Below are 103,676 nucleotides of genomic sequence, written 5' to 3' on the forward strand. Positions count from 1 at the left end.
CTGGCGCTGTCAAATATACTTCATTCCTTTAGATTTGATACAGTTCGTACCTTTTTCTCAGTGCAGGGCAGACTCTCCCCCACACCGTCTTCAGCACAGCCTCCCTGAGAGCGGGGCTCCCCCAGATGTACAGTCCGGGGGTACAGGTTGAAGTTAACCTTATTATCAAACTAAGAGGATCATGGGCGTTATTCTTGAACATGTATGTGGTCTTGGTAATTTCAAGCAATAGAGTACAGTAAAAGTAAGGACACCAGAGCGCCAGGAAGCAGACTACCACCACGATGATGAGTCTCAGGGACTCTTTCTTGCTGTCTCTCTCTGGACCCGGCGGCTCGCGAGCAATCTGGTATTTAGCGATGAGGTACAGTTTCACGTTCATCAGCACTTTCGCGATTATTACTGCCTGGATTGTCAAAATACCATAAGCGTTTAGTTTTGCAGCCACCTCGATAGTAACTACGTGTTGTATTGTCAAAAAGAAATAAGTGTAAAACCAACTGAATAAGCAAACTCCTATAACTACAGTCCTGGTTATATAACGACTGTAAGCATAAGGATAAACTACAGCAAGGAATCGGTCCAACTGTGCAAACAAGATCGTAAATAGGTTAACACCCAGTAGCGAAGACACTATGTAATAGGTTCCATTTTTGGACGGATAGCCCTCCTTCACATCAAACAGTCCGATGTAGTAACCGCCTAACCCATATAATGTGTCAGTTATGCTGGTGTTCAGCATGAAAATAAACCTGTTTTGAGATCGAAGTGACTTTTTACAAAGAATGCCCAACACAACCGAGCCAGCCACGAGAACAGAGCTGGTAGAGATCAGGAAGCTGGTTATAAAAATGAAATAATCTGCAGTTTCCAGAAAATCCACCGCTAACGGCACAGTCAGGTTCAGCGCAATCATCGCGCAGTAAAGTGAGAGTCTGGACCTGCGGCGCTTGACTTTTAATGTGCGAAACTGTCTCAGCAGCAGATTATCCGCATTAACAAACTCACAGCTCATCTGGGGTTTAGGAACTCCCGAGAATAATTAGCTTCAGATGGTAAAATCATGAAGCAGTTCGCATTTGTCACGGAAGTCTAGGAGGTGGATTCCCACCAGAATCCCTTTTTTTTACCAGGGATTTCTTACATTATTACTAATAAACGAACATGATTACAGAACCACGTGAGCTGAAATCAGTACTGCGTTGTAGTGAGAAGAAACTCTTAATGCACGTTTTTATTTTTATTAACGTACAATTGACTTCCTATTGACTGTGATGAGCACAGGTTGTTGAGTCCACGCGTATAAGATGAAAACTCAGTAAATGCAGGTTGTGTGCAGCTCTGTAAATGTGGATTCTCGTTTTTATATAATTATATAAATGAGGATCATTTTATTTGTAGTGTTTTTCAAGCAATGGAGAGCTCTTAACAATGCACACCCATGGCACAACAGAAAGAGAACCCGAATGGGGAATCAAGATTAAGACGGAAAGGCACATTATTTTTTAGGTTAAGTAAATTAGGTTTCATTTTTAGGTAAATTAAATTCAAGGTTTTAGTATTTTAGTCGGGTCTTCAAAATCTCGCACAGGCGAACAGAATTATTCTAACCTTAGACGTGCTTCACTCGTGTAGTAGTAAAAGCTTAGTCATTTTCAGGCTGATCATTTTCGGTTTTACGTAAGCGGAATAACCGTATTGACCACTCTCAATTTAACAGGGAGCGCAGGACCAGCTGTATTCTAAGGAAATTACCTCTGTGGTGCCTTTGACGATCACCGGGTTAGTAACACGTTACTCTAGTTTACTCCCGGAGTAAAATCTGTTGTTATTTCACCGTCAGCAGAGCTGGAGTCCTTTCTCGTGTTTGTGATAAAATCCTATTTTTTGTGTGAGGTTCCTTGGATTGATTCTCATACAGCGCATGTTACTAAATTTTGTTTCAAATGGGAAAAAAAAACTATAACCCAGCCAGTCTATTCTGACAAGTAACAGGTGCAGCATCAAGGCGGGATAAGCCCTGGATGGGACACTAGTCCAGCAAAGAACAGACACAGGCTCAGACACACTCACACTCACACCAGGAAAAATGTTTTCCAGAAGCCAAGTACACTTTCAGCATGCCTGTGGACTGTGGGAGGGAAACTGGAGCACCCAGAGGGAACTCATACAAACACAGTGAGAACATACAGACCCCACACAGATAGCAGACCCCACTCTGGATTGAACCCAGGGCCCTAGACACTGGCTGGGAGGCAGCAATCTAACAACTGCACCACCATGTCACCTCTTTTAAATTCCTTTTTTTCTGGTTTATAAAGCTTAAAGCAGCCTTGTGCTTCTGTGTTTCAGTTACCTTCTCAGTTCCCAAGGACTAAGCACTGCAATAGGCACCCACAGCTCTCATGTCTTTTCCTAAGACCAGAGGTCAAACTCCAGTCAGACAGAGGGCTTGACTTTCCAAAGTTGCTGAAACTTCTATCCCAGATTGAAGCCATGGTTTAGATTTTTATTTTAATTTGCCTGTTTTAGAGGTGCTTTTAAGTGCCTGGAGGAATGTGTATACCTTTGTATTTCAGTGACCTCCCTCCTCACAGTCTTATCGGTGCCAGCAGCCATATCGCCCTGCAACTCACAGCTGGCAGCCCACTGAAACTAGGCAGGTGTGAGCCTGGTCAGTACCTGGATGGGAGACCTCCTGGGAAAAACTAAGGTTGCTGCTGGAAGAGGTGTTAGTGGGGCCAGCAGGGGGTGCTCACCCTGCGGTCCATGAGGGTCCTAATGCCCCAGTATAGTGATGTAAAACTGAGGTCCTGACTCTCTGTGGTCTTTAAAAATCCCAGGGCGTTTCTCGACAAGAGTAGGGGTGTAACACCATTGACCCTTACCAATCACGGCCTCCTAATAATCCCCATCTATGAATTGGCTACATTACTCTGCTCTCCTCCCCACTGATAGCTGATATGTGTTGAGCGTTCTGGTGCACTATGGCTGCCGTCGCATCATCCAGGTGGGGCTGCACATTGGTGGTGGTGGAGGGGATCCCCATTACCTGTAAAGCGCTTTGAGTGGAGTGTCCAGAAAAGCGCTATATAAGTGTAACCAATTATTATTATGAAACTCTTGCAACTGCAATTGTGGGGAGAATAGAGGCCTCAACTGCTACAAGGCTGATGATTAAAACTTCATTCTTTAAGGAAAAAAATCATTTTTATCAGATGTTGCAGATGCACTAATGCAGCCCTTAAGGGTGATGAACGCATGTTTAAGTCATTCATTTTATACCTACTTTTATGCTGTTATATAAATCATGAATATATATTAATTGGAGGACAAATGACAACATCCAAGTATTCAGTGAGTGTACAGAAGTGTGTTTGAGCTTCTAGTCATAGTCAGCTGTGGCTCAACCCCTGGGCTGAGGGGGAGCCTCTTGGCAATGGAGCAAGCAGGCCCAGTGCTCCTACAGACTGAGGACAGCCAAGGGCCAGCTGCACAGGTGGAGACTGTGTGGAGAAGGGTTGCAGAAGGTGACTGCAAAGGGCAAAGACTTATGGTCTTTATACCTTTTCTTTAAGGTAGGAAATGACATCAGAAATTATTACAAGTTAGAGCAGCTGAGATGAAATTGAGATGAACATCTCTCATCACCCCTCCTGAACATTTGTTCTACAGATTATTTTGGCTTGCATTTGATACATGGAAGACCAGTCAGATGAAAGAAGTCTGCGAGGTGGGGAGTAGACAGATAAGTCAGATAGGTACTGAGGTGCCCAGCCATGTAGAGCCTTATAGCTGATCATGAGGAACATTGAAGTTCACTCGAAATGTGCAAGGACTCCAGGACAGGAGTGATGCCATCACTTGCACACAGCCTGGTCAAGATTCAGGCGGCTGAATTCAGTACCTGTATGACTTTGTTTAATCTGGGTTTACATACACTACCTTCAGCGAATAGGGCGTTGGAGTAAGAAATTCTAGGACAGACAAATGTAATGTTTTAGTTACTGTCACTATTGAAATGACTTTAAGCGCTGGTTAATTGGATGGATGTTTTACCTTGTAATTTAGGTTTTCAGTAAATAGTGTAAGAACGGGAATAAGATAAAAAAAATTCTCCTAAAATACATTTTATGACTTCTGAAAGTTTCAGTAGTCTGCATTTAACGACAAACGTTCTTAAAAATAGAACACAAGGGTTTTATTGTCTAATAGATTTTGGGAAAACGCCTATTTGAACTTCACCGGGTGTGTCTTTTGTTGAAATGTTTTTCATCGTGATTAGCATGATATTTTCAATTCCTTCTCGTTCAGCTCGGGATTTCTTCGAAATATTTGCCGTTTCTTTTTGTCTGGCCAGATCCTGGAAAACACACCACAGATCTAAAAATATTCCTCCTCTGTAACACTTCAAACATTATCTTTCAGTCGAATTATGAGGTGTCAGTCGTGAGAAAGAGCATTTCAACACTTAAACAGCCGGAATGAATACTTTATTGTTCTGAAAACGTTCTGTTTCAGAACGTGAATATCAGAATAGCTTTAGTAAAATAATAGGATTTTTTTAATACATTAAAAACAGTATATAATTTATTGCGAGTACTGATCCATGAATCAAACAGCAAAACAGCCGTTCCTGTACTTAGAGATGTGTCCGTTTTATTGTGACGCTAAACAGCAGTGTTGTGAATACTGTAGCTGGGCGAATGTCGTGAATAGAGCTCACATGTATGATATTTCTATATGGAAAAGTAAAATGATACGTAGAACGAACTGGCTGCTCTTGTAATCAGTGAAGAGAGTCCATTTGTGCCGGTGTGACATATAAAACCACGAGACATATGCTAAATTTGCTAAGCTAACGATCCCCTCATTATGATCTGCGGTGAAAATAATCTCCCTTTTAAACTCTGTGAGTGTGAGCGTTTACAGAACACGAGTCGATCTGGCTGGAGCACTGCTACTGAAACACCACCAGACACTTACTAATCCGGATGCATGCTATTAAACCAGACATCCAGGTGGGGCTGCACACTGGGGTGGAGGGGATCCCCATTACCTGTAAAGCGCTTTGAGTGGAGTGTCCGAAAAAGCGTAAGCAATTATTATTAATAATAATCAGTATACCAAGTGAAATATTGAAATAGGCTTATTTTTTCTATTATACTTTGGTATATCTTTAGTCACATCCTACGTTTTACTTTTTTATTTTTCACCATAAACAACATAGAGTCCCCTTTCACATAGACACATTAATAAAAACAGTCGTCTCAATAAAACAATCTCAAATACTCACACTGTCTCCCCCCTCCCGAAAGAAAACTGGGTGGAGACGGTTTCTGACTCGAGATACCCCAGACCCGCTGCTTCTTTTTGTGAAAAAGAGTAAAACACCGTCACCGAGTGTGTTAAAGGGCGAGGCGGACGATATTTTCAGTTGCTCCTCGTTACACACAGTATTTCTTCGATATGTTTCCCGTTTCTTTTGGACTCTGGTCTTATCCTGGAAAACACACACAGAAATCGATTTTAGGATCTTTGGTGTAACACTTCAACATTCATCTTACAGCCTAATCATTAGATCTGTGTCGTGAGAATGAGCAACAGTTTGCCAGTCGGAATGATTTCTTTACAGGAAAGATCTAAAAACATTATTCCGTCTGTGTCTTTTGAAAATCTGCCCAGACGTAGGAAATGGGAGAATGCTTTATTAAGATACTCCGACGGCTTCGAAGGGCAAGCGAACATAACAGATTTTCACTTTAATGTGATACAGATGAAAGCCTGCAGCTTGCGATATTATTTAATATGCTAATAATTTCTCAGAGTAGGAAGTTTTCGTTAGATCTGCTATCTTACATAACCTAACATCACTTTATTAGCCCTATACTGTACAATTTCTTGCATCAGGAATTCGTCTTTACGCATACCCCAGCTTGCTCTCCATGAGACGCACAGACAGGGAGAGAAGCTGGGGGTCAGAGCGCAGGGTCAGCCATTGCACAGCGCCCCTGGAGCAGGTGGGGTTAAGGGCCTTGCTCAGTGGCCCAACAGAGTAGGATTCCTCTGCCGGCGGCAGGATTTTAGCCGGCAAACTTCCAGCCACAGGCGAAGATCCTGAGCCATATAGCCACCACTCCGCCTCAGATCAGAGACAACCTTTTGTTATTAGTTTCTTCAGCAAAAGTCCTAAGGACGGCAGGATATTTAATTTGTCTTTCAAGTTCATCTTCATTAGGACAAACATTTTTCATTTGAAACCATATTTCTTTTAATGAAAAGAAATAAAAGGAAGGAAAACGTTATCCGTTGCATATTTTAGGTTAAACACAGCAACATGTTTCATACGCAAAAACATGACCTTCCAAAAGCACGATTACTAGCAACCGGTTTGAACAGACTTGGGGTTAATGCGTCAGTCTTTTTCTACTGTACGTTCGTTGGCCTCACATAATCATTGCAGGGGAAATATTAACAAAATAAACTAAAATAGATATTTTCCCTACATGCAGTTTTAAAAATTAGGTTTCCAGGCAGAAAGATTTGATAAACGGATTTTGGCTCAGACGCTGATAACGATGACTGAAATGTTCATTAGAGGTGGTTACCTGTCTGTTACAGGTTATACAGAGTTCACCTCTTTATTCATCATCGATTAAATTCCGCAGCTTCCTCGGTGACTCGGACTTATTTTCTTCACCTAATTATCGGTATCTCCGCCTTACGACAACGCAACAGCCAAGAAATCATGAAACTAAGACAAATGGTTAAAACAGAGGAAATTCCTAGTGTGACCGTGATCATTCCAAACTTGCAATTCATAAATGTCCTAATGTACAAATAAAATTAATTGCTTGCAGTGTAAAAGTTTATTTTTTAATAAAATTGCTACATTTCACGGAAACAAAAAGAGCCAGATAGCAGCAGTAATTAGTCATGTCAGATCATGCTTTGTCGTTTACAAGAGCAAGAACAACGACACCACCTCCTGAGAAAGTTCCACCCAATTAAGAGATAAGAGGAAAGAGATCACGACGGAGAAGACATTTCTCATAGTCTGATATTTCATTCTACCGACTGGCGCTGTCAAATATACTTCATTCCTTTAGATTTCATACAGTTCGTACCTTTTTCTCAGTGGAGGACAGACTCTCCCCCACACCGTCTTCAGCACAGCCTCCCTGAGAGCGGGGCTCCCCCAGATGTACAGTCCGGGGGTACAAGTTGAAGTGAACCTTATCATCAAACTAAAAGGATTGTAGGCGTTATTCTTGAACATGTATCTGGTTTTGGTAATTTCAATCACTAGAGTACAGTAAAAGTAAGGACACCAGAGCGCCAGGAAGCAGACTACCACCACGATGATGAGTCTCAGGGACTCTTTCTTGCTGTCTCTCTCTGGACCCGGCGGCTCGCGAGCAATCTGGTATTTAGCGATGAGGTACAGTTTCACGTTCATCAGCACTTTCGCGATTATTATTGCCTGGATCGTCAAAATACCATAAGCGTTTAGTTTTGCAGCCACCTCGATAGTAACTACGTGTTGTATTGTCAAAGTGAAATAAGTGTAAAACCAACAGAATAAGCAAACTCCTATAACTACAGTCCTGGTTACATAACGACTGTAAGCATAAGGATAAACTACAGCAAGGAATCGGTCCAACTGTGCAAACAAGATCGTTAATAGGTTAACACCCAGTAGCGAAGGCACTATGTAATAGGTTCCATTTTTGGACGGATAGCCCTCCTTCACATCAAACAGTCCGATGTAGTAACCGCCTATCCCAAATAATGTGTCACTTACACTGGTGTTCAGCATGAAAATAAACCTGTTTTGACCTCGAAGTGACTTTTTACAAAGAATGCCCAACACAACCGAGCCAGCCACGAGAACAGAGCTGGTAGAGATCAGGAAGCTGGTTATAAAAATGAAATAATCTGCAGTTTCCAGGAAATCCACCGCTAACGGCACAGTCAGGTTCAGCGCAATCATCGCGCAGTAAAGTGAGAGTCTGGACCTGCGGCGCTTGACTTTTAATGTGCGAAACTGTCTCAGCAGCAGATTATCCGCATTAACAAACTCACAGCTCATCTGGGGTTTAGGATCTCCCGAGTATAATTAGCTTCACATGGTAAAATCATGAAGCAGTTCGCATTTGTCACGGAAGTCTAGGAGGTGGATTCCCACTAGAATCGCTATTTTTACCAGGGATTTCTTACATTATTACTAATAAACGAACAGATGATTACTGACCCACGTGAGCTGAAATCAGGTATTTTTTATTAAGGTACAATTGGCATCCCATTGACCGTGATAAGAACAGGTTGTTGTGTGCACACGTATTAAATCAAAGTCAATAAATGCAGGTTGTGTGCTGTTCTGTAAATGTGGATTAGAATCAGTTCAGACCTTAACCTCAGACGTGCTTTACTCGTCTAGTAAATCCTTACAGTTATTTTGAGGCTGATCATTTTGGGTCTTTTACGTAAGCTGAATAACCTGATTGACCACTCTAAATTTAACAGAGAACACAGGAGAAGTTGTGTTCTAAGGAAATTACCTCTGTGGTGCCTTTGACGATAATCGAGTTAGTAACACGTTACTCTAGTTTACTCCCGGAGGAAAATCTGTTATTATTTCACCAGCAGAGCGGGAGTCCTTATTCGTGTTCTTGATAAAATCCTATTTTTTGTGTGAGGCTTCTTGGATTGTTTCTCATACAGCGCATGTTACTTCATTTTGTTTCAAATGGGAAAAAAAACTATAACACAGCCAGTCGAGCTGTCGATCCAGCTCCACTGCCATGTCTGAACAATAGATGGGAACATAAGACAGTGTGTTCTGAACCATTTCCTCTGAATCAGTAACTATCAGGACAAGGTGAATGTATGAGGTGAATTATACAGTATTGTCGCGTCTGTACCTTTAGAATTTTTTAGTGAACTTTGTAAAGAATTTCCTGAAGTTGTGAGGCCTTATATCGCTCAGTGTGGTTGTCTTTTTGCACCTTTGTCAGTTTCCAAGTTGTCTTTTGCATAATATAGAAATATCACGGTTGTGACCTCTGGCAGAAAAATGTTGTAACGCTAACGGCCGACAGGTACTTTGTAAGAACCGGCTTACCAGAGCAGGTGTCGCCACCGCCCTTCCCTGTTATAGCAGGACTACAGCTACAGGGCTGTAGAGAGATTTTTTGGCTCACCGAGCTGGGTCCCTGCTGAGTGACGCGGGAGTCCCGGGTTCGAGCCCCTGACGGTGGGGGGCCGACCTAATGCGGCAAGGGCGCCCGCCTAACCCCCGTCGCGTTACAATATGAATTTAAGAATAGTGTAAACATTTTGTAGATGTTTTCAAATTCAGTTTAAAAACCTTATTTATCGAAATACTTGGCTAAGAATATTTTAACCTAATTTATAGAATAAATTGGATCAGGAACGTGATCCGGTGGGGTTCCACCTTTCACAACTCAGGTGATCTGCCTTTCAATTGCCTGGTGTCACGTTCGCTACTCCTCCTCTTAAGGGCGCTCCAGCCCTTTCTCATTCTCATTCCCTGCACCTGTTCCTGTTCCCGCCCCCTTTCAGTTCCCCTTTTATAAACCAGACATTGACTTCATTCGGGGCTCTACGTTGAATCCTGTTTCATGTGTGCCCGGGTCCTGCTGCGTCTGGCTCCGTTATGTTTTAAACTTCCTGTTCCTGTTCCCTCCGCCGGTCCCGACCCGGTTCCCGTTTTTAATCTTCTGGATGGATCGCCTGGCCATGGACTTATGCCTGTGTTTTGGATTCCCCGTTTGGATTTCTTCTCGGATTGTTCGCCCCGGACTCACTTCCCCTGGACACCTGCACACCAAGGACACGCCCCTTGTCTCCTGCATGACTTTTTCCAGAATGTTTCCTCACTATTCCGGATTGTGTCATCTGCATATGGCCCGGAAAGAACTGTTCTGGATCCTGGTCCCATCTTGTCCAGGCTCCCTGCTGTCTCCTCCTAATCCAGCCCTCGTTCCTAGTCACTGCCCCAGCCAGCCTGTTGTGGAGCAGGTGAGCCTCTGTTTGTTGAACAGCTTCTGCTGCTCTCCACTTCCTTCCAGTGCTGACTCCTACCCTGGCCTTGGATACTTTCGGGTCACGAGTATCTGAACTGCATCACCTCTAAATTCATCTCTGGCCTGTGTCACCTTGAGCAACATCATCTTTGTGCCATGGCCATAGACAGGGACACTGCTCCCGTCATTTGGATGGGAACTTCACAAGTGAGAAGTGGCCACAGGATCCTGGGCAAGATGTCATGCTGTTATTCCCAGGTCTCATATGTCCCTGGAAGTCCAGACCTGTCCACAGATCTCTGCCAGCTTTCCAGCTCTGTGAAAAAAGCTTGGATTGATATTCTGTCTCTAAGGCTGCTGTCAAACATCTTACCAGGACTGTACCGTGGCTTCTCAGAGATGGTTGTGTCAGCACTGCTGATATGTAATATGTCCCCAATTTTGCCTTTCTTCAGCATCATAGACCAGGATGCTACTGTATTGAATTTTATTCTGGCCCACCCACTCCCTTTCAAGCCCCTGTAGGATCCACTGGCACCCTGTCTACCTTTGTATTTTAGTGACCTCCCTCCTCACAGTCTTATCGGTGCAAGAAACTCTTGCAACTGCAATTGTGGGGAGAATAGAGGCCTCAACTGGTACAAGGCTGATTATTAAAACTTCATTCTTTAAGGAAAAAAATCATTTTTAACAGATGTTGCAGATGCACTAATGCAGCCCTTAAGGGTGATGAACGCATGTTGAAGTCACTCATTTTATACCTACTTTTATCCTGTTATATAAATCATGAATATATATTAATTGGAGGACAAATGACAACATCCAAGAATTCAGTGAGTGTACAGAAGTGTGTTTGAGCTTCTAGTCATAGTCAGCTGTGGCTCAACCCCTGGGCTGAGGTGGAGCCTCTTGGCAATGGAGCAAGCAGGCCCAGTGCTCCTACAGACTGAGGACAGCCAAGGGCCAGCTGCACAGGTGGAGACTGTGTGGAGAAGGTTTGCAGAAGGTGACTGCAAAGGGCAAAGACTTATGGTCTTTATACCTTTTCTTTAAGGTAGGGAATGACATCAGAAATTATTACAAGTTAGAGCAGCTGAGATGAAATTGAGATGAACATCTCTCATCACCCCTCCTGCACCTTTTTTCTACGGATTATTTTGGCTTGCATTTGAATCAGTAAAGCTCGATGCGGTCAGTCAGATGATGGAGAGTCCCTATGTCACCTCTAAGTCTGGGGTTCCTTGATTTTGTTTTTTTTTTTTTTTAGTCTAAGCACAAGTTTTGAAAACTCAGCTAAGCACATATTTCATCAGATCTGACTCAAATCATGTTTTATGTCCTTTGATGTACAGTATGGCACATTATATGCATTGTTTGGTCTTTAAAAGTAATTTTGTTGTTTCATGAATATTTTAAATTCTGTTAATATTATTTGCTTTGTGATGCTTTCTTAGAAAGGTCCTGTTTTCATTTAAGATCTGTTTGTCTCATTCTGAATTATAAATCATTTTAATGTGTTGATGGCAGAAACCCTAAATAAAGCCGAAAACCACAGATGGTGTAATCAAGAAAAAAATGACACCTTTCTGATATGACATCTAGACTCTGTAAATAAGTACATTCATCTTATTAATAACATGTGCATATCTCTTGTCTGGTCTTCTGAAGGTGGAACCACATATTAAAGAGTCCGTAAGTTACCTTATTATTATTGTTGTTTTTCATAAGCTTTATAACAGTTTTTCCTATCCCAAAACATTGAAAATGCAGTTCTACATTTTGTGCCTTTGTGAGCGTATTAAATTCTAGCACAGAGAAGGATATCAGTAAACATATATTCTGAGTATTTCACAAGGTTATGTTTTCTTGTTAACACTGTCCACCCCTGACAGAAATGGACTCTGCTACATTAAGACAATAAAGTGCTTTGAGGTAACAGAAGAATCTTTGAGACTCTGAACTTTTAGATACATTAGGAGTGAGAAAAGACAAGGCAGAAAGGGTACAGTATAAAACATAATATGAAGGAATAAATTTCACAATAAATAAAAATATATTATGCGTTTATAAGTAGCAAGTCCAAGAACGTGACAGTAGGTGTAAAAAACGTTTGTCGCACAGTAAGAGAAGGCCCAAGATTGTACACAGGGGACATATAGAAGACCAGTCAGATGAAAGAAGTCTGCGAGGTGGGGAGTAGACAGATAAGTCAGATAGGCACTGAGGTGCCCAGCCATGTAGAGCCTTATAGCTGATCATTGAGGAACATTGAAGTTCACTCGAAATGTTAAAGGAAGCCAGTGCAAGGACTCCAGGACAGGAGTAATGCCATCACTTGCACACAGCCTGGTCAAGATTCAGGCAGCTGAATTCAGTACCTGTTGGACGTTGTTCAATCTGGATTTACATACAGGACCTTCAGCGAATAGGGCGTTGGAGTAAGAAATTCTGGAACAGACAAATGTAATGTTTTAGTTACTGTCACTATTGAAATGACTTTAAGTGCTGGTTAATTGGATGGATGTTTTACCTTGTAATTTAGGTTTTCAGTAAATAGTGTAAGAACGGGAATAAGATTAAAAAAAATTCTCCTAAAATACATTTAATGACTTCTGAAAGTTTCAGTAGTCTGCATTTAACAACAAACGTTCTTAAAAATAGAACACAAGGGTTTTATTGTCTAATAGATTTTGTGAAAACGCCTATTTGAACTTCACCGGGTGTGTCTTTTGTTGAAATGTTATTTTCAATTCCTTCTCGTTCCACTCGGGATTTCTTCGAAATATTTGCCGTTTCTTTATGTCTGGCCAGATCCTGGAAAACACACCACAGATCTAAAAATATTCCTCCTCTATAACACTTCAAACATTTCAGTCGAATTATGAGGTGTCAGTCGTGAGAAAGAGCATTTCAACACTTAAACAGCCGGAATGAATACTTTATTGTTCTGAAAACGTTCTGTTTCAGAACGTGAATATCAGAATAGCTTTATTAAAATAACATGATTTTTTTAAAATACATTAAAAACCGTATATAATTTATTGCGAGTACTGATCCATGAATCAAACAGCAAAACAGCCGTTCCTGTACTTAGAGATATGTCCATTTTATTGTGACGCTAAACAGCAGTGTTGTGAATACTGTAGCTGGGCGAATGTCGTGAATAGAGCTCACATGTATGATATTACTATATGGAAAAGTAAAATGGCACGTACAGTAGAACGAACTGGCTGCTCTTGTAATCAGTGAAGAGAGTCCATTTGTGCCGGTGTGACATATCAAATCACGAGACATATGCTAAATTTGCTAAACTAACGATCCCCTCATTATGATCTGCGGTGAAAATAATCTCCCTTTTAAACTCTGTGAGTGTGAGCGTTTACAGAACACGAGTCGATCTGTCTGGAGCACTGCTACTGAAACACCACCAGACACTTACTTATCCGGGTGCATGCTATTAAACCAGACATCCAGGTGGGGCTGCACACTGGGGTGGAGGGGATCCCCATTACCTGTAAAGCGCTTTGAGTGGAGTGTCCGAAAAAGCGTAAGCAATTATTATTAATAATAATCAGTATACCAAGTGAACAGTCGTCTCAATAAAACAATCTCAAATACTCACACTGTCTCCCCCCTCCCGAAAGAAAACTGGGTGGAGACGGTTTCTGACTCGAGATACCCCAGACCCGCTGCTTCTTTTTGTGAAAAAGAGTAAAACACCGTCACCAAGTGTGTTAAAGGGCGAGGCGGACGATATTTTCAGTTGCTCCTCGTTACACACAGCATTTCTTCGATATGTTTCCTGTTTCTTTTGGACTCTGGTCTTATCCTGGAAAACACACACAGAAATCGATTTTAGGATCTTTGGTGTAACACTTCAACATTCATCTTACAGCCTAATCATTAGATCTGTGTCGTGAGAATGAGCAACAGTTTGCCAGTCGGAATGATTTATTTACAGGAAAGATCTAAAAACATTATTCCGTCTGTGTCTTTTGAAAATCTGCCCAGATTTAGGAAAAGGGAAAACGCTTTATTAAGATACTCCGACGGCGCCGAAGGGCAAGCGAACATATCAGCTTTTCACTTTAAGGTGATACAGGCGGAAGCATGCAGCCTGCGTTTTTAATATCCTAATAATTTTTCAGAGTGGGAAGTTTTCGTTAGAGCTGCTATCTGATCAGAGACAATCGTCATTAGTTTCATCAGCAAAAGTCGTAAGGGCGGCAGGATATTTAATTTGTCTTTCAAGTTCATCTTCATTAGGACAAAAATACTCCTCCTGTTTTCTTTTTAAACCATATTTCTTTTAATGAAAAGAAATGGAAGGAAAAACGTTATCCTTTGCATATTTTAGGTTAAACACAGCAACATGTTTCATACGCAGAAACATGACCTTCCAAAAGCACGATTACTAGCAACCGGTTTGAACAGACTTGGGGTTAATACGTCAGCCTTTTTCTACTGTACAGTACGTTCGTTGGCCTCACATAATCATTGCAGGGGAAGTATTAACAAAATAAACTAAAATAGAGATTTTCCCTACATGCAGTTTTAAAAATAAGGGTTCCAGGCAGAAAGATTTGATAGACGGATTTTGGCTCAGACGCTGATAACGATGACTGAAATGTTCATTAGAGGTGGTTACCTGTCTGTAACAGAATATACAGAGTTCACCTCTTTATTCATCATCGATTAAATTCCGCAGCTTCCTCGGTGACTCGGACTTATTTTCTTCACCTAATTATCGGTATCTCCGCCTTACGACAACGCAACAGCCAAGAAATCATGAAACTAAGACAAATGGTTAAAATAGAGGAAATTCCTAGTGTGACCGTGAGCATTCCAAACTTGCAATTTATAAATGTCCTAATGTACAATTACAATTAATTGCCTGCAGTGTTACAGTTTATTTTTTAATAAAATTGCCACATTTCACGGAAACAAAAAGAGCCAGATAGCAGCAGTAATTAGTCATGTCAAATCATGCTTTGTCGTTTACAAGAGCAAGAACAACGACACCACCTCCTGAGAAAGTTCAACCCAATTAAGAGATAAGAGGAAAGAGATCACGACGGAGAATACATTTCTCATAGTCTGATATTTCATTCTACCAACTGGCGCTGTCAAATATACTTCATTCCTTTAGATTGGATACAGTTCGTACCTTTTTCTCAGTGGAGGACAGACTCTCCCCCACACCGTCTTCAGCACAGCCTCCCTGAGAGCGGGGCTCCCCCAGATGTACAGTCCGGGGGTACAGGTTGAAGTTAACCTTATTATCGAAGTAAGAGGATCATGGGCGTTATTCTTGAACATGTATGTGGTCTTGGTAATTTCAAGCAATAGAGTACAGTAAAAGTAAGGACACCAGAGCGCCAGGAAGCAGACTACCACCACGATGATGAGTCTCAGGGACTCTTTCTTGCTGTCTCTCTCTGGACCCGGCGGCTCGCGAGCAATCTGGTATTTAGCGATGAGGTACAGCTTCACGTTCATCAGCACTTTCGCGATTATTATTGCCTGGATCGTCAAAATACCATAAGCGTTTAGTTTTGCAGCCACCTCGATAGTAACTACGTGTTGTATTGTCAAAGTGAAATAAGTGTAAAACCAACAGAATAAGCAAACTCCTATAACTACAGTCCTGGTTACATAACGACTGTAAGCATAAGGATAAACTACAGCAAGGAATCGGTCCAACTGCGCAAACAAGATCGTAAATAGGTTAACACCCAGTAGCGAAGACACTATGTAATAGGTTCCATTTTTGGACGGATAGCCCTCCTTCACATCAAACAGTCCGATGTAGTAACCGCCTAACCCATATAATGTGTCAGTTATGCTGGTGTTCAGCATGAAAATAAACCTGTTTTGAGCTCGAAGTGACTTTTTACAAAGAATGCCCAACACAACCGAGCCAGCCACGAGAACAGAGCTGGTAGAGATCAGGAAGCTGGTTATAAAAATGAAATAATCTGCAGTTTCCAGAAAATCCACCGCTAACGGCACAGTCAGGTTCAGCGCAATCATCGCGCAGTAAAGTGAGAGTCTGGACCTGCGGCGCTTGACTTTTAATGTGCGAAACTGTCTCAGCAGCAGATTATCCGCATTAACAAACTCACAGCTCATCTGGGGTTTAGGAACTCCCGAGAATAATTAGCTTCAGATGGTAAAATGCAGTTCGCATTTGTCACGGAAGTCTAGGAGGTGGATTCCCACCAGAATCCCTTTTTTTTTACCAGGGATTTCTTACATTATTACTAATAAACGAACATGATTACAGAACCACGTGAGCTGAAATCAGTACTGCGTTGTAGTGAGAAGAAACTCTTAATGCACGTTCTTATTTTTATTAACGTACAATTGACTTCCTATTGACCGTAATGAGCACAGGTTGTTGAGTCCACGCGTATAAGATGAAAACTCAGTAAATGCAGGTTGTGTGCAGCTCTGTAAATGTGGATTCTCGTTTTTATATAATTATGAGGATCATTTTATTTGTAGTGTTTTTCGAGCAATGGAGAGCTCTTCACAATGCACACCCATGGCACAACAGAAAGAGAACCCGAATGGGGAATCAAGATTAAGACGGAAAGGCACATTATTTTTTAGGTTAAGTAAATTAGGTTTCATTTTTAGGTAAATTAAATTCAAGGTTTTAGTATTTTATTCGGGTCATCAAAATCTCGCACAGGCGAACAGAATCATTCTAACCTTAGACGTGCTTCACTCGTGTAGTCGTAAAAGCTTAGTCATTTTCAGGCTGATCATTTTCTGTTTTACGTAAGCGGAATAACCGTATTGACCACTCTCAATTTAACAGGGAGCGCAGGAGCAGCTGTATTCTAAGGAAATTACCTCTGTGGTGCCTTTGACGATAATCGAGTTAGTAAAACGTTACTCTAGTTTACTCCCGGAGGAAAATCTGTTGTTATTTCACCGTCAGCAGAGCTGGAGTCCTTTCTCGTGTTTGTGATAAAACCCTTTTTTATTGTGTGAGGTTCCTTGGATTGTTTCTCATACAGCGCATGTGACTTCATTTTGTTTCAAGTGGGAAAAAAAAAACTATAACACAGCCAGTCGAGCTGTCGATCCAGCTCCACTGCCATGTCTGAACACTAGATGGGAACATAACACTAAACAGTGTGTTCTGAACCGTTTCCTCTGAATCAGTAACTATCAGGACAAGGTGAATGTATGAGATGAATTATACACTACTGAAGCGTCTGTACAAATATATTTTTATGAACCTTGTAAAGAATTTCCTGTAGTTGTGAGGCCTTAATCACTAAGAGTAATTGTCTTTACGCGTTGCACCTTGGTCAGTTTCCAAGTTTTCTTTTGCATAATACAGAAAAATCACGGTTGTGACCTCTGACAGAAAAATATGAATTTAAGAATAGTGCAAACATGTTGCAGATGTCTTCCAATTCAGTTAAAAAACCTTATTTATCCTTGAGGCGGTAGGTTGAAATACTTTAAGAATATTTTAACATAATTTATAGAATAAATTGCATCAGGAACCTGATGCCACCTTCCACAACTTAGGTGATCTTCCTTTCCATTGTCTGGTCCCATCTTGTCCAGGCTCCCTGCTGTCTCCTCCCAGTCCAGCCCTCGTTCCTAGTCACTGCCCCAGCCAGCCTGTTGTGGAGCAGGTGAGCCTCTGTTTGTTAAACAGCTTCTGCTGCTCTCCACTTCCTTCCAGTGCTCACTTCTACCCTGGCCTTGGATACTTTTGGGTCACGAGTATCGGGACTGCATCACCTCTGATGCATCTCTGGCCTGTGTCACCTTCAGCAACATCATCTTTGTGCCATGGCCATAGACAGGGACACTGCTCCTGTCATTGGGATGGGAACTTCACAAGTGAGAAGTGGCCACAGGATCCTGGACAAGATGTCATGCTGTTATTCCCAGGTCTCATACGTCCCTGGAAGTCCAGACCTGTCCACCGATCTCTGCCAGCCTTCCAGCTCTGTGTAGGCACCTTGGATTGATATTCTGTCTCTAAGGCTGCTGTCAAACATCTTACCACGACTTTCCACTGGCTTCTTAGAGATGGAATTTGTCCCCAATGTAGACCTGGATGCTGCTGGATTGAATTTCATTCTGGCTCACCCACTCAGCTTTTCAAGTCCTTGCAGGATCCAGTGGCACCCTGGCACCACCTCAGTCGTGACTGTGTATACTGTACTTGGGCCTGCCCCTGTGCCTCCCTCTCTGTGACAGTATTTAGGCTGCCAATTAATTTTCAAGTTGCTTTTAAAACAGATCCATCCATTTTCTAACCTCAATTCAGGGTCATGTAGGGAGCCAGAGTCTATTCTGACAAGTAACAGGTGCAGCATCAAGGCGGGATAAGCCCTGGATGGGGCACCAGTCCAGCACAGAACAGACACAGGCTCAGACACACTCACACTCACACCAGGAAAAATGTTTTCCAGAAGCCAAGTACACTTTCAGCATGCCTGTGGACTGTGGGAGGGAAACTGGAGCACCCAGAGGGAACTCATACAAACACAGTGAGAACATACAGACCCCACACAGATAGCAGACCCCACTCTGGATTGAACCCAGAGCCCTAGACACTGGCTGGGAGGCAGCAATCTAACAACTGCACCACCATGTCACCTCTTTTAAATTCCTTTTTTTCTGGTTTATAAAGCTTAAAGAAGCCTTGTGCTTCTGTGTTTCAGTTACCTTCTCAGTTCCCAAGGACTAAGCACTGCAATAGGCACCCACAGCTCTCATGTCTTTTCCTAAGACCAGAGGTCAAACTCCAGTCAGACAGAGGGCTTGACTTTCCAAAGTTGCTGAAACTTCTATCCCAGATTGAAGCCATGGTTTAGATTTTTATTTTAAGTTGCCTGTTGTAGAGGTGCTTTTAAGTGCCTGGAGGAATGTGTATACCTTTGTATTTCAGTGACCTCCCTCCTCACAGTCTTACCGGTGCCAGCAGCCATATCGCCCTGCAACTCACAGCTGGCAGCCCACTGAAGCTAGGCAGGTGTGAGCCTGGTCAGTACCTGGATGGGAGACCTCCTGGGAAAAACTAAGGCTGCTGCTGGAAGAGGTGTTAGTGGGGCCAGCGGGAGTGCTCACCCTGCGGTCCATGAGGGTCCTAATGCCCCAGTATAGTGATGTAAAACTGAGGTCCTGACTCACTGTGGGCTTTAAAAATCCCAGGGCGTTTCTCGAAAAGAGTAGGGGTGTAACACCTTTGACCCTTACCAATCACGGCCTCCTAATAATCCCCATCTATGAATTGGCTACATTACTGTGCTCTCCTCCCCATTGAGAGCTGATATGTGTTGAGCGTTCTGGCGCACTATGGCTGTAGGCGCATCATCCAGGTGGGGCTGCACATTGGTTGTGGTGGAGGGGAGTCCCCATTACCTGTAAAGCGCTTTGAGTGGAGTGTCCAGAAAAGCGCTATATAAGTCTGTAGCGGCGAGGCTTAATAATAAGGCAGAATTAAGTGTTTCTGAGCTTTCCCAAATTAGGCCTCATTTCTCTGTTCATCTCTGTGGTGCAGCCACAGAGAAACCATTCATGCAAGATGTTTTCTTTTGATAAGGACAGCTCCCAATGGGGGATGCACTTAGCTAAGCCTGGCTATCATGATCAATGGTCACCCATTGGCGCCTATCTGTCTAGGGAGTGCCAGTTGGACATCTGGACTGCATTACTAAGTGTCAGGAGTAAGTGACTCATATCTCACCTTGATCAACCAATCAGGGACTGGTAGGGCCGATTAACCCACGTGGGACTCTGATGCCCATGGAACTTTCAGCCAATCAATGAGCTGAAGTTCCTCCAGGTAAAAACAGGCAACACAGAGAGCCTGAGAGATTCAGATTCAGATTCAGAAGGGATTCTGGAGAGGATTCTGTGGACTGTTCTAAAGGGAATTCAAAGGAGAATTCCAGGGCAGGACGGCCCAGGAGCAGAAGGCTCCCAAGGGCAGGACATCCTCGCAGCACGCCTCCTGACCATCCTGAGACTCAGCCCGGACAACCACGGAACGGCCAGTGTGTCCGAGTGCCAGAACTTTCCTTTGTTCTAAGAGTCTAGAGTGGAGGTTGCCAGAGAGTAACCAGCAGCAGGCCTCGTGAACAGGTCGGAACTGTGGACAGCTGAATCACTATTCAGAACTAGCTCTTCATCAGGAACGAACCGGTCCTCTTCCTGACTTGCTGGGACCCACAGTCATCTTTTCTCCTGTGCACAAACTTTGCTAGTTAAAGCCAACACTAACTAGCCGGACAGTGAGCATCAGCAGCACACCGTCGCAAGCCGCACAGCACAGCCTGGCACCGAGCCAGAGAGCGCGGATTGGACAGCAACAGCCTGCAACTGTTTCTTTGTGCCCGCAGGAGATCTGAATCCCCAAAGATTGGATGAGTATTCAACTTCAATGCATTACAGCTCGAGAATTCAATTGTTATCCCAACCAGTTGATATCAATTTAATTCCTAAGAGTTATGTACTTGTTTTGAGTATCTAATGTAGAAGTTGTAACCAAGTTCATTTATGAAACGGTCTAAATGAATGATATACTGAACGTATGTCCTCTTGATATATGTAACTCTTTGTAACTGATTGAATATATATCTTTTGTATTCTGATAACCCTCTCGATAAGATCTGTTAGGTTTATATGCATATTCTATGTATTAATAAATGTATCCTCGTGTATTAGTACCTGTGTGTGCGCGTTGTTTGAGTTATGTCGCATGGTTGGATTCTAAAGCCATCAAAAGAATCAACTTTGTGATTCACTGCTACAATTAATAATTGTCTCAGTAAATGCCCAAACCCTACAGAACAGGTGCCTTCAGAGAGCCACTTAATCTACATTATTTGGCGTCCCTGAACCGGTTTTCCCTACAAGTCTAACCAATTATTATTATGAAACTCTTGCAACTGCAATTGTGGGGAGAATAGAGGCCTCAACTGCTACAAGGCTGATGATTAAAACTTCATTCTTTAAGGAAAAAAAACATTTTTATCAGATGTTGCAGATGCACTAATGCAGCCCTTAAGGGTGATGAATGCATGTTGAAGTCATTGATTTTATACCTACTTTTATCCTGTTATATAAATCATGAATATATATTAATTGGAGGACAAATGACAACATCCAAGAATTCAGTGAGAGTACAGAAGTGTGTTTGAGCTTCTAGTCATAGTGAGCTGTGGCTCAACCCCTGGGCTGAGGGCGAACCTCTTGGCAATGGAGCAAGCAGGCCCAGTGTTCCTACAGACTGCCATGGCCATAGACAGGGACACTGCTCCTGTCATTGGGATGGGAACTTCACAAGTGAGAAGTGGACACAGGATCCTGGACAAGATGTTATGCTGTTATTCCCAAGTCTCATACGTCCCTGGAAGTCCAGACCTGTCCACCGATCTCTGCCAGCTCTGTGTAGGCACCTTGGATTGATATTCTGTCTCTAAGGCTGCTGTCAAACATCTTACCAAGACTTTCCACTGGCTTCTTAGAGATGGAATTTGTTCACCATGTAGACCTGGATGCTGCTGGATTGAATTTCATTCTGGCTCACCCACTCAATTTTTCAAGCCCCTGCAGGATCCACTGGCACCCTGGCACCACCTCAGTCGTGACTGTGTATACTGTACTTAGGTCTGCCCCTGTGCCTCCCTCTCTGTGACAGTATTTGGGCTACCAATTAATTTTCAAGTTGCTTTTAAAACAGATCCATCCATTTTCTAACCTCAATTCAGGGTCGTGAAGGGAGCCAGAGTCTATTCTGACAAGTAACAGGTGCAGCATCAAGGCGGGATAAACCCTGAATGGGACACCAGTCCAGCACAGAACAGACACAGGCTCAGACACACTCACACTCACACCAGGAAAAATGTTTTCCAGAAGCCAAGTACACTTTCAGCATGCCTGTGGACTGTGGGAGGGAAACTGGAGCACCCAGAGGGAACTCATACAAACACAGTGAGAACATACAGACCCCACACAGATAGCAGACCCCACTCTGGATTGAACCCAGAGCCCTAGACACTGGCTGGGAGGCAGCAATCTAACAACTGCACCACCATGTCACCTCTTTTAAATTCCTTTTTTTCTGGTTTATAAAGCTTAAAGCAGCCTTGTGCTTCTGTGTTTCAGTTACCTTCTCAGTTCCCAAGGACTAAGCACTGCAATAGGCACCCACAGCTCTCATGTCTTTTCCTAAGACCAGAGGTCAAACTCCAGTCAGACAGAGGGCTTGACTTTCCAAAGTTGATGTTGCAGATGCACTAATGCAGCCCTTAAGGGTGATGAACGCATGTTGAAGTCACTCATTTTATACCTACTTTTATCCTGTTATATAAATCATGAATATATATTAATTGGAGGACAAATGACAACATCCAAGAATTCAGTGAGTGTACAGAAGTGTGTTTGAGCTTCTAGTCATAGTCAGCTGTGGCTCAACCCCTGGGCTGAGGGGGAGCCTCTTGGCAATGGAGCAAGCAGGCCCAGTGCTCCTACAGACTGAGGACAGCCAAGGGCCAGCTGCACAGGTGGAGACTGTGTGGAGAAGGGTTGCAGAAGGTGACTGCAAAGGGCAAAGACTTATGGTCTTTATACCTTTTCTTTAAGGTAGGGAATGACATCAGAAGATTTTACAAGTTAGAGCAGCTGAGATGAAATTGAGATGAACATCTCTCATCACCCCTCCTGAACATTTGTTCTACAGATTATTTTGGCTTGCATTTGATACATGGAAGACCAGTCAGATGAAAGAAGTCTGCGAGGTGGGGAGTAGACAGATAAGTCAGATAGGTACTGAGGTGCCCAGCCATGTAGAGCCTTATAGCTGATCATGAGGAACATTGAAGTTCACTCGAAATGTGCAAGGACTCCAGGACAGGAGTGATGCCATCACTTGCACACAGCCTGGTCAAGATTCAGGCAGCTGAATTCAGTACCTGTTGGACTTTGTTTAATCTGGGTTTACATACACTACCTTCAGCGAATAGGGCGTTGGAGTAAGAAATTCTGGAACAGACAAATGTAATGTTTTAGTTACTGTCACTATTGAAATGACTGTGAAGTGCTGGTTAATTGGATGGATGTTTTACCTTGTAATTTAGGTTTTCAGTAAATAGTGTAAGAACGGGAATAAGATAAAAAAAATTCTCCTAAAATACATTTTATGACTTCTGAAAGTTTCAGTAGTCTGCATTTAACGACAAACGTTCTTAAAAATAGAACACAAGGGTTTTATTGTCTAATAGATTTTGTGAAAACGCCTATTTGAACTTCACCGGGTGTGTCTTTTGTTGAAATGTTTTTCATCGTGATTAGCATGATATTTTCAATTCCTTCTCGTTCAGCTCGGGATTTCTTCGAAATATTTGCCGTTTCTTTTTGTCTGGCCAGATCCTGGAAAACACACCACAGATCTAAAAATATTCCTCCTCTCTAACACTTTAAACATTTCAGTCGAATTATTAGGTGTCAGTCGTGAGAAAGAGCATTTCAACACTTAAAAAGCCGAAATGAATACTTTATTGTTCTGAAAACGTTCTGTTTCAGAACGTGAATATCAGAATAGCTTTATTAAAATAACAGGATTTTTTTAAAATACATTAAAAACCGTATATAATTTATTGCGAGTGCTGATCCATGAATCAAACAGCAAAACAGCCGTTCCTGTACTTAGAGATATGTCCATTTTATTGTGACGCTAAACAGCAGTTGTGTGAATACTGTAGCTGGGCGAATGTCGTGAATAGAGCTCACATGTATGATATTACCATATGGAAAAGTAAAATGAAATGTAGAACGAACTGGCTGCTCTTGTAATCAGTGAAGAGAGTCCATTTGTGCCGGTGTGACATATCAAATCACGAGACATATGCTAAATTTGCTAAACTAACGATCCCCTCATTATGATCTGCGGTGAAAATAATCTCCCTTTTAAACTCTGTGAGTGTGAGCGTTTACAGAACACGAGTCGGTCTGGCTGGAGCACTGCTACTGAAACACCACCAGACACTTACTAATCCGGGTGCATGCTATTAAACCAGACATCCAGGTGGGGCTGCACACTGGGGTGGAGGGGATCCCCATTACCTGTAAAGCGCTTTGAGTGGAGTGTCCGAAAAAGCGTAAGCAATTATTATTAATAATAATCAGTATACCCAGTGAAATATTGAAATAGGCTTATTTTTTCTATTATACTTTGGTATATCTTTAGTCACATCCTACGTTTTACTTTTTTATTTTTCACCATAAACAACATAGAGTCCCCTTTCACATAGACACATTAATAAAAACAGTCGTCTCAATAAAACAATCTCAAATACTCACACTGTCTCCCCCCTCCCGAAAGAAAACTGGGTGGAGACGGTTTCTGACTCGAGATACCCCAGACCCTCTGCTTCTTTTTGTGTAAATGAGTAAAACACCGTCACCGAGTGTGTTAAAGGGCGAGGCGGACGATATTTTCAGTTGCTCCTCGTTACACACAGCATTTCTTCAATATGTTTCCCGTTTCTTTTGGACTCTGGTCTTATCCTGGAAAACACACACAGAAATCGATTTTAGGATCTTTGGTGTAACACTTCAACATTCATCTTACAGCCTAATCATTAGATCTGTGTCGTGAGAATGAGCAACAGTTTGCCAGTCGGAATGATTTATTTACAGGAAAGATCTAAAAACATTATTCTGTCTGTGTCTTTTTAAAATCTACCCAGACTTAGGAAATGGGAAAATGCTTTATTAAGATACTCCGACGGTGCCGAAAGGCAAGCGAACATAACAACTTTTCACTTTCATGTGATACAGGCGAAAGCATGCAGCTTGCGGTATTATTTAATATGCTAATGATTTCTCAGAGTAGGAAGTTTTCGTTAGATCTGCTATCTAACATTACATAACCTAACATCACTTTATTAGCCCTATACAATTTCTTGCATTAGGAATTCGTCTTTTCACAGACCCCAGCTTGCTCTCCATGAGACACACAGACAGGGAGAGAAGCTGGAGCGCCCCTGGAGCAGGTGGGGTTAAGGGCCTTGCTCAGGGGCCCAACAGAGTAGGATTCCTCTGCCGGCGGCAGGATTTTAGCCGGCAAACTTCCAGCCACAGGCGCAGATCCTGAGCCATAGAGCCACCACTCCGCCTCAGATCAGAGACAACCTTTTGTCATTAGTTTCTTCAGCAAAAGTCCTAAGGACGGCAGGATATTTAATTTGTCTTTCAAGTTCATCTTCATTAGGACAAAAATACTCCTCCTGTTTTTATTTGAAACCATATTTCTTTTAATGAAAAGAAATAAAAGGAAGGAAAACGTTATCCGTTGCATATTTTAGGTTAAACACAGCAACATGTTTCATACGCAAAAACATGACCTTCCAAAAGCACGATTACTAGCAACCGGTTTGAACAGACTTGGGGTTAATGCGTCAGTCTTTTTCTACTGTACGTTCGTTGGCCTCACATAATTATTGCAGGGGAAGTATTAACAAAATAAACTAAAATAGATATTTTCCCTACATGCAGTTTTAAAATTAGGTTTCCAGGCAGAAACATTTGACGGATGTTGGCTCAGACGCTGATAACGATAACTGAAATGTTCATTAGAGGTGGTTACCTGTCTGTTACAGGTTATACAGAGTTCACCTCTTTATTCATCATCGATTAAATTCCGCAGCTTCCTCGGTGACTCGGACCTATTTTCTTCACCTAATTATCGGTATCTCCGCCTTACGACAACGCAACAGCCAAGAAATCATGAAACTAAGACAAATGGTTAAAATAGAGGAAATTCCTAGTGTGACCGTGAGCATTCCAAACTTGCAATTTATAAATGTCCTAATGTACAATTACAATTAATTGCTTGCAGTGTTAAAGTTTATTTTTTAATAATATTGCCACATTTCACGGAAACAAAAAGAGCCAGATAGCAGCAGTAATTAGTCATGTCAAATCATGCTTTGTCGTTTACAAGAGCAAGAACAACGACACCACCTCCTGAGAAAGTTCAACCCAATTAAGAGATAAGAGGAAAGAGATCACGACGGAGAATACATTTCTCATAGTCTGATATTTCATTCTACCGACTGGCGCTGTCAAATATACTTCATTCCTTTAGATTTGATACAGTTCGTACCTTTTTCTCAGTGCAGGGCAGACTCTCCCCCACACCGTCTTCAGCACAGCCTCCCTGAGAGCGGGGCTCCCCCAGATGTACAGTCCGGGGGTACAGGTTGAAGTGAACCTTATCATCAAACTAAAAGGATTGTAGGCGTTATTCTTGAACATGTATCTGGTTTTGGTAATTTCAATCACTAGAGTACAGTAAAAGTAAGGACACCAGAGCGCCAGGAAGCAGACTACCACCACGATGATGAGTCTCAGGGACTCTTTCTTGCTGTCTCTCTCTGGACCCGGCGGCTCCCGAGCAATCTGGTATTTAGCGATGAGGTACAGTTTCACGTTCATCAGCACTTTCGCGATTATTATTGCCTGCATCGTCAAAATACCATAAGCGTTTAGTTTTGCAGCCACCTCGATAGTAACTACGTGTTGTATTGTCAAAAAGAAATAAGTGTAAAACCAACAGAATAAGCAAACTCCTATAACTACAGTCCTGGTTACATAACGACTGTAAGCATAAGGATAAACTACAGCAAGGAATCGGTCCAACTGTGCAAACAAGATCGTTAATAGGTTAACACCCAGTAGCGAAGGCACTATGTAATAGGTTCCATTTTTGGACGGATAGCCCTCCTTAACATCGAACAGTCCGATGTAGTAACCGCCTATCCCAAATAATGTGTCACTTACACTGGTGTTCAGCATGAAAATAAACCTGTTTTGAGCTCGAAGTGACTTTTTACAAAGAATGCCCAACACAACCGAGCCAGCCACGAGAACAGAGCTGGTAGAGATCAGGAAGCTGGTTATAAAAATGAAATAATCTGCAGTTTCCAGGAAATCCACCGCTAACGGCACAGTCAGGTTCAGTGCAATCATCGCGCAGTAAAGTGAGAGTCTGGACTTGCGGCGCTTGACTTTTAATGTGCGAAACTGTCTCAGCAGCAGATTATCCGCATTAACAAACTCACAGCTCATCTGGGGTTTAGGAACTCCCGAGAATAATTAGCTTCACATGGTAAAAACATGAAGCAGTTCGCATTTGTTACGGAAGTCTAGGAGGTGGATTCCCACCAGAATCACTTTTTTTTTACCAGGGATTTCTTACATTATTACTAATAAACGAACATATGATTACTGACCCACGTGAGCTGAAATCAGGTATTTTTTATTAAGGTACAAATGCATCCCATTGACCGTGATAAGAACAGGTTGTTGTGTGCACACGTATTAAATCAAAGTCAATAAATGCAGGTTGTGTGCTGTTCTGTAAATGTGGATTATAATCAGTTCAGACCTTAACCTTAGACGTGCTTTACTCGTCTAGTAAATCATTACAGTTATTTTGAGGCTGATCATTTTGGGTGTTTTACGTAGGCTGAATAACCTGATTGACCACTCTCAATTTAACAGAGAACACAGGAGAAGTTGTGTTCTAAGGAAGTTACCTCTGTGGTGCCTTTGACGATCACCGAGTTAGTAAAACGTTACTCTAGTCTACTCCCGGAGGAAAATCTGTTGTTATTTCACCGGCAGCAGAGCTGGAGTCCTTTCCGTGTTCGTGATAAAATCCTATTTTTTGTGTGAGGCTTCTTGGATTGTTTCTCATACAGCGCATGCTACTTCATTTTGTTTCAAATGGGGAAAAAAAATGTATAATACAGCCAGTCGAGCTGTCGATCCAGCTCCACTGCCATGTCTGAACACTAGATGGGAACATAAGACTAAACAGTGTGTTCTGAACCGTTTCCTCTGAATCAGTAACTATCAGGACAAGGTGAATGTATGAGGTGAATTATACAGGACCGCCGCCTCTGTATCTTTAGAATTTTTTAGTGAACTTTGTTAAGAATTTCCTGTAGTTGTGAGGCCTTAAATCGCTCAGTGTGGTTGTCTTTTTGCACCTTTGTCAGTTTCCAAGTTGTCTTTTGCATAATACAGAAATATCACGGTTATGGCCTCTGACAGAAAAATATTGTAACGCTTACGGCCGATAGGTACTGTGTAAGAGCCGGCTTACCAGAGCAGGTGACGCCACCGCTCTTCCCTGTGATAGCAGGACTACAGCTACTGGGCTGTAGAGAGATCTCTCTTTGGCTCACCGAGCTGGGTCCCTGCGGAGTCCCGGGTTCGAGCCCCTGACAGTGGGGGGCCGACCTAATGCGGCAAGGGCGCCCGCCTAACCCCCGTCGCGTTACAATATGAATTTAAGAATAGTGTAAACATTTTGCAGATGTTTTCAAATTCAGTTTAAAAACCTTATTTATCCTTGAGTCGGTAGGTTGAAATACTTGGTTAAGAATATTATAACCTAATTTCTAGAATAAATTGGATCAGGAACGTGATCCGGTGGGGTTCCACCTTTCACAACTCAGGTGATCTGCCTTTCAATTGCCTGGTGTCACGATCGCTACTCCTCCTCTTAAGGGCGCTCCAGCCTTTTCTCATTCTGCCTCATTCCCCGCACCTGTTCCTTATTCCCGCCCCTTTTCAGTTCCCCCTTTATAAGCCAGACTGACTTTATTCGGGGCTCTACGTTGAATCCTGTTTCATGTGTGCCCGGGTCCTGCTGCCTCTGGCTCCGTTATGTTTTAAACTTCCTGTTCCTGTTCCCTCCGCCGGTCCTGACCCGGTTCCCGTTTTTAATCTTCTGGATGGATCGCCTGGCCATGGACTTATGCCTGTGTTTTGGATTCCCCGTTTGGATTTCTTCTCGGATTGTTCGCCCCGGACTCACTTCCCCTGGGCACCTGCACACCAAGGACACGCCCCTCCCGTCTCTTGCATGATTTTTTTCCCCAATGTTTCCTCACTATTCCGGATTGTGTCGTCTTCAAAGGGTCCAGAAATAACTTCGGGATACCTGGTCCCATCTTGTCCAGGCTCCCTGCTGTCTCCTCCCAATCCAGCCCTCGTTCCTAGTCACTGCCCCAGCCAGCCTGTTGTGTCGATCCAGCTCCACTGCCATGTCTGAACACTAGATGGGAACATAAGACTAAACAGTGTGTTCTGAACCGTTTCCTCTGAATCAGTAACTATCAGGACAAGGTGAATGTATGAGGTGAATTATACACTACTGTTGCGTCTGTACAAATATATATTTTTTTTATGAACCTTGTAAAGAATTTCCTGTAGTTGTGAGGCCCTAAATCATTAAGTGTAATTGTCTTTACGTGTTGCACCTTGGTCAGTTTCCAAGTTTTCTTTTGCATAATACAGAAAAATCAGGGTTGTGACCTCTGACAGAAAAATATGAATTTAAGAATAGTGCAAACATTTTGCAGATGTTTTCAAATTTCAGTTAAAAAAACCTTATTTATCCTTGAGGCAGTAGGTTGAAATACTTTAAGAATATTTTAACATAATTTATATAATAAATTGCATCAAGAACCTGATCCGGTGGGATTCAACCTTCCACGACTTAGGTGATCTTCCTTTCCATTGTCTGGTCCCATCTTGTCCAGGCTCCCTGCTGTCTCCTCCCAATCCAGCCCTCGTTCCTAGTCACTGCCCCAGCCGGCCTGTTGTGGAGCAGGTGAGCCTCGGTTTGTTAAACAGCTTCTGCTGCTCTCCACTTCCTTCCAGTGCTCACTTCTACCCTGGCCTTGGATACTTTCGGGTCACGAGTATCTGAACTGCATCACCTCTAAATTCATCTCTGGCCTGTGTCACCTTCAGCAACATCATCTTTGTGCCATGACCATAGACAAGGACACTGCTCCAATCATTGGGATGGGAACTTCACAAATGAGAAGTGGCCACAGGATCCTGGGCAAGATGTCATGCTGTTATTCCCAGGTCTCATACGTCCCTGGAAGTCCAGACCTGTCCACAGATCTCTGCCAGCCTTCCAGCTCTGTGAAAAAAGCTTGGATTGATATTCTGTCTCTAAGGCTGCTGTCAAACATCTTGCCAAGATTGTACCGTGGCTTCTCAGAGATGGTTGTGTCAGCACTGCTGATATGGAATTTGTCCCCAATTTTGCCTTTCTTCAGCATCATAGACCTGGATGCTACTGTATTGAATTTTATTCTGGCCCACCCACTCCCTTTCAAGCCCCTGTAGGATCCACTGGCACCCTGTATACCTTTGTATTTTAGTGACCTTCCTCCTCACTGTCTTATCGGTGCAAGAAACTCTTGCAACTGCAATTGTGGGGAGAATAGAAGCCTCAACTGGTACAAGGCTGATGATTAAAACTTCATTCTTTAAGGAAAAAAATCATTTTTATCAGATGTTGCAGATGCACTAATGCAGCCCTTAAGGGTGATGAACGCATGTTGAAGTCACTCATTTTATACCTACTTTTATCCTGTTATATAAATCATGAATATATATTAATTGGAGGACAAATGACAACATCCAAGAATTCAGTGAGTGTACAGAAGTGTGTTTGAGCTTCTAGTCATAGTCAGCTGTGGCTCAACCCCTGGGCTGTGGGGGAGCCTCTTGGCAATGGAGCAAGCAGGCCCAGTGCTCCTACAGACTGAGGACAGCCAAGGGCCAGCTGCACAGGTGGAGACTGTGTGGAGAAGGGTTGCAGAAGGTGACTGCAAAGGGCAAAGACTTATGGTCTTTATACCTTTTCTTTAAGATAGGGAATGACATCAGAAATTATTACAAGTTAGAGCAGCTGAGATGAAATTGAGATGAACATCTCTCATCACCCCTCCTGAACCTTTGTTCTACGGATTCTTTTGGCTTGCATTTGAATCAGTAAAGCTCGATGTGGTCAGTCAGATGATGGAGAGTCCCTATGTCACCTTTAAGTCTGGGGTTTTCTTGACTTTTTTAGTCGAGGCACAAGTTTTAAAAACTCAGCTAAGCACATTTTTCATCAAATCTGACTCAAATCATGTTTTATGTCCTTTTATGTACAATATGGCACATCATATGCATTGTTTGGTCTTTAAAAGTAATTTTGTAATTTCATTAATATTTTCAATTCTGTTAATATTTGCTTGGTGATGCTTTCTTAGAAAGGTCCTGTTTTAATTTAAGATCTGTTTTTCTCATTATGAATTATAAATCATTTTTATGTGTTGATGGCAGAAACCCTGAAGAATAAAGCCGAAAACCACTAACTGTGTAATCAAGATAAAAATGACACCTTCCTGATATGACATAAATAAGTAAATTCATCTTAATAATAATGCATATCTTCACACACTCACAACTAAAAAGACAGCAGGGACTGTGCTCCAGAGACATGTGAGCTTTTTTGTGATAGTAAATAGCTGTTGTATTCAGGAGCTCCAAGTCAGTGCACCTGGTCTCTCTTGTCTTCTGAAGGTGGAACCACATACTAAAGAGACCTTATGCTACCTTATTATTATTGTTATTCATAAGCTTTCTAACATTTTTTCATATCCCATAACATTGAAAATGCAGTTCTACATTTTGTGCCTTTGTGAGCGTATTCAATTCTAGCACAGAGAAGGATATTGGTAAACATATATTCTGAGTATTTCACAAGGTTATGTTTTCTTGTTAACACTGTCCACCCCTGACAGAAATGGACTCTGCTACATTAAGACAATAAAGTGCTTTGAGGTAACAGAAGAATCTTTGAGACTCTGAACTTTTAGATACATTAGGAGTGAGAAAAGACAAGGCAGAAAGGGTACAGTATAAAACATAATATGAAGGAATAAGTTTCACAATAAATAAATATTATGCGTTTATAAGTAGCAAGTCCAAGAACGTGACAGTAGGTGTAAAAAAAGTTTGGTGCACAGTAAGAGAAGGCCCAAGATTGTACACAGGGGACATATAGAAGACCAGTCAGATGAAAGAAGTCTGCGAGGTGGGGAGTAGACAGATAAGTCAGATAGGTACTGAGGTGCCCAGCCATGTAGAGGGTTATAGCTGATCATGAGAAATATTGAAGTTCACTCAAAAACGTGAAAGGAAGCCAGTGCAAGGACTCCAGGACAGGAGTAATGCAATCACTTGCAAACAGCCTGGTCAGGATTCAGGCAGCTGAATTCAGTACCTGTTGGACTTTGTTCAATCTGGATTTACAAACCTTCAGCAAATAGGGCGTTGGAGTAAAAAATTCTAGAACAGACAAATGTAAAACATGGAAAACACATTACAGATCTAAAAATATTCTTCCTCTGTAACAGTTCAAACATTACCTATTCAGTCAAATTATTAGGTGTCAGTCGTGAGATAGAGCATTTCAACACTTAAATAGCTGGAATGAATATTTTATTGTTCTGGAAACATTCTGTTTCAGAACGTGAATATCGGAAGGATTTGTTTTTTAAATACATTAAAAAACAGTATATAAATAAAATGTATGTATAAATGTATGAGGGAACAAGTAATAGGTTTATTCCATGCTGAAAAAAAGAAGGAAGAGAACACAACGTTTCGGCAATGGAGCCTTCTTCAGGTGTGACACCTTAAGAAGGCTCCACGGCCGAAACGTGTTCTCTTTCTTCTTTTTTTCAGCATGGAATAAACCTATTACTTGTTCTTTTGCAGCCTACGCATGCTGACGCAGCTACCCACCTGAACTAAATGTATGAAGTTCAATATTACTCATGATCAGCTATAGGCTCTACTGCAAGAGATACAGTAAATGAGTTTGCTGAAGGTACAAGATGTCATCTGGGTGATCTGAAATTGTCCTGAGGGGCCTTGAATGAGTGTTGTGTTAGATGTGTACTTGCAGGTGATACAGCGAGCTCTGTTGCAGGGGAAAGTGCCTGGTGTGGATGATTGCTGAGGGCGGTCAAGGGAGCTGTGAACAAGAAGGTTATGCAGATTAGGTGGTAGGCGAAATGAGATGGGTGGTCAGGAAAGAGGCCCCCCAATTGAGAGATCATCCTGTAGGATGGAAAGTTGTCATTAATAGTCCTGGGGATAGGAAGTGTTTGGGGTGGAAGGGAAGCACCAAAGGAATGCGGTTGTTAGGCCGGGAGTTCCTGATCGGGTTGATAGTTCGAGGGCTGTTTTTGGCTCGGTTGAGGACCCTGTCAGTAACATGGGTGGGGTAGCCTCTGCTGATGGAAAAAGAGTGCTTGAGTGTCATCACTGCAGAGTCGTTGTAGCTGAAGGCACTGTGAAAAAGGGAGAGAGTTTTTAGTGTGAGTGGGGTGAAAAGAGCTGTACAGAAGATAGCTGTGTGAATCTGTGGGTTCGTAATAGACCGAAGCAGAGAGTCGGGGATGGTTAATGGATAGGTTCTTGTCCAGAAAGAGTAGCGAATGATATGTTAACCATATATTTGAGGGATGGGTGGAGGTTGGGAAATCGAGATTTACAGTAAATGGCACATTCAAGGTTTTAGCAGAGTGGTGTTCACTCTGGTCTCCAAAATCTCAGAGGCGGATAGAATGAGTTTCGCCCTTGAGCTTCCATCTGCTACACTCCTGTCATAAATCCTTAAAGTAATATCGACATAGATAATACAGTGTTTTCTAGCAGGATAACGTTTAAGACCACTCCCATTTCACAGGGAGCACATGAGCGGCCCACTTCTATAGTAATGGCATAACAGAAGATTATTGAGTTACTAAAACGTTACTCGTATAATTCTGATGGAAACGATATCAGTAGTTCAGTGTCAGCAGGAGTCCTTTCTAGTGTGTTAGTGTTTCTCATACAGCGCAAGTTACTTCAATTTGTTTGGTATGGAAAAGTATTATCCAGTCAATCGAGCCGTCGATCCAGCTGCACAGTCATGGCTGAACACTAGATGGGAAGATAAAACTTAACAACGTGCTCGAATGGCTCCCTGAAGCTGGTCGCCTTCAGTACACGCGACGAATCCGACCGCAATCGTCAGTGCTGTGTTTGTGCCACTGAAAATTGCGTTTGTGCTGCTTTCGTTTCCGAGAAATAGCTCCTTGTTTTTTTACAGCCCGTTACGTCACTCAGCCTCTCGATAACGTTGCAGGAAAACCGAACCGGTCTCATTCCTTAGTTTGTGCTGGTGTCATTGCCTGTACAGATTTCGTATTGTCTGTAGTAAATGAGCGATTCTAGATTGTAGGTTTACGCCAGTATTACAATTATTTGCATGTCCTGAGCAAAAGTCCCACACAACCATTGTCTGCGCGTAGTTAACACGCAGTTCTGAGTTTCAGGTTTACCTAAGTATTACAATTACAAGAAATGAAGTGTTAATCAGCAATTACGTCTTGCTGTGAATTTGGTCTTAATGCACATGACACAAACTAACTGATAGAGAGGAACCGAAATAGACATGAAAATACTGTTGGCTTTTGTGAAAATACTATTATATATTTGCCTAATAACAAGCCTGGAGTGAAAGAAAATCTCTTAAGCTGACTGTGAATGGAAAGGAAAATCACTTTTCCCCCAAGTGTCACGGTCATAAGCCCCTCCTCTTAAGGATTTCTTGTTTTTCTCGTTTTTTTGCACCTGCCTCATGTTCCAGCCCCTCCCTACAAAAGCCAGACGCTCTCACCATTCCAGGATCCCGGAAGCCCGCCTACCAGTGAGTCCTGGAGTGGCCTGAAATTAATAGGATTAATTGAGATTGGAAGGACTTAAATGTTCCTTTGAGGCTCAGATGTGACGCAGGTCTCCGTAAGATTCAAAGTATTTCAACAGTAATAGGGACCAGGACATGCCAACGCAACTTCTCATTTATATTCGCGTTCTCGAGTGTAAACTTACATTTAACCTTATTTGAAACATTTTACAAACACTCAGAATTTGGAAATTAACAATAGTGTGTTTTGTGAGCGATGGACAGCTGTTTATATTATATTCTTTTTAAAATGTATCTTAAAATTTCAATTATTTTAACTTGGTGTACCAAGTGCACGAAAAGATGAAACTAACATTCAAATACTTTAACTTTTACATATAATTTAAATTATTAATCTATTATAGTACTACATAAAGGTGAATTAAACCATACATACAGTCTGATTAACATGGAAATCCTATACCACATATAGTATAGTGATCACATTACTCCTATCCTGGCGTCCTTGCACTGGTTTCCTGTCAGATTTTGTGTCGACTTCAAAATCCTCATCACCTTATAAGGCTCTGCATGGCTTGGCACCTGAGTACCTGTCTGAACTATTATTTCCCTACTCCCCACCTTGTAACCTTCGCTCTTCTAACTCTGGTCTCCTAACTGTCCCCCAAGCCCATCTGTATTCAATGGTTGACAGGGCCTTCACCTGTTGTGCCCTGTGACCTTCTCTAAACTGCTTCAAATCCAGACTCAAAACTTTCTTCTTTAGAAGAGCCTTTATTTAACTGGTTCCATTCTTCACCCCTCTGCTCCTATTATACTTAGTACCACCATCTACGGTCTCCTCTGTATATTTTAATTGTTTTATCTTGTGTGTTCTTTTTATTTTTGTTGTCATTCTGTAAAGTGCTTTGAGAAGCCACCTTTAAAGGTGCTATATAAAATACAGTGAATTATTATTATATGTGTACAATAAAATCAATAACAGTGCTGACAAAAACGGATGATGATCGGATGAAACCTGAAGGAATATATTATAAATTCTAAGTGACACATATTTGACATTTTTACATTTGTATCCAGCTTTCTTTTCTACAAAGAATACCCGTAAGAATACTACGTCCGAAGCGAAAATTTACCTCTGTTCTTTGCATTCCTACATTTGATAACTGGATGTGAAATGACGCTTTGTCTATATAAATATCCATAGATCAGGCTGGGAAAAAAATTGCGTCCTAGTTCTGTTTTGCCTCTTTAAGGTCATGCAGTTTTAGTGTTGCTTGCATGACTGGCTCACAGGCGAGGCTCTGATATCGTGAAATTATGAGATCGTACCAAATTCCCAATAGAAAACAATCAATTGAACTGAAGAGCAAGAGGTAGCAAAGGAACAAATAAGAAAGAATTAAGAAGAAAGATCAATTTACGGCCTGAATGCTTCGTAAGTGTTACTAATTCCTGTTATTTAAAAGGCTTTTCTTTCACTGGTATCAACATTTTTATGATTTAGCCATTCAGTAAAATAGTAAGAACCGAAATAAAAACATACTCCAAACATCCAGCTGATTAATGACATAGTTCTTCACTTTCTAACTTCACTTTTAAAATATCCTTCTGAAAAGGGAAATCAAAATGAATACATTTTCTGTGTTTTGTAGTCGGCAACTCTAACGAAAATTAGATATCTTAAATGTTATAGACGATGCAAACTGAATGAATTAAAATCAGCATATTTAAAGTTCATGCGGTGGATGTTTTCTCCTGGGGTGTGTTAAATCCAGATATTTTCAGTTCCCCTTCGTTATACTCGGTATTTCTTCGTGTTTTAAGCTTGTTTTGAACTCTGGGCCGATCCTGGAAAATACACACAGAAAAAGCGTTTTAGATATTTATGTGACTATTTAAACTTAAGCTTATATCTTTATTATTTGGTGTCGGCTTTGAGAATGAGCAATTAATTCAACGGCGGTTTGCAAGCGGGAATTAATCGTTCCGCTTCCGTAAGACTATCTTTCAGAAATGCGACGATCGGGCACACTCCGAAATTCTGCATCTACTGTTTTTTTTTCTCAAGTGATGATAAAGAGGTTGTGTTTGGAATCAATTTTATTAACTATTAGATTATATCCTCTCGCTTTCTAAGAACCCCTCCTTCTGAACTGGGAACGTTTATTTTTGTGTTGAAGAGCTTGCTCATCTCTTCTGAATTGACAATTTTCCTTGTAATTTAACATATAGCCCTAATTGAAATGCAAACGGTGAAATGTTCATTCTCTTCATTAGGGGGATTGAGGGAGAGTCCCTTCAGTTAAGGATGATATTCCCAGCAGAAAATCTTCATTTTAAGAATATGAAGATGCAAAAATAAAGAATAAAAATAAGCGAGTAAATACATTTTGTATATTTCAAAAATATATATTATGCGATGGTTTATTGCTCTTATTTAACAAAAATGTTGATTTAGCAAATGATCGCACCGCGCCTCTAGAAACCGGGCCTGCTGTACGTCAGGGTGCCCTGAAGTTCTGTAACCAGGTATCATATTCCTTAAACTCGCTTATAGTGTCCTTTAAGAGACCTAAAACAGTAAAAGCGGTTTGTTAGTCAAACTAAGTGATCCAGTGATCCAGTAAGCAGTTCACAGCTCACCTGGAAACACAATAGAGTGGGGTTACAGGGAGCAGAGCGGTGCGGGAAAGGAAAGCGATTTTAATACAGTACAGAGAATAGCTCATAATCTTTGTTGTTTGAACAACTGGCCCTGTTATTAACTGCATGCATAGCAATCAAATAGCTGACTGATTTCTCAGTAGAGGACAGACTCTCCCCCGTCTTCAGCACAGCCTCCCTGAGAGCGGGGCTCCCCCAGATGTACAGTCCGGGGGTACTAGTTGCAGTGAATCTTATCATCATGCTCAGAGGGTCGCTGGCGTTGTTGTTAAACATGTATCGTGTCCTGGTCACTTGAACCATGATAATGTAGTAAAAGTCAGGAGTCCAGAGCGCCAGGAAGCAGACTACCACCACGATGATGAGTCTCAGGGACTCTTTCTTGCTGTCTCTCTTTGGACTCGGCGGGTCTGGTATTTAGCGATGAGGTACAGTTTCACATTCAACAGCACTTTTGTGATTATCATCACTTGGAAAATCAGAATTGCATAAGCGTTCATTTTTGCTGCCATTTCGATAGTAGTAAGATTTTGAACCATTAAGATAAAGTAAGTGTAAAACCAACAGAAAATGCAAACTTCGATAACTACAGTCCTGGTTACGTACCGATTGTAAGAATAAGGATAAACTACAGCAAGGAATCGGTCCACCTGTGCAAACATGATGGTCAGAATATTGACTCCCAGTAGCAATGGGCCCCAATAGCGATAGCCATTCTTGGACGGATAGCTCTCCTGCACATCAAACAGTCCGATGTAGTAACCACCTACCCCAGTCAGTGTGTCGCTTATGCTGGTGTTCAGCATGAAAATAAAGCGATTTTGTGTTCTTAGTGACTTTTTGCAAAGAATACCCAACACAACCGAGCCAGCCACGAGCTGGTAGCAATTAGTAGATTGGTTATAAAAATGAAATAATCTGCAGCGTCACTGAAGTTCACCGCTAACGGCACAGTGAGGTTCAGAGAAATCATTGTGCTGTAAAATGAGTATCTGGGGATTTTGCCTTTATGTTTTAATAGGTGAGCACATCAGCGGAGACGTCTCGTGTTTACAAGATCACAGCCCAACAGGGGCTTCGGGTCTCCCGTAGATAATTAACTTGCCCTTTTAGAATCATTCAGCAGATCGTATTTTTTAGGGAAAGATAACAGGATTTCCAGACAGAATATATTTTACTTTTACATACGTTTTAACGTACAGCTTTTAATTGATTTACAGGTGAGCACAGGCTTCTTAGTCGACAGTCGACGAAAAATCAGTAAATGTCCAGTCTCGTTATTAAATAATTTTTTAAAAAGTTTTTCAAGCAATGGTATTCGCTTACAGCCCTCACATATCGCACAACAAAGGGAAAATTCGATAGACGAACCGAAGGGACAACAAGATTAGTATCAAATGTCACATTCTCGGATTTCATAGAGAGACTTTTAGACCCGAGCTTCAAAATCACGTAGTCTCCTGTTGAGGCCGGTAGAATAAGTTAAACTCTTAATCAACTGTAACGCAACTGGGGCTCAGGCGGGCGCCCTTGCCGCATCTGGTCGGCCCCATCCCGACTGGAGGCTCGAACCCGGGACTTCCGCGTCTCTCTGCAGCAACCTAGCCCCGTGAGCTTAAGAGAGATCTCTCCACAGCCCAGTAGCTGTGGTCCTGCTATCACAGGGAAGGGCGGTGACGTCACCCGCTCTGGTACGCCGGCTCTTACACACACTGCTTGTCGGCCGTAAGCGTTACACAACTCTTAATTTTAAAGTAGATAGATCAGTGTTATTTTTATGCGAGCACGATAAACTAATAAGTTTCACAGGAAGCACGGAAGTAGACGATTTCAAAAGTGCTTTCGAAGACGGTCGAGTAAAACGTTAATCTAGTATAATCCAGATGGTAAACATATTATTTCACATAGGAGTAGTTCAAGTAGGAAACTGCCTCAGCACGTTAAGTCTGCAAAGGAACTTTGTTTCTTTTCTTCTCTTTTCAGCAATGGAATAAGCCTTTACTGGTTCCTTTGCATATTATTTCAGAGTCAGGTATGCACTGCAGGAATCCTTTGTCGTGTTCGTGAAATAGTTGAAAAGCCCTCTTTGAGTGTTTCTCATACAGCGGATGTTACTTCATTTTGTTTCACACGACAAAAGCGTTAATAATTCAGTTAGTTGAGCAGTCGATCGCACTACCATGTCTGAACACTAGATGGAATGCAAGTCTTAACACTGTGCTGTGAATAGATCACTCTTATCTGCCTAAATCAAATGTATTAATTGAATTTTACCGTTACGTCTCCTCTGTAACATTCGCTTTTTTAAGAATCTTAACATTAATGTAATATAGGCGCGAAGCCTAAAACCTTAGAACTATGAAAATGTGATCTAATACTACCTTTAATAATGGAACAAGTAATAGGTTTATTCCATGCTGAAAAAAAGAAGAAAGAAAACACTTTTTCTTCTTTTTTCAGCATGGAATAAACCTATTAATTGTTCCTTTGCAGCCTACTCATGCTGACGCAGCTACCCACCGGAACTACTACCTTTAATATTTGCGACTTGGTCAACATCCAAGTTTCTTTTGTCGATATCATACAGAAACATCATGCTTGAGTTCTGTCACAGGAAAAAAATAAGAAATGAGATATGGTGACCAAAGTTTGTGGGTATTCTCAACTTCACATTAGAAACCTAATTTATTCCTGAGTCAGTGGGTTTCTTCAAATACTTGACGAATATTTTTTAAGCTAATAGTGTAAATGTTGAGATTTATCATTTATACCACACTATAAGAAACATCAATTATATCAATGTAATGTTATTTGTTGATTCTTCAATATGTTTCTATATAATATAACCACTGTGAAGAACATCATAAAGAACAGCAACATTTGTGTATAGTTGATAGATTTCTCGAAGACGCCATGTCATCTCTAGAATAAAGAATGATTTTATTAATCCTGCTTTGTAAATCCCCGCGCCGGATCACCCAGTGAAACACACAGAGCGGACAGTGTGAGCTGTGAGGTGAGGGTGAAGCTGTCTGCTGTCGATAAGCTCAAGATCTGAGGCTACATGTGTCCTAAATCCATAGTAATAACATGAATGAAGACTTTTTCCAAAGACGCTTACTTCCAAAAAATGTTTATCTAAAATAAAAAATAAATCCTTACACCTGTGTAGCGCTTTTCTCGGAGCTAAGGAAATTCCAGGTGCACTTTGAGTTCGCAGAACAGCTGGAGAACATGCTGGCCACAGGTTAGTGTGTGAGGCCTGCTCATGTGGCCAGCAGCCAGATCACTCTGAAACTCACAACTGGCAACCCACTGAAGCTAAGCAACAAATCTTCTTCTTCTTCTTTTTCACAGCCTTAGTCCCAGACTGTCCTGGGGTCAGCTGCTTTGGTTGCTCTTCTCCACTTGTCTCTGTCGAGCACATCTTCCTCATTCACTTCACATACCTCCATATCTTTTCTCACACAATCTATCCATCTCTTTCTAGGCCTGCCTCTTCCTCTGTTACCTTCCACCTCAAATTCCATTACCCTCTTTGTTACTTCCTCAACGTCCCTCCTCATGATATGTCCATACCACCGTAACCTCGCCTCTCGCATCTTCTCAACCACATCCACCACCCTACATCGTCTACGGATTTCTTCATTTCTGATCTTATCCTTCATTGAAATCTGCAGAATCCATCTCAACATCCTCATTTCAGTTCTTCTCATCAAGTTCTCTTCCCTCTTTCCAACTGCCAAGCATTCAGCTCCATATAGTAGTATAGTAGTACCAATATCATTAATTTTAAAGATTAACATCACTTTATTAACTCTTTAAAATCTCTTGCATTAGGAATTTGTCTTTTCGCATACCCCAGCTTGCTCTCCATGAGACACACAGACAGGGAGAGAAGCTTGGGGTCAGAGCACAGGGTCAGCCATTGTACGGTGCCCCTGGAGCAGTTGGGGTTAAAGGCCTTGCTCAGGAGCCCAACGGCGTAGGATTCCTCTGCCGGCTGCCGGATTTGAAGGTTACAACGCCTCAGGACCTCTTGACCTTCAAAAAGGGGGGATATGTAGCGGCAATGCTTGTTAATAAGACAGAATTAAGTGTTGCTGTGCTTTCTCAAATGAGGCCCCATCTCTCTCTTCATCTCTGTGGTGCAGCCACAGAGAAACTATTCATGCAGGCTGATTTAAGGTTTCTTTTGATAAGGGACAGCTCCCAAATGGGGATGCACTTAGCTAAGCCTGGCTATCATGATCAGTGGTCATCCATTGGCGCCTAGCTGTCTAGGGAGTGCCAGATGGACATCTGGACTGCATTCCTAAGTGTCAGGAGTAAGTGACTCATACTGTATCTCACCTTGATCAACCAATCAGGGACTGGTAGGGCTGAGTAACCCATGTGGGTCTCTGATGCCCACGAAACTTTCAGCCAATGAACGAGCTCAAGTTCCTCCAGGTAAAAACAGGCAACACAGAGAGCCTGGAGTAGGAGAATCTCTAGGGAGAATTCCAGGGGTGCGAGACTATTCTAAAGAATTCCAGGGCAGGACGGCCCAGGAGCAGAAAGGCTCCCAAGCGCAGGACATTCTTGCAACGCGCCTCCTGACCATCCTGAGACTCAGCCCGGACCACCACGTAACGGCCAGTGCGTCCGAGTGCCAAAACTTTTCCTTTGTTCCAAGAGTCGAGAACGGAGGTTGCCAGTGTAACCAAAGGATCCACCCGAGGTTAGCACCAGCAGCAAGCCTCGTGAACAGGTCGGAACTGTGGACAGCTGAATCACTATTCAGAACTGGTGCTTAATTAGGAACGAAAAGGTCCTCTTCCTGACCTGCCGGGACCCACAGTCATCATTTCTCCTGTGCACAAACTTCGCTAGTTATAGCCAACACTAACTAACGAGTCTTCAGAGAGCATCAGCAGCGCACAGTCGCAAGCCGCACAGCACAGCCTGGCACGGAGCCAGAGAGCGCGAATTGGACAGCAACAAGCCTGCAGCTGTTTCTTTGCTTGTGTCTGCAGGAGATCTGAATCCCCAGAGATTGGATGAGTATTCAAATACACTGCATTACTGCTCAAGAATTCAATTGTTATCCCAACCAGTTGATATTAATTTAATTCCTAAGAGTTATGTACTTGTTTTGAGTATCTAATGTAAAAGTTGTAACCGAGTTCAATTACAAAACAGTCTAAATGAATGATATACCGAACGTATGTCCTCTTGATATGTGTAACTCTTCATAACTGAATGAATATATATCTTTGTATTCTGATGACCCTCACAATAAGATCTGTTAGGTTACATGCATATTCTCTGTATTAATAAATGTATCCTCGTGTATTAGTACCTGTGTGTGTGCGTTGTTTGAGTTATATCGCATGGTTGGATTCTAAGGCCATTAAAAGAATCAATTTCGTGATTTACTGCCACAATTAATAATTGTCCCAGTAAATGCCCAAACCCCTACAGAACTGGTGCCTCATGAGAGCACACTACAACTGGATGTGAAGCAATACATTTAAAACCACTTTCTATACTGTATACTGTGTTACATAGATCAGACTGATTAATATCATTGCATCCTAGTTCTTATTTTTACCTCTTAAATTTCGTGCAGTTTAAGCATTGCTTGCAAGAGCACTGATATTGTGAAAGGATTAAATCTCCACAAAACCTGGACAGAAAATAATAAATGAATAAAACTGAACAACAAGAGACAGCAAAGGTAAAAATAATGTGTTATTCAAAAGAAAAATACTGTATATTGTACTGTCTAAATGTTAAATGTACCTATTGCAGTTATTTAAAGAGCCTTTGTTTCACTGGTATGCTTTTTTTCTGATTTCGCTTTTCAGTAGACACTGTAAGCACAGAAATAAAATCCGACTCCAGAAATCCATCTTATAAATGACGCAATCGTTTCTTTGCTTTCCACGTTTACTTTTTATAACATCAGTTTTAAAATAGAAATAAAATAGAAATAACAAAACAGTAAACTGTTTTTAACTGTTGTAAACGTAACAGTCGCCAATGCTAACCACAATGACATGTCTGAAATATAGCCGTGAGAATTTGAATACATGAAAATAAGGATATTACCTTTCATTGAATGGATGTTTTTTCCTTGTTCTAAGTCCTGATATTTTCAGTTTCCCTTCGTTATAGTCGGTATTTCTTCAATATGTTTACGGCTTGTTTTGGACTCTGGACCAATCCTGGAAAATACACACAGAGAAAGAGTTTTAGATCTTTCATGTAACAATTTAAGCTTCACTTTATATCCTGATTATTTCGTGTCGAGTTTAATGATGAGCATTTCTTAATTTAGCAGTTTTGCCAGCCGGAATTAACCATTCCTCTTCCGCAAGATTCTTTCAGAAGGTGGCGATCAGACGCACTCTGACCTGAAACTACTGTTTCTTTCTCAAGTGATGATAAAGGAAGATTGGTTTGGAAACAATATTTTTGCTGTTAGATTATATCACCTTGCTCTCCAATAACACAGATGACCTCCCCTTCCCTACTGGTTTAATTCAACTGAGCTTAAATGTGTGAAATGTTTTCATTTCATAAACGCGTTGAACACCTTGCTCATTTCTTTTGAATTGTGCATTTTTTTTCTAATTTGATATCCCACCCTATATAGAAAGTAAACGGTGAGTGTTCATGCCCTTGACTGAGCGAGAGTGCCTTCGGTTTATTTGATATTCAAAGCAGAACTTACACATTTTAAGACGAGGTATACGAAAAAATAAATAAAAATAACTGAGCCGGTTTTTTTTTTACAATGTGTTACATAAAAATATATTGTGCGATATGTTGCTGAAATGTATGAAAGGAAAGGATTGTGAGTTGCACCGCGCCTCTAGAGACTGGTCCTATCTCAGGGTGTCCTGGAGTTTTCTAATACAAGAGACATTAGAACTATTTAATATATAATATAATATAATACCAGAGAGAGGAGTACAACATTCAAACCACTTCCTAAATTGTTTTCTCTTAATCCAGTTCCTACCTTTTTCTCAGTGGAGGACAGACTCTCCCCCACACCGTCTTCAGCACAGCCTCCCTGAGAGCGGGGCTCCCCCAGATGTACAGCCCGGGGGTACAGGTTGCAGTGAATCTTACCATCATGGCCAGAGGGTCGCTGGCGTTGTTCCTGAACATGTAACTAGATCTGGTCAACTGAACAACGATAATGTAGTAAAAATAAGGAGTCCAGAGCGCCAGGAAGCAGACTACCACCACGATGATGAGTCTCAGGGACTCTTTCTTGCTGTCTCTCTCTGGACCCGGCGGCTCCCGAGCAATCTGGTATTTAGCGATGAGGTACAGTTTCACGTTCATCAGCACTTTTGCGATTATCATCACTTGGAAAATCAGAATTGCATAAGCGTTCATTTTTGCAGCCATTTCGATAGTAATGAGGTTTTGAACCAATAAGAAAAAGTAAGTGTAAAACCAACAGAAAAAGCAAACTACTATAACTACAGTCCTGGTTATATAACGACTGTACGTATAAGGATAAGATACTGCAACGAATCGGTCCACCTGCGCAAACACGATCGTCAAAACATTGACACCCCGTAGCGAAGGGAGTATAAAATAGGTGCCGTTCCTGGACGGGTAGCTATCCTGCACATCAAACAGTCCGATGTAGTAACCGCCTAACCCGGTCAGTGTGTCACTTATGCTGGTGTTCAGCATAAACATAAAGCGATTTTCTGATCTTAGTGACTTTTTACAAATAATACTCAACACAACCAAGACAGCCACGAGAACAGAACTGGTGGCAATTAGTAGATTGGATAGAATAATGAAATAATCTGCAGCGTCATTAAAGTCCACCGCTAACGGCACACTGAGGTTCAGAGAAATCATCGCGGGGTGAAATGCAGATCAGGCGATGCTCCCTTTGTGTTTTTGTAGCTGAACAGAACGCAGGAGATGTCTGTATTTACCTTGGTCACAGCACTTCTGGGGCATCGGGTCTCCCGAGCATAAGTCATTTGCGATCTCAGAATCTTAATGGTAGTTTGCTTTCGCGTAGGAATAGTAACTGACTGTTTTCTTATGCTTTATTTTAGATAGCTGAATGGATGATTACTGAACATAGAGTGTTTCGGGTCTCCTGTGAATAAATAACTTGTGATCTCAGTATTACGAAGCAGTTCGTATTTTTCAGGGAGAGCTAAAATGTGGATTCTCAACAGAATCACTATTTACAGGGATTTATTGCATTTTAGTTATGAATGAACAGATGGCAGCAAGCACAGTGAGCTGAAGTCAGCGCCGTGCTGTAATGAGAAGAAACAGGTTATTTTTATTCGCGTACAGCTGACAGCCCATTAACAGTCATGACAGGGTTTACTTTTTTGTTTACACGACTTTAAATGCAGGTCGTGGGTATCCTTTAAAACACGTGTCTCGTTTTTTTTACTTATAGTGATAATTTTATTTTGAATGTTTTCAAGCAATGGAAAGCGCCCCACAATGCTAACAGATATAGCAGCACAACAGAAGCAATAAGCTAAGGTAAAGACGAAGGGGAAATCAAGATTTACTGTAAATGGCCCATTTTAAAATAGAGAGCTGTTTACCAGAGTCTTCAAAATCCCCCAGAGTGTCCTGCAGAGGCGGATAAAATCATTTCAGCCCTTAACCTTAGATTTGATCCACTGGTGTAGTATTTTTTCAAAGTGATTCTGAAGAATTCAGTGTTTTTTTACAACACGACCACTCTAAATTTCAAGAACTGAAGTTGTGAAACCTAAAGTCGCTAAATATTTTTTCATAATATCTTTACAAATTGCGGTTAAAGTTTCTTTTTTTGTATTATGCAGACCTATCAGGCCCTGGTGAACTACTGTAGGTGACTGCCCCCTCAATGTGCAACACAGCACATTATTTTAATTAGCAAGTTTAAATGTGTGCTAAATGTGTGCTAAAAATGCCCATAGCGGCTCTTTCACCGAGAACTTTGTAGAAAGAAATTGTACAAATAAATATGTCATGAAATCAGATAAAGAGTACTCTCAATAACAAGGGATGTGGGTTCAATAAGGCTGAGCAGCTGGGAAAAGTTGATAAAAACATTCTATAAATCAATTTGCTTTCGGGAGGCAAAATCATTATCAGTTACTGTACATCTTCATAAGACAGTAGTATTTATTTATTTATCAAGGAACGGTCTTTTGTACTGTTTAGTCGGGCGATTTACAGTAAACTGCATGTGTACAATTGCGGGAAACATTAATCTGTTAATATTTAGTGAAACACCTCAAGTAGTCTACGTGTTTATCTTGAAAATGTGGAATGTGTATCGTTCTCTAGTCACATGGATCTGACAACTTATTACCTTTCCTGTACCTCTGTTTTGAGATCGCTTATCCCGCTCTTCATTTATATAAGGTACAGTATGTTTATAATATTAAAACGATTAAAGTGATGACAAAATGCAGTGATCAAATGAAACATCAAGAGATATAATAGTTTCTACAAATAAACCCCTGAAATACATTTCTGAAGTAAGAAATCACCTTTTCGACGCATTGACATTAGATAACTGGATGTGTCGTGACACATTAAAAAACCTTTTATTTGTATCCAACTGTGTACATTGGGCTGTGAAAAATAGTTGTACGTCCTAGGTCTTATTTTTGCCTCTTTAAAATCATGCGGTCTTAGTATCACTTGCATGACAATTTCACAGAACACATAAGCTCTGATATTGTCAAATAATGAAATCGCAGCACATTCTGGACAGATCATCCGTAGAAGTGAAAAAACGAGAGGCAGCAAATGTAAAAATAAATTGGATTAAATATATATATATATGATCTAAGTGTTTCATAAGAGTCGCTGTTATTTTTTAAAGGGCATTTGGCTCATTGGTATAGACATTTTTCTGATTCTATTTTTCAGTCAACAAAAAAAAAGAAATAAAAACCTACTAAAAAAATCTCATTCATGACATAATTGTTTCTTTTCTTTCTAACTTAACATTATAAAACATCCTTTTGAAAAGATAAATAAAAATAATACATGTTCTATGTTCCCCTGTCGACAATTTTAAATATAGATGCAAGAAACTGAATTAATTAAAATAAGAGTATTTCAACTTCACGCAGTGCATGTTTACTCCTGGCTTGAGTTAAATGCTGATATTTTCAGTTCTCCTTCGTTATGGACGGTATTTCTTCAATATGTTTACGCCTCGTTTTCGACTCTGGACCAATCCTGGAAAATACACGCAGAGAAATAGTTTTAGATCTTTTATGTAAACATTTAGACTTCAGTTCATATCCTAATTATTTCGTGTCGAGTTTAATGTTGAGCATTTCTTAATTTAGCAGTTTTGGCAGCCAGAATTAACCATTCCTCTTCCGCAAGATTCTTTCAGAAGGTGGCGATCAGACGCACTCTGACCTGAAACTACTGTTTCTTTCTCAAGTGATGATAAAGGAAGATTGGTTTGGAAACAATATTTTTGCTGTTAGATTATATCACCTTGCTCTCCAAGAACGCTGACATACCCCTTCTCTACTGGTTTAATTCAACTGAGCTTAAATGTGTGAAATGTTTTCATTTCATAAACGCGTTGAACACCTTGCTCATTTCTTTTGAATTGTGCATTTTTCTTGTAGTTTGATATCCCACCCTATTTAGAAAGTAAACGGTCAGTGTTCATGCCCTTGACTGAGCGAGAGTGCCTTCAGTTAATTTGATATTCAAAGCAGAACGTACATATTTTAAGAAGAGGGACACACACAAATAAATAAAAATAATTGAGTCAAGTTAATTTTTTACAACGTATTTCATAAAAATATATGAAGGTATGTTGCTGAAATTTATGACATACTGTATAGCAATTCAGGAAAGGATTGTGAGTTGCACCACGCCTCTAGAGACCGGTCCTATCTCAAGGTGCCCTGAGTTCTGTAACAAGGTATCGCGTCAGTCCTTAAACTTGAAAACGCAAATGAGTGGGGTTACAGGGAGCAGGGCCGGATGGGAAAGAAAAATTGTTTCAATACAAGACACATTAGAACTATTTAATATATAATATACTATAATACTAGAGAGAAGAGTGCAACATTCAAATCAGTTCCTAAATTGTTTTCTCTTAATCCAGTTCCTACCTTTTTCTCAGTGGAGGACAGATTCTCCCCCCCACCGTCTTCAGCACAGCCTCCCTGAGAGCGGGGCTCCCCCAGATGTACAGTCCGGGGGTACAGGTTGCAGTGAATCTTACCATCATGGCCAGAGGGTCGCTGGCGTTGTTCGTGAACATGTATCTAGATCTAGTAATCTGAACCACAATAAGGTAGTAAAAATAAGGAGTCCCGAGCGTCAGGAAGCAGACTAACACTACTTGCTGTCTCTCTCTGGACCCGGCGGCTCGCGAGCAATCTGGTATTTAGCGATGAGGTACAGTTTCACGTTCATCAGCACTTTCGCGATTATTATCAATTGGAAAATCAGAATTGCATAAGCATTCATTTTTGCAGCCATTTCGATAGTAATGAGGTTTTGAACCATTAAGATAAAGTAAGTGTAAAAACCAACAGAAAAACCGGGGTAAAGTTAGCTTAAAGTTCGAAAACAATTTTGGCATGCCTGTAGCGCTTTCACGTAACCTCCTAGGCTTACAAAAACACTTGTTTGTGTATAAAGTACAATGTGACTGTTTTAACAGCCTTCACTTTGTCGTTTTTATTATTATTTTTTGACCAGACATGAATACTCTTTTGTCCGTATCTTCGCAATGGAAACACAGAACGCCTCCAAACCAAATGCATTTTAAAGAGCACGAATCGTGGAAATTTATACAGCCTCTACATCAAACTATCAGTGAGCTTATTATCTTTTTTTAAACCTCTGGTTTTTCATCAATGCATAATTACGCACTAACTGGAACCCGGGGGACACACGTTCACAATGCGAGAAATACTGCTAAATACGGCTTTGCGCGAAAAACCTGTATATCACCATAGGAAGCAGAGCAGCGCAGTCTCCAATTACCCAGACTGTTAGCACGGGAATAAAGCTTTGTTTGATTTCTGACACCCTTTCTTTATGTCCTGTTTTCATTCAGGTAAAGGCCAACTATATACACAATGCTGCTGACAGCAGGAAAATTCAAATATTCTTTACTCAGCAGCTTATTAAAAACAGCTCCCATGATGTTCAAACCGATTTTTTACACAGAACACTGACACAGCTTTATGTTACGAATCTTTTTCTCGTGCTTCTGTGGTGGCACTATGCACTGGGATAGGGGTATTCTGTTCACAAGCCAATAGCTTTTAAACCACAGCACCCACAATGCCTCAAGTAAGTGTTTTACACACTAAGCAGGTCCTCTGACCTTTCCCAGCTTTGCTTTGGGTTGTGGAACTTTTTCCTTATTTTTTAATGATTTTTTGAAGAAAACACTACAGGTAATACACTGGGATAGGGAGTTTTATTCATGACTCAATAGCATTTCAAGCACAACAGCCACAGTGCTGCAACCAAGTGTTTTACACACCAGACAGCCCCCCTAACCTTATACAACCTTGCTTTGGGTTGTGAAACCTTTTTTTATTTTTTTTGATGATTTTGTGCTCACTAGGCAGGCCTCCTGACCTTTCACAGTCATGCTTTGTTGTGTGAAACTTTAATTCTCTTTTTAGAATTTTTTGAACATGGCAACTTCCACCGAGATGGGTGGGGTGCTCTTCAATAGCTTTTTCATCAATACACACAAACGGATGTAACCAAGACACTCAGAACCAACAGAATCAACCTGAACTCATAGAAAAACAAGAATGCCCCTGAGACACCTGCACCCCCACTCTGGTATCAACACCCCCAAACCAATCCATACCAGCTAACAAGACTCAGAATCGGTGCAGCCCTCCAACCTGGACCAACAGCAGGATGGGACAAGAACCTGCCCCACACTACGTACCCCTCATCCAGACCAGCGGGACAGCTGGACAATAGACAACACCATCATGTAACCCCGCTGTTAACTAAAACAGAAAAGCTGAACTGATCCCCACCAGCATGGCTATCCTGCAGCTCTGGTCACACCAGCAGGCCCAATTGGCTCGGAGCTGGGGGACATAAGGCACCTCATGAGCTTGATCTGCACCAAGCCAACGAGGTGCTTGAACCATGAACCCACAGTTTTTTACAACACACAGGTTTGTATTTTTTGACTGAAGATGAAAATGTCTAACATAGATTTGTTTTGGTTCTAGCAAACAATAATAATAGTTGTTAAACTCCAGACACACATAATGAGATCACTCTCTGTCAGTATGTGTAACATTCTGGGGCTGGGCTCCTCTGTATTTGGGCTGAAGAGAGTTCAACAACATTATTAAATGAACTGACATCATAATCTGACAAGATCCATTGTTTAGGGGAGACTTGACCACACACTGTCCCCCTGGTATCGTGAAGCCTACCAAAACCAGAATGCCCCCGGAGCAGTTAGCTTGAAGTTTGAAAATGATTTTGGCACGCCTGTAGCATTTTCACGAAACCTCCTAGAGTTACGAAAACACTTGCTGTTTGTACAAAGTACTTTGTGAATGTTTTCACAGCCTTCACTATGTCGTTTTTATGCCATTTTTTGACCACGCACGAATATTCTTCCGTTCATATCTTCTCAAGGGAAACACAGAACGCCTTCAAACCAAACACATTTTAAAGACCTCTACTTGTGAAAAAGTTCACAGCCTCTACATAAAACTATCAGTGAGCTAATTATCTTTGTGTAATGCTCCGGTTTTTCATCTATACGTAATTATGCACTAACTGAATCCTGGGGGACTGCTGTGTACACACGTTCACAATGCGAGAAATACTGCTCAATACGGCTTCGTGCGAAAAACCCAAAAATTACCATAGAAAGCACAGCTCAGTCTTAATTTATCCAGACTGTAAGCACGGGAATAAAGCTTTGTTTGATTTCTGAAACCCTTTCTTTATATCCTATTTTCATTCAGGTAAGGGTCAACTATATACACAATACTGCTGACAGCAGAAAAATTCATATTCTTTACTCAGCATCTTATTAAAAACAGCACCCATGATGTTCAAAACGATTTTTTACACAGAAGACTGGCACAGCTTTGGGTTGTGAATCTCTTTTTCTTCTGCTTTTATTGAATTTGGCACCATGCACTGGGAAAGGGAGATGCTGTTCACAAGCCAATGGCATTTAAACCAAACCACCCACAATGCTGCAACCAAGTGTTTTACACACTAGGCAGGTCCTCTGAACTTTCCGAGCTTTGTTTGGGGTTGTGAAACTTCTTTATTTTTTATGATTTTTTTAAGATAACACTACAGGTAATACACTGGAATAGGGGGTCTCCTTAATAACTCAATAGCTTCTTAAGCATAAATTCACAATGCTGTAACCAAGTATAAAACTTAGCATTTTAATTTTTTATTGTAACGGACTGGGGTTCTGTGGGCATGTGTCTTCGCCGCTCCCATAGAAATACAAATAGAGGAGAAAATACAGATAAAAGAAAAAAAACATAAACAGAACAAAAAAACAATTAACTGTCAGTGGTAATGATGTGATTATTTATGTACCCAGGTTATATTTTACATATATCAAATGTTTTCCTTGCTTTAGCATTTTTCACGTTCTTTATGGAATTTAAATTAAATTTAAACTCCACCTCAAAAGTACTAAAAGAGTATTATTGGACCATTTGACCTATGAATATGAAATTTACCCAGGATGACTAATAAATTCATTACTGTATAAATAAATGTTCTTTTTCCAAATTTCATCTTACATAGTACAACAAAATATAAAAATCCTTAAAATAAAATCTAAGTATTCTATATTTCCATAGAATTGTCATGACGTGAATTGAATGTGCTCTGTCTGGTGATCTCTGTCGCTAAGGTTGGCGCAAGAGGTAGCCAGTTAAAGAATCACTTAGTGATTAATGAGTGGGTCAGGGAGCACGTAGATTACAAAGGGTTTAATGTGCTACTTTAGGTACGTGGATTTTGGGAAACACGCGTAAATTAACGATAGATCTTAAGATTGAGTTTATGATGTTCTTAGAGCTATGATGCTTTCGGGAAACTCACCCGATTTGTTTCCACGAAATTAGGTAACTCCATCAGGACATTATTTGTGTATGAGTTAGCGTCTATACCTACTGTATCAATTTATTTTATAGAACCTTGAAATTAATGTCCTGTAGTTGTGAATTATAAAATCACCAGTTGATTGTCATCACATCTTTATTAATTGCGCCTGTGACAATATCCAAGTTTCTTTTTTGTATAATGTAGATTTATAATAATAATAATTGCTTACACTTATAAAGCGCTTTTCTGGACACTCCACTCAACGCGCTTTACAGGTAATGGGGACTCCCCTCCACCACCACCAGTGTGCAGCATCTACCTGGATGATGCGATGGCAGCCATTGTGCACCAGGACGCTCACCACACACCAGCTATCAGTGAGGAGAAGAGCAGAGTAATGTAGCCAATTCATAGATGGTGATTATTAGGAGGCCATGATTGGTAAGGGCCAATGGGAAATTTGGCCAGGACACCAGGGTTACACCCCTACTCTTTTCGAGAAACGCCCTGGGATTTTTAATGACCACAGAGAGTCAGGACCTCGGTTTTACGTCTCATCCGAAGGACGGCGCCTGTTTACAGTATAGTGTCCCCGTCACTATACTGGAGCATTAAGACCCACATGGACCGCAGGGTGAGCGCCCCCTACTGGCCCCACTAACACCTCTTCCAGCAGCAACCTTAGTTTTTCCCAGGAGGTCTCCCATCCAGGTACTGACTAGGCTCACACCTGCGGAGCTTCAGTGGGCTGCCAGTTGTGAGTTACAGGGTGATGTGGCTGCTGGCAATATTTATGTTGGTTGTTCCTTTTCACAGAGAACATAAGAAAATAGACATAGTGTCTAAGATATCGTGACTAGTGACTATTTTTTCAGCATCAGATTATAAACCTCATATGTTCACTCAGTGGCTTTCTTGAAAAACTTGACTAAATATTTTTAAGCTCAGTATTACTTGCATTGTTAAGCGCTTTGGGGCAACCTTGTTGTGAAAGGCGCTATATAAAAATAAATTGAATTGAATTGAGTATGGGTATATACCTTGAAATTATAATTTATTGTACACTACAATAATTACATTATTTATTATTTAAAGTTATTTGTTGATAATGTAACCACTAAGAAGAACCTAATCAAATCAAAAACATCTGTGTATAATTGATTATTTTATCCTAGATGCCACATAGACTCTACAAATACATACAATACAACAAACTCTTATTAAGCAGTTGTGAGGTGCTGTGGAGAGACAGGGGGCCCAGCCTCCGCTCCCTGGACTCTGTCGTCTGCTGTCGCTGTGGTCAAGTACTCAGCCTACACGTGACCTAGATACACAGGAATAACATGACTGAAGACTGTTTTCAAGGAAGTTTATTTTACAACAGTTATTGAACTATTAAAGTACAGAAGGATAATATATATGTGCAATACTAAATCAATAACAGTGATGACAAAATGCAGTGGTTAGATGAAACCCGAAGAAATGTATTATAGTTGCTTAGTGACACACCTCCGGCATGTTTACATTTGTATCCAGCTTTCATTTCTACAAAGACACACCTGCGATAGATTCCTGAAGTCAGAAGTCACCTCTGTTCTTTGCAGACCTCCATCTGATAACTGTATGTGTAGTGACACATGACAAAAAAATATTATATATTAATTTATACGGATCAGGATGTACAAATATTTTCGCGTCCTATTTCTTAGTTTTGCCTCTTTACAATCAAGCGGTTAGAGTATAGCTTGCAGGACTGGCTCACGGAAAGCGAAGGCTCTGATATGAAATCGCAGCAGATTCTCAAAAGAAAGTTATCCGAGGAAGTGCACAACAAGAGGCAGATTTCACAGAATGCGAAAGCTTTGATACTGTGAAATGATGAAAGCGTAACAAGTGCTCGACAGAAAATAACCCGTTGAATTGAAAAACGAGAGTCCGCAAAGGAACGAATAAGGTGGAATTCAGAAGAACTCTTTATGGTCTGAGTTTTTTGTACGCGTCGCTGTTCGTGTTATTTGAAGGGTGGCGCCCGAGCTGTTAATGGTTATACTCTGGGAAGAGGGGAGTTGAGACCTTCTGCACACGGAGTGCGTGATAATGCACATTCAGTGGTCTGATTACAACCACACCCGCTGCTTTGATTCACCGGTATAGACATTTCCCTTTCCAGAAGACACTGCAAGAACAGCAGTAAACCCCTCTCACAATAGCCATCCGATAAAACACATGATTGTTTCGTTACTTCCTAAGTTGACTTTTTAAAACATCCCTTTGAAAAGAAAAAACGTTCTAAATTACGCAGTCGAAAATTCTAACTACAGTAAAAATAAAAAATACAGTCGAGACAAAGCAAGGTTAATTACAAATAAGCATATTTAAACTTTATGCAGTGCATGTTTACTCCTGGCATGAGTTAGATCCTGATATTTTCATTTCCCCTTCGTTATTGTCGATATTTCTTCAATACGTTTGCGGCTTGTTTTAGACTCTACATCGATCCTGGAAAAAAGAAAAAGGGAAAAGGTTTTTTTCTTTCATGTAACAATTTCAGCGTCATCTTATGTCTTAATTATTCTATGTTGGGATTGCAAATGATGAATTATTTCAAAAGCAGTTTGCTAGCCGGAAATAATTCCTCTTCTTTCAGAAGGTGACGATCACACACACCCTGACCCTCTGAAACTACTGTTTCTTTCTCAAGTGATGAGGAAGGAAGGTTTGTCTGGAAACAATCATTTTGCTGTCTAATTATATCATCTCGCTTTCTAAGAACACAGCTGGCCTTCCCAACTCGGTTGGATAGATCAAATTCTTAATGTGGCTTACTGTCTCTAATGTTAAATTAATGTTTGATTAAAAATGAAATGCAGTGTGTCTACTTTTGATTAAGGGACAGTCACGGTAGGAAATACACGTTAACAATATGTACATGAAAAAAATAGAGAATAAAGGTAATTGAGTCATAGCACATTTTTAAGATGTGTTTTTTTCATTAACCACATTTTGCGAAGGTATTTACTTTCTGTAATTAAAAAAATGGTCCTGTAATTTTAAACAAATGACAATTCGGAACCGGGCATCTGCCTACTGTAGGTGTCCTGGAGTTCTGTTATCAGGTATCATGTCAGTCTTTAAATTCACATACAGTTTCCGTTAAGCGACCTTAGCACACAATAAAGGCAAGTTATTTGTCCAACTAAGTGATCCAGTAAGCCAGTGGTTCTCAAACTTTTTGGACCAAGTACCACCCCTAATCCAACCAAAGCATCCAAGTACCACCTACAAGTCATCATCTCATAGGAACCCCAGAAATTCTCAATGACCAACATGAGCGTGCACACACTCACACATACATATAATAAATATTATAATAATAAACTTTATTTGATATAGCGCCTTTAAAGGTGGCTTCTCAAAGTGTTTTACAGAAAAAAAAAACATTAACAACAACTAATAAAAAAGCACCATTTCAGTGAGAGGGGTGAGCCTGTTTAGTTGAGCAAACCAGATGTGAATAAATGTTTCGAGCCTTGATACAATTCACAACAGAGTCTAACAGATATTAAATCGTCAGGCATTTTCTTGACGGCAAAGGTCTCACGGTGGATGTTGTAATGCGTACATTAATTTCTGGAGCAACCTCTCTAATTTGTGCAACTACACCGTTATGTCGGCTTGTCATTGCTCTAGCACCGTCTGTAAAAACTCAGACGCATTTTTTCCACTACTCTCTCCTGTAGTTCCTGTTGGTAGCGGTTTACAGAACAGAAAGTCTTCATGGGACATGCCCTCAAACTCGTATCTAACGTAAACGAGCAAATTGGCCAAATCGACTACAGCAGACTCATCTAATTGCAGTGAAAAACATCTGCTCATCTTAACGCGCTCTATCAGTGTACTTTTGATACAATCCTTCATTTCAATAATTCTATGAATGACTGTGTTTTTCAGGGGGAGGGGGGCAGCAGGTCGAGCTCTTTAGCAGCTTTTTCTCTACACATAATACGTGTCAGCTCTTTTGCTAACGGTAAATAAGGTTCTTCAAAAATAGTGTAGCTTACCTGCTTTAGCAATACGCAAGCTTGCATTTTTCCGCGTTTCCGTTTTTATTTCCGTATTTAAAGTTTTTATTTCATGCGCATGGGAGCGAAACAGAGACGCTCGGTGTATTTTTATCAAATTAGAACAGTTCTTAAATATTTTTCTGTTATCACGCTTTCCTGTGCTCACAAGATTACCTGCATTCGTAGCACGTATTTCTATGCATTCCTGTGTTTACAACGTTGGCATTGGTCCAAAATCACGCACATTCTCCTTTCTCCCTATTTGCTGAAGATACAGTAGCTTTTTTAAAATACAATTGGTCATTTGCATCCGTAGCACGCATTCCTATAGAGTGGTATAGAATTACAGAGTATCTCTTGTGTCCACTGAAGTATTAGCGCGCACTGTATCGTAGTACAGTATGTAGGCTGCGTATTCGACACGTATTAAAATACAAAATATGAAAACCCGTCCCGATTTTTCAGCGCACACGACACAGTTCCAGGGTCATTTGGCGTACCACTTGGCGGCACTCCACGTACCACTGCCGGTACACGTACCAGAGTTTGAGAACCACTGCAGTAAGCAGTTCACAACTCACCTGGAAACACAATAGAGTGAGGTTACAGTGAGCAGAAAAGAGCTCTAATTTCTCATCTCATCTTCTTAGTTTTTTGAATGGACAACTGATCCCGTCATTAAGTGTACGCACAATATTTAAATTGCTAATTGGTAAAGTTCCTACCTTCTCCTCAGTGCTGGACAGACTCGCCCCCACACCGTCTTCAGCACAGACTCCTTGAGAGCGGGGCTCCCCCAGATGTACAGACCGGGGGTGCTGGTTGCAGTGAACCTTACCAGCAGGCCAAGCGGATCATTGGCGTTGTTCCTGAACATGTATTCAGACTCGGTCATCTTAACCACGACAATGTAGTACAGCTGGGGACACCAGAGCGCCAGGAAGCAGACTACCACCACGATGATGAGTCTCAGGGACTCTTTCTTGCTGTCTCTCTCTGGACCCGGCGGCTCGCGAGAGAGTTGGTATTTGGCGACGAGGTAGAGTTTTATGGTAAGAGCCACTTTTACAGATACTATAACCTGCATAGTAATAGTTGCATATGCTGAATTACTTGTAGCCTGTTCAATAGTAATAAAGTTTTCAACTGTTACGAATAAGTACGTATACACCCAACAGAAAACGCAAACTCCTATAACTACAGTCCTGGACACATAACGACTGTAAGTATAAGGATAAACTACAGCAAGGAATCGGTCCAACTGTGCAAACACGATGGTCCAAATAGTGACACCCCGTAGCGAAGGGACTATGTAATAGGTGCCGTTCCTTGGCGGATATCTCTCGCTCACATCAAACAGACCGGTGTAGTAACCACCTAACCCGGTCAGTGTGTCACTTATGCTGGTGTTCAGCATGAAAATAAAGCGATTTTGTGTTCGTAGTGACTTTTTATTAAGAATACCCAACACAACCGAGCCAGCCACTAGAACAGAACTCGTACAAACTAGTAGATTGATTAAAAAAATGAAGTAGTCAGCAGCGCTACTGAAGTCCACCGCTAATGGCACAGTGAGGTTCAGCGCAACCATCGCGTCGGAAAATGAGCATCTGGCGATGCTGCTGTAGTGTTTAAGTAGATGAACACGCCGGAGGAGATGCCTCGTGTTTGCACAGTCATAGCACGTCTGGGGCTTCGGGTCTCCTGGAGCTAATTAACTTGCGAGCTCAGAATCTTAAGGTTGTTCGCCAGGGGAAGGTGACAGGTGGATTCCTAATTCCTAATGTTAAATACTGTAGATGAGTGGTAGTTTACTGAACACAATAAGTTTCGGGGTCTCCTGTGAATAAAAACGATTGTTTTTCGGGGAAAGCTAAGAGGTAGATTCCTAAAACAAAATATTTTACCTGGAAGGATTTCTTACATTTTTAGTAAATAAATAATTGATTAATTAACAGTGCTGTACTGCAACGGAAAGAAAATCTTTAATACTCGTGGTGGTTATTGACGATGCAGAAAGTGTGCATCTCTGTAAATGGCGTGTCTGGTTTTTAACCAATTATGATGATAATTCAAATTATTAGCATTTTTCAAGCAATGGGGAGCGCCCTGCAATGGGCACATACCAGACAATAGAAGCAAAAAGCGAAAGAGAAACAGAAGGGGAAATGAAGATAAACAGTATAAGGCACATTCACGTTTTTAGTAGAGTGGCGTTTACTCGGGTCTGAAACATCTTGCAGAATCTCCTGCTTCGGCGGATAGAACAAGTACCCTTAACCGTGGATCCTTTTCACTCGTGTAGCAAGTCCTTAAAGAAGGTTTGCGGTAGATAAATCAGTGTTTTTTCTTAATTTCACCGAGGTCCTGACTCCTGTGGTCATTACAAATCCCAGGGTGTGTCTCGAAAAGAGTAGGGGTGTAACCCCTGGCCAAATTCCCCCCTCACCTTTGCCACTCATGGCCTCCTAATAATCCCCATCTCTGAACTGGCTTCACCACTCTGCTCTCCTCCCCACTGAGAGCTGGTGTGTGGGGAGAGGACTGGCGCATCATCCAGGTGGGGCTGCACACTGGTGGTGGAGGGGATCCCCATGACCTGTAAACTGCCTTAAGTGGAGTGTCCAGAAAAGCACTACATAAGTGTAAGCAATTATTATTATTATTATTATTATTATTATTATTATTATTATTATTATTATTATTATTATTATTATTAATAATAATAATAATAATAATAATAATCCTAAAGAAATTACTTGAGTAAGGCGTTACTCTAGTATAATCCGGATGGAAAGATATCCTTACTTCAGCGTCAGACACGGAGCAGGAGTCCCTTCTCGTGCTCGTGAAAGAAGTGTTGTGTTCTAAGGCCTCTTGGGGTTTTCCTCCTGCAGCGCCAGTTACTTCCAAATGACAGAAGAGGTGATGAACGACACAGTGAGCTGAGCGGGCAATCGAGCTGCACTGCCGGGTCTGAACACCAGATGGGACCATAAGACTTGACAATGCGTTCTGATTTTTCCCTTGTGAGGTGAATTAGTCTGCAAGCTGCCGTCTGTGGGTTTATTTTTTTAAAAGAACCCTGAGAGGAACATCTAGTTGTAAATTCTCAAATCTCTTAATGTGATCTGTTATTATCTTTCCAAACTGCGTATCAGATCACTTTACTAGGCATATACGATTTTGGCGACATCAACTTTCTCTTTATAACCCAGAAATATCATGTTTCTGTTTTTTAACAGAAGGAAATAGGCACAGTGACAACATTTTGCAGATGTTTTCAATTTCAGATTACAAATTTCATTTATTCCTGAGTCAGTAGGTTTCTTGAAAAACACGGCTAAGGATTTTTTTATATTGGTCAGCAGCCATATCATCCTGCAGCTCACAACTGACAACCCACTGCAACTTAGCAGGTGTGAGCCTGTTCAGTACCTGGATGTGAGACCTCCTGGGAAAAACTAAGGTTGTTGCAGGAATAGATAAGATCATATTTATTTTATTAGCCATATACAATTCCTTGCATTAGGTATTTGTCTTTTCGCATACCCCAGCTTGCTCTCCATGAGACACACAGGCACACAGACAGGTTTAAAGAAGCCTGGGGTCAGAGCACAGGGTCAGCCATTTATACAGCACCCCTGGAGCAGTTGGGGTTCCTGACACAGGCTGGAGCGGTGGCGGAGAGCACAGCATGGGGCAGGTTCCCCAGGCGGAGTCCAGGCAGGTCAGGAAACGGGCAGGCAACAGGGAAATTGGAGCGCGCGGGAAACAGAAGGCATATAGGCAAGCCGGGAAACGGAAAATGGTAGAGAGACCTCTGCTAGAAAACCGCTGGCTGGTGCTCCGTTAAGCGCGACGCAAGGCAAAGACTGATCGACGAGATGCCGATTGCTGAGGAGAAATCGAATTGGACTTAATTCACCCGCAGCCCCAGATGCAGACTGACTTCAATTCAGGGGCTACGTGTGTACTGTCTCCTCCCGAAAGCATCGTAGTGCTAACAACATAGTAAAACTAGATCTTCAGATCTATCGTCAATGTACGAGTGTTTACCAAAATCGATCGTAACTAAAGGAGCACGTTAAATCCTTCGTAATCTACGTGCTCCCCGACCCGCTTGTTAATCAAGTGATTCTTAAACTGGCTACCTCCTGCGCCAACCTTAGCGACAGAGATCGCCAGACAGAGCACATTCAATTCACGTCAAGACAATTCTCTGCGAGTTTAGAATACTAAGATGTTTTATTAAGGATGTTGATATTTTGTAGTACTATGTAAGAGGAAATTTTTGGAAAAAGAAAATTTATTTATAGAGTAATGAATTTATTAGTCATCCTGGGTAAATTTCATATTCATAAGTCAAATGCTCCAATAATACTCCCTCCTTTAGTACTTTTGAGGTGAGGTTTACATTTAATTTAAATTCCATAAAGAACGTGAAAAATGCTAAAGCAAGGAAAATATTTGATATATGTAAAATATAACTTGGTTACATAAATATTTATGTCATTACCGCTGGCAGTTAATTGTTTTTTTTATTATTCTGTTTCTTTCTTTTAACTGTATTTTCTCCTCTACTTGTATTTGTATGGGAGCGGCGAGGACACAATCCGTTACAATACATTTAATTAAAAATAATAAAAAATACGTTTTATGCTTGACTAGATGATAAGATTTTAATGATGAAATGCAGTAATGCATTATTTAAGTTAAATCATTGGGCCTAATATTTATTTATGTTTAAAGTTCGAATGTTCTGTCGTGATTGTTGACGGTAAAGCTTAGACCTACTTGTTTTTAAATTTGATTATAGGTCCTGTATTTGTTGAGTGACACTTACCAAGCTTAGTAGTTAATGTTTCCAGATGTCGTGTCAATAAGACCAATTAAAATTGAGTTCCAACACACCCAATAACTACAGTATATTCTCATGAAACACTGTGATTCTTAACAATGGTAGCGTGACAAATACATTTTGCTTTAAATCAAAGACGTCGTGCAGGACGCATAAACTGCCCACACAGTCAATCTTGGTTTTCTTTTACGGCATATCAGTCATTTATTTTATTTTCTCTGAGAAACAATAAGTGTCCCATTTTGTGCCTATCTATACACTTTCGCTTAAAAGGTTGCTAAATGTTGATGTCATGTTGACTTCATATTCCTTTTCACAACTTTATTTCATCCCACTGAAGGACCAAAACCGACACCATATTTTTTTCTTATAAAATATACTTTATTCCGAAAAAAAAACATCTCAAAAGGAAACATCTCCCACATGTTAACACTCCACTTAATAAAAACAACGGCGGAACGGCGGTGATTGTCCGTTATCAATCATTGCAAGTGTGGTCGGATTTGCGCTATTATGAGAGTCCCTCCAAACCCTACCACTTCCTGTTGTCCATTAATCCCTGTACAGGGTCCAAAGTCCTTTCCAGCGCTCCCTCGCTGTGGGGAAACCCCATTTGGGGACGTCGCGCTTCATCCTCCTCCTGAGGTCCGCCAAGATCCTCTCCTCCAGCTCATTCGCTCCCCCCTTGATGTTGTGCCGGATGAGATTGTTCCTCGCATCCCACAGACCTTTTTTTGTGAGGGACAGCAGCAGCCACATCAGGAACTGCGTCCCCTTGTCTAATCCGGTAGGTGCCAGCCCCCGCAGAATGTACTGGCAAATGAGCGCCGCACCCATTCCCAGGAGTTGCATAACGTTGTCCATTCTGCCCCACGCCGCCTTGGCGAAGGGGCAGCTCCAGAACACGTGCTCCTGAGTCTCCTCAACGAAACACGTGTCCCGGGGGCAATGCGGATTCCTGGAGATCGAGTGTCTGTAGAGGACCTCTCTGGTAGCCAGTCTCTTGTGTACGGCCATCCAGTTGAGGTCCTTCAGTTCGTTGTCCAGTTCTTTCGGCTGCGTTCTTTCCCAGACTTGTCTGGGAACTTGCAGCCTTTCGTCGGCGACCAGATGCCCCCTCACCTCTTTGTACAGAGCTCTGTGGTTGGTGCAGAGCTCTGGCTGTCTCGTGGCCTCGTACCTCCTGCTCCACTTGACAGCGTGGGTGTAGAACTCCGGTCGCCTCTCTGCCTTGGGCCCAGTGTTTGACCAACGTGCTACTTCAGTTAAACTGGTTTTTGGGAAACACTCGTAAATTAACGATAGATCTTAAGAGTGAGTTTGCGATGTTCTTAGCGCTACGATGCTTTTGGGAAACTCACCCCTGTTCTCGTGGCTGGCTCGGTTGTGTTGGGTATTATTTGTAAAAAGTCACTAAGATCAGAAAATCGCTTTATGTTTATGCTGAACACCAGCATAAGTGACACACTGACCGGGTTAGGCGGTTACTGGTCTACAGAGATCTGCATGGAGTACTAACACACAGAAGACATGATGGATGGATGGATTAATACCCTCATTGTTTCCTTTTTTAATTCTATAATGTTCGCATGCCCAAAGGGGTTGGGCAACCAGCTGACCTTGGACCCCTAGACGTTTTTGGTTCTTCTTTTGGTCTTCTTGGCTTCTGTTCTGTATTGACAAAATGAATCGTCAATTGCATTGCTAAGCGCCTTGGGAAACCTTGTTGTTAAAGGCTCTTTATAAAAATAAACTGAATTCAATTGAATTCATCTATAATTTTCTTGATACTATAACCACCGAGGAGAACCTAATCAAGATAAAAAAACATCTGTGTATAGTTGCTACTTTTCTCTGAGAAGCCAAACACATAATCTGTTGTTATTAACCCAGCATTTCAAATCCCCACCCCGGCGCACCCAGTGAAACACGCAGAGCGGTCAGAGACTGAGCTGTGCTGTGAGGGTGAAGCGCTGTGGAGAGACAGGGGGCCCAGCCTCCGCTCCCTGGACTCTTCTGCTGTCGCTGTGGTCAAGTAATCAGCCTACACGTGACCTAGATACACAGGAATAACATGACTGAAGACTGTTTTCAAGGAAGTTTATTTTACAACAGTTATTGAACTATTAAAGTACAGAAGTATAAGATATATGTACAATATTAAATCAATAACAGTGATGACAAAATGCAGTGATTAGATGAAACCCGAAGAAATGTATTATAGTTGCTTAGTGACACACCTCCGACATGTTTACATTTGTATCCAGCTTTCATTTCTACAAAGAAACACCTGCGATAGATTTCTGAAGTCACCTCTGTTCTTTGCAGTCCTCCATCTGATAACTGTATGTGTAGTGACACATGACAAAAAAAGATTATATATTCATTTATACGGATCAGAATGTACAAATATTTTCGCGTCCTATTTCTCTTTTTTTGCCTCTTTACAATCAAGCGGTTAGAGTATAGCTTGCAGGACTGGCTCACGGAAAGCGAAGGCTCTGATATGAAATCGCAGCAGATTCTCAAAAGAAAGTTATCCGAGGAAGTGCACAACAAGGGGCACAACAAAACGTAACAAGTGCTCGAGAGGCAGCAAAGGAGCAAATATGGTGGAATTCAGAAGATCTCTTTATGGTCTGAGTTTTTTGTACGTGTCGCTGTCCGTGTTATTTAAAGGGAGGCGCCCGAGCTGTTAATGGTTATGCTCTGGGAAGAGGGGAGGTGAGACTTTCTGCACACGGAGTGCGTGATAACGCACATTCCATGGTCTGATTACAACCACACCGGCTGCTTTGATTCACGGTATAGACATTTCCCTTTTCAGAAGACACTGCAAGAACAGCAGTAAACCCCTCTCACAATAGCCGATCAATCACATGATTGTTTCGTTACTTCCTAAGTTGACTTTTTAAAACATTCTTTTGAAAAGAAAAACGTTCTGTATTACGCAGTAATATAATGTAGCATTCTAACTACAGGTTAAAGGTTAATTACAAATAAGCATATTTAAACTTTATGCAGTGCATGTTTACTCCTGGCATGAGTTAGATCCCGAAATTTTCAGTTCCCCTTCGTTATTGTCGATATTTCTTCAATACGTTTGCGGCTTGTTTTAGACTCTTCATCGATCCTGGAAAAAAGAAAAAGGGCAAAGCTTTTTTTTTCTTTCATGTAACAATTTCAGCGTCATTTTATGTCTTAATTATTCTACGTTGGGATTGCGAATGATGAATTATTTCAAAAGCAGTTTGCTAGCCGGAAATAATGATGAGTCCTTCAGAAGGTGACGATCACACACACCCTGACCTTCTGAAACTACTGTTTCTTTCTCAACTGATGATGAAGGAAGGTTTGTCTGGTAACAGTAATTTTTCTGTTGGATTATATCACCTCGTTCTCTTAAGAACTCAGCTGGCCTTCCCAATGTATAAAACGTGTAGTTTGCTAAACTTGTTGAATAGATTGCTGCTCGCCTTTGAATTGGAACAATTTCCTTGTATTTTGATGTATCGCCCTGATTACAGTGTGTCTACTCTTGATTAAGGGACAGTCAAGGTAGGAAATACACATTAACAATATGTACATGAAAAAATAGGGAATAAAGGTAATTGGGTCATAGCACATTTTTAAGATGTTTTTTTTTCATAAACCACATTTATGAATGAATTTTGCGAAGGTATTTCCTTTCTGTAATTAAAAAAATGTTCCTGTAATTTAAAACAAATGACAAATCAACAAACGATTAAGACTTGGCAGCGCCTCTAGAAACCGGGCTTATGCCTAGGTTTCCTGGAGTTCTGTAATCAGGTATCATGTTTAGCGACCTAAACACACAATAAGAGCAAGTTATTTGTCCAACTAAGTGATCCAGTAAGCAGTTCACAACTCACCTGGAAACACAAAAGAGCGAGGTTACAGTGAGCTGAGAAGAGCTCTCATTTCTTAGTTTTTTGAATGGACAACTGATCCCGTCATTAAGTGTACGCACAATATTTAAATTGCTAATTGGTAAAGTTCCTACCTTCTCCTCAGTAGTGGACAGACTCTCCCCCACACCGTCTTCAGCACAGACTCCTTGAGAGCGGGGCTCCCCCAGATGTACAGTCCGGGGGTGCTGGTTGCAGTGAACCTTACCAGCAGGCCAAGCGGATCATTGGCGTTGTTCCTGAACATATATCGTGACCCGGTGGCGTGAACCACGATAATATAGTACAGCTGAGGAGACCAGAGCGTCAGGAAGCAGACTACCACCACGATAATGAGTCTCAGGGACTCTTTCTTGCTGTCTCTCTCTGGACCCGGCGGCTCACGAGCAATCTGGTATTTAGCAATGAGATAGAGTTTTATGGTAAGAGCCACTTTTGCGGTTACTATCACTTGAAAAGATAGAGTTGCATATGCATACATTCTTGTAGACTGTTCAATTGTAATGTGGTATTGAATTGTTATGAACAAGTAAGTATAAGCCCAACAGAAAACGCAAATTCCTATAACTACATTCCTAGTTACATACCGATTGTAAGTATAAGGATAAGCTACAGCAAGGAATCGGTCCAGCTGTGCAAACATGATGGTCCAAATATTGACACCCCGTAGCGAAGGCACTATTAAATAGGTACCGTTCCTTGGCGGATAGCTCTCGTACACATCAAACAGACCGGTGTAGTAACCACCTAACCCGGTCAGTGTGTCACTTATGCTGGTGTTCAGCATGAAAATAAAGCGATTTTGTGCTCGTAGTGACTTTTTATTAAGAATACCCAACACAACCGAGCCAGCCACTAGAAAAGAACTCGTACAAACTAGTAGATTGATTAAAAAAATGAAGTAGTCAGCGGCGCTACTGAAGTCCACCGCTAACGGCACAGTGAGGTTCAGCGCAACCATCGCGTCGGAAAATGAGCATCTGGCGATGCTGCTGTAGTGTTTAAGTAGATGAACACGCCGGAGGAGATGCCTCGTGTTTACACAGTCATAGCACGTCTGGGGCTTCGGGTCTCCTGGAGCTAATTAACTTGCGAGCTCAGAATCTTAAGGTTGTTCGCCAGGGGAAGGTGACAGGTGGATTCCTAACGGAATGTCATTTACTGATTGTGTTTTTTCAATGTTAAATAGATGAGTGGTAGTTTACTGAACACAATAAGTTTCGCGTTCTCCTGCGAATAAAAACGATCTTAGAATCATTTAATGGTTCGTGTTTTTCGGGGAAAGCTAAGAGGTAGATTCCTAAAACAATATATTTTACCTGGAAGGATTTCTTACCTTTTTAGTAAATAAATTAATTGCTTAATTAACAGTGCTGTACTGCAATGGAAAGAAAATCTTTAATACTCGTGGTGGTTATTGACGATGCAGAAAGTGTGCATCTCTGTAAATTGCGTGACTGGTATTTAACCAATTATGATGATAATTCAATTTATTAGCAATTTTCAAGCAATGGGGAGCGCCCTGCAATGGGCACATACCAGACAATAGAAGCAAAAAGCGAAAGAGAAACAGAAGGGTAAATGAAGATAAACAGTATAAGGCACATTCACCTTTTTAGTGGAGTGGCGTTTAGTCGGGTCTGAAACATTTTGCAGAATCTCCTGCTTAGGCGGATAGAACCAGTTCAGCCCTTAACCGTAGATCTGCTCCACTCGTGTAGGGAGTCCTTAAAGAAGGTTTGTGGTAGATAAATCAGTGTTTTTTCTAAATTTCACCGAGGTCCTGACTCCTGTGGTCATTAAAAATCCCAGGGTGTGTCTCGAAAAGAGTAGGGGTGTAACCCCTGGCCAAATTCCCCCCTCGCCTTTGCCACTCATGGCCTCCTAATAATCCCCATCATTGAACTGGCTTCATCACTCTGCTCTCCTCCCCACTGAGAGCTGGTGTGTGGGGAGAGGACTGGCGCATCATCCAGGTGGGGCTGCACACTGCTGGTGGTGGAGGGGATCCCCATTACTGTAAAGTGCTTTGAGTGGAGTGCCCAGAAAAGAGCTATATAAGTGTAATTATTATGATTATGATTATTATGATTAATAATAATAATCCTAAAGAAATTACTTGAGTAAGGCGTTACTCTAGTATAATCCTAATGGGAAAAATATCCTTACTTCAGCGTCAGACACGACAAGCAGGAGTCCCTTCTCGTACTCCTGAAAGAAGTGTTGTGTTCTAAGGCCTCTTGGGGTTTTCCTCCTGCATTGCCAGTTACTTCCAAATGACAGAAGAGGTGATGAACGACACAGTGAGCTGAGCAGGCAATCGAGCTGCACTGCCGGGTCTGAACACCAGATGGGACCATAAGACTTGACAATGCGTTCTGATTTTTCCCTTGTGAGGTGAATTAGTCTGCAGGGTTTCATCTGTAGGTATAGTTTTAGAACCATGGTAACCATAGTAAGAACCATGGGAGGAATGTCCTGTAGCTGTAAATTCTTAAATCGCTAAATGTGATCTCATACTATCTTTACAAATTGCGAATTTAGCAACATCCACGTTTCTCTTTTGTATCATATCATACCATAGAAATATCATAGTTCTGTTCTTTGACAGAAAAAAGCTAAGCACAGGGACAACATCTTGTATATTTTATATTAGTTTCAGATTACAAACTTCATTTATTCTTGAGTCAGTAGGTTTCTTGAAAAACGCAGCTAAGGATATTTTTGTAATGTTGGCCAGCAGCCATTTCACCCCACAGCTCACAACTGACAACCTACTGAAGCTCAGTAGGGGTGAGCCTGGCCAGTACCTGGACGGGAGAGCTCCTGGGAAAAACTTAAGCTGCTGCAGGAAGAGGTGTGGTGGTGAGGCCAGCAGGAGGCTATGTGGGTCTATGTGGGTCCCAATGCCCCAGCATAGTAACGGGAACATTGTACGTAAAGATCTGAGTCCTGACTCTTTGGTCATTTAAAAATCCCAGGGTGTTTCTCAAAAAGAGTAGAGGTGTTACCCCAGTGGCCTGCCAAATTTCCCATTGGCCCTTACCAATCATGGCCTCCTAATAATTCCTATCTCTGATATGGCTCAATCACTCTGTGTCAGGAACAGTTCTTTCCGGTCCCTATGCAGACGACATGATCCAGGGTTGAGTGAGGAAAAACTGGGGGAAAAGGCATGCAGGATACGGGGATGAAGACATGGGGGCATGTCCAGGGAGTGCTGGTGGTCGGAGGGGGTGTAAGCGAGGCAAACAATCCAGGCACGAGTCCAAAGAGAAATCCAAAAACAGGTCCAAGGCCAGGTGATCCATCCAAGAGAGAAGATTAAAAACCAGAGCTGGGTCGGGACCGGCAGGGGGAACGGGAACAGGAACAGAATCTTAAAACCATAACGGAGCCAGACGCATCCAGGTCCCGGGCTCGCATGATGCGGGAACCAATGCACAGCCCGGATTAGCGTCAGCGTCTGGCTTTTAAGGGGGAACTGAAAAGGGGCTGGAACAAGGAACAGGTGCGGGGAATGAGGAAAACAAGGAAGGGCTGGAGCGCCCTTAAGAGGGGGGTTTGCGATCGTGACACTCTGCTCTCCTCCCCACTGAGTGCTGGTGTGTGGGGAGTGTACTGGCGCACTATGGCTGCAGTCGCATCATCCAGATGGTTCTGCATACTGGAAGTGGTGGAGGGGATCCCCATTACCTGTAAAGTACTTTGAGCGAGGTGTCTAGAAAAGCATTATATGAGTGTAAGCAATTATTGTTATTAAGATCAATCTTAGTAAAAACCTTGAGAATGATTATTTATACTACACTTTAGGAAACATATTTACAGTTATATGAATGACTTTCACGTTATTGTTGCCTCTTGTAGATGTAGTTATGTCTTCCTCGGTGTGTCACAGAGCAGAATGACAGGGGCGGGCCAGGAGCTGTTCTGGACCCCACAGCGAGGGCGGCACGGCCCGGAGTAGCGGCCGGCGCACTGCAGGAGAGACTCCGCTTCACTGAGCCGGGTGCAGGAAGGGAAACCAGGGACAGGGCAGGATAGGGCGCTAGAACTCGGGCCGTCCACCAGGTGGCGCACCAGGTACCAGGCTGATCAGAGCGCGCTCTCTTCAAGGGGGGCAGTGTCTCCTGTAGAGACCAGGCCAGGCGCGCACTCTCAGGGCGCCAGGGGCTAGGGGCCAGGAAAAAGTGAGCTGTGATGTGAGGTTGAAGCGCTGTGGAGAGACAGGGGGCCCAGCCTCCGCTCCCTGGACTCTGTCGTCTGCTGTCGCTGTGGTCAAGTACTCAGCCTACACATGATAAATTGCCTGAAGACTGGTTCCAGGGAAGTTTATTTAAAAATAAAATATTGAACAATTGAAGTACAGACGTATAAGTGACAAAAAGCAGTGATTAGATGATACCCGAAGAAATGTATTTTAGATCTTGGCGACATTTTAACGTTTGTGTCCAACTGTTTCTACAAAGAAACCCCTGAGATAGATTTCTAAAGTGATGTCACCTGTGTTCTTTTCATTTGCATTTGATAACTGGGTGTGTTGTGACACGTTCACAAATCAATTACAAATTTTCACTTCAGGTTGTAAAAATAAATCTGCTTCCCAGTTCTTATTTTTGCCTCTTTAAAATGAAGCGGTTTAAGTGTTGCTTGCAGGACTGGCTCACAGAACGCGAGAGCTCTGATGTTTTTTCGCTGATAACATCCCAGAAAATTCTCAAAAGAAAATCATCCGAAGAGTGCAAACGACAGACAGAAAAGGTCCAATAAGGCGGAATTCAAAGTAACGATATATTTACGGTCTAAATGATCCGTAAGGGTTGCTGTTCCTGTTATTCAAAGGGTCTTTGTTTCATCCGAATCCACCTGATAACATTATTGTTTGCTTTCAGAAACGTCATTTTGAAAAGAGAAACAATATTTTCAGTTTTCCGTAGTCGACAATTCTAATGAAATGTTTAAGATGTTAAATACACCCAAGACAAATTTGAATTAATTAAAATAAATATATATAAACTGTATGCAGTGGTTATTTCACCCTGGAGTATGTTAAATCCTGGTTTTTTCAATTCCCCATCTGAGTTATACGCTGTATTTCTTCAACATGTTTGCGGCTTGTGTTGGACTCTGGTCGGATCCTGAAAAATACACACAGAAAAAAAAGGGTTATTGATCCACCATTTAACAGTTTAAGCTTCAGATTATATCCTAATTATTTGGTGTAGGGTTTGAGAAAGAGCAATTTATCCTCAATAAGCCAGTCCGCATCAATCATTCCTCTTCTGTAAGGGGTGTCGATCGATTAGCACTTTCCCTGTAATGTGAAATATAGCCGTATTTAGCAAAGAAACGGAGTGTTCGTACACCTGAAAGAGGGAGACTCCCTTCAGTTATAGATCGTATTCACAGCAAGTAATTCACATTTTAAGAAAATGAACATGCAACACTTAAGAGTAAAAAGAAATGAGTGGAAATTATTTTTTTACTACGCATTTCACAAAAACACATCGTGCGATGGCATGCTGCTTTAATTTAGCAGAATTGTCAATTCAGCAAAGGACTGAGAGTTGCACCGCTTCTCTAGAAACTGGTCCTACTGTATGTCTGGGTGTCCTGGAGTTTTTTAAACGGGTATCATGTCAGTCTTTAAAGTTTCCGTTAAAAGACCTGAAAGACACACAGTAAAAGCGGGTTATTACTCTCAGTAAGAATCCAGTAAGCAGCTCGCATGTAGACATCACCATAGGGGTGGTAGGAGATGGCAGCTACCAAATTTCTCCTATTGTCTTAAAATTACCAACAAAAGAACGTGTAAACGCAGGTAGACCTTGTGTTATATTGAGAATCGTGACTATTTTGTACTTTATTTCAACAGGTCTTTAGCAGGCTCTGTAAATATTACAAAACACGGTGAGAAATAACGACGTCTGAGCGTCTTTCACCGCGCCGAAGGCGCTTCAGAGTGGTGTCCGATATGAATGCAAGTTCTGCTCAGAATAGCTCGTCTTGCGAGGCAGTTCGGCCAGGGGTACTGCTGCAGAGGAGAATACTAGTCTGCCTTTTAGAAGTACATCCTGTTTAAGAAAGCAAATAATATGATTTTAACATAGAACCCCCATAGGAGTCCCAGCCACCCAAAGAAAATCCTGGCTACACTACTGTTTGAAAACGCAAATGAGTGGGGCTACAGGGAGCACGTCCGGACGGGACAGAAAAGTTGTTTTAATACAAGAGAGATTAGAACTATTATATTTAAAATAATACTAGAGAGAAGAGTGCAACATTCAAATCACTTCCTAAATCGTTTTATCTTAATCCAGTTCCTACCTTTTTCTCAGTGGAGGACAGACTCTCCCCCACACTGTCTTCAGCACAGCCTCCCTGAGAGCGGGGCTCCCCCAGATGTACAGCCCGGGGGTACAGGTTGCAGTGAATCTTATCATCATGCTAAAAGGGTCGCTGGCGTTGTTTTTAAACATGTATCGTGACCTGGTCACTTGAACTACGATAATGTAGTAAAAGCGAGGAGTCCAGAGCGCCAGGAAGCAGACTACCACCACGATGATGAGTCTCAGGGACTCTTTCTTGCTGTCTCTCTGTGGACCCGGCGGCTCGCGAGCAATCTGGTATTTAGCGATGAGGTACAGCTTCACGTTCAACAACACTTTCAGGATTATTATTATTTGCATTGTCAGAATACCATATGCGTTCATTCTTGCAGCCATTTCGATCGTTATGAGATTCTGAACCAATAAGAAAAAGTAAGTGTAAAACCAACAAGAAACACAAACTCCTATAACTACAGTCCTGGATACATAACGATTGTAAGTATAAGGATAAACTACTGCAAGGAATCGGTCCACCTGTGCAGACATGATGGTCAGAATATTGACTCCCAGTAGCGAAGGCAGGATGAAATAGGTGCCGTTTTTGGACGGATAGCCCTCCTGTACATCAAACAGTCCGATGTAGTAACCGCCTAACCCGGTCAGAGTGTCAGATATGCTGGTGTTCAGCATGAAAATAAAGCGATTTTGTGCTCGCAGTTCCTTTTTACACATAATACCCAACACCACCGAGCCAGCCACGAGAAAAGAAGTCGTGGCTATCAGTAGATTGGTTATAAAAATGAAATAATCTTCAGCATCATTAAAGTCCACCGCTAACGGCACAGTGAGGTTCAGAGAAACCATCGCGTGGAGAAATGAGTCTCTGGCGATGCTGCTCTTGAGTTTTAACAGCTGACTAGAACGCAGATGTCTCATGTTAACTAAGTCACTGCATGCCTTGGGCTTCGTGTCTCCCGAGTACAATTACTTGCAAGTTCAGAATCCTAGGGTAGTTTGCATTTTCCTGGAGAAAAAAAAATCACAGGTGGATTCCCAACGTAATATAATTTACTTTATTTTCTTACCGTTTGCGATAAATATACGGTTAATAAACCCGAATTGCGATCTTTGTCACAGGAGACGTTTATATATGCATGGAAAAAACGAACAAAGTTCTATTTTTTAATATACTATATACAGCATATCAAAGATGTGCTACCCAAACAAAATATTGAGGCTAGCTTTGATCACCTATAGAAATCAATACACCTATAGAAATGTCTCCAATAGAAAACAGAAGAGCTTAAGAGGAGAAGGAGGAGAAGGTGTTCACACACATGGCTATTTTAATCATATTATGCTTCTTCCCAACTTTGAAACACTTTCTAAGAGTTTTGTTGCTTCCAAGATTGACAACCTCTCTCCACAACGCATGTTACTACTACACCTTGTCCTTGCAAGCCTAGTTTTGCCGGTCCATTCTGTATAGTTTCTACTTTCTACTCCCCACCTTGGAATCTTCTTTCATCTGACTCTGGTCTCAACTTTGTCTACCAATCTCATCTGTTTACTTTGGGTGACAGGCTCTTCTCCTGCTGCGCCCCAGAGCTCTGGAATTCTATTCCCAAGGATATCAGAGAGTAACCTACCCCGAACGCTTACAAATTCAGACTCAGAACATTCTTCACAAAGGCTTTTATTGCATTGATGTCTGTGTCTGCTCTCTTGCATCTTCTACTGCACTCTTGGTTGGTTAATTGGTCAATTGTGCAGTCCTCTCCTCTCCTATTCTTTCTTACTGTGAAGGGTTTACATAAGCACATTTTAAAGGTGCTTTATAAAATAAAGGTTCTTCTTCTTAACTGAAATTGTTTTTGCATGTCTCATTTAAAAAAAATAATTCTTTAACTCGGATATTCCCTCCCTCCAAACCCGCCTCGCCTCTCTAAAGAAGATCTGGAAGCATGCCCGATCCTCCCTTCTAAAATGTTCCCTGAGACAGAAGACCACCGCTGATCGTCATCGACGACCTGTGCCTAGATTACGACGAGGACAATACATCTGGTTGTCTACCAGGAATTTACCCCTTAGGCAACCTTCACATAAATTGGGACCCCATTATATTAGGCTTTTCTGCATCCTTTCTCAGATCACCCCTCTCACCTATCGTCTTGCCCTACCTCTGACTCTCAGGGTACTTCCCTCCTTCCACGTTTCTCTCCTGAAGCCCTACCACAGATCTCCCCTCTCCTGACCTCGACCTCCTCCACCTCCTCCACGAATCATTGACGGCCTGCATTCTTACACAGTTAACAAGATCTTGGGCACCTGCTGTCTCAGGGGCCATCGGCAGTTTCTTGTCGACTGGGAGGGCTACGACTCTGGGTTTACGAGGGAGATATTTTGGATCACGGCCTCATTGATGACTTCTTCCGTGTCCACTGAATAGGGTCGTCAGGAGCCGACCCTAAAGGGGGGGGTACTGTCATGTCCCACACTTGCCCTCGCAATCCCCGCTACATTCCCAAACCCACTGTTTCACGCTCTCATTCCTAACTGAACCCATCACATTCTCACAGGCACCAGATTCCACAGATTCTCACTCCTGAACCAATTATCCAACCACGTTCCTCTCCCTTCAGTACCTTCAGGGTGATCCGGCTGCTGGCTTCATGAATTGGCTTCATGAGTTGCATGTCAGCCAGTATCCAAATTTCTTTTCAGCATAAAGAAAAACCACAGCATTAGTCTTCAAAAGAGAAGGTAAAGTAGACAAATTGCATTAAAAATGTGATAGACAGGATGGCCTGTGACTAAAAGGTTGCATGCAACAACCTAATTTATTTTCAATATTAAATGTCTATATACATGCCATACGCAGGGACTGTAAAGCAATAGCAGACTGGGCCCATTCCTCTGTGTGCTGTGTGATGTGAAAGAAATCAAGTGACTTCATAAGAGGCATGCCTGGTAGTGCACTGTCTCTAGTGCATTAGTGAAGGCAGCAGCTGACCTGGCTAATTTATTAATCCGAATAGGTTTCTACTGGTAGGAGTTGCTAGATAACCAAACCTTCTCTGATGCTGGGATGCCGGATAGCTTCCCTAATCTGATGCAGAGCTTCATCAGTTCATCTTGGGTGAGGGGTCAAGTATCGCCATGGAGATTTGAGGATGTCTAGACCAGGGGTTTAGGAACTTTGGGATCCAGAGTCCATGATCCTGTCAGGTTTCTCTGTCTCTTTTAAATGCGACACCTGCCCATATGACTGTGTCTCCAGGTGATGCTTCTTTGGCGATCAGTTGATTTTTACAGTTGCTTTTGAAATGTTTTTGTCTGATATACTAAGCTTAAAGCAGCCTTGTGCCTCTGTGTCTTGGAGTCTGAGCACTGTGGTCTTCTCCTAAGACCAGGGTGTGAACTCCGGGGGGAGAGAGGCCTTGATTTGCCACAGCTGGTAAAACTTCTTTTACGGGAAAAAATGTATATTTCTGACAAATTATTAAAAAAAAATTGAGGTCCCTTTGAGCATGGTTTAGTTTTCTATTTGCTCAAATGAATCTGTTCTTGATTTTTTTTCCTTCTCCCTTAGAGTTGTCCTGTTCTAGGTTAAAATCCATATTTCTCTTCTGCTGCTGTTGATCTTGTCTTGTCAAGGGACAAGATTCTTCCTGGGAGTAAAACTATTCTCGAGAAAGTTTTGATAGTTTTTCAATTGCTCAAATTAAACTGTTTTTTTGAATACTCTTGTCCTGTTCTATGTTAAAATCAATATCCCCCCATTTACTGCCATTGATAAGGAAATTGGTCTTACAAGTGTTCAATATAATGTTTAAATGTTTTAGTAGGGCCCTTGCCTATACTGGCAGTTCAGGTCAGATGCCTGAGTCTGCTCATGTCGGCTCTGAAGCTCTTGCATTCTTGACTCACTTATTCATCACTCTGAGTCAGAAGGAATTTTAAAAACACAGCTGAGGTCATTTTATAAGATCATGTCTGATATATAAATCTTCAATTAATCATTTAATGCACACTGAAGTAATTCAATTACTTAAATTAATAATTGAAAAGTTTTTGGTTGATTTATCCGTGTTTTTATTTGTATGCATATTGCGCAGTGTCTTACAGTGCTTGCCCTGACTGAAACTATTAAAGTCTGGGGTTGTGATGGTGGTGATTACAAGAATAACTATTGACAAATGCCACTTCGAGTGCATCAAGAACCATCTTTAATCATGAGAACAATGCAGAAACTTTCCCCGTGACGTATAGATTCTCTGTATAAATTATTAACCCAGCATTTTAAATCCCCACCCCGGCGCACCCAGTGAATCACGCAGAGCGGTCAGAGACTGAGCTGTGCTGTGAGGTTGACGCGCTGTGGAGAGACAGGGGGCCCAGCCTCCGCTCCCTGGACTCTGTCGTCTGCTGTCGCTGTGGTCAAGTACTCAGCCTACACGTGACCTAAATTAATATTATTTAATATTTTTTTATTATACAATGCATATTGTAGTAAGACTGTATATTCGATTATATCTTATTAGGTGTAATCAATCAGGCTGTAAAAAATCGTCTTGCTTCCTAGTTTGTAACTTTCCTTATGGAAAATGAAATTGAAAATGACGGAATCGCAGAACGCGAGTCCTGCTAGTTTGAAAAGCCTAACTAGTCGTGTAGGGTAAGACAAAAGAAAACGGTCTTTGGCTCCAAGAGAGAAGTATTGCAACTAAATCATTTATGTTGTGGCAACAGTGTCCTTTCTTAACACCAGGTGTATTTCCGACAGAAAAATGAGAGAGAGACTTGAGATTCTCGTCATAAAGGAAAAGAGAAAAAACGCAAGGCAGAAATATGTTTTTATGCTGTAAAGGGGTCATTAGTGTTGGCCAGTAATACAAGTATTTAAAGGGCCTTCGATTTGATTTCCTTGGTTAGATTTTCAGGAGACACTGTCAGAATATAAATCAAATCTCCCCAAATACCCATCTGATCTATTGCTTTATTTTTAGATCATCGTTTTGACAAGAAAAAGCACAATACATGCTTTATGATCCTTATTCGCGTATGCTAACCAAGATGGCGTTTTAAAATAAAGCAGAGATTAATTAAAAGTATTAACTTTAAGCACGTTTAAAGTGCTGGAAGAGCATTTTTCCCTCGTGGTTCGCGTTGGCAACTTCACTGATATTTTCAGCCCCCCTTTGTTGCACTAGATGTTTCTTCAAAATGTTTGCACCTTGTTCTGCAGTCTGGGACGATCCTGAAAAAGACACAGCGAGATAGCGCTCTCGGGTTCACTTGGGTACGCTGGACGGATACGGCGCAAGCCGTCGGCGAAGCTGCCCGCCAGGGACCGCCGGCAGCCTGGGACATCGGGGTGCAGCTCTCCGAGGGGAGGAAAGGGGGTCCTCGGGACCTCGGTCCGGCGGACGGGCCACTCGATTAGGCGGGGGGGGTGCATGCCGGCGGACTGACAGACCGACGCGCTGGACACGGACGAGCCACCCTTATCCACAGCCGTGACCATCGATGGCCGGGCGCGGAATTCCAACACGCAGGCCCAATCAGGGGGCCCAGGAAAGCTGGTCGATTCAAGGCCCACGCCCTTAGTGTGTGTGTGTGTTGGGGGGGGGGGGTATCTAGACCTGGCCTGAGCTGTCAACTCGGTGCCCCTCGATAAACATCTCCCGCCCGAAGTTGGCTGGAGCGCCTGGGCGCGGTGGACACTGGGTACCCAGGCGCCATCTGCACCAACAGGAGGAGACATCGGCGGCGGACGGGTCCCACTCACGGAGCCGGGACCCGAGAGCACAGGGCTGCGGGAAAGAAATGGACTCGGGCGCTGGGAGGTGAAGGGGGAGACGATAGAAAGTGGAGAGAAAAGAGTGACTAGGCGTCCAAGACAAATGAGCGCTGAAACCGGGAAAGAGGAGCTCCGACGCGGCCGAGAGAGAGAGCCAGGGAGGCGGCAGAGGAGAGAGGGGCAGCAGGGGAGTTCGGGCTGCCTGGGTCGAGGGTCAAGAGCAGCAGGAAGCGCCGGAGAGAAGCACTGGGGCAACGCGGAGAAGGGCGCAGGATTGACTGGCGTAGGCTTGGAGCCGCCGTGCACGGCGAGGGCTGAACAAGGGAGCGTGGGAGCAGCGCGGCAGGACGAAGGACGAAGACAGGAACAGAAGAGCGAGAGATGCAGGTTGGTGACCGGAGAGGGGTTCTGGACGATTAATGCTCCCACCCTCTCCCCCCGGAATGCGAGAATTGAACGAGGCGGTGCTTCGGCATTATACAGGAACAGGGAAATAGAGTAATTGAAGCCCTAATAGGTAATTAGATAGGGTCTTGGGGAAAGTGCATCCAGTCAGAGCGGCAAGCCCTGGGAGAGCTCGAGTCCTCGTGAGGATACTCCGGTTTCCCAGGGCAACTGGAGGACGGCAGCCGTAAAAGGCATGATAATTGATATTTTAATGTTTTAAAATTTGGAATGGGTTTTCTCGGGTATCAATCGATGAAGTCTCAAAATAGTGTTGTGAAATACCTACTCCCTGGCATTGGCAACATGGCTCACTGTAGCTGTTCCTTCTGACTCGAGCTTTGTAAAACGTGTTCCTCTTTTTATTGAGGGAGAGTATTGATTTTGAATTTCACGAAGAATACGTTTCCACGGTACCTTGGGGCGAAAAAATAACTTAGCAACAGCTTAAAGCTCAATTTGCCGATAAATTGCTTTCAATTTAAGGTCTGCGCTATTCTGCTGCCTATGGTCATATACGGGTTTTTCGCACGAAGCCGTATTGAACAGTATTTCTCGCGTTGTGAACGTGTGCACACAGCGGTCCCCCGGGTTCCAGTTAAGTGCGTAATTACGCATCGATGAAAAACCGGAGGTTTAAAAAAAGATAATTAGCTCACTGATAGTTTGATGTAGAGGCTGTGGAAATATACACAAGTCGTGGTCTTTAAAATGCATTAGGATTGAAGGCGTTCTGTGCTTCCATTGCGAAGATATGGACAAAAGAATATTCGTGCCTGGTCAAAAAATGTCATAAAAACGAAAAAGTAAAGGCAGAGAAAGCATTCACAATGTATTTTATACACAAAGCAAGTGTTTTTGTAACTCTTAAGAGATTTCGTGAAAGCGCCACAGGCGTGCCAAAATCGTTTTCGAACTTCAAGCTAACTTTACCCCGGTAGAATGTGATGAAGAAAGAAGAGAGCTATTGGTCATTTCAAAAAAAAAAGCTGAACAACACCAACAGGCTGTAAAAGTGCAATGTGGCAACCTTACAGTCATGGCCAGAGGGTCGTTGACGTTGTTCTTGAACTAATATCTTGACTTAATAATTTCAATCACTAGAGTACAGTAAAAGCGAGGAGTCCAGAGCGCCAGGAAGCAGACTACCACCACGATGATGAGTCTCAGGGACTCTTTCTTGCTGTCTCTCTCTGGACCCGGCGGCTCCCGAGCAATCTGGTATTTAGCGATGAGGTACAGTTTCACGTTCATCAGCACTTTCGCGATTATTATTGCCTGAAGCGACAAAATACCATATGCGTTTATTTTGGCAGCCATTTCGATAGGAATGATTTTCTGAACCAATAAGAAAAAGTAAGTGTAAAACCAGCAGAAAACACAAACTCCTATAACTACAGTCCTTGGTTATATAACGACTGTAAGTATAAGGATAAAATACTGCAAGGAATCAGTGGACTTGTGCAAATAAGATCGTAATAATATTGACGCCCGACAGAGAAGTCACTATATAATAAGTGCCATTTCTGGACGGATAGCCCTCCTGCACATCAAACAGTCCGATATAGTAAGTACCTAACCCGGATAGTGTCACTTATGCTGGTGTTCAGCATGAAAACAAAGCGATTATGTACTCGAAGTGACTATAAGTGAAATAATGCCAAATACAGTCGAGCCAGCCACTAGAACAGAACTGGTGGCAGATTGGTTTAAAAAAACTAAAAAATCTCCCCCGTTATCGAAGTCCACCGTTAACCGCACAGTGAGGTTCAGACACATCATTGCGTGGTAAAATGAGTATCTGGTGATGCTGCTCTTGAGTTTTAATAGATTAACTCGTTGTAGCAGATAATTCGTGCTAACTTAATGTTAGTATGTCTGAGGCTTCGGGTCTCCTGAGATGAATTCACTTGATATGGTAGAAGTCAAAGGTAGTCTTTTCAGGGGAAAACGACAGATGGATAAAAAACAGAATGTCTTGTACTGGTTGGGTTTTCTCATATGTCTAATAAATAGACCAATAAACGATCGTTCATCAGATATAAAATCAGTACTGTGCGCAACAGAGATGAAAGTGTTAATTTACACGTTTTATTTCAGCTCGGTGTACACAGGTTGCTGTTCTGTAGAGGCTGCTGAAGAGTTATCAAGCAGATAACCGTGTAATACCATGAAAATATTTCATTTATTATCGCTTTTCAAGGAATCCGCGATGATGTACAGTACGATGGCAAAAACGAAGCAAACTTGAATATTAAAGTATTACTGAACCTTAATTAAAATTAGACGTTATTATCAGTCGAGGTTTTTAAAAATATTTGAGTCGCTAATAGACTGAGCAATGTGTTTCAGAGATTTGGAGCTGTACACACGGTTATATCACCCAATGAACTGCCTAGGTTAAAAGCTGAGTCTGGCGGTGTCTAAAGGCTACTGGTATAGCAAGTTCAGAGAAAGGAAACGTATTTTGACCCCTGTGACAAACATGTTTTGGACAAATGAATTTTAAAATATTTCCAAAAGTTTTTATCATTATTACTGTTCTATAAAAAAAAAACTATTCACTGAGTTTAAAGCCTTTTCCATGGGATGTTGCTCCTCATTTAGGCACTGTAAGAGCCTAAAGCAAAAAAAAACTAAAATGTGACCGATTTTGTTTTTCATTTTTCAGTTTTACCTTCTGTAAAGTCTGTTTGACAAGAGCAAAAAAATAAAATACATACTTGAACTTTCATCCACCTACTTTCAAACTGCTTCATCCAATTCAGGGCCGCGGGGCAGCCAGAGCCTATCCTGGCTAGCAACGGACACAAGGCCGGGTACACCACTGACCCTACGCCAGTCTGTCGAAGGGTACACGCATACAGACCCTTGCACCTAGGGCCAGTTGTCACAGACGCTAATTAACATACCGGTATATTTTGTGACTTTGGGAGAAGACCCACGCAGAATACAGAAACTCTGCGAAGACGGGAATTGAACCCAGAGCCCCCGAACTGCGAGACAGCAGTGTTAACCACTGCGTCACTGTTCCGTCTCTCCGGCGTCTTCATATTCTAACGAAAACGAACTCTTAAAACATAGCAAAGACATCAAGAATAAGTTAATGAAACGTAAACATTTTAAACTTCACATATTGCCTTTTTCCCTTGGATTGCTGTAAACCGTGTCGTCTTTCAGTTCCCCTTCGTTATGCTCGGTATTTCTCCATACAGTTTGCAGCTGCTTTTGGACTGTGGGCCGATCCTGGAAAACATGCAGAAAAAAGGGTTTTAGATATTTCATTTAAAAGAACAGCTGGCCAGCCGGGATGATTCGTCTTCTGGTCTGGGGGCTGTGATTCTCTCGCTATTAGGCTGGATCCTCTGCAGAGACAGCCGACCCGACAGGTCATTTTCGGACTCATTAAGCTTTCTTCTTTGTGCGAAAAATCTATGTGCAAACAGTATCTTTATGTACAGTATATAACATATTTGAGTACGGAATGTTCAACAGTGATGATTGACGATATTTTGAGGATTGGTTTCAAAAGCGGTTTGTAAATGCACTTCCCAAATATTGTATGAGATTTAAATTATCCCTTGATACAGTTCTTACCTTTTCCTCAGTGGAGGACAGATTATCCCCAAAACCGTCTTCAGCACAGCCTCCCGGAGAGCGGGGCTCCCCCAGATGTACAGTCCGGGGGTACAGGTTGAAGTGAATCGTAACATCATGGCCAGAGGGTCGTTGGCGTTATTTTTGAACAAATATCCAGATTTAATAATTTCAATCAACAAAGTGCAGTAAAAGTAAGGAGTCCAGAGCGCCAGGAAGCAGACTACCACCACGATGATGAGTCTCAGGGACTCTTGCTTGCTGTCTCTCTCTGGACCCGGCGGCTCCCGAGCAATCTGGTATTTAGCGATGAGGTACAGTTTCACGTTCATCAGCACTTTCGCGAGTATTATTCCCTGAAGCGACAAAATACCGTAAGCGTTCATTTTTGCGGCTACATCGACGGTAACGAGGTTCTGAATCATTAAGAAAAAATAGTTGTAAAACCAACAGAAAGCACACACTTCTATAACTACAGTTCTAGTTATATAACGACTGTAAGCATAAGGATAAACTACTGCAAGGAATCGGTCCACCTGTGCAGACATGATCGTAATAATGTTGACACCCAGTAACGTAGACACTATGTAATAGGTGCCGTTCCTGGACGGATAGCCCTCCTGTACATCAAACAGTCCGATATAATAGCTGCCAAACCCAGATAGTGTGTCACTTATGCTGGTGTTCAGCATGAAAATAAACCTGTTTTGTGTTCGGAGCGACTTTTTACAAAGAATACCCAACACAACCGCGACAGACACGAGAACAGAACTGGTGGCAATTATTAGATTCGTTATAATAATGAAATAATCTGCAGCATTTTCAAATTCAACCGCTAACGGCACAGTGAGGTTCAGAGTAATCATCGCTTGGCGAAATGAGTACCTGGCAAATCTGCTCTTGAGTTTTAATAGGTGAACAGAGCGCAGGAGATAATTATTCCCAGCAGGAGTGTCAGCAAGAATTAAACTCTAATCTTGCAGTGATAATTTAGTTGTCTTTTTAGCAGGATGTGAAGTGGATACCCAGCAGAATGTGCTGTTCCTATGAGGTTTTCTTTTTTAAAGTTTTTCGTAATTAGGAGAAATGAATGTCATTAAACACCAAGAATCACAGCACTTCACAAACACTGAAGTGTTTAAGTTATAAACAACTAAAAGCCCATTTGAGCATGCTGTACCAACAAAGTATAGAACAGAAGCAAAAATAGGAATAGGAAAAAATAAACAATGAGCAAAAGTATTTGATGACACCAAGATTGGTATTAATGCTGTTATTGAAAGATTTTTAATCAAGTTTTGAAAACCTCAGAGTCTCTTGCACATTGAATAGTATCCACAGAATCGGAGCTGCACACAATACACCACACGTTGTATTGTCCACTGAGTGGATCTTTGTGTTTAGTACACTGAGGCAGGTAGTTGAGGTTTCAGTGTCTTTTACTTGAACGGGGAGAACTTGAAAGTCCACTCCAAATTTCACAAGGAGCACAGGAGCAGCAAAATTCCACACCTACTGAAACCTGTTCCTTTTCTGTAGCGATGGGAGGGTTTTTAATCTGCTGTAACAATTAGAAATTGGAACAGCAAATTGCCTGAGTGCTTTGACAAACTGTTTGGAGTCAATCAAACGCAATAACTTACATTCTCACAGACGGATTCTAAATAGATAATTTATACAACACCAAAACATGTACAACGAACCAACAAGAGTAATAGAATATGCCTGTGAATTGATCAGCCGTGATACGAAAGGTTGATCATTCACTCGGGGACAACAAAGATCAGAGTTAATAACTGTAATGTGTTATTGTCAACCTCATAGGTTATGCCAGTCTCTTACAGTTAAATAGGAAACGTGCCTTTAATATTGTTGTTACGATGTGTGTCACCCTCCAGACAATGGGGCTGGACGCAGTGGTGTTACGGACCCAAGAGTGAGGGTGTCACAGTCCTGGGGGGCTGGCCGGCTCTTTGCATGTTGGGCGGTAGGCAGGCTGTCGCAGAACAGGACCAGCCTGAGGTGGCACTGTGCAGGGTGCTTTCAGCTGGTCTCTAGGTGCAAGGGCCTCCCAGGATTCAGACTCTCCATGGCTAATGTGTGGACTCCTAGTGGCAGGGCTCCAGGAACAGGGGTCGCTCGGATATTGGACAGTCTGCCAGGACATCACAGGATACAGGACGGTGGGCTGAAGATGGACACAGGGAAGGAGTGCAGGGATAACAGGAGCAGGACAGAGGAGAGCTGGAGAGCCAGCAAAGTGCTTTGCTCCAGGCTGCAGGGCAGGGCTGAGGGGTGTGGCACAGGGGCCACACAGCACACTCATTTCTGGGGTGGTGGCTGTCCAGACGGCACGCCAGATTCCTGGCTGACCAGCGTGTGCACTCTTCATGAGACCAGGCCAGCGCACACCATCAGGGCGCGTAGAGTGAGACCCCACTGACCAGGCCGCGGGAGTCATCTTGTGAGATCCGGGTCCGAAGAAGGGTGCCGAACTCTGCAGCCCGGAGGATCCCTGGACAGTACAGCTGCGAGCAGTGCTCCCAGGCAGAACCTGGGCAAAACAGGAGTACTGAAAGCCAAGAACAGGAAGGGCCCAACTGGGACAGAATAGAGCTGCAACTGGGACGTGCCCCGCTGTGATGCAGCATGACAACCGTAAGAGTAACACCCCCCCACTTAAGAGTCATTTCTCCCGACACGGATGGATGGGGAAAAGCGCTCGTATTCCCGGTCCACTGACGCACGCTGGGTCCGTCTAGTTGATTCTGCATTCTGTTACAACTGTGGCTGCTACATGGCAGTGCCGCAGGCGAGCTGACAGACCGAAACCCAGGCAGTCTGGGAGAGCTGAGGAGACAGAAGAACAGAGCAGGCTAGGAGTGTCCCAGCACACAGCTGTCTGCTTGGGTCTGGCTGCAACTAAGTCAGGAAATGGGGAAAACCGTGGTTTGTCCTGGTTACAGATTTTTAGTGAGTAGACTTGGGTATTCAGAATAGTGGCAAAAAGAGTCTTGCTGTGTTTATTTCATTGATCTGGCAATGAAACACAGATCTCTTCTGGTGCAGAAAGAATAGCGTGGGTACAGTTCTCTTCTTTACCGAGTCATTCTCTCTGTCCGGCGTGTTGGAGAATATGGAAGGCCTAACTCTGGCACCTTACAGTCACACGGCGGATAAAGTCGGAAATTCCAGGTTAGCTGGAAAGAGCTGAGCCAGTGAGCCTGGTCAGTACCTGGATGGGAGACTCCTGGGAAAAACTAAGGTTGCTGCTGGAAGAGGCGTTAGTGGGGCCAGCAGGGGGCGCTAACCCTGCGGCTCATGTGGGTCCTAATGCCCCAGTGTAGTGACGGGGACACTATACTGTAAACAGGCGCCGTCCTTCGGATGAGACGTAAAACCGAGGTCCTGACTCTCTGTGGTCATTAAAAATCCCAGGACGTTTCTCGAAAAGAGTAGGGGTGTAACCCCGGTGTCCTGGCCAAATTTCCCATTGGCCTTTATCAATCATGGCCTCCTAATAATCCCCCTCTATGAATTGGCTACATTACTCTGCTCTCCTCCCCACTGAGAGCTGGTGTGTGGTGAGCGTTCTGGCGCACTATGGCTGCCGTCGCATCATCCAGGTGGGGCTGCACACTGGTGGTGGTGGAGGGGAGACCCCATTACCTGTAAAGCGCTTTGAGTGGGGTGTCCAGAAAAGCGCTATATAAGTGTAAGCAATTATTATTATTATTATTATTATTATTATTATTATTATTATTATTATTATTATTATTATTATTATTAACCAACAAAATGAGCGGTGTTCACGCAGGTGTCACGATTGCTTTCAATTTAAGGTCTGCGCTATTCTGCTGCCTATGGTCATATACGGGTTTTTCGCACGAAGCCGTATTGAACAGTATTTCTCGCGTTGTGAACGTGTGCACACAGCGGTCCCCCGGCTTCCAGTTAAGTGCGTAATTACGCATCGATGAAAAACCGGAGGTTTAAAAAAAGATAATTAGCTCACTGATAGTTTGATGTAGAGGCTGTGGAAATATACACAAGTCGTGGTCTTTAAAATGCATTAGGATTGAAGGCGTTCTGTGCTTCCATTGCGAAGATATGGACAAAAGAATATTCGTGCGTGGTGAAAAAAATGTCATAAAAACGAAAAAGTAAAGGCAGAGAAAGCATTCACAATGTATTTTATACACAAAGCAAGTGTTTTTGTAACTCTTAAGAGATTTCGTGAAAGCGCCACAGGCGTGCCAAAATCGTTTTCGAACTTCAAGCTAACTTTACCCCGGTAGAATGTGATGAAGAAAGAAGAGAGCTATTGGTCATTTGAAAAAAAACTGAACAACACCAACAGGCTGTAAAAGTGCAATGTGGCAACCTTACAGTCATGGCCAGAGGGTCGTTGACGTTGTTCTTGAACTAATATCTTGACTTAATAATTTCAATCACTAGAGTACAGTAAAAGCGAGGTGTCCAGAGCGCCAGGAAGCAGACTACCACCACGATGATGAGTCTCAGGGACTCTTTCTTGCTGTCTCTCTCTGGACCCGGCGGCTCCCGAGCAATCTGGTATTTAGTGATGAGGTACAGTTTCACGTTCATCAGTACTTTCGCGATTATTTTTGCCTGAAGCGACAAAATACCATATGCGTTTATTTTGGCAGCCATTTCGATAGGAATGATTTTCTGAACCAATAAGAAAAAGTAAGTGTAAAACCAGCAGAAAACACAAACTCCTATAACTACAGTCCTTGGTTATATAACGACTGTAAGTATAAGGATAAACTACTGCAAGGAATCAGTGGACTTGTGCAAATAAGATCGTAATAATATTGACGCCCGACAGAGAAGTCACTATATAATAAGTGCCATTCCTGGACGGATAGCCCTCCTGCACATCACTTATGCTGGTGTTCAGCATGAAAACAAAGCGATTATGTACTCGAAGTGACTATAAGTGAAATAATGCCAAATACAGTCGAGCCAGCCACTAGAACAGAACTGGTGGCAGATTGGTTTAAAAAAACTAAAAAATCTCCCCCGTTATCGAAGTCCACCGCTAACGGCACAATGAGGTTCAGACACATCATTGCGTGGTAAAATGAGTATCTGGTGATGCTGCTCTTGAGTTTTAATAGATGAACTCGTTGTAGCAGATAATTCGTGCTAACATAATGTTAGTATGTCTGAGGCTTCGGGTCTCCTGAGATTAATTCACTTGATATGGTAGAAGTTAAAGGTAGTCTTTTCAGGGGAAAACGACAGATGGATAAAAAACAGAACGTCTTGTACTGGTTGGGTTTTCTCATATGTCTAGTAAATAGACCAATAAACGATCGTTCAACAGATATAAAATCAGTACTGTGCGCAACAGAGATGAAAGTGTTAATTTACACGTTTTATTTCAGCTCGGTGTACACAGCTTTCTGTTCTGTAGAGGCTGCTGAAGAGTTATCAAGCAGATAACCGTGTAATACCGTGAAAATATTTCATTTATTAGCGCTTTTCAAGGAATCCGCGATGATGTACAGTACGATGGCAAAAACGAAGCAAACTTGAATATTAAAGTATTACTGAACCTTAATTAAAATTAGACGTTATTATCAGTCGAGGTTTTTAAAAATATTTGAGTCGCTAATAGATTGAGCAATGTGTTTCAGAGATTTGGAGCTGTACACACGGTTATATCACCCAATGAACTGCCTAGGTTAAAAGCTGAGTCTGGTGGTGTCTAAAGGCTACTGGTATAGCAAGTTCAGAGAAAGGAAACGTATTTTGACCCCTGTGACAAACATGTTTTGGACAAATGAATTTTTAAATATTTCCAAAAGTTTTTATCATTATTACTGTTCTATAAAAAAAACTGTTCACTGAGTTTAAAGCCTTTTCCATGGGATGTTGCTCCTCATTTAGGCACTGTAAGAGCCTAAAGCAAAAAAAAAAACTAAAATGTGTCCGATTTTGTTTTTCATTTTTCTGTTTTACCTTCTGTAAAGTCTGTTTGACAAGAGCAAAAAAATAAAATACATACTTGAACTTTCATCCACCTACTTTCAAACTGCTTCATCCAATTCAGGGCCGCGGGGCAGCCAGAGCCTATCCTGGCTAGCAACGGACACAAGGCCGGGTACACCACTGACCCTACACCAGTCTGTCGAAGGGTACACGCATACAGACCCTTGCACCTAGGGCCAGTTGTCACAGACGCTAATTAACATACCGGTATATTTTGTGAGTGTGGGAGAAAACCCACGCAAACCCAGGTAGAATACAGAAACTCTGCGAAGACGGGAATTGAACCCAGAGCCCCCGAACTGCGAGACAGCAGTGTTAACCACTGCGTCACTGTTCCGTCTCTCCTGCGTCTTCATATTCTAACGAAAACGAAGTCTTAAAACATAGCAAAGACATCAAGAATAAGTTAATGAAACGTAAACATTTTAAACTTCACATATTGCCCTTTTCTCTTGGATTGCTGTAAACCGTGTCGTCTTTCAGTTCCCCTTCGTTATGCTCGGTATTTCTCCATACAGTTTGCAGCTGCTTTTGGACTGTGGGCCGATCCTGGAAAACATGCAGAAAAAAGGTTTTTAGATATTTCATTTAAAAGAACAGCTGGCCAGCCGGAATGATTCGTCTTCTGGTCTGGGGGCTGTGATTCTCTCGGTATTAGGCTGGATCCTCTGCAAAGACAGCCGACCCGACAGGTCATTTTCGGACTCATTAAGCTTTCTTCTTTGTGCGAAAAATCTATGTGCAAACAGTATCTTTATGTACATTATATAACATATTTGAGTACGGAATGTTCAACAGTGATGATTGACGATATTTTGAGGATTGGTTTCAAAAGCGGTTTGTAAATGCACTTCCCAAATATTGTTTGAGATTTAAATTATCCCTTGATACAGTTCTTACCTTTTCCTCAGTGGAGGACAGATTATCCCCAAAACCGTCTTCAGCACAGCCTCCCGGAGAGCGGGGCTCCCCCAGATGTACAGTCCGGGGGTACAGGTTGAAGTGAATCGTAACATCATGGCCAGAGGGTCGTTGGCGTTATTTTTGAACAAATATCCAGATTTAATAATTTCAATCAACAAAGTGCAGTAAAAGTAAGGAGTCCAGAGCGCCAGGAAGCAGACTACCACCACGATGATGAGTCTCAGGGACTCTTTCTTGCTGTCTCTCTCTGGACCCGGCGGCTCACGAGCAATCTGGTATTTAGCGATGAGGTACAGTTTCACGTTCATCAGCACTTTCGCGAGTATTATTGCCTGAAGCGACAAAATACCATAAGCGTTCATTTTTGCGGCTACATCGACGGTAACGAGGTTCTGAATCATTAAGAAAAAATAGTTGTAAAACCAACAGAAAGCACACACTTCTATAACTACAGTTCTAGTTATATAACGACTGTAAGCATAAGGATAAACTACTGCAAGGAATCGGTCCACCTGTGCAAACAAAATCGTAATAATGTTGACACCCAGTAACGTAGACACTATGTAATAGGTGCCGTTCCTGGACGGATAGCCCTCCTGCACATCAAACAGTCCGATATAATAGCTGCCAAACCCAGATAGTGTGTCACTTATGCTGGTGTTCAGCATGAAAATAAACCTGTTTTGTGTTCGGAGCGACTTTTTACAAAGAATACCCAACACAACCGCGACAGACACGAGAACAGAACTGGTGGCAATTATTAGATTCGTTATAATAATGAAATAATCTGCAGCATTTTCAAATTCAACCGCTAACGGCACAGTGAGGTTCAGAGTAATCATCGCTTGGCGAAATGAGTACCTGGCAAATCTGCTCTTGAGTTTTAATAGGTGAACAGAGCGCAGGAGATAATTATTCCCAGCAGGAGTGTCAGCAAGAATTAAACTCTAATCTTGCAGTGATAATTTACTTGTCTTTTTAGCAGGATGTGAAGTGGATACCCAGCAGAATGTGCTGTTCCTATGAGGTTTTCTTTTTTAAAGTTTTTCGTAATTAGGAGAAATGAATGTCATTAAACACCAAGAATCACAGCACTTCACAAACACTGAAGTGTTTAAGTTATAAACAACTAAAAGCCCATTTGAGCATGCTGTACCAACAAAGTATAGAACAGAAGCAAAAATAGGAATAGGAAAAAATAAACAATGAGCAAAAGTATTTGATGACACCAAGACTGGTATTAATGCTGTTATTGAAAGATTTTTAATCAAGTTTTGAAAACCTCAGAGTCACTCGCACATTGAGTAGTATCCACAGAATCGGAGCTGCACACAATACACCACAAGTTGTATTGTCCACTGAGTGGATCTTTGTGTTTAGTACACTGAGGCAGGTAGTTGAGGTTTCAGTGTCTTTTACTTGAACGGGGAGAACTTGAAAGTCCACTCCAAATTTCACAAGGAGCACAGGAGCAGCAAAACTCCACACCTACTGAAACCTGTTCCTTTTCTGTAGCGATGGGAGGGTTTTTAATCTGCTGTAACAATTAGAAATTGGAACAGCAAATTGTCTGAGTGCTTTGACAAACTGTTTGGAGTCAATCAAACGCAATAACTTACATTCTCACAGACGGATTCTAAATAGATAATTTATACAACACCAAAACATGTACAACGAACCAACAAGAGTAATAGAATATGCCTGTGAATTGATCAGCCGTGATACGAAAGGTTGATCATTCACTCGGGGACAACAAAGATCAGAGTTAATAACTGTAATGTGTTATTGTCAACCTCATAGGTTATGCCAGTCTCTTACAGTTAAATAGGAAACGTGCCTTTAATATTGTTGTTACGATGTGTGTCACCCTCCAGACAATGGGGCTGGACGCAGTGGTGTTACGGACCCAAGAGTGAGGGTGTCACAGTCCTGGGGGGCTGGCCGGCTCTTTGCATGTTGGGCGGTAGGCAGGCTGTCGCAGAACAGGACCAGCCTGAGGTGGCACTGTGCAGGGTGCTTTCAGCTGGTCTCTAGGTGCAAGGGCCTCCCAGGATTCAGACTCTCCATGGCTAATGTGTGGACTCCTAGTGGCAGGGCTCCAGGAACAGGGGTCGCTCGGATATTGGACAGTCTGCCAGGACATCACAGGATACAGGACGGTGGGCTGAAGATGGACACAGGGAAGGAGTGCAGGGATAACAGGAGCAGGACAGAGGAGAGCTGGAGAGCCAGCAAAGTGCTTTGCTCCAGGCTGCAGGGCAGGGCTGAGGGGTGTGGCACAGGGGCCACACAGCACACTCATTTCTGGGGTGGTGGCTGTCCAGACGGCACGCCAGATTCCTGGCTGACCAGCGTGTGCACTCTTCATGAGACCAGGCCAGCGCACACCATCAGGGCGCGTAGAGTGAGACCCCACTGACCAGGCCGCGGGAGTCATCTTGTGAGATCCGGGTCCGAAGAAGGGTGCCGAACTCTGCAGCCCGGAGGATCCCTGGACAGTACAGCTGCGAGCAGTGCTCCCAGGCAGAACCTGGGCAAAACAGGAGTACTGAAAGCCAAGAACAGGAAGGGCCCAACTGGGACAGAATAGAGCTGCAACTGGGACGTGCCCCGCTGTGATGCAGCATGACAACCGTAAGAGTAACACCCCCCCACTTAAGAGTCATTTCTCCCGACACGGATGGATGGGGAAAAGCGCTCGTATTCCCGGTCCACTGACGCACGCTGGGTCCGTCTAGTTGATTCTGCATTCTGTTACAACTGTGGCTGCTACATGGCAGTGCCGCAGGCGAGCTGACAGACCGAAACCCAGGCAGTCTGGGAGAGCTGAGGAGACAGAAGAACAGAGCAGGCTAGGAGTGTCCCAGCACACAGCTGTCTGCTTGGGTCTGGCTGCAACTAAGTCAGGAAATGGGGAAAACCGTGGTTTGTCCTGGTTACAGATTTTTAGTGAGTAGACTTGGGTATTCAGAATAGTGGCAAAAAGAGTCTTGCTGTGTTTATTTCATTGATCTGGCAATGAAACACAGATCTCTTCTGGTGCAGAAAGAATAGCGTGGGTACAGTTCTCTTCTTTACCGAGTCATTCTCTCTGTCCGGCGTGTTGGAGAATATGGAAGGCCTAACTCTGGCACCTTACAGTCACACGGCGGATAAAGTCGGAAATTCCAGGTTAGCTGGAAAGAGCTGAGCCAGTGAGCCTGGTCAGTACCTGGATGGGAGACTCCTGGGAAAAACTAAGGTTGCTGCTGGAAGAGGCGTTAGTGGGGCCAGCAGGGGGCGCTAACCCTGCGGCTCATGTGGGTCCTAATGCCCCAGTGTAGTGACGGGGACACTATACTGTAAACAGGCGCCGTCCTTCGGATGAGACGTAAAACCGAGGTCCTGACTCTCTGTGGTCATTAAAAATCCCAGGACGTTTCTCGAAAAGAGTAGGGGTGTAACCCCGGTGTCCTGGCCAAATTTCCCATTGGCCTTTATCAATCATGGCCTCCTAATAATCCCCCTCTATGAATTGGCTACATTACTCTGCTCTCCTCCCCACTGAGAGCTGGTGTGTGGTGAGTGTACTGGCGCACTATGGCTGCCGTCGCATCATCCAGGTGGGGCTGCACACTGGTGGTGGTGGAGGGGAGACCCCATTACCTGTAAAGCGCTTTGAGTGGGGTGTCCAGAAAAGCGCTATATAAGTGTAAGCAATTATTATTATTATTATTATTATTATTATTATTATTATTATTATTATTAACCAACAAAATGAGCGGTGTTCACGCAGGTGTCACGATTGCTTTCAATTTAAGGTCTGCGCTATTCTGCTGCCTATGGTCATATACGGGTTTTTCGCACGAAGCCGTATTGAACAGTATTTCTCGCGTTGTGAACGTGTGCACACAGCGGTCCCCCGGCTTCCAGTTAAGTGCGTAATTACGCATCGATGAAAAACCGGAGGTTTAAAAAAAGATAATTAGCTCACTGATAGTTTGATGTAGAGGCTGTGGAAATATACACAAGTCGTGGTCTTTAAAATGCATTAGGATTGAAGGCGTTCTGTGCTTCCATTGCGAAGATATGGACAAAAGAATATTCGTGCGTGGTGAAAAAAATGTCATAAAAACGAAAAAGTAAAGGCAGAGAAAGCATTCACAATGTATTTTATACACAAAGCAAGTGTTTTTGTAACTCTTAAGAGATTTCGTGAAAGCGCCACAGGCGTGCCAAAATCGTTTTCGAACTTCAAGCTAACTTTACCCCGGTAGAATGTGATGAAGAAAGAAGAGAGCTATTGGTCATTTGAAAAAAAACTGAACAACACCAACAGGCTGTAAAAGTGCAATGTGGCAACCTTACAGTCATGGCCAGAGGGTCGTTGACGTTGTTCTTGAACTAATATCTTGACTTAATAATTTCAATCACTAGAGTACAGTAAAAGCGAGGTGTCCAGAGCGCCAGGAAGCAGACTACCACCACGATGATGAGTCTCAGGGACTCTTTCTTGCTGTCTCTCTCTGGACCCGGCGGCTCCCGAGCAATCTGGTATTTAGTGATGAGGTACAGTTTCACGTTCATCAGTACTTTCGCGATTATTTTTGCCTGAAGCGACAAAATACCATATGCGTTTATTTTGGCAGCCATTTCGATAGGAATGATTTTCTGAACCAATAAGAAAAAGTAAGTGTAAAACCAGCAGAAAACACAAACTCCTATAACTACAGTCCTTGGTTATATAACGACTGTAAGTATAAGGATAAACTACTGCAAGGAATCAGTGGACTTGTGCAAATAAGATCGTAATAATATTGACGCCCGACAGAGAAGTCACTATATAATAAGTGCCATTCCTGGACGGATAGCCCTCCTGCACATCACTTATGCTGGTGTTCAGCATGAAAACAAAGCGATTATGTACTCGAAGTGACTATAAGTGAAATAATGCCAAATACAGTCGAGCCAGCCACTAGAACAGAACTGGTGGCAGATTGGTTTAAAAAAACTAAAAAATCTCCCCCGTTATCGAAGTCCACCGCTAACGGCACAATGAGGTTCAGACACATCATTGCGTGGTAAAATGAGTATCTGGTGATGCTGCTCTTGAGTTTTAATAGATGAACTCGTTGTAGCAGATAATTCGTGCTAACATAATGTTAGTATGTCTGAGGCTTCGGGTCTCCTGAGATTAATTCACTTGATATGGTAGAAGTTAAAGGTAGTCTTTTCAGGGGAAAACGACAGATGGATAAAAAACAGAACGTCTTGTACTGGTTGGGTTTTCTCATATGTCTAGTAAATAGACCAATAAACGATCGTTCAACAGATATAAAATCAGTACTGTGCGCAACAGAGATGAAAGTGTTAATTTACACGTTTTATTTCAGCTCGGTGTACACAGCTTTCTGTTCTGTAGAGGCTGCTGAAGAGTTATCAAGCAGATAACCGTGTAATACCGTGAAAATATTTCATTTATTAGCGCTTTTCAAGGAATCCGCGATGATGTACAGTACGATGGCAAAAACGAAGCAAACTTGAATATTAAAGTATTACTGAACCTTAATTAAAATTAGACGTTATTATCAGTCGAGGTTTTTAAAAATATTTGAGTCGCTAATAGATTGAGCAATGTGTTTCAGAGATTTGGAGCTGTACACACGGTTATATCACCCAATGAACTGCCTAGGTTAAAAGCTGAGTCTGGTGGTGTCTAAAGGCTACTGGTATAGCAAGTTCAGAGAAAGGAAACGTATTTTGACCCCTGTGACAAACATGTTTTGGACAAATGAATTTTTAAATATTTCCAAAAGTTTTTATCATTATTACTGTTCTATAAAAAAAACTGTTCACTGAGTTTAAAGCCTTTTCCATGGGATGTTGCTCCTCATTTAGGCACTGTAAGAGCCTAAAGCAAAAAAAAAAACTAAAATGTGTCCGATTTTGTTTTTCATTTTTCTGTTTTACCTTCTGTAAAGTCTGTTTGACAAGAGCAAAAAAATAAAATACATACTTGAACTTTCATCCACCTACTTTCAAACTGCTTCATCCAATTCAGGGCCGCGGGGCAGCCAGAGCCTATCCTGGCTAGCAACGGACACAAGGCCGGGTACACCACTGACCCTACACCAGTCTGTCGAAGGGTACACGCATACAGACCCTTGCACCTAGGGCCAGTTGTCACAGACGCTAATTAACATACCGGTATATTTTGTGAGTGTGGGAGAAAACCCACGCAAACCCAGGTAGAATACAGAAACTCTGCGAAGACGGGAATTGAACCCAGAGCCCCCGAACTGCGAGACAGCAGTGTTAACCACTGCGTCACTGTTCCGTCTCTCCTGCGTCTTCATATTCTAACGAAAACGAAGTCTTAAAACATAGCAAAGACATCAAGAATAAGTTAATGAAACGTAAACATTTTAAACTTCACATATTGCCCTTTTCTCTTGGATTGCTGTAAACCGTGTCGTCTTTCAGTTCCCCTTCGTTATGCTCGGTATTTCTCCATACAGTTTGCAGCTGCTTTTGGACTGTGGGCCGATCCTGGAAAACATGCAGAAAAAAGGTTTTTAGATATTTCATTTAAAAGAACAGCTGGCCAGCCGGAATGATTCGTCTTCTGGTCTGGGGGCTGTGATTCTCTCGGTATTAGGCTGGATCCTCTGCAAAGACAGCCGACCCGACAGGTCATTTTCGGACTCATTAAGCTTTCTTCTTTGTGCGAAAAATCTATGTGCAAACAGTATCTTTATGTACATTATATAACATATTTGAGTACGGAATGTTCAACAGTGATGATTGACGATATTTTGAGGATTGGTTTCAAAAGCGGTTTGTAAATGCACTTCCCAAATATTGTTTGAGATTTAAATTATCCCTTGATACAGTTCTTACCTTTTCCTCAGTGGAGGACAGATTATCCCCAAAACCGTCTTCAGCACAGCCTCCCGGAGAGCGGGGCTCCCCCAGATGTACAGTCCGGGGGTACAGGTTGAAGTGAATCGTAACATCATGGCCAGAGGGTCGTTGGCGTTATTTTTGAACAAATATCCAGATTTAATAATTTCAATCAACAAAGTGCAGTAAAAGTAAGGAGTCCAGAGCGCCAGGAAGCAGACTACCACCACGATGATGAGTCTCAGGGACTCTTTCTTGCTGTCTCTCTCTGGACCCGGCGGCTCACGAGCAATCTGGTATTTAGCGATGAGGTACAGTTTCACGTTCATCAGCACTTTCGCGAGTATTATTGCCTGAAGCGACAAAATACCATAAGCGTTCATTTTTGCGGCTACATCGACGGTAACGAGGTTCTGAATCATTAAGAAAAAATAGTTGTAAAACCAACAGAAAGCACACACTTCTATAACTACAGTTCTAGTTATATAACGACTGTAAGCATAAGGATAAACTACTGCAAGGAATCGGTCCACCTGTGCAAACAAAATCGTAATAATGTTGACACCCAGTAACGTAGACACTATGTAATAGGTGCCGTTCCTGGACGGATAGCCCTCCTGCACATCAAACAGTCCGATATAATAGCTGCCAAACCCAGATAGTGTGTCACTTATGCTGGTGTTCAGCATGAAAATAAACCTGTTTTGTGTTCGGAGCGACTTTTTACAAAGAATACCCAACACAACCGCGACAGACACGAGAACAGAACTGGTGGCAATTATTAGATTCGTTATAATAATGAAATAATCTGCAGCATTTTCAAATTCAACCGCTAACGGCACAGTGAGGTTCAGAGTAATCATCGCTTGGCGAAATGAGTACCTGGCAAATCTGCTCTTGAGTTTTAATAGGTGAACAGAGCGCAGGAGATAATTATTCCCAGCAGGAGTGTCAGCAAGAATTAAACTCTAATCTTGCAGTGATAATTTACTTGTCTTTTTAGCAGGATGTGAAGTGGATACCCAGCAGAATGTGCTGTTCCTATGAGGTTTTCTTTTTTAAAGTTTTTCGTAATTAGGAGAAATGAATGTCATTAAACACCAAGAATCACAGCACTTCACAAACACTGAAGTGTTTAAGTTATAAACAACTAAAAGCCCATTTGAGCATGCTGTACCAACAAAGTATAGAACAGAAGCAAAAATAGGAATAGGAAAAAATAAACAATGAGCAAAAGTATTTGATGACACCAAGACTGGTATTAATGCTGTTATTGAAAGATTTTTAATCAAGTTTTGAAAACCTCAGAGTCACTCGCACATTGAGTAGTATCCACAGAATCGGAGCTGCACACAATACACCACAAGTTGTATTGTCCACTGAGTGGATCTTTGTGTTTAGTACACTGAGGCAGGTAGTTGAGGTTTCAGTGTCTTTTACTTGAACGGGGAGAACTTGAAAGTCCACTCCAAATTTCACAAGGAGCACAGGAGCAGCAAAACTCCACACCTACTGAAACCTGTTCCTTTTCTGTAGCGATGGGAGGGTTTTTAATCTGCTGTAACAATTAGAAATTGGAACAGCAAATTGTCTGAGTGCTTTGACAAACTGTTTGGAGTCAATCAAACGCAATAACTTACATTCTCACAGACGGATTCTAAATAGATAATTTATACAACACCAAAACATGTACAACGAACCAACAAGAGTAATAGAATATGCCTGTGAATTGATCAGCCGTGATACGAAAGGTTGATCATTCACTCGGGGACAACAAAGATCAGAGTTAATAACTGTAATGTGTTATTGTCAACCTCATAGGTTATGCCAGTCTCTTACAGTTAAATAGGAAACGTGCCTTTAATATTGTTGTTACGATGTGTGTCACCCTCCAGACAATGGGGCTGGACGCAGTGGTGTTACGGACCCAAGAGTGAGGGTGTCACAGTCCTGGGGGGCTGGCCGGCTCTTTGCATGTTGGGCGGTAGGCAGGCTGTCGCAGAACAGGACCAGCCTGAGGTGGCACTGTGCAGGGTGCTTTCAGCTGGTCTCTAGGTGCAAGGGCCTCCCAGGATTCAGACTCTCCATGGCTAATGTGTGGACTCCTAGTGGCAGGGCTCCAGGAACAGGGGTCGCTCGGATATTGGACAGTCTGCCAGGACATCACAGGATACAGGACGGTGGGCTGAAGATGGACACAGGGAAGGAGTGCAGGGATAACAGGAGCAGGACAGAGGAGAGCTGGAGAGCCAGCAAAGTGCTTTGCTCCAGGCTGCAGGGCAGGGCTGAGGGGTGTGGCACAGGGGCCACACAGCACACTCATTTCTGGGGTGGTGGCTGTCCAGACGGCACGCCAGATTCCTGGCTGACCAGCGTGTGCACTCTTCATGAGACCAGGCCAGCGCACACCATCAGGGCGCGTAGAGTGAGACCCCACTGACCAGGCCGCGGGAGTCATCTTGTGAGATCCGGGTCCGAAGAAGGGTGCCGAACTCTGCAGCCCGGAGGATCCCTGGACAGTACAGCTGCGAGCAGTGCTCCCAGGCAGAACCTGGGCAAAACAGGAGTACTGAAAGCCAAGAACAGGAAGGGCCCAACTGGGACAGAATAGAGCTGCAACTGGGACGTGCCCCGCTGTGATGCAGCATGACAACCGTAAGAGTAACACCCCCCCACTTAAGAGTCATTTCTCCCGACACGGATGGATGGGGAAAAGCGCTCGTATTCCCGGTCCACTGACGCACGCTGGGTCCGTCTAGTTGATTCTGCATTCTGTTACAACTGTGGCTGCTACATGGCAGTGCCGCAGGCGAGCTGACAGACCGAAACCCAGGCAGTCTGGGAGAGCTGAGGAGACAGAAGAACAGAGCAGGCTAGGAGTGTCCCAGCACACAGCTGTCTGCTTGGGTCTGGCTGCAACTAAGTCAGGAAATGGGGAAAACCGTGGTTTGTCCTGGTTACAGATTTTTAGTGAGTAGACTTGGGTATTCAGAATAGTGGCAAAAAGAGTCTTGCTGTGTTTATTTCATTGATCTGGCAATGAAACACAGATCTCTTCTGGTGCAGAAAGAATAGCGTGGGTACAGTTCTCTTCTTTACCGAGTCATTCTCTCTGTCCGGCGTGTTGGAGAATATGGAAGGCCTAACTCTGGCACCTTACAGTCACACGGCGGATAAAGTCGGAAATTCCAGGTTAGCTGGAAAGAGCTGAGCCAGTGAGCCTGGTCAGTACCTGGATGGGAGACTCCTGGGAAAAACTAAGGTTGCTGCTGGAAGAGGCGTTAGTGGGGCCAGCAGGGGGCGCTAACCCTGCGGCTCATGTGGGTCCTAATGCCCCAGTGTAGTGACGGGGACACTATACTGTAAACAGGCGCTGTCCTTCGGATGAGACGTAAAACCGAGGTCCTGACTCTCTGTGGTCATTAAAAATCCCAGGGCGTTTCTCGAAAAGAGTAGGGGTGTAACCCCGGCGTCCTGGCCAAATTTCCCATCGGCCTTTATCAATCATGGCCTCCTAACAATCCCCCTCTGTGAATTGGCTTCATTACTCTGCTCTCCTCCCCACTGAGAGCTGGTGTGTGGTGAGTGTACTGGCGCACTATGGCTGCCGTCGCATCATCCAGGTGGGGCTGCACATTGGTGGTGGTGGAGGGGATCCCCATTACCTGTAAAGCGCTTTGAGTGGGGTGTCCAGAAAAGCGCTATATAAGTGTAAGCAATTATTATTATTATTATTATTATTATTATTAACCAACAAAATGAGCGGTGTTCACGCAGGTGTCACGATCGTCATCCCTGCTCTAGAGGGCGCTAAATACGCATTACACGGGAGTCTGAACTGGCTTCCGTTGCAGCAGCTCCCTCATTGGTTGACCGTCATTTGGGTGATGGAGAGCGAGCTTTGACCTGTTGTCTTCGGCAGAAGCCGAACTGGCAGACTGAGGGTAGCCAGGCTGCACATATATCATTTGGGTGTTTCAGAATGAGCACAGCTTTACAAGGACACTGGTCTCTGTTTCTTCTCAGACGGGCACCTTTTGGCTGCATTCCTCTGCTTTTACACAGAGGCCTAAACTGCTTTGTTAAGGCAACAGAAAAATTAACACTTAATTCTAAATGGAATAATGTGCTTCACCACTTCATAACTTAGAAGGTAACAAGTAGGTAATAATATACTCCGTCTAGAATATTTTGAGTGAATATATTTTGCGTGCTGAGGGATGTCGATCGTGACAGCAACAAAACAAAACGTTATTTCTCTTGATTATTCTGGACCCCTCTAGGCACTCTCCAAAATTAGGAAGAAATGAAAGACATCCTGGACAGAAAAGACTTCAGGTTTGAAAAATGAGTGGAAGAAAGTAAACAGAAGATGCATACAATAAAATGTGGTGTGCAAGTTTTTCAAGTGTGCGTTATCTTTTTTTGAATTAAGGAAAAAAATGTTTTTTTCCGTTTTGTACTCAAATATTTTAATCAAATGTAGTGTTAAAATGAGGCAGAGACACAGCTGGTGAAATAATGAAAAGTAGCCTTTTTCAGTTTTCCCGAGTCTAGGAAGGTCTTAAAACATGGTGCCTGCTGTTTTCAGTTCACCTTGGTCACACGCGGTATTCCTTCGTATTGATTGGACTTTCTTGCGGAGTCTGAGACGAGCCTGGAAAACCAAAGATGTGTATTTTAGATTTGTCTTATAGCAATTAATTTTTCATCATTCACTATGAGTATAGGACAGGGTTTGGTTTCAGAATAGCCATTTCAACAAAAAATAAACAACCGAATTGTTTTTTTTTCTGCTATGTGTCTTTAGTTTTGAAAGACTGGAACTGGGACATCTTAGTATTTAAAAAGAAAAACAAATCACCTGTACAGTTCTTTCAACTGTTGTCTTGCCTGGAGATCTGTGTATATATAATACCTTTGATTCTTTATGTCACAATCTAAACATAAAACGTTCTTAGAGGAATAAGCGCAAATTGGGGATCGATCAAACAATTTAATTTTAATACGGTTTAGATTATATTTTTTGTCTTCTTTTGCTTTAATTCTTACCTTTTTTCTCGGTGGGGGACAGACTCTCCCCCACACTGTCTTCAGCACAGCCTCCCTGAGAGCGGGGCTCCCCCAGATGTACAGTCCGGGGGTACAGGTTGCAGTGAACCGAAACATCATACTAAGAGGGTCGCTGGCGTAGTTTCTAAACATGTATCTGGACCCAATAATTTGAGCCACAATAATATAGTAAAAGCGAGGTGTCCAGAGCGCCAGGAAGCAGACTACCACCACGATGATGAGTCTCAGGGACTCTTTCTTGCTGTCTCTCTCTGGACCCGGCGGCTCACGAGCAATCTGGTATTTAGCGATGAGGTACAGTTTCACGTTCAACAGCACTTTCAGGACTATAATTGCCTGGAATGTCAAAGTGCTGTAAGCGCGTATTTTCGCAGCCACATCGACAGTAAGGAGGTTCTGGATCGTCAACATGAAGTACGTGTAAAACCAAGCGAAAAAACAAACTTCTATAACTACAGTTCTAGTTACAAAACGGTTGTAAGCATAAGGATGAGCTACTGCAAGGAATCGGTCCACCTGTGAAAACAAGATCGTAAGAATATTAACACCCATTAGCGAAGGCACGATGTAATAAGTTCCATTCCTGGACGGATAGCCCTCCTGCACATCAAACAGTCCGATGTAGTAACCACCTACCCCAGACAGTGTGTCGCTTATGCTGGTGTTCAGCATGAAAATAAACCTGTTTTGTGCTCGGAGGGTTTTATTCCAAATAATACCCAAGACAACCGAGCCAGCCACGAGAACAGAACTTGTCGCAATTAGCAGATTTGCTATAAAAATGAAATAATCTGCAGTTTCAGTGAAGTCCACCGCTAACGGCACCGTGAGGTTCAGCGACACCATCGCGTCGTAAAATGAGCATCTGGCGATGCTGCCTTTGAGTTTTAATAGGTGAACAGAACGGAGGATATGATCTTTTTCATGATAGTAATTGCACCTTCGAGGGTTCACATCTCCTGGGAATAATTAACTGGCGAACATGAAATCTAAAAGTTCTGTGCATTTTGGCGGCTGATAATTTTATATTTAACTGAATATAACTGACATAATTTACTGAAAACTGTGAAATGGGAGATGAATAAACATTGCTGAAATAATTTCCCTTCCGTACAGAGAGAAAACTTACAGTATAATGTTGTATTTATAAACGCAGTTGATGACTGAGGTTGAGCTGCAAATTACTCTCTTCTGAAGAAACTGCGGAATTCTATTATATCGTTCCTCATATTTAAATAAATGTATTATTTGTCTTAAATGTCTTTCCGTTTTTTAGACAAAAGGAGTATTTTGTGTTAGTTGTATTTCTCAATAGAAAATCATTTCAACAGAGCAGTCAACACTTAGGAAGTACCGTTTTTGAACACAAGATGGCTCTGTAACCCATAAATAACGTTTCATGTATCTTGGAGTTTTCTACAGTGTCCGAAGTCTGTGGCTGAGCAAGACAGGTGTATTATGTGAAGTACACTTTATATCCTGATCAGTACAAAATTTGTCAAGCGTACTTACGGAATATCATTTGGCTGTGACGCGTTTTTAATAACAATTACTTAACAGAAAGCCGACACAAACTGAACTCACAAGAGACTGAGGTGGCTGATTGATACTTCACGTGTCACTAGATCAAGGGATCCAAAGAGAGCTTTTTACATACAGCTAATTAGAAGTATATGTGCCAAATTTTCTGTCTGTAAAGCAACGTTTTTTCAGCTATTTATGACAAGAAACCTGACACTCCCACTCTAATCGTTCAAAGTGACTTGCGTTGTTATCTTTCTTCTGCGAGAATTTCTCTTAAATAAATTCGAATTAGTGTCACTGTGTGACAATCAAGTTCGAATGTGAATTTGGAACATCTTACCTTTCTCCATTTCTAAAGTAAAAACAACTATTTTATTGATATAATGTCACAAAAAGCATCTGAAGTTAAATTAAGTCCAATATCTATTATTATTCGTCCATACACCAAGGGGGCTGAGTTTAATGTTAACTGATAGGGGGTGATGGTTAAGAACCTCCACAAGACAAATAAATTACTGTAAATAAAGCACACATTACTATCTGAGCATTATTATAATTTTAAAGAATTGTTATATTAAATATAATTTACCTGTGACCGCTTTTTAAAAAGTTACATAACAGAAAGCTGACAGAAATGAACTCTCATGTTGTTGACTGAGATGCCTGATTGGTAGTTCCCGTGCCTTTTGTGCATTGCTGAAGGTAACAGCTGACCTGGTTTATGTGTCAATCCAAAACAGTCTCACTGTGTCAATCCAGACAGTGGTTGCTAAAAAGGGAAACCATGTGGTTTACTCTCTGATGCCACATTAGATGCCCAGTGCAGGAGTTCAGCTCTGCAGTCTTGGGGATCGTAAGTCTAATAGGATTAGGCTTTCTCTGTATCTGTGTCTGCTGTCCATGTGATTCCCTCTCCCTGACACTTCACTGGCAAACAATTCATTTTACAGCTGATTTGAAATATTTGTCTGCCCTTTAAACCCTTAAGCAGGCCTGTGCCTCTGTATTACAGGGGTCTCCCTGTGTCCCTCAGGTCCATGTCCTGTGGTCATTGTGAGCAGCTCTTGTGTCCTTTCCTGAGACCAGGCTGTGAACTGCAGGGAGACAGAGGCCCCGATTTTCCACTCTTGATAGCAGCTTCTCGGAAAGAGTGCTAAGAGTTTGGATATAATTTTGGATTTTAGGCAGATGTTCAAATTGATATAATCTGTAATTTTCCAGCCAAATAGAGACAGACAATCAATATTTAAGTTTACTTACATAGCTAACTTAAGTTGATATTTTACAATTTTTTTAATATGCTGTTTAATTTTAATGTTTATTCTCTTTAGTAGAGTCCTTACCAATTTTGGGAGATAAGGTCATAATTCTCTGTATGCTCATGTCCGCAATAAGGCTGTGGATGACTTTATTTCATTCCAAACTCTGAGGCAGCAGTTATTTTTAACAAATTAAATAATACATTTTGTAAAATTATGTACCTTGCACTGTAGCACATAGCATAACTCAGGTTAATATCAGCCATGCACTTTCAAATATACTTTAAAATACTTACAAAGTCTGAATGAAGAATTGGAGAGGATTGCCTTTCAATGACATAACTTGCACTAATTTACCTTTAAAATGATAATCATCGTTTCTTGTGTATTCTCATTAGCATTTGCCTTATTGGATGCCTTGCAGTGTTTGGTCTATACATATAAGGTGGTGGTTGACAGATTGATGGAGTGCAATAATAATAATGATGACACTGATGAGAAAACTAATACTCAAAGACAGAAAGAAGAA

The 103,676-nt window shown here is 42.2% G+C and overlaps 9 protein-coding genes across 9 annotated transcripts; all 9 read right to left on the reverse strand.

Annotated features, from left to right (window-relative positions):
- Positions 1–5,191: 5,191 nt before the first annotated feature.
- On the reverse strand, positions 5,192–7,993 carry LOC138224512 (allatostatin-A receptor-like). Its single transcript, XM_069182329.1, has 2 exons — positions 7,128–7,993; positions 5,192–5,503 (listed from the first exon to the last, which is right to left on the reverse strand). The coding sequence occupies exons 1-2, from the start codon at positions 7,991–7,993 to the stop codon at positions 5,434–5,436; spliced, it is 936 nt and encodes a 311-aa protein (XP_069038430.1). The 3' UTR covers positions 5,192–5,433.
- Positions 7,994–26,128: 18,135 nt separating this feature from the next.
- LOC138224506 (allatostatin-A receptor-like) lies at positions 26,129–29,641 on the reverse strand. Its single transcript, XM_069182288.1, has 2 exons — positions 29,602–29,641; positions 26,129–27,046 (listed from the first exon to the last, which is right to left on the reverse strand). Exons 1-2 carry the CDS (start codon positions 29,639–29,641, stop codon positions 26,178–26,180), a joined length of 909 nt encoding a protein of 302 aa, XP_069038389.1. The 3' UTR covers positions 26,129–26,177.
- A 14,690-nt stretch (positions 29,642–44,331) lies between these two features.
- LOC138224513 (trace amine-associated receptor 7g-like) lies at positions 44,332–45,201 on the reverse strand. Its single transcript, XM_069182330.1, has one exon. It carries the CDS (start codon positions 45,199–45,201, stop codon positions 44,332–44,334), a length of 870 nt encoding a protein of 289 aa, XP_069038431.1.
- A 16,713-nt stretch (positions 45,202–61,914) lies between these two features.
- Positions 61,915–66,252, reverse strand: LOC107079712 (G-protein coupled receptor 183-like). The gene is made up of 3 exons (XM_069182331.1): positions 65,387–66,252; positions 62,374–62,545; positions 61,915–62,280 (listed from the first exon to the last, which is right to left on the reverse strand). The coding sequence occupies exons 1-3, from the start codon at positions 66,250–66,252 to the stop codon at positions 61,915–61,917; spliced, it is 1,404 nt and encodes a 467-aa protein (XP_069038432.1).
- Positions 66,253–71,614: 5,362 nt separating this feature from the next.
- Positions 71,615–72,484, reverse strand: LOC107079713 (G-protein coupled receptor 183-like). Its single transcript, XM_015365868.2, has one exon. It carries the CDS (start codon positions 72,482–72,484, stop codon positions 71,615–71,617), a length of 870 nt encoding a protein of 289 aa, XP_015221354.1.
- An 8,546-nt stretch (positions 72,485–81,030) lies between these two features.
- LOC138224514 (somatostatin receptor type 5-like) lies at positions 81,031–82,330 on the reverse strand. Its single transcript, XM_069182332.1, has 2 exons — positions 81,465–82,330; positions 81,031–81,113 (listed from the first exon to the last, which is right to left on the reverse strand). The coding sequence occupies exons 1-2, from the start codon at positions 82,328–82,330 to the stop codon at positions 81,044–81,046; spliced, it is 936 nt and encodes a 311-aa protein (XP_069038433.1). The 3' UTR covers positions 81,031–81,043.
- A 4,754-nt stretch (positions 82,331–87,084) lies between these two features.
- Positions 87,085–89,251, reverse strand: LOC138224515 (somatostatin receptor type 5-like). Its single transcript, XM_069182333.1, has 2 exons — positions 88,386–89,251; positions 87,085–88,034 (listed from the first exon to the last, which is right to left on the reverse strand). Exons 1-2 carry the CDS (start codon positions 89,249–89,251, stop codon positions 87,965–87,967), a joined length of 936 nt encoding a protein of 311 aa, XP_069038434.1. The 3' UTR covers positions 87,085–87,964.
- A 4,736-nt stretch (positions 89,252–93,987) lies between these two features.
- On the reverse strand, positions 93,988–96,154 carry LOC138224516 (somatostatin receptor type 5-like). The gene is made up of 2 exons (XM_069182334.1): positions 95,289–96,154; positions 93,988–94,937 (listed from the first exon to the last, which is right to left on the reverse strand). Exons 1-2 carry the CDS (start codon positions 96,152–96,154, stop codon positions 94,868–94,870), a joined length of 936 nt encoding a protein of 311 aa, XP_069038435.1. The 3' UTR covers positions 93,988–94,867.
- Positions 96,155–99,842: 3,688 nt separating this feature from the next.
- LOC107079715 (allatostatin-A receptor-like) lies at positions 99,843–101,210 on the reverse strand. Its single transcript, XM_069182335.1, has 2 exons — positions 100,344–101,210; positions 99,843–99,948 (listed from the first exon to the last, which is right to left on the reverse strand). The coding sequence occupies exons 1-2, from the start codon at positions 101,208–101,210 to the stop codon at positions 99,856–99,858; spliced, it is 960 nt and encodes a 319-aa protein (XP_069038436.1). The 3' UTR covers positions 99,843–99,855.
- Positions 101,211–103,676: the final 2,466 nt, after the last annotated feature.

This window comes from Lepisosteus oculatus, chromosome 22 (assembly GCF_040954835.1).
Source record: "Lepisosteus oculatus isolate fLepOcu1 chromosome 22, fLepOcu1.hap2, whole genome shotgun sequence".
Classification (NCBI taxonomy): Eukaryota; Metazoa; Chordata; class Actinopteri; order Semionotiformes; family Lepisosteidae; genus Lepisosteus; species Lepisosteus oculatus.

What these genes read in the sequence shown, in the direction of transcription:
- LOC138224513 (XM_069182330.1), bottom strand. Translation starts at nt 45,201, where the DNA reads ATGATTTCTCTGAACCTCAGTGTGCCGTTAGCGGTGGACTTTAATGAC.
- LOC138224515 (XM_069182333.1), bottom strand. Translation starts at nt 89,251, where the DNA reads ATGATTACTCTGAACCTCACTGTGCCGTTAGCGGTTGAATTTGAAAAT. An exon ending in TGTCCTCCACTGAGGAAAAG is followed by an intron (nt 88,035 to 88,385) that starts GTAAGAACTGTA and finishes CATGTTTTCCAG; the next exon opens with GATCGGCCCACAGTCCAAAA.
- LOC138224516 (XM_069182334.1), bottom strand. Translation starts at nt 96,154, where the DNA reads ATGATTACTCTGAACCTCACTGTGCCGTTAGCGGTTGAATTTGAAAAT. An exon ending in TGTCCTCCACTGAGGAAAAG is followed by an intron (nt 94,938 to 95,288) that starts GTAAGAACTGTA and finishes CATGTTTTCCAG; the next exon opens with GATCGGCCCACAGTCCAAAA.
- LOC107079715 (XM_069182335.1), bottom strand. Translation starts at nt 101,210, where the DNA reads ATGGTGTCGCTGAACCTCACGGTGCCGTTAGCGGTGGACTTCACTGAA. An exon ending in GTCCCCCACCGAGAAAAAAG is followed by an intron (nt 99,949 to 100,343) that starts GTAAGAATTAAA and finishes TTGGTTTTCCAG; the next exon opens with GCTCGTCTCAGACTCCGCAA.
- LOC138224512 (XM_069182329.1), bottom strand. Translation starts at nt 7,993, where the DNA reads ATGATTGCGCTGAACCTGACTGTGCCGTTAGCGGTGGATTTCCTGGAA. An exon ending in TGTCCTCCACTGAGAAAAAG is followed by an intron (nt 5,504 to 7,127) that starts GTACGAACTGTA and finishes TGTGTTTTCCAG; the next exon opens with GATAAGACCAGAGTCCAAAA.
- LOC107079712 (XM_069182331.1), bottom strand. Translation starts at nt 66,252, where the DNA reads ATGGTTGCGCTGAACCTCACTGTGCCGTTAGCGGTGGACTTCAGTAGC. An exon ending in TGTCCACTACTGAGGAGAAG is followed by an intron (nt 62,546 to 65,386) that starts GTAGGAACTTTA and finishes CAAGTGGAGCAG; the next exon opens with GAGGTACGAGGCCACGAGAC. An exon ending in AGGACCTCAACTGGATGGCC is followed by an intron (nt 62,281 to 62,373) that starts GTACACAAGAGA and finishes TTCGTTGAGGAG; the next exon opens with ACTCAGGAGCACGTGTTCTG.
- LOC138224506 (XM_069182288.1), bottom strand. Translation starts at nt 29,641, where the DNA reads ATGGGACCAGACAATGGAAAGGAAGATCACCTAAGTCGTG. An exon ending in GGAAGATCACCTAAGTCGTG is followed by an intron (nt 27,047 to 29,601) that starts GAAGGTTGAATC and finishes CACTGAACCTGA; the next exon opens with CTGTGCCGTTAGCGGTGGAT.
- LOC107079713 (XM_015365868.2), bottom strand. Translation starts at nt 72,484, where the DNA reads ATGGTTTCTCTGAACCTCACTGTGCCGTTAGCGGTGGACTTTAATGAT.
- LOC138224514 (XM_069182332.1), bottom strand. Translation starts at nt 82,330, where the DNA reads ATGATTACTCTGAACCTCACTGTGCCGTTAGCGGTTGAATTTGAAAAT. An exon ending in TGTCCTCCACTGAGGAAAAG is followed by an intron (nt 81,114 to 81,464) that starts GTAAGAACTGTA and finishes CATGTTTTCCAG; the next exon opens with GATCGGCCCACAGTCCAAAA.